Source organism: Simochromis diagramma, unplaced genomic scaffold (assembly GCF_900408965.1).
Source record: "Simochromis diagramma unplaced genomic scaffold, fSimDia1.1 OVJJ01000091.1, whole genome shotgun sequence".
Lineage (NCBI taxonomy): Eukaryota > Metazoa > Chordata > Actinopteri > Cichliformes > Cichlidae > Simochromis > Simochromis diagramma.
This window is the reverse complement of record NW_024386901.1, coordinates 3,489,595-3,633,773: the sequence shown is the minus strand read 5'-3', so window position 1 is coordinate 3,633,773 and position 144,179 is coordinate 3,489,595. Positions and strand designations below refer to the sequence as shown.

The window sequence follows — 144,179 nt, the reverse complement described above, 5'->3', positions numbered from 1 at the left end:
CAAGTGCATCAAAATGATCAGAAATAACAGAGTAAAAAAAAAACAACAACATTCTTCCAAATGGTGTTCACTAACATTTAACACAACAGCACCCTCTAGTGGAAGCGCTTGTCATTTCAAACTGTTCAAGAGGCGCTAGATTGTGGACAATGTTATACCAAAAATAAACAAACAAAACCAAAACAAACAACTTCAGATTTAAAGATCTTCCGTTTAAAAGCAAAGCAATAGTTTGTCAGCATTATTTTAAAATATATTCTCTCATACTCTTTTATATTCTCTGTTGAAATTGTTGCCTTTTTTGACAGACACCAGTGAAGTAAACTGAAGTAACTGAAGTAAAGTAGTCTGCAGACTCCCCCCCCCCCCCCCAGCACTTTAGAAACTACAATCTTTGTGTGTTTTCTAATAAACGACTGTGTTTGATTCTCTGAATTAAAAACTGGCTGCTGATTAAATGTTGTAACAAGAAATACAAACATTGGCTAATTTTTCCGTTAATGTAATATTGCAGATTTAAAAAGTTGCACTTATTTATAGTGAGAATAGAATTCATCATTAAAATGAAATTCAGAATAGAATAACAATCATAGCTAAAATTTCAAAGCATGTAAAAATATATGGTCTCGATGTAAAATGGTGTTATGGTATTTTTTTACAGATCCATTTCATAGAAGCTGTACATGAAATATCATTCCAAGTCCTCTGGTCTGCAGCTCTTATATGCACACAGTCTTCTTCACCATGCCGTGAGCCTCCATTATTGGGTTCATTTTTCGCCCAGTTCCTGATAGGACAATTAACAATAAAGGTGTTTAATGAGGATGAAAAATTAAATATGACACTCCTGACTCTACAGCTCTTTAGCTGTAGGAAAAATTGAGGTAAACAAATGCTTTTCTTAGGACATAGTTATGGAGGAAATAAGCCTACACAGAGTACAGCAAAGTCAAACACACTATTCCAGATAAAAATAATGCAGTGTATTAATGTGGTGGTTAGCACTGTTGCCTAGGTTTAAATCTATTGGCTACCAGAGTCCTCTCTGTGCGCAGTTTGCATTTTCTCTGCCTATGTGAGTTCTCTGTCACTTCCTCCCACAGTCCAAAGATGTGTGCTATCTTAATAGAGGAGAAAATGGATAGATGTCATGAAATATTTAAAACATTATAACTGAGTTCTTCTGTCAGCATGTGCCCAAAAGAAGTCAGTACAATCCATCTTTAAAGTTCTGCTCTTATTTTGGCTCATCCTACTGACATGTAGTCTAAGGAAATTGGAAAGAAAAGCGTCTGGACTTCTTTGAGTTGCTTGAAGACGTTTCACCTCTCATCCGAGAAGCTTCTTCAGTTCTAAGGTCAAATGGTGGAGAGTCCCAGATTTAAACCCAGTTGGAGTTTCCCCCCAAAGAGGGACAAAAGGACCTCCTGATGATCCTCTACCTAATCACATGAGCCAAGGTATGGAAATGGGTGTGGGTCACAATCAGCCAGGGTTTCGGGTGAACTCATAGTGAAACCAGGCCCCACCCTATCATGTGATTTCCTGAGGTCAGATGGCCCAGGATGTGAGTGGGCGTTGAGGCGTCTGGGAAGAATCTCAAAACTGGATTATAGACGGCAGAGAGTTGGTGTCGTAAACCACCGCCTCTGTTCAAAGATGGTCGCTCACAGTGGACATAGATGCTTCTTTCACTCCTCTTTCAAACCATCTGTCCTCTCTGTCCAAAATGTGAACATTGGCATCCTCAAAAGTGTGACCTTTGACCTTTAGAGGCAGATGGACTGCTGAGTCTTGTCCTGTGGAGGTGGCTCTTCTGTGTTGTGCCATGCACTTGTGAAGTGGCTGTTGGGTCTCTCCGATGTAGAGGTCTGGGCATTCCTTGCTACACTGCTGCACTGTACAGTATACACTACTGGTGTCACGGGTTGCTCTGAGGATCCACTCGCAGGACTCCGGAGTGTGTTGTAACAGAGACAGTTTATTCACAAAAATCTTCACCAAGTGTATTTACAGGCAGTGCGAGGACAGTGCTATATACAAGATGTGCGAGGACGGGTTCCAGGGCTCCAGGGAAAACAAGGGGATCACACACACGCTCACGCCAACCTCTCTCCGCTAGTGACCAGCCACCTCTTACACGCTCCACACGGGGAAACACGGGGACGGGTCCGGGGAATCTAGAACAGAGAGACAAATGTTACTTTCTGAGGCGGAAGTGTGGGAAACTAGCGGATACTGCAGCATTCTGCAGTGCCATGCAATACCCTCTGGTATGCACCTAGTTGGTCAGGGGTTCATCCTAAAGCAAGATAACGATCCAAAACATGAGTCCAAGCTATCCCAGAACTACCTCAATAAAAAATAACATGATGGTAAACTTAAAAACATGGAGTAGCCAGCACAGTCTGCAGACTTAAACCCCATAAAGCTGGTTGGGGATGAACTGGACAGAAGAGTGAAAGCAAAGCACCTACAAGTGCCTGTTTGATATAACGATGTGGATCGGATGGCAATATGAAAACGTCTATTGTTTCATATTATGCTATCGCTTGTTTTGTGGTGTTGCAAAATAAACTGTTAACGGCAATATTTTATCATTTTGATGGTTTCTTAAAGTTCTCTCTTTCACTTATATTTAAATTAACCACACTACGGACGGAGAACTGACTGTTTTTATGCGTTGTAGTTAGCAACAACATGGGTAAAACCGTCACGTGGCTGCTTGTTTGTTTTCCACATAAACCTTTCACAATAAAGCTGAAGATCCTATTGAGATTTTTCAAAATAAACGGAATCACATGAAATAGTATGCAGAGTGTTTACAGACGAGAAGCTAAAAAGAGCCGTCAGGTGCTAAAAAAATAAACCTTAGAACAGGCTCTTCCCAGCAGCACGTTGTGTAATAAATACAAAGAAAATTGCGGCCGTTTCAACTTATGCAACAGTCAGTCCAGCTGAAAACACTTCACCCAAGTCGGGTTGCCCGAGCTTCACAGAATTTACAGAAAATGTTACATTTTTGTGATTTATATCGTTGGATGATAAATGTCTTATATCGGGATATGAGATTTTGGTCATATCGTACAGCCCTACATGGGTGTGTTCAACTGTTGTATCTGCCAAATGAGGCTACTTCGATGAGTCTAGAGTTTAGAATACATTTTGATTCTGTGATTTCTTTTTTCACTCAATTGCTTATTTGTGCTATGCTTTCATTTAAGACTACAATGAGACATTAAATAGCATAATTTTTAATAAACAACTAGAAAAAATGTGAGTGTTCTAAAACGTTTGACTGGTAGTATATATATATATATATATATATATATATATATATATACATACATATACACACATACTGTACCTGTTCTTCAGAGTTCTTTATCACCACCAGATCTGCCCCTTTGCCTCTACAGTCCTGTCTAGCTTCACCCCAGTTACCAGATCTTACAGAGAGGAAATAACAACTACCACTGAATATGCTCCATCCTGTGGGACACGTTTTTTCTGGAAGAAACATCAAACAAGAAACATCAAACAGTAGTTTTAATAGTTATTAACAGTACCTATTACTTATTATGTTAATATAAATTAGTTTTATATTAACATATTGTGTCAGTTAGATCAACTAAACATCACATGTCCTGCTGGAGAATCAAGATAAAACAAATTGTGTCATAAAATAAAATTGTGAAAGCACTGGAACCAAATTGTTTGTGTGCTCATTTTGATGAAGGATGTGACAGATCTAAGTTACCAGTGTTACACACCACACTTTTCACATATTTTTCAGCCTCACATTTGAAAAAAAGCAGTCCTGCATATTTATTTAATATGTGGATTGAAGGACATATCCAGGTCAAAAATCACTCCAAGGTTCCCCACAGTGTTACTGGAGACAAAAGTAATGCCATCCAGAGTAAGCATTTGGTTAGCTATCGTATTTCTAATCTTTTTAGGGCCAAGGACAATAACCTCAGTTTTATCTCAATATAGACGGCGAAAAATTAGAGTTTATCCAGGTCTTTATGTCTTTAAGACATCCCTGCAGGTTAACTAATTGATGTGTGTTATCTGGCTTCATGGATAGATAAAGTCAGGTGTCATATGCATAGCCATGAAAATGCATGCTATGCTTTCTAATGATACTGCCTAAGGAAAGCTTGTATAATGTAAACAGAATTGGTCCTAGCACTGAACCCTGTGTATAAAGAGGACTCTCCATTTGCATCTCCTCCTGTGGCCAGTTTATTATCCCAGAAGGGTATCTGACAACCAGCAGGGCATAGGCTTGATTGCTTATATCTTGTTCTTCCTGTTCAGCTGACTCCTCAGGACAAGCCTTACTCTCTGCAGTTATTTGGTTGCGGTTTTCCAAGAGGCCTCTTCGTGTTTCCCATTTTCCTGTGGGATTCTCAGGTACTTGTAGCGGTCCACAATGTCTGCAACACTGACTTCTGGTAGTGCAATCCCCTCATTTCTAACTACCTTCCCTCTCTTTGTTACCTTCCGACTACACAGGCTTATGCAGAATAGCAGTGGAGTCACAGCATCTCTTTGGTAAATCTCGCACTTGATGATGACTTGTACAGTTTGCTTGAAGTTGGCCTGTAGTGTTGTTCTCCACATCTCCACTGAATTCCTGATGAAGGCTCTTAGGGTCCTGGTAGTTCTGGGCATTATAAGATCCATGTGTGAGGCATTGAGTTTATTGGCTTTCTTGCAGTTAATCCAAGAGGTGCAAAGGTTGGTCAGCCTGGTCTTGCCGTATTGAGTTACTGCTTTTTTTTCTAACAGTTAGCTAAGACTGTGAGTCTTTGCTTGGCACGCAGTTTTTAGTCAGGTATGGACACCTAGTTGTACTTCTTAGGAACCCCTCTCTTCATCACTCCTTTCAGCTGTTCTCATAGTGGGCTAACTTCTGTCTGTCTAACTCTCTGTGGTTTCAGTGATGGTTACAGTAGGCATTATGCATAATGCTAAATTCACATCTTCAAATAGACTTTTGTAGAGTACTTCACATACTACTGGTAATCAGCCACTGAGGCACTGAGGGTCCAGGTTTCCACCATAGCCCTGATCTTCTTGTAACACAAAAGGACCTGACGCACATAGCATTGCAAGTTTTCAAATGTTTATTTGCAGTGTTTTTCTTGTTCCTTTCGTCTGCATGGATTTCCAGCTTCAGATCGGCACACACCACACAGTTCTCTTGTCAGGTCCCGCCGACCTACTCAAGTAGGGAAGGCATGATTAGATGATGGAGACCATCATCATGACCTGCACTTATCTGACACCACGCCATAAACACATTGCTTCACCCCTCCCCTGCAGCTGGGCCACAAACCACACACACACTCTTCTCCTTCAGGTGCTCTCATATTCCACACCTTGAATGCACCAGTTGTTCTTGGGGCTTGGAGTGTCAGTCTCGGAGTGTGGGGATTATGATATCTCCATCCTGACCTGACATCCCGGTTCCCTCTCTCCATAGCGTTTGTGTGTTACCTTGTAAATCTCTAGTTGTGATAGCAGGTGCTTTTTCTAGTTGTTCAAATACTTAGCTAGTAGTTGTTTTGATTTTAAACTAGATGTCTTTTCTTTTTGTGTAGTACTCTTTCCAAAGTCAGTACGATTTTGATAAAAGTAGAAAACTATTTGATATTCGTCTTAAATTAATGTTGAAAAGAAAAAAAAAGTTTTGATTATCTGAGTGTCTTTGTTGTGAATCTGTGTTATGAACAATGCCTTAACTGTTCTGAGGTCTGCATTAACAGTGGCGAGGCAACGAGACTTTCCAGCATGACCCACAGTAAGGAAGAGGCAGTAACAGTTTGACTGAAAATGATAGGTTATTTTGGCATTTCATCCTTATTATTGAAATAGTATTTAAACTTCATTCATCAGAATTTCAACTTTATCCTCAAAATTTTAGATTTAAATATAAAAATTCAAAAATTCTATTCATTAAGGCACAAAGAGACAAGGACTTTTCACAATACCTGGAAAGATAATCCTTGCTTTTCATTATTAACTTTTACAAACACACACAAGTAATTTCAACAGGAAATACACATACTCACTCTGCTTTGACAAACTCTGAAGCCGTTCCAACTCATTTGCCTTTTCAGCAAGGTTGGCCTGCAGAAGGTCTCTCTCCTCAGTCATGGAGGAAAGCTTGTTTCCGGTACTGGACAGATTTGCCTTAAGAAGGTCTCTCTCCTCAGTCATGGAGGAAAGCTTGTTTCCGGTACTGGACAGATTTGCCTTAAGAAGGTCTCTCTCCTCAGTCATGGAAGAAAGTTTACTACTCACAGCTGAGACATCTGCAGCTGAATCATGAACTAAAATAATTGGAGATGCATGTTTTTGAGACACAGAAAAAAGCTTGTGCATTAATTTTTATAGTTTTTAGACCAAAACTAAAGTATTTCAAATTTGCCTGTAGGCAATGAAAAATGTTCTTAAACTGATATTTATGATAGTGTACTCTATGGGAGAGTATGAGTGTGTGTGTGTGTGTGTGTGTCACAGTTCATTCAACATGGTCTGAAACCATCCAAAATACAAAGTTTGAGACATTTTATTCTGTTCATATGTGGGCTCATGAGTGTTAGAATCAGACTCACAGTAAACACCAAGGGTGATGAGTCCAATTAGCAGGAAAAAACTCAGCAGGCCCAAACAGGGAATCACACCTGAGTGGAAACTCCTCTTATAGTTCCTTGGACCTGAAAAGAGAAACAAACACTAATGAAGTGGAAAATAGTTATGACTGATGATAAAAATATGTCTACTCTGTTTCTTACCTGTGCAGTTTTTTGCATTGTCAAATTTGTCATACTCAGCATTCATATAAATTTCCTCCATCATTTGTTAGAATGCCAGATATTCCTGAGATGGTCAGCTCTGCAGAACAGCCCAGTAATACTGTGAATGTGTCATTAGTTTCAATTTCTTCTCTTATTAACTTTAGGGGAACTAAACTTATCACAGTAATAGCTGGGCGATGTGAAAAGAAACAAAAGTATTTTTTTTTTCTGAGGAACTTTCAGTTCCCTAATACAAACCAAAAGTGATGGGAAACAAGCTAACACTGTGGGAATTAGAAGATTCTTCATGTGAATCGTTATACAAGTTGCACATTTTGCAAAACACAAGTGGAAACTTAGTCACATAGTTTTGATGACACCATTTTTTCTGCTGCAAACCGCACCAAGGTTTTTCTAGTGCACTAAAATTCAAGCACGAAGGGAGAATTGAGAAGAATACAGAAGTACAAATACTTGATTTTGCACAACAGAGCAGATGAATAAACACAGGGTAACACACATATAAAACAGTGGAGGAAGGTGCACACAATTAAAAAAAAAATCTGAAAGAGCAAGGTGACTTTGGAAATCAATTAGAGGAAGCGAGTGAAGACAGAGGCCAGATTTAAATGGTGGAAGCTGAAAACGTATGAATATTGCGAAGAATTCAGGGAGGAGCTGAGACAGGTTCTGGGTAATAATGAAGGGTTACCAAATGACTCAGGGACCAGTATAAATGGTGGTTGTGGTGTAGAGAGAGGAAACAAAACAAGAAAACCTGGTGATGGAATTAAAATGCCCTTTGAGGAATTTGCCCAGACAGACTTTTTCCAAAGGCAACTGGATGCTACCAGGAAGAGGTCAGAGGAAAGGATGGAGAAAAAGAGGAAAAGGCCAGAAACCCAACAAACAGGCCGCCTCTGCAGGTTCTGCCACATGGACCTGAAACAGGGCCCAAATAGCCCACATGTTCACACGGGCTTCCCTGGAGTGGCAGGGAAATATATCTACTGCCCTTCAAAAGTGCAATCTCTGCACAGGCACAAGGGCATGGCCAAGGAGATTACCTGGAAGGAGTTTCAGGAGTCTCCTTTCTACGAGGCAGAGAGACAAAGATGGGTGGAAGAAAAAAGGAAATAGGGGAGAAACTGTTGATATTGTACATAAGATAGTTTTGTTCTAGTTTTGTAGTGTTTATCTTGTTTATATAAATAAAAACTGATTGTAAATATAAAAATGTAAATAAATTGTGTTCTATAAAAATAGCAGCACAGCTCTCTTCTTTATAACCTCTTAGAGTTCACCTGTATGTTTACATATCTGTGTAAGCTTACCATCAGGTAATCAGTTTTAAAAAGCTGTGAGTGCTGCCCTGAAAGCTTCCATATTATTTCTAAATCACTTCATGTAATGATAACAAGCCATCCTTTCTCTAGTGAGGCCTCACAGCTTTTATCTTTAAAATCTTTCTGGTTGATTTATATCATTAGAAACATGACTGCTGTCTTTTATCTGTGTGACTGTACAGCCTGTTTCAGACATGACAACCAGACAGTGTATGAAGTTATCTTTAATACATGCAGCACAGCTGGAGATTGTCCAGACAGTTTCTCACTAATATTTTTGGTTTAGGTATAGTTCATTTCTGGCTTGAAGCTTATCTACAAAAGCAGTTCAATAAGGAGAGATCATGTGGAAAAACCGAACATGATTTATTGAGATACAGAAATAAATGTAACTGTTAGGCAGTTAGACTTCAATGACCCATCATAGCAGAAGAAAAATAGCAGGGACAGGATTTTACACAAGCCACACCCCAGAGTCAACATGCTGGTAGTGATGAATATGGAGGCTGGGACAGAGTGACCACGGTGAGGAGGAGAAAGGAGAGAGGGCGGGCTGTAGTGATGGGATTTCTGGCTCTTTTTAGAGAACCGGCTCTTTCGGCTCCCAACCGGCTTTTCAGGTTGTTTTGTTGCTTTAATTAATTTATTATTAACAATAATATAAAATTATGCACAAAAGGAATTACTAATGTAAAAAAAGTGGTTTTATTTATATATGTTTATATATAAATATATGCGATGGCCCCTACAGACAAAGCACGTACAAACTCCAAAACACATTTCTAGCCTTAACTGAACTTCCAAAACAGAGCTACCTAGATCACTTAAATGACACAATTGAAATCATATGTGTATTGTTTGTGTATTCATACACAAGCATTCATATATATTCAAATAATAAAAAAACCAAATGTTCATTTACCTGTTACTACCACACACCAAATCCGGTTGTTGGTACTTCCTGGCTTTTGTAGCCACTAGGTAACAAAAGCTCAACACTGCGCCCTAGTAGTGATGTGCGATACCACTGATTTCCTTACCGATCCGATACCAAGTAATATCCAGGGTGGTATCGACGATACTGTTCCGATACCGATACTCTGTACAAAAACTTGTTTTTTTTATTGTATCTCAAATTATAGCGTCATAATGATTACAGGACATCAGATTACTTGTTCTTATCACTTAATAATGCAGAGTTCATCATATAGAAATAAAAAACTGAAGTTGTGCTATTTGAACAGCTTGCCTGCCTGCATCACTAATGGACTCCGCGAGAGACATCTGTCTCGCCCTAGCAGCACCTGTCCCTCTCCTCCTCTTCAGTTCGCCTGAACATACGCTCGTCATGTTCTGTGATGTGATTTACTCTGAGGTGTTTGACAAGGTTAGTGATGTTGCCACAACCATACATGTCAACCCTGCTGATTTTTCCGGGAGAATCCCGAATTTCAGTGCCCCTCCCAGAAATCTCCCGGAGCCACCATTCTCCCGAATTTCTCCCAATTTTCCACCCGGACAACAAAATTGAAAAACCATATCGCAGAATTCATAGCGCGACCAGCCAATTCCAGTTTCCAACAATGGCGGCAGCGTCTTAGTTTTAATATTACTCTTATTTCTCTTTCTGGGTCGCAAAAAAACCTTTTAACATATTTTCAGGTGAGAATGTAGCTGTCATGACCCTGTGCCTTCTCGGCTGACTCTGTATGGCTACAAGTGTTTTTGTTGTGCTGCATCTCCCTCTCTCCCCTTCCGCGCACTGCGCTCTACCGGGGCGGAGTCATGACGGCTCCAGCCCCTGGCTCGGACACCTGCAAACAATCGTCTCACTCACTTCTTAAGGCAGCTGCTGAGAGTGCTTCCTCGCTGGATTATTGTGTAACACTCGTCAGTGTCAAAACCTATCTGAGCCCTTTTTCCGAGTTTCTGTCGTGCCACTACTTACCTGCCTTTCCTCTCTGTGCCAGATTTCTCGCCAGCCTGAGGACCGCCGTTCGGTGACCTAAAGACCGGAGCCCGAGCTACCTGAGCTTCAGTGGATTGTGTATATAGCCGTTCCCTTCCCGTGCCTGTGTTCCCCGGAGACCCTCTTCCTGTGCCCCCTCGCTTGTATATACCCGCACCTGGTGTCTACGTGTAAATAAAATTGTGAACCTTAGTGACGGTCTGCCTCCGAGTCCCTCCTGAGCCTGACAGTAGCTGTGTAAACTTCAAATATCTGAGCCGACCGACACATCGTTTTCAAACCCCCGCGGTCTTTCACTACTCGGGTTAAACATGATATATAAGTCATTTTGATAACTTAAAAATGTTATTGTTTGACTTTTTCAGTGGTTTATTTGTTCGTGAGTAAATCGGTTTGGCTGAGATTAAAGTTTAGATTAAATTAAATGTAACTTTATTAATCCCTCGGGAGGGTTCCTCCGGGGTTTTCACACAGCTGAATAAACATCAAACAGAAAATGATTAAACAGAAGAGTTTACGTCAGCGCCCGGTTATATTTTAGATAGCAAGGAGCAGACGGCAGTTTCACTCCACTGAGGGAGCTCGTGACGTACTACCCGTACTACTCTTTAGACCGCGAAGGCCGGGTCCTCAGGTGGAAGCAGCCTCTGAATTTGGACACCCCCGCTGTTTCTGAGCCGGCCAATAATAACGGTGACATTTAATGTATTTTACCCAATAAATAAACCCTGTAAAATGTATTTATCACCCCCCCCCCAACAGCCCTTTTGAATGTCTCCCTAATTCTGAGGTGTCAAGGTTGGCAAGTATGGCCACAACACCTCACTTTTTTGCCACATGTATCGCAAACCACGTCTCAGCTGTTTGTGGAGGTAAAATACGTTCACACATGACTCCAGTTACGCTCAGCCATTGTTGTGAGTGCGCACGCCAGGGGGCTGCAAGACATTTATACAGCCGTATTTCGCACATGACTATGAAAGGCGGAAGAGTAGTTCCTTTGAAAGTAGACAATCTGAATGTTATAGTTTCTTTCCACTGTGTTCCTGTTAATGATAAACTACAAATTTACCCTAAATTACTAAAATATCGATATTTTAATGTGAGAATCGATTCTAGAACATAAATGATTGGTATCGGAGGAATCGATATTTCAGGATCGATCCGCACATCACTACACCCTAGCATCCTGGAGCACTTCTGTTGTGTTTTGTACATGTTTTGGAGTTTGTACGTGCTTCGGAGTTTGTACGTGCTTTGGAGTTTGTACGTGCTTCGGAGTTTGTACGTGTTTTGGAGTTTGTACGTGCTTCAGAGTTCGTACGTGTTTTGGAGTTTGTATGTGCTTCAGAGTTCGTACGTGTTTTGGAGTTTGTACGTGCTTTGTCTCTAGAGACCATCGTAAATATACTTTTATTTATTCACTCCACATAAAATGTAATGAATAAATCATATTATACAAAAAACAACTATTCACATTTCAACTTTTAACTATTTAAATTTTCAGCTTTTTCCTTTTAAACAAATTTAAAGTGAAAGAACACAAAACAACACAATTAAATATAAATTAAAATATGAAAACAAAAAGAAGATGCACATTCTCTGTCATATGGGCCTGCATGAATAAACTTTCTGAATCCTTTATCATCCACAACTATTTTCAGTTGATCAGATGATTACTATCCGATTATTAAGTGATGACGTGACGAATCCTACTTCCGGGCCTAAAGTAGTCTGCATTTAATATGGCTTTTGTGTTGTTAACATGTTTAATGCGTTGTATTTTCTTCTATTTAATCTCAAAAAGCTCCTAAAACAGTCAGTGATCACCGTTGACCTCCCTCGGCTTTTATTACCGTTATTTAAGCTCAGTTTTTAAAACCTTAGGATGTAACTACAGCACAGCCCATGCAGCAGTATATGAATCACTAACCTCGTATTGTGGATGGATTATCTCAGTTGTTCTCCTGACTGAAGTTTGGTCCTTTTACAGCATCCTGCCATGCGATTACATTTGTTCCTGACCACCGAGAACCCTCACGTTAACTTTTATCGAGTGGAAAAAAGTTCGCTTGTTTATATTATGCTAACATAGCTGTGTCGCTAGCGGTCACGTAGCACATCATTATATACCAGCTAGCCAAACTTCAGTAACCCTACAAACGTCACTGCTGTTTAGTTTTCTGTCTTCATTTATGTTGGAAGTGATAACAGAGCTGTACGTTTTAATTTGTTTCCAAAACCCAGCAGTCAGGACATGCTATATTGTATTTAGATTGCAGCTAGCGAGCTAACTTCTAACTCCGTTAAATGTCATAAATTCTGTTTTCATGGATGCCTGGATGTTAAACTCAGTTGTTACACCTGGTAGAGCAGAACGCTGATCATTTTATTAAAGATGAAAGACTTAAGACAGTGTTTTAACTCTCAGTAATGCCACAGTGATCATTTGATATATGGACCTGCAGCAGAGTTTAGGGCCAGACACGGCTAGTGACGTCAGACTGAATGATCGGATACCTTTCTAATGTGAATGTTGTTGTCCCTGGCTCTCTTTCTCTCTCTCTCCCTCCCGCTCTGTTCCTGTGCTACTGCCAGTGTAACTACCGCCCCTCCCCCCTCTGCCCAGCGTAAAGCACAAGGCAAGTGTGTGAGAGAGGGTGAGAGAAATAAAAACCCAAGGCTCGCGATAAGGAGCCAGCTCGCGTCGTTCACGTCAAAGATCTGGCTCTAAGAGCCATTTCGTTCGTGACCGACACATCACTAGCGGGCTGCATGGCTGAGGATCTGAAATGCAGAATGGCAGAAGCAGAAGAGCAACAGATTTAAAGCATGCAGAGTGGAGGCTGGCATGCTCGGTGAAGGCAGACAAGAGCATGACTGGAATAAAGTAGTGATGTCAGTACTGAGTTTGTGCTGGAAAATGAATAGATATAAACTAGCAGCCAACAGGAAGCAGACAAATGACTTATTACAGATCTTCCTTATTGAAATTATGCATAAGCTTAATTTTCTATATCATCAGAATATATCTGTATTATAGTTTCAACTTTAATCTTTGTATTAAAAGTTGGATGTCTGCATAACTGAAGAGTATGTCCGGTCTGTATCTATCTGTATCTGTATGTATATATACAGTGTTAGAGCAATTGCTGCAGCCTACAGCCTTTAAACTAGTGATTAAAATGCTGACAGTAAACTCGTCAGTCCAGATGTTACCACATTACTCTATGGTACTTAGAGTTAAAACAACTGAGACAGGCTGATTAAAATAACAGCTGTCAGTTCTCTCATTCCTTATATCAAGACTGGAGATCACACTACTGATTTCAGTTCATTTAATATGTGAGTGCACAGATTCATTCTCAACTGGACATAAACGATGATCAAAGGTTGTATATATGATGAAGTCATCAAATCCCAGCCTCCAACACAGTGCGCTGAATCTTAGCTTTGAATGTCCAGTATATTCTAATCAGTGCAATGTAAGCATTCTCTGAACCTATAGTATCTACACCTGTGTGGCAAATGTGTGGTAAAGATACAGATAATGAAATTTAATTATTAATACAATGTACATCATGAGAAACGAAAGCTGAAATTGATTCAGTTTAGTACTTTTCTCTGTATGCTCTGTGATTATAAAGGCCTTAAATTCTGTGATATATACTGTAAATGATTTTCAGAGGTTTTAAAGTACTTAAATCACTGCTGATAGTCTGGTTGTTTATATTTTCACATGTTTTTGTGTCTATAGGGCTATTTGATGATGATTTGGACTCCTCTGGGAGATGAGTACACACCCACATCTGTGCCATACTGCAGCCATTGATGGTGTTACAGGTCTGAGTCAGCTTTGGGCCATCAGACGCACACACTGGAAAACCAGCACCTGGACTTCATGCAGGAGAGATGGCCTCAGTGATGTAGGTTCATAAGCGAGTTCAAACATTTCTGGCCTCTTATCACTTAGATTTTGAATGCATTTAAAGCAGGAACTGCACACCTAGCTGTCAAAAGTTTGGCAGCATGAGTACTGTAAAGTTTTGTAGGGTCCTTGTTAAAAATTCCACAAGCACCACACCACATTTGTCATATATAGTTCCATTTTGTACAGTACATTTTTGAAATTATATATATGTGTATATATATATATATATATATATATATATATATATATATATATATATATATATATATATTTATTAGGGGTGCAACGATACACAAAATTCACGGTTCGGTTCGATACTTTGGTGTCACAGTTCGATATTTTTTCGATACAAAAAAAATGTTCATGCCTTTTTAATTTGTCATTTATTAAAATTAAAAATATATATTTTAACTCAAAAGTACAGTTTTTAAATTTAACCCTAACCCTTGTGCGTGTTTTTTATTTTGATAGCGAATGCGCACCTGCGGACCACTTATGTGCAGCCCTGGTTATTTAGCTCGTCATATTGCAGCCACAGAAATTATTTTGTCCATGAAACCATAAAGCTGCACTTTCTTTTTGCCTTATAGTCTGATTTGTCATAACTTCTTCGTTTTGTGGTAAGCTTTTCTTTGGCTGTCACTTCTTCACCCTGACCTGTCTTATTTGGCTCAGCAGAACTAAAATATATATCTGTCTGTGAAGGTTCTCAGTCATCCAGGTCATCGTAGTCAAATATATATCCTGCTGCTTTTATACACGCACTCACATAAGCTCAGCGATTCTCTGCGCGATCAACCTCTCACATGTTTAAGCTTGCTGCGGGAGATTTCACTTGTCATGTTTGCATAGTAAGCTAACGATTAATAAGACGATGTCAGAGGAATTGGTGCACAAATTATCATCACTCACAGATCAGTGCTGTCGCTCTCTATACACAGTTTGCTCGATTGCAAAGTGAAAGCAAAAAAACAAGCGCAAATTCAAACGCGATTGCAATATGTCACATATTGACAGTGGCTCACCGATGCCAATGACATAATTACCCAGCTACATTTCTGAAAGAATGCAAAAGCATTGACATATATTTTTCCTTCCTACGGGCAGGGCAGCGATAGATTTTGGTAGCCCGACTGAAAAAAAATCGTTAGCCCCGGGACGTCGGGCTAGCGATATTGCGAGCCCTGTATCTGATTGAGGAATCACTCATCTTTGGAAAAGAGAGTTTATTACAGAGAAATGGCTCTTTCCAAAATAAAAGCTATACTATCCGCTTCTTCTGGGCTATATTCTCAGCAGCATAAGGAGAATCATGTGCTAACAGCTGTCTAAATGACTCGGCTAAAGTTAGTAGCATGCTTGCTTTTTTTTGTCTGCTTCCACTTGTCTTTGCACTAGGATGATGTCGGCGTAAATGTGCAGTCATATTCGTTGTGTTCCCACTAGTGCTTTCAGGTTAATCTCGTTGAAATGACCTTAACGCCACAACACGGCAAATCTCCGTTAACGAGCTACCGCCGATCGCTCCGTGCATGGGGCTAAACGGCAAACACGTTAACGAGCTAACTGCGCTAACACACTAGTTCACACCAATGTAATTGAGCATTGCATGGCACATCCAACATACTGTTTTACTTTAGTCCATGACTCGCTTACCTTCAGGGTCATACGTCACATGAAAACCAAAAATAATTCCAAACGCCAGATCTGAATGTTGCAAGTAGAGCTTAACTTCTGTCTGGCTAGCTTGCCCTGCGCTCTTCCTTCTGACTAGTGATGGGTCGTTCGCGAACGAAATGGCTCTTAGAGCCGACTCTTTGACGTGAACGACGAGAGCCGGCTCCTTATCGCGAGCCGTCACGTGGTTTTTTTTCTTCTTTCTCTCACCCTCTCTCTCTCTCGCACTTTTTCCGCTTCACTCTGCACGAGAGCCTTGTGCTTTATGCTGGGCAGAGGGGGGAGGGGCGGTAGTTACACTCAGTAGCACAGGAACAGAGCCAGAGGGAGAGAGAGAGAAAGAGAGCCAGGGACAACAACTACACATTAGAAAGGTATAGTAATCATCCACAACTATTTTCGGTTGCAGATGATAAAGGATTCAGAAAGTGCGGATTCATGCGGGCCCATATGACAGAGAATGTGCATGTTCTTTTTGTTTTCATATTATAATTTATATTTAATTGTGTTGTGTTTTGCAGTGTTTTGTGTTGTTTTCACTTTAAATTTGTAAAAGGAAAAAGCTGAAAATTTAAATAGTTTAAAGTTGAAATGTGAATAGTGATTTTTGGATAGATTTATTTTTACATTTTATGTGGCGTGAATAAATAAAAGTATATTTACAGTGGTCCCTAGAGACAAAGCACATACAAACTTCAAATCACGTACGAACTCTGAAGCATGTACAAACTCCAAAACATGTAAAAACTCCAAAACACGTACAAACTCAAAGCACGTAAAAACTCAGAAGCATATAAAAACTCAAAACACGTACAAAAGACAACAGAAGTGCTCCAGGATGCTGGCCGCAGTGTTGAGCTTTTGTTATCTTGTGGCTACACAAGCCAGCAAGTACAACGACCGGAGTTGGTGTGTGATAGTAACAGGCAGATGAATTTTTTTAATTATTGAATATATTTGAGTGCCTGTGTATAAATACACAAACAATACACACATGCCTTCAATTGTGTAATTTAAGTGATCTAGTAGCTCTGCTTTGGAAGTTCAGTTCATGCTAGAAATGTGTTTTGGAGTTTGTACGTGTTTTGTCTCTAGGGGCCACCGCATATGTTTATATAAACATTTATATAAACAAACTTTTTTACGTTAGTAATTCCTTTTGTGCATAATTTTATATGATGTGAATAATTAATTAATTAAGCAACAAAACAATCTGAAGAGCCGGTTCGGAGCCGAAAGAGCCGGCTCTTTTTAGTGAGCCGAGCCGAAAGAACCGGCTCTCTAAAAAGAGCCGGAAATCCCATCACTACTTCTGACTATGCTGTCTGTGTTGAGCGCTCAGTGGATCTGCGCTCGACAGTGCAGCCTAGGCGGAGTAGTCGAACACAGATTCACTGAGCGCTCAACACAGACAGCATCGTCAGAAGGAAAATTGATAAAATAAATTACAAATGTTGTATTGTTCGATACATATGCGTACCGAACCGAAAGCACTGTATCGAACGGTTCAATATCGATACGAATATCGTTGCACCCCTAATATATATGTATATATCCTAGTTATCCACTGTCAGTCATTTTTGAGTAAATGGATGTCACTGATAAATCAGTGGTGATTCACCTGCAAATGTTTTTAACAAACTTTGTTTTTTGTAGAATTAATCAGCAGCTGTGGAGAGATGGATTTGAATATCTTCTGGTTCCACTTTTTCTTACCTGGAAGCTGAGCATTGCTGATTTCTGACAAGGACACCAACCTCAGCGCTTATCATGGGTGTTACATCCTCCGTGCAGCCATTCCAGAGAGAACGAGAGAGCAACGACCGCTCATTAATATCAGCCAGAAATCTGTCCCTTTCTGGCAGCTGTGGAAACTTCCAATAAGAAAGTTTGTATTCTTAGAACTATGCTGGTCATGTGTGATGTGTCATATGAGGATATTACATTTTGCCTTAATTCTGCTCAATTAAGTGTTTTGATCGTTGATCAGTATGGCAGCTTTTTGTTGTGCTGCAAGTTAAAACCCATTGTCCTCATGAGCACAGCATCTAACAACTCTCCTTAAAAAAGTTGATTGACTTTAACTGGACACAATGGTTACCAGTGGGAGATACATTCATCACTCATCCGTGACACTGGAGAAGTCACCTGGATGAGTGATAAAACAATTTTCCATGGAAAATCCAGAGGAACTAAACTTTGTTGTTGTTTCTTTGGGCTCAATTTTGCCTGAGGCTGAAATTGATCTGATTTCTGACAAGGACACAAAATGTTTTCTTCTTTCTTTCTTTCACTTTCAGAAGAAAACATTTAGCCAATAATCAGATAAAAAGATTGTTGAACCAGGTGGTATTCTCTGGAGTTTAAGACTAAAACTGAACTCAGTGAATTGACATTAGACTGGAATTCATAAGATGAATAGAAATACTGCTGAAGCTGAATGATATATATATATATGTGCGTGTGTGTGTGTGATCTTTGTTTTCTCCAATTCACCAGGTCTGTATAGTTCAGTATGACTGTGGTACATGATACAAAAGAATAAATACAGAAGAATAAAAACTTTATGTGAATAACTTTACTCTTCTTAAAAATAACTCATAAAACAAGTAAAAGTACAAATGTGTACAAGTTAGAGACTTCCTCAGTAAGTTTACACTCTTTTGGAGTGATTTTAATTGTGTGTTAAAGACGAAAGAGATTAGAGGTAAAGTAGAGGATGCAGAGTCCATCACTGAGGCCGTCTCTCCTGCATGAAGTCCAGGTGCTGGTTTTCCAGTGTGTGCATCTGATGGCCCAAAGCTGACTCAGAGCTGTAACACCATCTTTCTCCAGTTTTACTTCTCATCGTGGTAACACAAGTGGTGTTCCTGTTTAAATTTAAAACATCTTTAAAAAGTAATCACATACTTTTTCGGTGATGTGATTTTTTTTTTCTACTTAGCGGGAATATATTGTCTGCTAAAGATTGTTGTGACTGTTAGTTAGGGTTAGGGTTTTTCTTTAAATAGCTTGGGGTCCCTCTAATCGGGAAGGACCCCCAGCTGTTGGGGGAGATCAAAAGATACTAGAAATGCACAGCATGGGTTATGGAACCAGTTTCCTGCAGTCATAACTGTATTTCAGTCAAAATGCTTTTCAAAAATGCATGTGGTTATTTTAATAAAATAAAATAAATGAGATTATTATATGAATAAAACAGTTAAAATAAGGCTGGCAGGACCATGTCCTTTTCTGCATCAGAAGGGAATTTAATTTATTCATTTAACTATTTATTTATTATTTATTTCTGTTATTCATTTAGCAGGGATAATGTCAAACACATTTATTGTATACAAAAAAACAAAACAAAAAAACCCACTGAAAATCAAACCAACCAGCTTCCAACCAGAATATAATAAACATTTAATTAATGCAGTAGAATTGCATGGAGGTGACACATTCACTATTGTGCTTAATAACTGCATACCTGAGAACCTTGCAGCCATGTTTTTAAACTATAATTAAAACTCTCCAAAAGTATTTGTGTAAAAAGTTCTAAATTTCCACTGACCGTGCTGAAACACAAATAATTAACTAAATTAATATTAAAAAAAAAACGTTGAATGAAATTTAACACAACAGCCCTCTGCAAATGAAGCTCTTGTTAAGCCTAACCATTGAACCAGCACTACAAGTTGATAAATGTTATTCATAAAAAAAGGATCTACAGACAATAAACCAACTTTAGCCATAGTGGATTTAGCTTAGATTTGATTGGATTTCTATAAGCTGGATACCTATCCTCAGTAGAATAACTCTAAAAATGTAAAAACAAAACAAAAACACAAAAAAACAAACAACAATGGTTGCTCAGTTTGCAAAATATGTACACATATCTTCGTGTTTCTTATGACATTTTTTCACAGACCCAATGCAGAGAAGCTCCACATGAACGATCATTCCACAAAGTGTTAGCAGGAGTTCTGATATGAGCACAGTCCTCTTCACCCCACCGTGTGTCTCCAGCACCATTATCAGGTTGATTACTTTCCCAATATCTGGAAGGTCCGTAAACAACACATTTAGTATTGCTGAGAAAAGAAATGAATTAGATTAGAAAAATGTATACAAGCACAAAAGCCCAGAAGAAAAACACCTTTTAGATCAGGGAAGTGCCAAAAGTAGTGTCTATTTTTGTTACTTGTTTAGTTTCTACTGGTGTTGAGTAAAATGTTTAGGTGATAATATGCCATACAAAAATGCCACAACTGAATCTTTAAAATTATTTTTATTATTATTATTCAGTGATATCTTAAGTCCGTTAATGAGGTCATTTCTACATGTGCAGAAAATATGCTGCATGAGTGAAGACTTACTTTAGAGTCAGAGGAGTTCCGTCTATCCATTTCCACTTTCCTTCTTCTTCTTTGTCATTTAAACCAATCCAGGTTGGGTTCTGAGTGAGTGTAATGAGGTAGTTCTATTCAACAATAAGAAATTCTATTTAAATGACAATATAGTTCAGTATGTGGTTGGGGTTTTTCAGTTTTATCTGAGCACATAGAAAATGATCAAAGATTTCACTTGATACAACTTAAGCTTTTAATATATCATTTACAATGGTGTTATTACAATTTATACATCATTGCTAGGCTGCATTTTTATTTGCTTTCCCCTCCCAAGGGCAGGATGTTGCCATCATGAAATGTTCACAAATTCTAACTCTGTTGCTCCACATTACATTAAACTTATTTTAGCAGGAAGTAATCTTCAAAGCAGCAGTTTTCTACGTAGTTATTTTGAAATCTAAATAATCACACAGATAGTAGTCCATATAATTGTTATAATCTGCTGATATATCCACATGGACATATCATGGGATTCCAGCAAACAAAGATTCTAAATATTTCAGATTACTCAGTGTACACCTATATGTTATGCGTGTGAGTTTTCTTGTTTGCCTTCAGCTTAGTTCTGTTGGTATTTTGACCTCATTAGTTGGTGTCCCTTGTGTCTTCTTATTACTTTTAATTCTTGTCTGGTGATTGTCTTGATGTTGTTCAGCTGTGTCTCATTCCCTTTTGATTTCAACTTCCTTAGTTTGCCCTGAAGAATATATGATCCTGTCTCGCTTTCTCCCCTGTGTGCTGTCTGTTTGTTTTGGTTTGGTTTTAAATTTGCTTCATATTTTACATTTTTGTATCTTGGACCTTTACATTCAGCGTAAAAAATTTATTTATTTATTTAATTTTAATTTGGGTCTACTTTCTGCATAGACTGACACACATTTATAAATATGAAAGAAAAAACACCCACATGCACACAGACATTTTACCTGTTCTTCAGGGCTCTCTATCACCACTAGATCTGCTCCTTTGTTTCTGCAGTCCTTTCTACCTTCATCCCAGGAACCAGACCTTTCAGAGAGGAGATAGCAGCTGCAGCTGAACATGCTCCATCTTGAAGGACACGTTTTCTCTGAAAGAAAGATTGAGCACAAAATACAGCACCAATTTACTCATACTAATAATGAAAGTAACCAAAATTTGTGTCACTCAACACACAACAACACAACAAAATGTTGGTCACCGGTATAAACTGCTTGTGCTACACTAGTTTTAGATACCTGGAACATCACTTCTCTGGTAGGGAAGGAGTCTGAGCATTTGCAGGAGGTTTACAAATACTTCCTGCAAATACACAGCACGGGTTATAATCAGTCTCTGGCAGAGACAGTCAGAACCTATAGCTTGAGGTTTTCCCAAGCTTTAAAGTAGACTTTGACCTTGAGGCTGGGGAATGGATCCTTGCTACTGGTGAAGCTTATGAACCAAGCAGCAGCTCAGAGTCCTCAACTGTCTTGGAGTCCCTTGATGGGGTGCTCGAAGGACCATTTTCAGAAACTCCTTTGCAGGCAGCACCAACCTGCGACAGGAATGTGGTCATTTTCTTTTGTTGCGACAACCCCCAAACCAAAAGGTTTGCACATGAGGCCTGGGAAATTGTCACCCAAAGACTTGGGTGTGTGAGGGCCTCATGGGAAAAAAAAATCTCTTTTTGGAAGTCTAAGAGAGAGGAAGCCATCTACCACTACCACGTGTGGGGGTGAGGGGAAGAGGAGAAGACAAAGAGACTCAATAACTAAATATTAACAGCACATCCAAAGACTTACTCTGTTTAGACATCATCTGAAGCCTTTCAAGTTCCTTGGTTTTCTCAGTGAGGTTTGCCTGGAGCAGGTCTCTCTCCTCAGTCACGAAGGAAAGGTTGTTACTGATGGCAGAGAACGCTGCTGCTGAATCACGTAAGGAGTTGCAGTCTGAAACAGATTGAGATGGATGCTTCTGAAACACAAAACATTGCTTCCTTCCATCATTCATTCATACTTACTGTGTCTGTAATTATGTAAATTAAAGTCAAAATATTTAAACTTTTTTAAAGTTGTTTCAGGATAGGCTGATAGAGTTTTGAGTCTCTTCAAATGAAGAACCAGACTCACAGTTGACACTAAGGATGATGAGTCCAATCAGCAGGAAAAAACTCAGCAGGCCCAGAGAAAGAATAATAACTAAATTGAAACCCCTCTTAGAGCTCCTTGGACCTGAAAAAAAGAAAAGATCAGTGAAGCTAATAAACTGTACAAAAGATTAAAGATCATCACAAATGATAAAATACATCTGTTTTGTTTTCTGCCACTTCTTTCTTACCTGTGTAATTTGTTGAATGTGTTGGGTAGGAAAGTTTGGCACAATCCACATTAGCGTAAATCTCCTCCATCGTTCCGAAGGCTGCAGACTGTTTCTGTCAGCTCTGCCGCACTGGTCATGTAAATTGTGAAAGTAATACTGGTTTCAATCACTTGTTTTTCATCATTAGAGGAAGTGAAATGTTTCAGATGTTATTAATATCGTTACAAAACCATTGAAACTAGCTGTGATCTCCAAAAGAAAAACAAAAGGAATTTAAACTTTCTTTCTGTTCATAGTTCTCTGAAAAACTTCCTTAATCAAAGAAATCACATAAAAGATCTGAACCTCAGTCAAAGACCTTTCACTTATCGAAAGTATCCATGCTAATAGAATTTGTCAGGATATTTTAGAAGTTACTGACTCAAAATGATTTATAGACATTCATTTTGTATACTGAAATTGTTCAACTGTTGTTTTTGCAACAGTAACTCTAACCTCTCTTTCTCTATAGATATAATGACAAGGCACGAACACATACACACAATAAAAAACAAAAAACAAAAAAAACGACACCTCAACATTAAAAGTGCTCCTAGGAAAAAGTCAGGACCACTAGATGGAGCCACTGGAACTTGTAATGCTGTAAACTGTGTGTCCATTGCAAAGAATAGGAAAGGTTTGTTTAATCAGCAGTGCCCTATGTCACCCTGTATCTTGCTTGTGTCACATTAGGTTTTTTGTGTTTTCTTGTTGTTTTAAATATCTCTGCTTAATTGTGTTTTTGTTGTCTGTTCAGATCAGATCAAGCTTTTTTGAACCCTGTTTTATTTGTATTTGTGTTTTTCTACTTTCTTTTGTGTGTGTGGTGTTTGTGAGGCTGTGTGTGTGCAGGCAGGTGTATTTCGTGGCCCTTGTGGACCCTTGACATGATTAGGTGTCCAGCAGGAGTCTTGGAGCAGGAGCACAGAGGAGCTGATGGAGTCCTGAGCCCAGAGCTGGTTTCTATTGTCCCCAGTAATTGGATTTGGTCTGGGAGGAGAGATGGCAACCAGTGAGAGGCTGTGATCATTAGGTGTGAATGAGACATGTGGTTTGAGGGCTGAACACACAACCCCACGCAAATATGCGTACACACAGACACACATTGGTATTGTATGTGTGTGATACACGTGCCCGCTAATCCAGATTAGTCAGAAATCGTCAGCCCTCATGTGTTTTAAGATCATTTTGTAAAAGATCTCCACAGCAGTGAAATATAAAAAACAAATAGCAGAACAGCATTTCTATATTACATTGCTGCCATCTTCCATCATAATATTACTGTCAGTACACAGAGAAGAGGGATGTTTCATGGTCACCAGGTAGGACAGGCCTCACTCTAGAAAATCAGTTTTTGTGGCAGCAAACTCAGATAAATCCCTCCTGTGCTGCAAAGAAGGTATTCACATAAAACATCCTGGTTAGTTTTCAGGCTTAGCTTCACCAGGACAACCAGTCGATATACAGAGATATACACTCACCTGTTGCTCACCCACTGTGACAGCTCTGTTTATGGGTGTCTTTGTCCTCTTATGGGGAAAATGTAATTAGTAAAATAAATTAGAATAAATGTATCTGAGAGGTTCCTCTGTAGTTAAACTCTGCTTCAGCCTAACAACTCTAAGCACTAGTATTATGCATAACTACATCTCTGACCAAACCGCCAGATACCCTGTTGCCATCCATCCATCCATCCATCCATCTTCATCCGCTTTATCCGGGGCCGGGTCGCGGGGGCAGCAGCCTAAGCAAAGAGGCCCAGACCTCCCTCTCCCCAGCCACCTCCTCCAGCTTATCTGGGGGAATACCAAGGCGTTCCCAGGCCAGCCGAGAGATATAATCTCTCCAGCGTGTCCTGGGTCTGCCCCGGGGCCTCCTCCCGGTGGGACATGCCTGGAACACCTCACCCAGGAGGCGCCCAGGGGGCATCCTTGTCAGATGCCCGAACCACCTCAGCTGGCTCCTTTCGATGTGGAGCAGCAGCTGCACTACTCTGAGCCCCTCCCAGATGGCCGAACTTCTCACCCTATCTCTAAGGGAGAGGCCAGCCACCCTTCGGAGGAAGCTCATTTCTGCCGCTTCTATCCGCGATCTCGTTCTTTCGGTCACTACCCACAGCTCGTGGCCATAGGTGAGGGTAGGGACGTAGATCGACCGGTAAATTGAGAGCTTCGCTTTTACACTCAGCTCCCTCTTCACCACGACGGACCGGTGCAGCGTCCGCATTACTGCAGCTGCAGCCCCAATCCGTCTGTCGATCTCCGGCTCCCTTCTCCCATCACTCGTGAACAAGACCCCGAGATACTTGAACTCCTCCACTTGGGGCAGGAACTCATCCCCGACCCGGAGTGGGCACTCCACCCTTTTCCGGCTGAGAACCATGGCCTCAGATTTGGAGGTGCTGATCCTCATTCCCGCTGCTTCACACTCGGCTGCGAACCGTTCCAGTGCGAGCTGGAGGCCCTCACCCGATGAAGCCAACAGAACCACATCATCTGCAAAAATCAGAGATGAGATTCTGAGGCCACCAAAGCGAAAGCCCTCCACCACTTGGCTGCGCCTAGAAATTCTGTCCATAAAAATTATGAACAGAACCGGAGACAAAGGGCAGCCCTGGCGGAGCCCATCACCCACCGGGAACGAGTCCGACTTATTGCCGGCAATGCGAACCAAGCTCTTGCAACGGTTGTATAGGGATCGAATGGCCCGTAGCAATGGGCCAGACACCCCATATTCCCGCAACACCTCCCACAGGACACCCCGAGGGACACGGTCGAATGCCTTCTCCAAGTCCACAAAACACATGTAGACTGGTTGGGCAAACTCCCATGCACCCTCAAGTATCCTGGAGAGGACAAAGAGCTGGTCCAGTGTTCCGCGACCAGGACGAAAACCGCATTGTTCCTCCTGTATCCGAGGTTCGACTAACGGACGAACTCTCCTTTCCAGCACCCTGGCATAGACTTTCCCAGGGAGGCTGAGGAGTGTGATCCCCCTGTAGTTGGAACACACCCTCCGGTCCCCCTTCTTAAAGATGGGGACCACCACCCCGGTCTGCCAGTCCACAGGTACTGCCCCTGATCTCCACGCAACATTGCAGAGGCGTGTCAACCAGGACAGCCCTACAACGTCCAGAGCCTTCAGGAACTCGGGGCGGACCTCATCAACACCAGGGGCTCTGCCACCAAGGAGTTGTTTAACTGCCTCAGTGACCTCGCCCCCGGAAATTGGCGGGTCATTCCCCTCATCCCCAGACTCTGCTTCCTCCTCGGAAGACGTGTCAGTGGGATTAAGGAGGTCCTCGAAGTATTCCTTCCACCGCCTGACAATTTTCTCAGTCGACGTCAGCAGCGCTCCGCCAGCACTATACACAGTGCAGGTAGAGCACCGCTTTCCCCTCCTGAGACGTCTGACGGTTTGCCAGAATCTCTTCGAGGCAGTCCGAAAGTCTTTTTCCATGGCCTCTCCGAACTCCTCCCACACCCGAGTTTTTGCTTCAGCCACTGCCCGAGCCGCATTCCGCTTGGCCTGTCGATACCTGTCGGCTGCCTCCGGAGTCCCACAGGCTAACCAAGCCCGATAGGACTCCTTCTTCAGCCTGGTGGCTCCCTTCACCTCTGGTGTCCACCATTTGGTTCAGGGATTACCACCACGGCAGGCACCAACCACCTTGCGGCCGCAGCTCAATGCAGCAGCTTCGGCAATGGAGACGCTGAACATGGTCCATTCGGACTCAATGTCCCCAGTCTCCCTCGGAATACTGTTGAAGCTCTGCCGGAGGTGTGCGTTGAAGATCTCGCGGACTGGGGCCTCTGCTAGACGTTCCCAGCACACCCTCACTACGCGTTTAGGTGCACCAGGTCTGTCCAGCGTCCTCCCCCGGCCACCTGATCCAACTCACCACCAGGTGGTGATCAGTTGACAGCTCAGCCCCTCTCTTTACCCGAGTGTCCAGAACATATGGTCGCAGGTCTGCTGATACGATTACAAAATCGATCATCGACCTATGGCCTAGAGCATCCTGGTGCCACGTGCACTTATGGACACTCTTATGTTCGAACAGGGTGTTCGTTATGGCCAAACTGTGATTAACACAGAAGTCCAATAACAAAGCACCGCTTGGGTTCAGATCAGGGAGGCCGTTCCTCCCAATCACGCCCCTCCAGGTCTCGCTGTCGTTACCCACGTGAGCATTGAAGTCTCCCAGCAGGACAACAGAGTCTCCAGGTGGAGCACCCTCCAGCACCCCCCCCCCCCCCCCCCCCCCCCCAGGGACTCTAAGAAGGCTGGGTACTCTGAACTGCCACTCGGCGCATAAGCGCAGATGACAGTCAGGACCCGTTCCCCGACCCTAAGGCGCAGGGAACAAACCCTCTCGTCCACCGGGAAAAACCCCAACATACCGGCAGCAAGCCGAGGGGATATTAGAATACCCACCCCAGCCCGCCGCCTCTCACCAGGGGCAACTCCAGACTGAGACAGAGTCCAGCCCCTCTCCAGGAGACTGGTTCCAGAGCCCAAGCCATGCGTAGAGGCGAGCCCGACTATATCTAGCCGGTACCTCTCAACCTCACGCTCCTTCCCCACCAGAGAGGTGACATTCCATGTCCCTATTGCCAGTCTTGTCAGCCGGGGGTCAGTCCGCCAGGGCCTCCGCTCCTGGCTGCCACCCGACACACAATGCACCTGACCCCTATGGCGCCTCCTGCGGGTGGTGGGCCTGCGGGAGGATGGGCCCATGTCTCCTCTTTGGGCTGTGCCCGGCCGGGCCCCATGGACTAAGGCCCGGCCACCAGACGCTCGCCCTCGGGCACCCTCCCCGGGCCTGGCTCCAGGGCGGGGCCCCGGTAACCCTATCCCGGGCAGGGTAAACTGTTCCCTCGGTGTCCTTTTCATAAGGGTCTTATGAATCGCTCTTTGTCTGGTCCCTCACCCAGGGCCAGTTTGCCATGGGAGACCCTACCAGGGGGCAAAAGCCCCCAGACAACATAGCCCCTGGGATCCCTGGGACACACAAACCCCTCCACCACGATAAGGTAGCGATTCAAGGAGAGGGATACCCTGTTGCATTATGGTTAATGTGGTCGTTTGGCTTTGACAAGTGAATGGTAAATAGACTGGTACTTCTATAGCACTTTTCTGCTCTAAACAGAGCACTTATTAACCCAATTACACACACTTTCACAAACATTCACACACACACACACACATGGATGCACATCAAGGACACCTGTTGTTCACTATCTTGCCCAAGGATACTTCAGCACACAGGCAGAGTAACCACTAACCTTCCAACAGATAACCCACTCTACCTCCTGAGCAACTAAGAAAACAAATTATTGTTACCTTAAAAAAGAAAAAAGTGTTGTTTTTTTTTTTAAAAAAAAAAAAACACTTGTAAGCTCCCCATTTGCTTAGTTTAATATAAAAATAATTATTTAGTTGGTTTCTGAAAAAATAGTGGTTGGCTCAAAATATAGGCAAGTAAAAATTAAACACAAGCAGACATTCTTCAGTTTGACAACAAGCATCAGTGTCAAAGTGTCCAGCTTGTCATGCAAAAATACACATTTAATGAAGAGCTGATTTTAAAATATTTTACAGGTGCGTTAATGAGGGAGATGTCTTTTTGTGTTCCCACAGTGAGATGGAGCAGATGATGCTGGCAGAGAGACAGAGTGGCTGCGTCCGAGGCGGGTGCCAAAACCCCCGCAGATTATTGTCAAAATAAAGAGACAGTAAGCATAACCCGTGTGTGTGAGGGTCCTGTGTCACAGCCATTTTTATTAGGATGCTGTTGAAGCTGTTTCCAGTGCAAAGACAGTGAGTGAGTTTTATTCGAAAACACAGGACACTTTGCACATTTGCTGCTTTGATGTCATTCTACTTTGCTACTTGAATTATTCTTGAGATCATGCGAATTTCAGGAATTCCTATATTCATATTCAGAATTCCTGAAATTCGCATGATAAAGTGGGGCCAGGTTTCACAATGAGCTCACCCGAAACTCTGGCTGATTGGGACCCACACCCAGTTTCTGTCACGGTTTGCGGGGCAAGCCGTGTGGGATTGTAGAAAAGGACCAAAAAGGCAGCAGCTCTGGTGCAGGTGAGTGTTTATTTACAGTGGTGGGTAAGTACAAACAGCGGTGGCGACAAAACATGAAACTGGAGACCTAAACTGGGTAAACTAAGAAGACAAACCAGAATGAGGATGCAGGGAGGTCCGGAGAAACACATATGGGAAGACGCAGGGAGACCAAGGGGAAACAACACAGACGAACCAGCAACTACCATAACAGAAGACATAACTTAAATACACTCAGAGAACACAGGGAGATTACACACAGGTGGGGAACACAGGTGACACTGATAAACATAACGAGACAGGGCAGGAGTGAACACAACGTGACGCATACTAACGAGAGACTGTCAAAGTAAAACAGGAAGTACACAGAGGTTCAGACAGGAGGAGAGAGAGCACGGGGAGAACACAGACATAACAGGCTGGGGGAAACATGGAATAAACACAAAGAGAGACGAGAGCTCATAAATACACAGAGGGGCACACAGGGGGTAAGAGTCACAAAGGGAAAACACTTAGGGAACACCACAACAGGACACCTCAGAAAACATGATCTAAATAAGGAGCGAAAATACAAGGAACCAAGAATACTGGGCCAACATGGCCCAGGACCATGACAGTTTCACACCTTGGCTCAGGCGATTAGAGGATCATCAGGGGGTCCTTTTGTCCCTCTGTGGGGGGAAACTCCCACTAGGTTTATATCTGGGACTCTCCACCATTTGACCTTAGAACTGAAGAAGCTTCTCGGATGAGAAGTGAAACGTCTTCAAGCAACTTAAAGAAGTCCAGACGCTTTTCTTTGCAAGCTCCTTTGACTACGATGACCTGGATGACTGAGAACCTTCACAGACATATTCTTGAGATTGATCTTCCTTTTTTTTCACCACTGAAACATACACTTGTTGCTCTTTCTTACAGACCAGCACATGTGCAGCATATTGCTCAACTCGCCTGAAGTCTTTCAGGTGATCTGACCAACAAACCTCTCACTAAAATGAGACCAGTGCAGTGTGCTGCTTATGGATTATTTGCATAGAAAATTTGTCCTATGTTTGTTGAGAGTGCACGTTCAGCTTACTCTCAACGAGGGAAAAACATTACCTCAAAACACATACGCACACAGTGTTTCCATGGGGACCAATCAGCCACTCTTCTTTTCAATAGCGCACGAGTGAGTCGAGGTAGACGTCTATTGTGTTGTGTGTGTTTGGGGGGTCAGGGTGGTGGTTCGAGAGGGGTTAGGGGGAGCAGTATTAAACAACACACTAGACAGATGAAAGCGCTGCACATCCTTAAATCTAATCATAATTTAGTCATCAGTACAAGATGGTATGCTCGAAAGAAAGAAAATAGGCAAGACTGACAGGACGGTGAGAGACAAGAGTCCATAAGTCAAGGGAAGGGAGACGGGAGATTGCTCTCAGATGGAAAATGATGGACAGAGACGGTCTTATTCCTAAAGATGATGCTTAATTGTTGCTTCAGTCCACATATTCAGCAACAAACACTTAGCCTAAAAGGATTTCTGATGCTCAGATACACTGCAGCAAACACAGATGACTGTGTGAATAACGATGCCTAATCATCCATTTAGGAAATGCAAAATTATTACTATTATCTTATTACTATAATTATATTACTATTATTGGTATTACAAATGGAATTACAGCTGCTCAGTTGAAATATAGCAAAAGCAGAAGTGTCATATTCACATCTGAATTATTAGTGTTGACATTTAAGGCAGAAAACGATCTGTCCATGAAGAGGCTTCTAAACCAGAATGTCAAAAACTTTAATTAAAACTTGAGATGAAGGTTTTTTGTTTGTTTGTTTGTTTTGTTTTTGCAATAATTTCTAGAATAGACCAGTCCTTATCCCCTTCCTCACAACTTACACAGGAAGCATTTTGGAGCAAAAATGAAGAGAAGCAGTCTGACTGGGGTTTTTTCTCAAATGGGAAATTTGAAAGCTTGCCTTATGTCCATAATAGTGTTTAACACAACTGTAGCTGTATTAAATATTAACATGCTATTTTCATTATTTTACATTTTGCACAAGCTCAGTAGAGTGTCTAAGATAAAGTACTTGCATTAGGAGGACTTTAGTAAACCTGCTGACCACTCAAAGAACTTTAGAGTGCAAGTCTCATTTCAGCAATAGTTGTTTATTCCATGCACATCAATCACTTTATCGACCTCACATCCACGGTCAGTATAGAATCACCATTTAACCCTGCATGTCTTTGGACTGTGTGAGGAAACCTGAGTACCCTGAGTAAACCTGCCCTCCCCCATCTAGAACCAAATAACTTCCTTTTATGAGTTTTTAATAGAAGTGTGTCTACTGACTATTTTGAAGGTGAAAAAAGATTTTAGAAAGATTGTGACTGTTTCTGCAAAATAATTATTTAAGTTCCAGAGTTACCTATAAACATTCATGATGAAATTCAAAACAATTTTGAACACTAGAACCTGTAGTTTATTTATCTGATGGGGCCATAATTTCAAGAATATGTTCCAGAAGCAAATCAGAAATTCTGCAAAAAGTTTTGGTGTAAACTTGTTGAGATGTTGATGTTACACAAGCAGAAACATGACTGATAAAAGTAAATATTTGGTTGATATAATCCTTTGATTACTGATGTAAATTTAAATAAATGTGTTATAGGTTTTAACTATTGGTGCTGCCCAAGTGTGACTGGGTTTTGCAATGTATTAGAAACAGCTTTCCATCTAACAGCTGAATATATGTTTGAAACATGCTTAAAAAACCCCAACACAATTTCTTTTTAGCATGTATGTTTTCCCCTTCCCTTCGGATGTTATCATCCAGTGGATGTTATTAGAGGTAATAAAGTCCATTGAGTGGACTGATAACATCTGAAGAGGGTGGTTCCTTCCACATTCTAAACAAACAGAAGTAGGAAAATGGCATAATAAAAACACGATATCAGTTTTTTATGCAGCTAAACTTATTATGCACCAGCATTAGGATACAGTGTATGTAATATTCATTGGTGATAAAAAAAAATTTCAACAGATATCAAAGTAACACTGTGAAGAAAGTAACCAATGAAAATGCAGAAACACACTCAGCTGAGTCAATTGCCCCAGAGCATGCTGGGTTCTTTCCTTATGACAACCAGTATTAAACCAGTCATACGGATACTAAACATGGTTTATTAACTCCACATATTTCATACTGTTCGCCTTTATTTCAAAATAAGACCCCAAACTTATTCAAGGTAATTTAATTTAGGTTAACAAACAAATCATCAACCAGCACTGAAAAGGCAAAATTAACAAATTTTTTACCTGCATAACCCAAAGGTCCCTGAATCCTTGTACAGTTATGATTCTGTCTGTCGCTCTATAAGCATTTACTTGAACCTCTTACCTATCTTTGTGTTTTACACACAATTAGTCAAAGTATTCATATAGCCAGAGTGTCAGTTATTCCCCCAAACAATATACATGAAACTACATGTCAGTGGTTTTGGAAAGGGACAATATTGATTCAATGTGTCTGTAATAAAGCATCTTGTGTTGGCCCCATACATCAATTCAGCCCCTGTGAAACATGGGTTGGAGGAGAATTACTGTGCTTCTCTCTGTTGGGCTGACACTTTGGGTGCTGGGTCAGCTTCAAGCACCCCATTAGCTGGAAACCATTCTCCACCTCTTCTTTGTCCTGTTCTCTTTGGTCCTCTCCCCATCTTGGTCAGATTTGTGTGTGTAGACGCATGTCATGAACTTTTCTTTGTAAGACTAAGTAAATGCACTACCTTCTGCTACTAAGTGTGGTATTGATCACACCTATTATGGATTTTTATCCCATTTCATGATAATGAAAATAATGGAAGTGCCCTGTGTGCAACAGAATTGGTTTAATGCAGAACACGTCACTGAAAGATGGAGAATGGCTGCTGGGGAAATCTCAAAAACCTACAAATAGCAACGAAATGAGGAAAAGAGTTTTTTTTTTTTTAAAGAAATGTTATGAAACTTTTATGTTAGAAAATGCAAACTAATTCTAGTGTTTTAATCTGGTCGTTAAGTGATGACGTGACGAATCCTACTTCTGGGCCTAAAGTAGTCTGCGTTTAATATGGCTTTTGTGTTGTTAACATGTTTAATGTTTTGTATTTTCTTCTATTTAATCTCAAAAAGCTCCTAAAACAGTCAGTGATCACTGTTGACCTCCCTCGGCTTTTATTACCGCTAATCATTTATTTAAGCTCAGTTTTTAAAACCTTAGGATGTAGCTACAGCACAGCCCATGCAGCAGTATATGAATGACTAACCTCGTATTGTGGATGGATTATCTCAGTTCTCCTGGCTGAAGTTTGGTCCTTTTACAGCATCCTGCCATGCGATTACATTTGTTCCTGACCACCGAGAACCCTCACGTTAACTTTTATCGAGTGGAAAAAAAGTTCGCTTGTTTATATTATGCTAACATGGCTGTGTCAACAAAGCTTCTTCAAGCTGCTGCCGTCAGGGAGGAGACTGCGGAGTCTCCAGGCCAGGACCAGCAGACTGAAGGACAGCTTCATCCATCAGGCTGTCAGGAAGCTTAACTCCCTCCCGATTCTGCCCCCTCTCCCCTCTTCTCCTCCATGGTCTCACTGAACTCTGTCACACACACACACACACACACACACACACACACACACACACACACACACACACTCTCTGACTCACTCACTGGCCTGCACCAGTTACCAGTCACTTTGTGGAGCATTGGACTGCCATTACATTATTAAGACTTTGTTGTTATACTATCTCTTACCGTACATTACTAAATCTCCATTTGCACTATTTGCCTATTTGCACTACTCTGCCTGGTTTACACTCAATGTCATTTACCCTTACCTGAATATTGTATATTGTATATTGCATAGCTTTCTTGTTAATTTGTATTGTATTTATTTATTAAAATTTTTACTTTTTAATTATTTTATTTGCATTTTTTAATCACTCTCTTATATTTAAATGTTCATTTGCTATTTCATCTAGGGTTTGAGAGTAACGAAATTTCTATTCTCTGTATGTCCTGTACATGTGGCAGAATTGACAAATAAAGTTGACTTTGACTTTGACTTGACTTTGACTGTGTCGCTAGCGGTCACGTAGCACATCATTATATACCAGCTAGCCAAACTTCAGTAACCCTACAAACGTCACTGCTGTTTAGTTTTCTGTCTTCATTTATGTTGGAAGTGATAACAGAGCTGTATGTTTTCATTTCTTTCCAAAACCCCGCAGTCAGGACATGCTATATTGTATTTAGATTGCAGCTAGCGAGCTAACTTCTAACTCCGTTAAATGTCATAAATTCCGTTTTCATGGATGCCTGGATGTTAAACTCAACTGTTACACCTGGTAGAGCAGAACGCTGATCATTTTATTAAAGATGAAAGACTTTAGACAGTTTTTCAACTCTCAGTAATGCCATAGTGACGTTTGATATATGGACCTGCAGCGGAGTAACTCCGCGGCTAGTGACGTCAGACTTAACGACCGGATGATGACGATGATCGTGATTATTATGGTTTTAATCTTCAGCATTGTCTTCTTCTTCTGGACGCTCCTTTTAGGGGTCACCATACAGGATCATCTGCCTCCGTCTGACCTTCTTCCAATCATCCTCCTCTGTCACACCAGCACTTTGCATGTCCTTCTTCACTACATCTTCTCTGAGGTCTTCCTCTTTTCCACCATCCCTCCTCTACACATGGCCAAACCATCTCAGCCTTTCCTCTCAAACTTTGTCTCCAAACTGCTTAATCAGAGCTGTCCCTCTGATGAACTCCTTTCTGATCTTGTGCATCTTGGTCACTCCCAATGAAAAGCTTAACATCTTCAGCTCTGTTACCTCCAGCTCCACTTCCTGTCTTCTTGTCAGTGCCACCATCATCATACATCACAGCAGGTCTCACTACCATCTTGTAAACCTTCAATTTGATGTTATCTTTCATATGCTATCTTTCACCCCTGCCACTCATCTCCACCTACTCCATCCTGCCTCCGTTCTCTTTTTTACCTCTCTTGTGGACTGTCCAAATTTTGGAAGGTTGACCTCAGATACTTAAACTCATCTGTGTTCACTGTCACTGCTCCTTGCAGTGTTACACCTGTGTCCCTCTCATTCAAACACGTTTTGTTTTGCTTCTACTGACTTTCATTCCTCTTCTCTCCAGAGCATACCTCCACCTCTCTGGGCTCTCTTCTTCTCCTTTCCTCTTCCTTTGCCCTCAGCCAACAGTAGCGTAGATTCCACTTGCAACCCATTAGCCAATGGCACTAACGTATGCCCACATTTTTTTTCCTGTTTATTATCTGCATGTTCTGTTTAGCAAAGATTGTATACCTTTTGCTTTTCCTGACACAACCCTACTCATTTATCCGGGCTTGGGACGAACAGGAGTACACTGCCTTGTGGCTTCTTCTTCTTTCTTTTTTTAGCACATCTTTGTAATATATTTCTGTGCTTTTTCTTCTTTCTTTGTTCTGTGGATGGTGTTATCTGGTTAAATAAATGTCAAAATAATGGGAAAAAGGAAAAATATGTCCGTGAAGGTTCTCATTCATCCAGGTCATCGTGGTCTAAGGAGCTTGGAAAGAAAAGTGTCTGGACTTCTTTAAGGTGCTTGAAGACTTTTCACCTCTCGTCCGACAAGTTTCTTCAGTTCTAAGGTCAAATGGTGGAGTGTCCCCCCAAGAGGGACATGGACCCCCTATTTGATGTTATCTTTCTACCCAATCACGCAAGCCAAGGTGTGAAAAATTAAATCTAAAGCATTTGGAAATATTGTTCATATTGCGCGGTTTGAAATTGCTGCTCAGAGCCTTTTGCAATTCATAGCACTTATCATTGTTGTTGTTGCTGAAGTTGTTTTTGGTGTATGTGTATATTTTTTCAGGGAAATGTTTTTAAAATATGTATTTGCTTTTTTATTCTACTTACTATGAAGAAGTTTCTGTTGATTGGTTTGTTTGTTTTTCAGGGGTTAAATAAATGTTGATCAAAAGAGACACTTATCTGGTTTTGCATATAACTTATAACTTAATAGTAAGAGGTTGGATTTAAATTTGTTGCTGATTTCACTATGTAAATTCTTCAAATTCTTTCAATATTTTTTTTTTCATATTATATTTTCACTAATGTTTACATTGTATATCTGTATGTGTGTATTTGTGGCGCATGCTGCGTACAATAGTCAAATATTACACGGAACCTTTATCCCGCTAACCCGAGTTGCACCCAGAGGAGTGTTTCGTTGACGGACTGTCAGATGACATAATGGTAAACACAGTAAGGTGAGTCAAGAATTATGTGATATAGCTTGTGCAGGGCACCAGTTCCTCCATCTGAAAACACCAGTAAAGCACTAGCGCCATGCGATGGTGCACATTTGAAAAAGTGAGCCGTTTTATCTCGTTTTTAAATGACATTGATCAAGGATGGAGAGAGGCTAGCGTTAGCTGGGAGCTAACTAGCCCCGGCTCACATCACTTTAGCTGGGGATGAGCACGGGCCTTTTTCAGTCAGCTTTAGGAGTGTTCCATCGACTTTCTGCATACATTTATTTCGAAAGAATTTAGACGATGAACTAGACGCGTTAGGGGAGCTGACATGGGCAGCAAATTCATGTAAGTGTCGGAATGTCTAACTGTGGCTTCACCTTTGTCAGTGTTTCCAGCTGAGTGATGCTGACTGTGTGTTTGTGAACTGAAGTGCACAGGGCTGAGGCTGATAGTTTTTTTTATCTGTACCTGCTATCCCAGTTAAATGTCAGCATAATTATTGTCGAAAGCTGCTTAAAACGAGGAGCTAATATCCTTATAGATGTGATGCATTCAAGCATCTATGAAATGCTTTGCGTTTTTTTAATTAAAAAGTTAAATATGCTGGTGTGTTCAAGTCCGTTGGTCTAACTTATGGATATGGGAGTTCTATATATATACTACATATATATTACATATATATGTAGTATATATGTATTACAATATATCTCAGCAATAAAGTTATTATTGCTAATATATATTGTAATATATCTATATCACTAAAGCACTTCTGGATGGATGCAAACTGCATTTCGTTGCCCTGTACCTGTACCTGTGCATGTGCAATGACAATAAAGTTGAATTCTATTCTATTCTATTCTAAAGCAGTCATTCACACAGTACTCATGTTTTTGTGTAATTGGATCCCTAGGTTGGTTCTACAGTTGTGAATGTTTAAATCTGCAGCCTCAATCGAAATAAAAGCTCAGTATAACATTAAAGATGTTGTGACAAAAGTGAGCCCAGTGGAACCTGATGTGCACCTCATCTCTGGCAGATATGAAAATGTAACCGCTTGCCACTTTAAAAAAGTACGATTTTCATTTTTGTTTCTGTGCAAACGGCTTTGCACACTCATGGCTGTTTCTCCGTCAGGTTCATGATGTTTTCATCTGGAAACGATCCAGCTGTCTTAAAGGAGGTGCCACAGAGAGTGCTTTTTCCACACTCTGCAGTGTAACATATCCCAAACCGCCTCAGCTGGGTTGAGGTCAGGTGATTGTTGATGTGAGGCCATGTACTGCAGCACTCCATCAGTTTGCATCTCGGTGAGACAACTCTTACAGAGCCTGGAGGTGTGTTTTTAGATTTTTATCCTCCCGTAAAGCAGATGGTGTTCCCCCAACTGAACTCGAACCTGAAGGGATGTTGGATCACTGAAGAATTATGTTACTCTGCTAGTTAGAATTCATCATACATCTCCAACAGTGTCACTACCAAAGTCCGTCCACCATTAAAGAAAGGTTGGTTTTTACTTTTTGCTTTCTTGGCATTGTACTGAGCTGATTGTAGGGCTATGTCAGCATGTGTGAGTCAACAGGAGTTCAGTGGGAAGCTCGATGAGTAATCAACCTTGATGACGATGCAGTATTAGCTCACAGCTATATCTGCAAGCAGATGATGTCATGGTAAATATGTTCATAAGAGATGATACATAGATGATCCAATTAAATGGATTACAAGGTGGTCAGTGCTCGCTAGATGTACACAGCAGTGAATTCTTGGTGCAATCCAACTTCGATCATTAAATTCTATCTATCCATTTTTTGTTGTTGTTGTTTTTTTATAGCTTTTTTTCTTTCAAAAACACAACCTAAACAGATTGTCATAGCATTTGCTATGGGTAGTTCTTTATTTACTGTGCTTGGGTTTGCTTGAATCAACTGGGTGTTGTGTTTGTGGCGTTTCAAACGTTGCAGAGAGCCCTCTGATGGACAAAATAGGCAAAGCCAACACTTGTAGGATGGAGGAAGGATGTTTCTCCCATTTCTTTTTAAATTGTTACTTATTTGCAGTTATAAATGCCAACACTGATAAATCAGCAAATAGCTAATATTGCCCCACCAATAAATCAGTGAGACTCATATTTCGAGCGTCTCTGATTAGATTTTTGACCACCTTTTTCTTCCAGTGAAATTGTTCACTGAAAGTTGGTTAACTGTGTTCACTTTGCCACCCATAGTCTTAAAATTATGATGATTTCAAATGTGTTGGAGAATTGGTTTAGAGCGACTACACGTTTTATTACAAATATGAATGTTTGATCCCAGTGTGTTTATCACTGCATCGCAAGGGATATTAATATACGGTGATTTTGACATTACCTCACCTAAAGGCAAAATGTCATCAACTTATTAATGTAGTTTTTTAAAGCATTTTCTCTTTCTTGTGAAAAAACTTTTAAGTCAGATTAGATAGTTAATAATAATTTTTAAAAGTAATCAAGAAAATCCAGGGCTCAGTCATTTCTGTGTAATGTAGTGTTTACCAGCAGCAAATGTTCTAGGACTTTGTGATAGTCAACTGTATAGTCTCGCTTACATGTGCTACATATAATAAATCTTACGTAAAAATGCAAAGCTAAGAAAATCCCTGACATTTTCCCTCCCATGATAATGTTCTGGGTTTTTTTTTATTTTCAACAAATTATCACCGGCAAATTGCTCCATGAAAATGAGTTTCAATGATGCAATGGCCATTAAATAATTCATAAGTGGACAAAAGTAAAAGAGGCTGAGCTGTGGAGGAGGGGAAAATCAATGAGAGTGAGAGAGCACAAACGAGAAAGAAAGAAGTGTGTATATATGGAGAGAGAGGGAGCGAGAGACAGAGGAGTGGAGACAATCAGAAGAGACAGGCAGTCAAGCAGATGGATGGGAACCCCACCCAGGCCTGTTTCCTCTCTGTCCGCTCAGTCCAGAGATAATCTGCTGAGGAGGAAGTCAAGTATTCTTCCAGTACGAGGAATGATGATTGTTTCTGTTTGCTGAGACGGAATCTGAAGTTGGTTTTTTTTTTTGGTCTAAGTGTGATGAAGATCCTGTAGGTGGGTAGGTGGTTTGATGTTTAAACTTTAACTAGATGCTTTATTACCCTCTTTCATAATTTTAGTCTTGACAGAGACTCTATTTAAATTTCACAAAAGCACCTGGAATGAGCAGCAAGTTTTCTTACTGTCAGCTGTCTTTCCAGTCTTTGTGCTTATTTTGCATACTTCCTCTTTTACAAGTTCCTCTTTCTTTCTTCCCTTCTGTTACAGTCAAGCCACAAACACCATCCAGCTGATGCCCCAGCCGTCACCCGATTGGCCGGAAGAGTGTAAATCAGCTGATGTATGATTTTGACTCTAGTCCCTCAGCAATTGAGACAAAGGAGAAGGACTTTGCTGCTTTTTGCTCCCAAATGTGAGTGTATCTGGCTGCGTAAGGTAGTTTGCCACCCAGATTGGATTGGAAAGTCCCAGCTCCTGCCAGTCTTGGCATGAAACTGCAGTAGCTCCCCGGAGAATATACTGACTCACCTAGCAGAGCTAGTGGAGCATCATTAAAAAATAGAAGACTGTAGCCTGGATGAGGGTACTGTCTTCATGCAGAGGGCAGATCGCAGCTTAAGGCAGCAGTTTTTGAAGTTTGTGAACTGCTTGGGATTTGTTTTGTTACTAGCTTGTCAGCATACCTAAAACACCTGCGTTTGTCCAACTGACAGCTGATTTTTGTTTATTGGCCATGCAGATTCTGCTAACAGGGATTTTAAACCCTTTTTGGATAGCTGTCTAGTTGTAAGATTTCCAGCTCAGGGAAAGCCTGTCCTGGTACAGCCATGGAGGGTCTTGAGCAGCTGGACATGGTGGGTGATATCAGCCCAGCTTTGGAGGCCACAGAGGATTTCATCCATTGTATGGATAGGATACAAGGCCAAGGTACAAGCCAGGCTCAAACAGGGAACCTTCAGTCTGCCAGACAGTCGAAGCAGCTGCAGGAGGTATCTAATGCAGCGCTGGGCAAGCTGAGCTCCAGTGGCGTGTGGAACCTGCTAGCTGGAGAGCAGCCGGAGGTGGGGCCTCTAGGCCTAGCTTGGGCCGATAACGTCAGTGTTTTGGGGCTAGGAGTGGGTTTGAGGCACGGCAAGAGAAGCCGAGCGCGTTCCACCAATGACTTGGCTGCCCATACCAACGAGTGTACCAACAACACCACCAACTCCTCATCTAACTCTGCGTTTAAGAAGGGACACAGCCGGTCCAGGTCAGATGTCCACTACCGTCCGTCTGCCTGCACCGACAATGGTCTGCCCACAGTGGACTGCAACACCCTGAAGAACATGATCCTCAACCACCAGCAGGAGGGTGAGTTCATGTTCACACTGTGGATAATATAATATATATGCTAATGTGAACAGCTTAGTCCAGCTCCATGGCAGAGCTGAAAAGGTGAGTCACTGCTCATAAGTTAATATACAGTTAATTGACAGAATGGATTTTGAACAGCAATTTAAAAAAATATTTGCTACATATTACATAAAATAATAATAATGGATTGGATTTTATATAGCGCTTTACAATGCCACTATTTATTCACTCTCACATTCACACACTGGTGGAGGCAGCTAAAGTTGTAGCCACAGCTGCCCTGGGGCAGACTGACAGAAGCGAGGCTGCCATAACGCACCATCGGCCCCTCTGGCTGGGTGGTAGGGTAAAGTGTCTTGCCCAAGGACACAACGACCAGGACAGAGAGCCCGGGGAAAGAATCCAGGAAAAGGTCACCAACATGTAGCCACACATCTGAAAGCATATTGATTTGCTCTCCTGATATTTAGATTGTAGTATTGATATTTTAACCTTTGCCTTATGTAAAAATATGTAGCAAATATTTTTGTTAATATTTGCAAAAATATTTGCAAAGTTTACTTGTTAATATTATAACAAGTCAACTTTTTAAATGTGTCTTTCATGTGCAAATTAAGTTTATTTATAATCTGGTACATGTTGATATGCATGATCTGATATCATGATTGTTCAGGGGTTGGTGCTTTCTTTAACTATGTGGTGGATTAGTGGAAAAGTTACAGGTGAACCCAAATTTTAAACTGTAGTTCTACAGTTCAGTGTGACGTACTTGTACATGAAAAGTGTTGGAGCCAACAGGTATATGCTTTCCTATTAAATCACCAGTAGTTTTTACATCACCAACCAATGTAAGATTTATGCCACAGCTGACCTAAAATAACTAAAATATAATATAAAATATGATTAGTGTTATCCATCCATGAATTTTTAAACGTACTGTTTAAAAAAAAAAAATTAGAAAAAAGTAGTAAAATACATTTTTATTTTTGGATTAAGATGCCAAATTACAGTTATTTACTAGCATTCCTAAACAGAAATTCCACTGTGATGGTTCAATAATTTTTAGTTTTAAACAACTTTTTTGACAGATTTCTAAATACATGTTTTCTTGTTTTTATGAAACCTAATAAATTTGATACGCAAAGTTATTTATTTAGCTTCATGTGTTACCAAGGTCACAGATTTTCAAAAGCATTTTTCCTACGGTGGATATAACTTAACCATGTCTTTAGAATCAAGAATACGTTTTGACACAGACTTGAGACCGTATTCATCAAGAGTAAACATGGACACAAGTTGGAAGAGCATTAGGAGTTGTGCAGAATAACAAGGACATTCTTTCTGGAAAGACTATAGTTCAGATTTCTAAATGTACATTTTACTGATTTTCAGCGGCATAAATAAATAGATCCGCCTTTACTGTGTTGAGGAGATCATCTGAAAAGTCATACCATCACTTACATCGAGAAATTAACTTCATGCTATTGAGTCAAGCTGACGTAAGTGAGGAGATGTGTAGCTGTAAGTGAAAACGTTACAAACACTCTTGCCTAATACAGTGTTGACCCTTTGCATGCCTCGCCCTGCTGAGGAGTAGCTTCTAAACCACCTCGTGTCAGAGAGGTTAGCAGAAATGATAAAGTTGTGAGTTGAAACTGTCGCAGGTACCTGAAAACCCAGCTTTCGTTATTTATCTGTGCCTGTGCCACTCGCCATGAAACTCGAGCTGTCAGATTCTCTGACCCAGACGTCTGCCCATAATTGTTACGAGGTAATCAATATTATTCACTTCAGTCAGTGGTTACACCGTTTTTCTCATCTGTATATGTTTTCTAATTTGAGTTAACTGACCCTTTAATCAGATTGAATTTGCCTAATTGGGCGTTTGTGGCATGGAGAGTTGCTTTGACTCATTGAAGATGATGTCATGGCCTCTGGTGACCAACTCATTGAACCTGCCAGAAATATGCACACCTCCTCCTCCTCTGCTCCTATCGACCGTCCATTCACTGAAAAGCTTTCTCAGCCTTTGAGAGGCTTTGGGAGGACAGAAGTCCTGCACTATTTGTGCTGCGGATCGGGGCGTGTGCTGTACTTAGGCTGAAGCATCCTCAGAGAAAGCAATAATGACAGAAGATGATGATAACTTGAAATGACACAGCTGTGCTATGACAGTCCTTACTCAGGCAGAGAGCCCAACACACACACACACACACACACACACACACACACACACACACACACACACACACACACACACACACACACACACACACAGCATTTGTTTGTGTGTTTTGGCTATCTAAAGGACTAAGGAGATCCTAAGGGATCCTGAGGGATAATAGCCTGTAATCCTGTCAGCAAATGGACTCAAATGAGGCAAGAGAAGAGGCAACCCAATTACCCAGCCCCTGATACTGGCAGGATTATTTAGTATTAGCATATGTGTGAAAAGACATCAGGCTATTTAGTTTGGCTCGATGTGTATTGAAAAGAGAGGAGGAGGAAAAGGACGGTAATAAGCACAAGGCACAGTGATTTAGCTCGCCTTGCTATGTGTCTTCATTCACATTAAAAAAGAAAAGTAGCCTGTTGGCTTTTCCATTAGTGACAGCTGGGGATGTTTAGGTGCTAAATGGATATGATTATCGCCTTTTTATGTACACAATATACATGCATATGTAACCACATAGGCTTTGCTTCTATTTAAGTTCTATTGTGTTTAACTAGAAAAGCTGCATTGATTTAAAAAAACAAACAAAAAAAACCAAACAAACATTGGCAATAGGTGTATTTTTTATGCTGTATGCTTTTTAAAATAATAAACACATTCCTACTAAGTCACCAATATTTAACAGGAAATGCAGCAGTAATAGTAAAAAAAACAACCACGCAAAAGAGCTTTAGAAATGGGTAAGACCTTGAGTTACCCCGGCCTGTACACCTAACATGTCAGGGGTACTTAAGGTTGCTTACGGTGCAGCATGCCTAGGCCGCTGGGAGTGTTTCTTCTTCACTCACCTCTTTTCACTAACTCTGTGTTAATACGTTGCTCTGCATTTAATCATTAGTTATTATTCATCCCTGGCTCTCTTGCACAGCATGTCTTTGTCCTGACTTTCGCCCCTCTTCCTATTAAAAGGGAGTTTTTCTTTCCCACTGTTGCCAATTGCTTGCTCATATGGGGTCATCTAATTGTTGGGGTTTTCTCTCTAACAGCGTCTTAAACTTAGAATATAAGATACATATGTGAGGTGACTGTTGTTGTCATTTGGTGCTAAATAAATAAAACTGAACTTTCCCTGTTTATGGCAGCTTACTATGAGTGCACTTCTATATACACACACAAACAGTGGAGCTGACAGGACACAAGCACTGAAACAACAGAGACTGTATTGTCTTAGGAGCCCCTTTTGGTTGTGTTAGTTTCTTTGGAAACGGGTCAAAGACTGTTGAAAAAATGCAAAGAGAATCTATCGGTGTAAAATGCATGAAATACCGTCAAGATGCTGAATATTTGCTATCGGATTCCTCCATGCTATGTTGACTCTCCCCCCTAGCAGCCTGTGCAGTGCTTCTGACGTGTGGCATTGTAAAAACAGATCAACATAGAACTGAGTAAATAGACTGGCTGATTGTTGCTGATACCTGATCCAGCTTTTAGAGTCAACCCTGGACTGTTGTCCGTTATCTGTTATTATGGATTGGTGCATCTCTAGTGGTAACTCATTGGCACAAACAAATGATTCACACTCAAATGTCTGCACAAAGTCATGGCAGGACTTGTGACATGCTAGGTTTACCCTGCAGAGTTTGCAGCAGACCTCATTTTTGTTTGTTTTTTTAATTCTTTCTACTTTAAGGACTATTAGAGTACTGAGAAATTATGACAATCCCTACAGATTACAAGATTGGCCATTTGAGCCACAGCCTTTGGATTCCTACTTGTGTTTACTTTTAGTTGGGCCTTCTGCTGACTGTGTACATTCATGCTTTCTGTGTTTCAGTTCCTGTTATAAATGTCAATTAGTTTTGACACACGAGTGAAATTCTGCCCTTTCTCAATCTAGGGAGTTTGAACTTGAACGTCCAAGAAAAGCGTTAAATCCAGGTTAAAGGAAGAGGCTAACGATAGCTGAAGTGCTCTCCAGGCTAGTACTGGCTCAATGAGGATAAGCTCTATGATCTAGAAAATAGGTCAAGGGTATACCTTTGTACATTTGTAGGATAGGTCTTCACTTATAGCCGGAAACTTGGAAACAGCACGTAGTTTTAAGCAGGAGTTTGTACCTCGATGAACATAAAGGCAGTAGTGTTACTTAACAACAGAGTGAAATGTTAATTATGGTTGAAGGCTTGAATGTGTACGCTAGACTATTATTGTGTGTGATGTCAAAACCCACCAGGTAGAGATGAAGGCTAATTGAACAGAGCAGCTTTCCTCACCACAATGCCTAATTCTCATCTCGAGCCTCCCAAGCGTGAAGACTGCCAATCAGCCAGACCTGATTTCATTTGCATATTCATTTGTTCCCTTAGTAAAAAAGGTTTGTTAACATGCAAAGTCAGAGACCTAGAGTGACACTGTCAGCTGCTGTTTTGATAAGATTGATGAGGCACTGGACTTGCCACCCTTAAGTTAACAGGGGCTCTAAGAGAATTAGCTTTTTTCAACCAAAATGCAGTATGCACCAATTAGACTGCTTGTGGCGGGGGTTAGCAATTAAATCAATTTGTCAGATTGATTTAGAAAACTTGTCTTTCACACTTTACCGAGTTAAAGTGTGTCAGGTCAAAAAGCACGAGTACATCAATGTTTAAATTGAGTTTTCAGCATGTTCCACTTGGAAAATAGTCAGTTTTAACGTGTGTAAGTAACCATTGTTGCAGGAGTGTAATTAATTTTGATGTGAAGCAGGTCCCGACCACATCTTAATGGATAAGGACAAGAAGTACTTTCTATGCAAATGTAACCAAGGTAAATGGACTGGTTTTCATATAGCACTTTTGTATTCCACTTGAGCACTCAAAATACTTTATACAACATGACTTATTCACACAAGCACTTTTTCTACATTTATCCTGCAATGAACGCATTGGGAGCAACTCGGAGTTCAGTATCTTGCCCAATCACACTTTGACATGCAGACTGGAGCACCCAGGGATTAAACCACGAACCTTCTAATTAGTGGATAACCTGCTTCAGTTCCTGAGGCACAGCCAGTATGGATTTTGTAATAATATATCAAATAATCACAGGTGCAGTATAAAATCATTGTTTTTTCAGTCCTCAATCTTTTCTGCCTCATTGAAAGTTCACCTCTTTGTCACCAGTTTCGGTATAGCAAGTGGTTCTTTCTGTTCCTCTTTTAGTGGAGGACAAGTGGGTGTAGGTTTAAAAAAACTAAATATATATGCTTTTTTTTCACCTTGATGTTGGCTTCTTTTAATGATGTGAAAGGATTGGAGTTTGTTTTTATAGTGTAGATGCCAGTTTGCAGCACTTTGCTTAAAGTCTAGTTTAGTTTTAACACTGGGTTATAAACAGTTAGAGAAATGAAATTGGATATAAGGGCAAAGTCTGGACAAGAACATTATTGTCACTACAGCGCTCCATATATCTGCTGTAAGTCCCTACAATTGTGGTCAAGTGCATTTTCCAAGCAGATGTTGTGGTCACTGAAATCTGCCTTAATCTGAACCCTCCTTAATCAATGAGAAAGTTAACGATAATCACAGGGCAAGACTGAAAGAGAAAAAAGAGAAAAGGAAAACGAGTGTGAAACCAACTTTCTGAGGAACAGACAGTGGATTATCTGAGAGAAAATGTGGGCTCCAGCCTTCAGATTAGGAAACTGGGGCAGACTGCCCACTGGCCTCTTTAACAATACTGTTTCTTCCTGCCTTCGTTACAAGAAACGTTTCCAGAGGAGCACCCGTGGATAGCTATCTCTGACCAAAATACAAAAGCTCAGGTCTGAGCAGTCAGGCTATGATAAGCGACCTCCTTCAGGAAACTGACCGGCCCTGATTATATGTCCGGTGGTCAATTAGACTTGTAACAAATGTGGCAGGAAAAAGCTGCATAAGCAAGTCAAGGTAGGAGGTAGGTCATTGGCTTGGAATTAGGCTTGGAGTTTTCTTGTCTCTTTAAGTGCTTTGAAGACTCCCGGGTCTTTTATCAGTATGAGTTCACACTATAGATGCTGTCCATAAAAGGAAAACACCACAAAGAATTGTCTTGATGCATTCTCAATCATCCAGGAAAGTAAATCTCCAAAAAGTTGATTCTGTTCATCTGGACGTAGCGTTTCACCATCCCCACTGACACAGCGGCCAGGGAGGCAGAAGAACGGCACATCAAGAAGGCCCTGAGTAAATGTGGTTATCCCAGCTGGACTTTTGTCAAAGTTGGAAAGACACCTAAAGAAAGCTCCAGCCAATCCAGGAGAGAAGGACAACCGCTGCCCAAGCGAAAACCTGTAGTGATCCCATATGTGTCAGGAGTATCGGAGCAGCTGAGACGCATTTTTTCTAAACACCGGGTCTCTGTGGCTTTTAAACCCCAAAACACGCTGCGCCAAAAACTGGTCCACCCCAAGGATCGGGTCCCCTGACACAAACAGAGTAATGTTGTGTACGCTGTTAAGTGGCAGGAGGATTGCCAGGATTTATACATTGGGGAAACCAAACAACCTCTGGCAAAGCGGATGGCACAACACAGAAGAGCTACCTCGTCAGGCCAGGGCCCTATTTCAGGAAGCCGGTTTAGAAAACTCAGAGTGAAAAACGATGCTCAGGGTTGAGTAACCCCAAACTGTCCAACTCGGAATATTCGGTTTCAGAAAGGCTGATAACAATTAGTTCAATCAACGCGGAGTTGCTTTAACTCCAAGTTAAGCGCGCGCATGAGGATACATAAAGCCCTGATTAGTGGAGCACAGATTAAGCGAGTCACCATGGAGACGGAGGGAAAGAAGGCGCGGTCAATGTATTTTACACCGCTGCCGATAACATGCAAATTTTGCGGAAAAAAAGTAACACAGCCTCAGCTGCAAAAGAAAGGGAGCATGCATGGCAAAACATAGCCGACAGAGTCAATGCGTGAGTATTAATTTAAACGTTGATCTAGGGATTTCCACCCATGTAACACGTTATTTTATTATATTTTATTTTATTTTTTATTTCATACATTTTATTTTGTGATGTGATGTGAGCGCAGGTGCAACCCAACAGGCCCCAAACGTTCCTGGCAGCAAGTAAAAATGAAATATAAAAATATAGTCCAAACAGGTAAGGTGTAATTGTATTATGAGCCATAGTGCTTGGTCTGTTTGTCCTATGTAAATCAATTGCAGTTAGAGGCTACATTAATTTCCCCTCTGTAAGCACTTATTGAAATTATCTGAGCACATTACAAGTACATATTTGCTTACTCTGTATGCTCAAATGTGACCCGTTATGGCCACTAGAAAAAAAGCGGAGGCCCGAAAAACAGGTGGGGGTCCTCCACCACCACCACTCACAGAGCCTGGCCACTTGGCTTCCACATTTGTGATAATGTTGGCAGCATCACATATGATCTTCACAGTGCAGAGAACACAAATTAGCATCCATTACTATAATGAAATGATTTGTTAGTTTGAAATGCTACAGGGAACTATGTACCTGTACATTAATGCTGTGGAAAGACTTCCTGTTCACATAGTCTCCTTCATTTACTGAAGGAGCAATGATTGGAATGTGAGTGCCATCTATACAGCCAATCACGCCTGGGAACCCTGAAAATAAATGTAAAATTTAAGTAGTAGTTCAAGTATCACCACATCATGAATTAAGTTTTGTTCATCCTGATACCTGCAATTTTGTGGAATCCCTCTTTGATAAATCTTGTGGGTCTATGACCGGGGAACACCACAAACGAGTACAGGAGACGTTTCAGTGCAACTGTAACATTCCTGACTGCCCGACAGACGGTAGCCTTGGAAACGTGCTCAGCGTCACCAATATTATACAGAAAGCTCCCGTTTGCAAAAAACGAAGTGCAATACAAATAATATGTACAGAACTGAGAGAATGTCCGCGATGTGTCACATGAGTAATATTAGGCCTGAGGATGTTATTCAAATGAATTATAGATTGTGCTGAAAAACGGTAACATTCACACAGGAAATCATCAGGAAATGATAAAATGTCCAAACGCGCTCTAATCACTCTCTCCCGGCGGAGAGCTCTGCGGAGAATTTGGGCTTCAACATCTACTGGCTCTTCAAGGAAGGGACACGCCATGTCTGACACTTCCTACAGTCAGGTTTCCGACACAGAGGCGGAGAAAGTCAGGGTTAGTTGAAGTAAACCTGCTAGGGGGCAGGTTAGCTTCACGGAGTGTGTCGTCATAGTAACTCACTGAGGATTAATCTAAACTCGCTTTGTGAAACCGAAAACCCAGAGTTTTCGTTAACTCAGGGTATACTTACTCAGAGTTTGCACTAAACCGGCTTCCTGAAATAGGGCCCAGGACTCTGCAGTCTATTTACACCTACAGGCCAGTGGACACTCTTTCAATGATGAGGATGTACACATCCTGGACAGGGAGGAACGCTGGTTTGAGCGCGGAGTCAAGGAGGCCATTTACGTGAAAAGGAAAAGACCATCTCTGAGTCGAGGAGGGGGCCTAAGGGTACATCTGTCACCATCTTACAATGCTGTGATTGCAGCCATTCCCCAACTCTCTGTGAATGGTACTCATGACCATTGATCAGTGGTCTTTGATCAGGGGGTTTTGGTCAGTGGTTGTTGATCAATGGTCATGAGAATTTGCATAATTAAGATTAAGGAACTGACCTCCCAGTCCATTGTTCCTTTAGTGGGCTGGTTTCAGTCATTGCAAATGTACTGTTTATAAGATTGAAACCTGCAGTCAGCTGAGACTGAAGAAGTCACTTGGATGAGTGATGAAATGTTTCTCCCACAAAACGCTACATCCAGATGAACAGAATCAACTTTTTGGAGAACCACAAAGAATCCACTTTCAGTATCTCTCCCAACCTTTAGTCTTTAAAGTGTGCATGTAGCTGACTTCATAGCAGTTACAGTGGACTCAATTGCCTCCTCTGGCGTCGATCCATATGTTCCCGCCACTCACTTTCTCAACAGCACGCCTCAACACATTATTTCTGTGATCACCTTGTCATGCTGTGTTAGAGATAGCATTGTTGAGCTCTGTTTTATTAATTAGTCCTAAACATGATCAAATGTCAGTGGTAAAAGATTATCAAATGGTATTGAAACACACATTACAGAATTTTTTTTGCAAAACTTTATTGTAGTTTAAGTAGCTTATTGCATGAGATGTTTCCCATGTAAATAATTTTCACTTGACTGGTTTTAACCAGTGTCGAATTGGGTAGTTAAAAAGTAACTAAGGAACATAAAGTGAACATAAAAGAAAATATTAGAAACTAAATTACTAATCTTGAAGTAGGGCATGAAAAATGTTAAGTTTTTATGTGCATGAAAGGCTAAACTTGAACCATGCAAACAATACTGCTGCCAACACCCACAAAAGGAACTCTTGACAGCCAGATGTTAAGTATAGAGGTTGATGTTTACTTCTTAAAGTCACATGCCTCAGATGGTGAGGGGATTGTTAAAAACATACATTTTTGATCCCCATTTAAAACTTGGATGGTTATGGTTGTAAATTGCCAACGGAAAGGCCCTTGTTAAAACAACTGCTTGTTCTGAACATATATATTATTCATTTGTTTCATTTCTACCTTTTTCCCCTGCTCTTCTTCTGTGCCTGTCCAGCTGATAAAAGCAGCAGTAGCAGTGTGGTGAAGCAGTGTGAGATGGAGCAGCGTGAGGGGCCGCGAGGCCGCTGGACACCCTGCCATGTTGAGCTGACGCCTTGCGAGCTCCGCCTGTACGCTCTGGACAGCAGTGCCAACCGCCAGCTGGGCACTGCCTACTCACTGTCACACTGCCAGAGCGTCATCTCTCCAGCACCCTGCAGCCAGCCCGGCCAGATCACCCAGCCCGCAGACCAACGCACGATCCAGGCTGTCTTCTTCAACAGCACACGTCTTCAGCTGAGGACGGCCAGCCAATGGGAAGCCATGGAGTGGAGACGGCTGATTTGGGAGAAGGTGCAGGCAGCCAGACCCATGAGGCAGGAGAATCGTCAGCATAAAAGCGGACTAGAAAATCATCATGTCGTGAAGTTTCCTGCACCCATGTCACCTTCGTCTTCGCCTTCTGGGCTCGACACCAGGCCTGATGGCGAAAGCGACACCCCGACTTCAGCAGAGGCTTCGCTCTGTCTTCCACCTAATTCTGTTGTCCTGAGCAGACCCACCACCCTGCCTTTGTTCACGCAGTCGTGCCAGGACGTTCTCAGAGTCGGTCTACTGTACCAGCTGACGGATCAGAACAACTGGCGGGCTTTCACTTTTGTCCTCACCAGATCTGTTCTCCAGGCCTTCCCTACAGAAGGCCGTGGGTCTGTGTCCCAACCTGTTCTCCAGTACTCGCTGGCGTCCTGCATTGCTATTCATCATGATCATGAGTTAGAGAATGGAGAGCCATGGACGGGGAAAGGGGAATTTTTTCAGGCTGTTTTCCCAACTGAGGTACTCAAACTTCGTGCTGATGGTCACCTCAAGGCCCAGGAGTGGGTGGAGACCTTGCGGGAGGCAGTTAGAACACAGAGGCCTGCACAAGAAGGGACAGAACCAGGAGTAGGACCTCCTGGTCTCCAAGGGGTGCTATTGAGATCAAATCCATCCAGGGACAGGAGGCAAAGGGACGCACAGAGAGCAAAGCGACAGTCGGTCACCACCAGTTTCCTCAGTATTCTCACCTGTCTGGCTGTGGAGAAGGGGCTCACTGCTCAGAGCTTCAGGTGTGCAGGTGAGTGGTTTTTACAAACACAGACAAGTTGAAGAAAATTACCATCCTAAAGGCTGAGTTTTCTGTGTCTTAAAAGTGGCTCTTTATTTTACCTGGTTAAATCACTGTGGCATCTTAGGCTAAACACATAACCTGATCTGGAGCAGGTTATGTGCAGAGTTTTGGTGTTAAGTCATCTGCAAGTGCCACATTTTGACCATTTTTGTATTTACGGCATGTGTTTTAAGTATAAATTATTTTCTGGGGAACATATGAGCTAGCTCTTAAGCTGGATCATTAAATTTTTATTTCCTGTATTGTAATTAGAGGTGAAATCACCAAATTAATATACACTTTACTGTGATGATGCAAAGCACAGGAAAGTGTATATTAATTTGGTGATTAATATACACTGTTAGTTAATCACAACTGTTAGTTGTGATTTTGTGATTTTCTTTATTTTTCATTTCTTGTTTAATTAGGCTTTTTGCACATTTTCCTCTTCAGTCCCAACAACAATCTCTACAATTACAAGTAACTTTGCCTAATTGGCTCCCAAGACATTATTGTAGGTATACAGAAATATCTTCCCTTCACCCTTTCACCCCCATTGGCCTGCTTTCAGCCTTGTTCTTATTCACGGTCTGCTTGTTTAGTCTTCTCATCAACAAAGTGTGACTGATTATTGCAGTTCTCAGGAAACTCGACTGGACCCGGCTTTAATGTAAACAGAAGAGGCAAGAAAGGTACACGGTCAGCTGGGGCTCTTGAAGTTGAAAATGCATATGATGCCCACTGACCCAATATATGCTCATTAGAGAATAAAATGATATAATACAGGGACGTAAATAATTTTAAATGGCGCACTTATTACTGAATAAAATATGAACAGTGGGTCAGGTAGAAAAGGGCTTGTTACGTTATTTGCAGGACATTCATATGAAAAAGATCCATTAGGATGGCTCGAAAAACTTTTTGGTCTTGTTTTTGATTGTTTTGTATAAATAGTTTAACACTGTTGCAGATGTATGTTAGCACTGTCTTCTAGGTATCTGTATGGATGCCTATAAATGCACCTTATTATGCCAGCTGGTATTAGCTGATGGCTTCAAAACTACAAAATGCGATTTTTTTTTTTTTATTTATTTATTTTTTTTAAGTGGCTTAAAACTCCATGTTCATCATGTAGGCTGTGAGCTGCAGATGTCCGGCTCGGATTAACTGTAGCTATCTGCTGTGACCTTCATATAGCTACATGTTCATCATTCATTCTTATTTTTTCCCAAGCTGGTGTTCATAGTAATTTATTTTCTTTAGCTGCACTGTAGATGATGTCTTCTGTGATGATTCTAACTCTTCTGTCAGGATCACCGGATGTTTTTCAGTATTTAGCAGGAATGATTTTTCATTTCCAGGTCTATCGCAGCCTTCTTCTCCTTTATTGTTATTTTTTTTTTATCACTCTTCATACCAATTCATATAAATTGCATTTACTCACCCTAGGTGTAAAACATGGGCTCTTGCTCTCTCTCTTTCTTTCTGTCTCTTAGCAGGGCTTTGAATAATCACCGCTCACCTCCCTTTTTATTTGTAACAACTGGCTTATTAATGCAGAGCTGTTTGAAAAGCCAGCTGAAACAGGAACAAGGACAGAGGCCGTCTGGGGGCAACTGATGATAATTGGTAGGCTTAAAGCACCGGAGGAGAGGAAAAATGGATGAATGAATGAATGAATGAGAGGGAATAAAAGCAGCCTGGGGATGCTACAGTGGTCAGCCCTGATTGTAGTTGTTTGTTTGAAGGGTTTTTGGGTAGGACGGGACAGCTGGATACGTCCATTTTTCTATACAGAGCACACCTCTGCTCTCTCGATCCATTCACTTCCCTCCTGTCCTCCCTTTCTTTACTTTTCCGCTCACCAGTTCTTTCACACTCGTAGCCTTTCCCTCTTTTTGTCTCCCTTTTCTCCTGCTGTCACCGCCTCATTTATTTGACTGTATCCCTTCTTGGTCTCCTACAGTGTTAGAAGCCCTGAAGTCTTTTACAACCATTGAATTCAAGGCCTTGTTATAGAGGTCTTATGTCTTCTCACAGGTTTTTAGCTTTCATTTTCAAGATTTTCTTTTGTGGAAATTGGTCTTAAAATTTCCCTCTCGCACCATTAAAGTGGGAATCCTGATTTCTATGGATGTAAATGTTTTCAGTCTTCACTTATTTTTCTTCGTCTTCTTCTTCTTCTTCATCTTCTTCGTCTTCTTCCCTATACAGTCAATTATCGAAGTAGGTTTTGGGATGTTATACAGGTTTCAGTTTGACATTTTCTCTGTTAATACCATACCACCTTTATTTATAAGGCACTTTAAAATAAACCAGGGTTCACGCTAGAGCAGGGCAATATGACCAAAAGTATTTATCACGATATACATTTGAAAATTTGCGATAACGATATAACTGACGATATAATTGACACGAGACAAAATACTTTACAACTCCACAACTTTATTAGTGCAAAAAAAAAAAATCAATGTATTTTCACTTAAACAAGCAGCTGTTTTTTGCATTAAAGTTATATAAAATGTAACAGTGCAAATGCAAATTCCTTGCTGACAGTTTAACTAAAAGACATTTCCAGTGGAAATTGGCCGACATATCCTCAGCATAACCATGTAGAATATCCACAAAACTTAAAAAGAGGTTATACACACACAATACGGTAATATTATGTTGAAGCACAGTACGTATCACTCCGCGAGGCTCCGCCTACGATAGCTGTAATGCTCCGACAATCCATCAAGCGGTGCGGCTTCGTAGCTTAGCAAAGTCGTACTGAAACATTTGACAGATTTTCGAGCGCCGTGTACATAAAATCGTTTCGAGGTCAGTAAACACAACCAGAGTTCATACATAAGGCACACAGGATTATAAGGGGCTCTGTCGACTTTCAGAAAAATCAAAGGATTGATTTTAAGTGTGCCGTATTTTCCAAACAACACGGTAATAACGACGGCCCGCTAGCATGCTCTACCAAAAATGTGCTTTGTTGTGTATCTGACGGACGAAAGCTAAACCAGTTCCACACCACTGAAGTTGCAGCAAACCAGTTCTGGTTCATCCGTTTCATTCAACGATCCACTTTCGCCCTTCTTATTCTCCGTCGCCGCCATACTTTTTCCGCCAAGTGCGTATGAAAACAAAGGCACTGCGCATGCGCGTTTTACCCATATTCTATCGCAATATTTCATTTTCTTATCGTTGCCCAACATTATACCGGTATTACCGTGAACGGTATGATATGGCCCAGCCCTAGTTCACACAGTGCTGTACATATACAAATACCATAAACAGAAAATAAAATCAAACATGTTAAAAATAGAGAATTAGGAAAAAGTAGAGTCATTAAGAGATTTCAAAACAAATAAAATAACTTCAAAATTATCCTAAAATGTACAGGTGGAGTGAAATAAAATGGGGATAATGTACTCAGACTTTTTTGTGCCAGTTAAAAGACACTCTGCAGCATTTTGCACAACCTGCTGATGCCTAATGGACACATCACTAACACCCCAATAAAGTGCGTTACAGTAATCCAGCCTAGATGTAACAAAGGCATGGATTACCGTGTCAAAAAGCAGCCTTGATAAAATAGGTTTTATTTTGGCTAACTGCCTCAAATGAAAAAGGCTACATCTTACAACAGCCCTGACCTGGCTTTCAAGTTTAAGATCCGCATCAATTTTAACTCCCAGATTAGTAATGTTCTGTTGAACGTACTGCGCCAAAGAACCAGGATCCATAGTAGTGTCTCAGAAGTGTCACCGAAAATCCTCACTTCTGTTTTTTGCTCATCAAAGCCACCAGACCTTTATTTCACCAAGACATCTGAACAGGGAGTCTGCTGTTAAACCATTTATCTTTTTAAGAGGAAAATAAATCTGGGACTCATTGGCATAACAATGGAAAGAAATCCCATGTTTCCTGAAGATAGATCCAAGGGGGGCCTAAAACTGAACCCTGTGGACGCCACATTGAAGAGAAGCAGCAGAGGATAGAAAGTTACAAATCAACAAACGTTGGCGTGAGCTGGATAGATTTCCAACACTCTCCATCACCATCAAACTCCAAATAGTGGTATAGCTTTGAGAAGAAAGCTGCTCACTGCTCCAGCATACATCCAGCGAAGTTGTTCCCCTGGCACATGATCAGACGTCACCAAAGATCTTATACTCTGGGCCTCTTTTGTTTACATTTTAAGTTTGACTTGTTTTATTAGATATGACGCTGTCAAGGGAAAACAAGGAAAGCGATAAGACAATAACAAGGAACACAGTTCATCAGCTGGTGGTTTCAAGTGTGGGTCCTCATTATCAAGCTTCTTCCTGGCAGCGTCACTCTTTAACTCAAAACAGTATTTGTCCATTCATTCGTCCATCCATCTTCTGTCAAACATCCTGTTAGCAAGTTCTTCCTTTTCACTGTGGCTAAGCACTTGCTCATAGTATCTTCAGATGATACTTGTATATATGGATCAAAAGCAGACAACAATTGGATGCATGCATTTGCACTTTAGGTGCAAATAGAAAATTTATTTATTAATGAATCCAGCCATCCGCTGTGCAAATGTGCATCAAACCTCCATCTTTTCAAAAGACATTGACCTTTACATTTTTAGCTGAAAGTAGGTTTGGAGAATCGTTTAGCGTGCGACTACAAGACGGTAATAAGTACCTCATGCTCGGTATGCTACCTCAGCTTTCACTGTTTTCCCTTTGAACTTGTTTCAAGTCTTCTCTTTGCATATGCAGGCTGCTTCCTTACAAACATATCGAGTGAATCGTTGTTTAAAATGTAAAATATATTCAGCTAATTACATATGGGAACTGCTGCATTTTAGATTCCTTTTGAAGGAAATGGTTAGTGTTCGTTTGAAGGCTGTGACTCTCCATCACCCCATAACCCCTCGCCGCACACGCATGAGTGTGCAGACGCACACACACATTGTGCAGAGTGTGCTCTCAGGTTAGATGACCCCTGTTTTTGCGCTGGAGCACATTCTCAGGCCCCCACAGACCATGTGAATCTGTGGGACAGGGGGGCTTTGGGTGAAGTGGGAATCAGTAGATATGAGAGAAGTGAGGAAGTAGGAGGTGGGTTCACATCAAAAGACAAACAGTTTCTCTCTCTTGCGCTCTCTCTCTCACTCATACACGCACACACACACGCCATCTTACTCATAGTACTCTCCATTTGTCCACATTTTCATTGGAGTGTTTGGTTGGTGTGAATGGGACACATCAAAGCTCAGGCTTCTCTCGTCTTTTGAGTTTTAATTCACACATGTACATAACACACACACACACACACACACACACACTCACACACACACACACACACACACACACACACACACACACACGCACGGGTGTCCTGTCAGAGGTGTGGTTGTTTGAACCACTGGCGGGCAGATGAAAGCATGAGCCCCCTTTTTTCCCTGATGTCATCGCTCTCTCTCTCGCTCTCTCTGTATCTCTGTGTCTCTTCCTCTCTCTCTCTCTCTCTCTCTCACTGCTAGCAGGTCAAAGTGACCCTCTCTCACTACAGAGAGCCGCAGTACAATCGGTAGACCTTTGAGCTATGTTTGAATTCCCATTCATCTTTCCCTCTGTCTCTCATTCTCTGCATCCCAAAAAGACGCATAAAAGATCAGAGACGCGAATAAAACGAGGTTGTTGCTCTGCTGATAATGAAGGAAGTAGTTAGCAGCTGAAACTATTAATAGTTACTCTGGACATTTTTTTAAAAGTAGCCTTTGAGAGGATTACAGTATTTCTGCTATTGTGGAAAAGAAATAGGCTAAACAGCTGAGAAATGTAACGTCTAGCATAATATGCTTAATAATATTAGTAGTAGTAGCAGCAATGTTTTTCTCAGTCACTATTTTCCCTTTGCTAGCTTACCTGACAAGATGCTAGTGTAAGCTAACATCATATTACTTTGGGATGCATTTATTTCTTTTCTCAGTGTCAGGAACCACGAACATCTGTAATACAGTCATGTGAAGTTTTCATAGATTCTGTGCAGTCCTGTGAAAAACTATGTTCTTTCTGAAGAACCACGCTTAGCAGCAATAACTTTAAGTAATAGTTTTTTGTATGATCTTATCAGTCTCTCACATTATTGTGGAGGGACTTTTGAATTGCTTTTAGATTTGGTAATGCGCATGGGATCATTGGCCTCTTTGATGACCCAGTTTGGGCCAGGCTGTAGCTGTCAGGCAGATTACCTCACATCTGTCCAATGAGGTTTTTGTGATGCTATGCTTTGTTTGGTTTTTACCAAATATTGTGCTGTGCATTATGGTCAAACTTTGGTCTCATCTTTCCAAAGGGCATTGTTCCAGAAGTGGTTTGTTCAGATGTAACTTTGCAAGCCTAAGCGGTGCTGCCATGCTCTTCTTTTTTAGAGAGAAGAGGCTTCCTCCTGGCAACTCTTCCAAACAAGCCATACTTGTTTGGTCTTTTGGTCTTATTATGCTGTCATGAACTTTAACATACTAACTGAGGCCTGTAGAGTCTAAGATGTATCTGTTGGGTTTTCTTTCCAGTTTCTCTGAGCATTGCACGGTCTGAACATGGGGTGAATTTGCTTCTACTCCTGGGAAAATTGTGGGTTAACACACACTTGTATGCCTGAATGCCAAATCAGCAAACTAATAAAACCTCTGCTTTTATTAGAGGTGTGCATAATTTCTACTTCCATAGGAATTAAGTTGGTAAGTAAATGTAAATCATCAGCAACAGCCTTTTTCACATGATTTCACTTTCTTTTTCACATGATTATGATTTTTTCTTGTACCTTCAAATAATAAAATATAGAATATTTGCCAATGTCATTTTTTTTGTTTATTTTTAATAGACCTATAAGATAAATTCAGTATAAATGGGTGGTTGTGATGTTAAATGCATCTGAAACAATGGTATTTGTTGAACTTATAAAAGTTAGTGGATGCAACTCTGTTTCTGTGAGTATAGGATGTGCGGGGTGGGTCGGAGGGGGCCACTAATTGGCTACACCCCTGCTATGAGCCCAGACTGTTGTCTCGCAATTTCCTATTTTGTTCAACAGCACCTATAAATGGATTAAATTTGTAATAATACAAGAGACGAAAGATGCAAATCCCCATGCTAGAGAGGCTAATTAAAACCTCAAATCAATATGAATTTTATTTTTTACTAAGTAATCAGTTATTCCACCAGAGATTTTGTTTTTTAATACTTCAGTTAAAATAAGCATAATTAGTGTCTTTTCATCTGCCACCTGCTAGCTACACCACCTGGTTCTCAAACTGTGAGCCGGACCCGGCTGGTGGGCATAGAGCCACTGCCAGAGGAAAAATATAGAGTGAAACTAAGCTGGATGAACGCTATTAATGTAGAGAAAGTAAACAAACAAGTTTGCAGATGGAGTCATGCGGACCTTTATTTCACTAAATGCTTTTTTCCATTAAGGATGGATAAAATGGTTTGGGTGTGGTGGGGTTGAACTTTTTCTTGTGTCCTGCAGGCAACAAAAGTTGCAGGTTTTTAACACATACACTCGCTGCAGGTATTTTAACAAATTTCTATTTCTAAGTGAAATAGAAACACACTTACCTACACTGGTTGGATGGTTGTAAAGTCTTTCAAACTCTTATCGCTCTGGTCTACATGAAACTCTTCCACATAACCATCCTAGGTGGACAGTTTGTTTGGGATCACCCTTCTTTCTTCTTCATAATAACCAAAAAGTACAAATGTACTTTGTAGTTTGGGTGGAAATTAGCTGAGATTTTGCAGCTTTGTAATGTACAAACACTTCAAACACACACAAACAGTAGCTATAAAAAGAAGCTGCAGTTGTGCCGCTGGGTGGTATTCGTTCAGCCTGGATTTAGATGCTTCACAGTGATGAAAATATGCATCCTTGTTAAAGATATTGACCACAATCATGCTCCAATCTGCCCACTGAAACTGCTGACAAAAGTGCCTCATGAGAGAATGAGTTGACTGTCAAGGATGAAATAGTGCTGCTATTTCCTATGTATTGAAATTGTAATTTATATAATTACTTTTATAAAGTCCTTACATATTTATGTATAGTCACTAGTGTGTTATTACAGTTTATTTACATGATATATACTTCTAAACCCACAGTGTCTATACTTTACATTCACTAAGTGTCCACTTTGTATTGGCTTGGATAAGAATTGCAGGTATATCTATATATAAATACTTGCTTAGACTTGATTTACTTTTTATGACAGTAAATATTCTTAAAAACACAACTTCCTAAAAGTCCAACCTTAGTTTGAGTGAGTAATGTGACGTAAAGCATACATATTTCTCATTGCTACCAGAACACAGAAGTGCCACCTGTCCTTACTTTGATCTCTCTGCTCTTTGGTAAGAATTCCTGCAGTGTGTATGTTTTGCAGTTGTCTTGCTGCAGTTTCGAGGTTTGGAAGAGGCACAGATCAGCATCAGATTTATACGGATGGTGTTATTTGATATTTGTCATCTTTTGTAGTCCACATTGCCTTTGCTGTTGACTTTGCTTTTTGTTTTATTGAGCAAAGGACACTACAGAGTGCCCCCGCTGCTGTAGAGGTCCTTTCGCCACCGTGTGACCAGTCAGCGTGGGTGTGTTCTCTTCTTTTACTCATGATATAGAATTTGAGGTTAGGTTAAAGGTTGTTATTCGGTTTGCAAATGTTTTCAGGCTACATACATATCTGTCTTTGTTCCTCTGGTCCCAACAGCAGCACACCAAATTTGAGACCACAGTTGGCCAGAAAGCTGATCTGGTGGTCAGCCGTTTCCTCGAAGTGACATAGTGTTTCTCTGATTGTTAACCATCCCCTCAGCCTGCTGGCTGCCAACCAGCGGATTGTGGTTTTTTGGAAAGAGCATTGACCAAAACAGCAGCATGAGCTCATTGCTGTAATAAGCCTAACTAGAAGTGAGTTACACATATGTATTCAATTGTTGGCCCTTCAGTAAGATAAGACTTTATTGTTGTCTTTTGTCGAGGATTGTATCCTTGCACAGTGGTTTTGATTAAAGAAAAACAAATGCACATTGTTTAAACTTTATAAATTCTTAAAAATGGATGCTGATTTAGAATTAGAGATATGAATTAGAGACACAGCGGACAGGAAGTAAGACTGGCAAATCATGTCTGACGGTGCTTTGACTCACGTTGAGGTCATACATGTGACAGATGGAAAATCACTTTGTAAGGTTTACTCACATTTTTAATTAAAGGCAAAAGGATTGACATCCAGGGACTGCACTGGCCACTCGCTTATAGGCTCACTTATAGGAAGATTTTTTCCGTAGTTCAGATCTTTGTGAGCTTTGGTACATCGTCCCACAGGATACAGCGTTGTACAGAGTTGTTCACGATTCTCTTTTATCCGTTACTAGTCTCTTTGATTCACAGTGACAAAGTTTAGCATTTCATCACATTCACCAAGAAAGCATAAAAAAATTAAGAATTTGAAAATGTTAGAACTTTCCACCTACCGTCAGGCCACATTATTCTTCTTATCTGTCATATATACACTTACATATTACATATGGCAAGAATTTTTAAATATTGAGGTCGGCATATGTGTAATTAATCCCACTGAGCAATAACCCAGGTCTCAGACTTGCTCTAAACACCGGGTTTCAGACGGTTTTGTTTTTTTATGTTTGGCTCTGTGTGATGTCAGAGAGAGTGGATATCCTCTTCTCTGACTTGCTCTTTAAATAATAGCCAATCAGAAGAAAGCTGGCTTAAAGGTAGGAAGAAGAAAACTTAAGCAATAAATGAACTGAATAGTAAAATATATTTTTTAAAAAAGATTATTTTGATCTCAGAATCAAAGCTTCTAGTGGAGTACTAGCTGGGCCTGGTTTTCCATTCTTTTTGTGAGTGAAGCTCCCAAATTAATATGTTTATTATTTTGGTTAGATAAAGAAGGAGCTCAGCTCTGAATGCTGATTGGACCATTGTCTGCCTTTTTTCAGATTATTGTCTGTGATAGTTGTCTTTATTGTCTGCCATCATCTGCGCTTGTTTGATCTTACTCTTCTCTTTCATGCAGTCCCTTCTTTCCTCTCATCTCTCAATAGCTTTTTTACTTATTATGTCTTTGTTTTCCTGTTTTCCTCTCATTCAGCCTGCGCTTCTTGTGTTAAAGCAGAGCTGACAAACACGCTGACACATGTCCCTCTTCCACTGTTTTTCCTTTTCTTTTTTCTGTAGCTTCCTAAGCCTGTGTTTTCCTAGATAACAATCTTCAGGATCTTTTCTTCTGTGCCTCTCCTCATTTGCTGTTTTCCTCCATGTTCTGTGTCCGCTAAGATGGTGCGATAAGAGACACCTGTTGAACTGCTTCAGCGCTCAACTGTTTGGGTGCGCGTGATCAGAGAGCAGGGCCGGGTGTTTGGGTGAAGAATGAACTTTAAAGAGCCTGGAAGACAAAGCAGAGTGTGGAAGCTATCAGGCTGAATAGAGCAGAGAATCTGTTGGTCTTTTAGGTCTGCAGAGCTCTTTGTAAATGGAGTCTGCTGTGTTGTGGCTACTGGGAGAACCAAGATTCTGTTATCTAGGGATTACCTCAAATCAGTGAGGTGAAGATTTTGGATAGAAGATGCACTAAATGGGAACTATCAGGATCATCTTTCTGAAGAATGCATGTGTGGTTTCAGGAGTTTCTGTGTTGCAGTGGAGATCAGCACAGGCTCCCTCAGCCAAAAACAAGAGGGATATTGTTGCTGTAGTGCATACTACATTAGGCTCTGTGGATACGCTTAAAGATATTTCACTACAACGTAAATATAGTTTAAACTACCAAATGTATTAAACGTTTCAAGATGAAATTCTTCTATTAAAAGCAGTAAAAGGCACAGGAACCAAACTAGTGTGTATGAAGTTTTTACAAAGCTGAGCAAACATACAGAGAAGAAGTTTTCATCATCATTCCACACACATTTGTGAACACCATCAGTGGCTTTATACTTGTTTTGAAAAGTCACTGGAAAGCATGATAAAAAGCACCCATTATACCCACTGTGGCATAAATATGGAGGCAGTCTCTCTGGAAGCTGCTCGCAGTGTTTATTCAAAATGTGACAAACGGTTGTGTAATGAGTGAAAGAGTGAAAGTCTGGCTCAAGAGCTTGTTTATTTGCGTACCTCCAAACACAGGCACTGCATGAACTTTGCATGAACAACTATTTCAGTTTTGCTAGCCCCACCCTACAATGTCTGTCCACACACACAGCTACACACACACCCACTTTGTTATGCTCTAGTCACACTAAAGAAAACGGTGGTTGTGGACCACAGCACGACCCAAGTTATAATGACGGTGTGCAATCAGCTTCTGATCTGGATGCCTTTTGAACGATTGGTTTGAAGCCGAGGGCCAGGTCTGCGATCACTCGCAGGCAGCTGTTGTCTTCAGAGTGGCTTTAGTTTGTCAAGATAACACAACCTCAAAACATCACAACATCAAAATGTCAGAATAAAAAACATAAAAAAGGAACGACAAGTTCATGCACTGTGTCTAAGGTCCACTTCACTGTGACATCATATTATTTATTATTTTGCAAGCAAAACATTTGACCATTATGTAACCATAATTCAGGGATGGATAAGAGATTGTGACCATATTTCACATTTGGTTAAACCGAGTGACACTGATCTTTGGTCCTCACCCATTAATTGCTTTCAAGGTATTCACTACATATACTATGAGTGAACAGGCATGGATATAAGCCTGCCTGGTTGTCAGAGGTATAAAACCTGCAAGGTGATAATTTAAGTTTGATTATCTGTGTTTCCTGATCCAATGGATTACCTTATCGGGGTCAGAGCATCTTGTCAAATAGAGGCTATCTTGTTTATTATCTACAGGTTTACTTGGCTAGATTAGCATGGCATTTAGTGTGGGGCAATAAACCGATACATATTAACACCAACCAATTTGCATTACAGCCTTTGTGCTCTCTCTCAGGGCTCGTCTTTGTCTGTTTCAGTGCACTTTTAACACCAAGTGTGTGCAATACTAATTAGCCCGTGATAACAAATACAGCTACAGATATGGATCTCTTTAGTGAAGCTGCAATTTGATGATATGTGAGTCAGAGACAATAAAAAAACACTTTTGGATTAAAATGTTTTGGGACTGAAAAGCAAATTGTGTGACTTTGAGTTGTCCTGATAGCATTCAGACACACTAAAGTACCAAATTTGAAGGCACACATATACTCATCAATGACTTCCTCCTCAGGTTGTCAGCGTCCCATTGGTCTGTCCAGAGGAAAGGCGAAGGTTTGTTACTATAGTGGCTGGTACTACTGCCAAAGCTGCCATCAGGACAACTCTTTCCTCATCCCAGCACGCCTGCTGCACAACTGGGACACCAGCAAGCACAAGGTATGAAAGCATACACACAGAAATATGAAAGAAAAAACAAATTTTTAATGCAGAATCATTAGAGGAGGGTCTTTGGGGCTTAAAAAGCCTTGTCATGTTTTAGCTTATAGTATACTGTAAGACTACTGTTAAAGATCTGCAGGTTTCCAGTAAGTACTGGAGAAAAATTGATCCTATCACATCTGTACGCTAAATATTAAGCTACTGCCAGAAAGCATGGTCTTACATTTGTGTTCAATATGGGATTATTTTTCAACTAGCCAACCATACTTCTTTTGCTGACTCCAGCCCCCCACATTATTAGCAATTAATAGAAAAAGCAGAAAATGGCTACTGTAGCTCTGGGCGGGGGGTAAATAAAAATTAGCCACCCAGGTTTTATCTTGTTCTATCTTGTCAAGCATTAAAGTCTGAGCTCAGGATTATCCCTCATATGTCAGTGGTCTTTGATGCAGTCATTTTAATATAAACTTTTCCAGGTGTCCAAACAGGCCAAGGAGTTCCTGGAGTTTGTGTATGAAGAGCCACTGCTGGACATCCAGCAGCTTAACCCCTGTCTGTACGAACACTGTGAGCCTCTGAGCACAGTCCTGCGTCTCCGTCAGCAGCTCCAGTCACTGCGGGCCTACCTGTTCAGCTGCCGAGCAACCGTTGCTGAGGACCTCAGGCGAAGGTATGAACACTGTGGGACTGAGATGCATTTCTGTAGCCCAGCAGTTATTTACTTTATGTGAACAGTAATGAGGAGGTACGCAAATATTTTACAAATTGAAATGTCTCGTGCTGATTGACCTGAAGAATTTTGCAAGAAAATTAAATTCATGTAATGTCTCTTAAATGCAAGTACAAGCCGATACCCCGACCCAGCCTTAACTCTTCACCCCTTGAAAGCCGACTAAGAGAAAGCCTTGAAGCCTTTTTCTGAACTGAGTGGTTTCTGTCATTTTTAAGGCCAGCTTATAGAAAAAAATGACTGGCTGTGAATCAGAAGTTAGTGAGGGTGGTCTCTCCCCGGAAAAGCCTGGAAACTACTCTAATGTAATATATACTGAGTTGTCAAAACTCATCATTATGAGAACTGGGGAGGTGGTCAAATGTCATGTTTATGGAGGAAAGAGCTAAGTTGTTTGAACTAACCGAGAAGCTTATCAAGTTATATGGCTAAATGTAAAGGAAGGAGGAAAACATGAGACAAAACACGAAAAAAAAGCTACAACTGACAGATTTTTTTAGGTACAAAGATGTTGTTGGTACAAAGCAGAGCAATAAATTTTGCTAAACTGATCCTTTAAGGAAGCTCTGCTCAGATGAATATGCAGAGATTATTTAAAAATAAATGTTCCACATCAGAAACCTTAATAATGCTTTATGACTGACTGTTATTTTCTCCTTGCGTGACGTGCACGTGCTCATATGTGTGTGTCTGAGTCCATATGTATATATTATCATAACTTTTATCTGCATGCATTCCTTTGTGTGTGTATAGACTGTTTATACATTAAAGACATGTGTCTGTGTGTGTATATGTCGATGTGTGTGATGGTCAGGGGGGACGACTGTTTATGTGAGTGGGATCACACACTGAAAGCCTTGTCTGTGCAGTGATGGATGCTCCTTGCCCCGGTCTGGTTCACTAACAGAGCATTCCTAATGGAGAAGCAGCACATAGATTTGTCATATTTTAATGTTGGCAACAAATAAGATGAAAGTCTATAAAAATATTTACATGTGGAGATGAAATGCATGATTCATCAGTTGGTTAGTGGGCAGAAAAACACTGAAATATGCATTCGGATCATTGATTAAGTGAGCTATAAATAGTTTTGCATTTAAAATCAAGAGGAAATTGTAATATGACTTATATTTTAATAGGGCAATTTAAATAGTGATCAACCCAAGTCTGCGTTTTCTTATAGTTTCCTAGCTGATTATTTACAGCAGAAACTAGATTTGATGGATGCTACAGTCACCATAATGCAATGTAAGCCCAACATTCATATAAATCTGTTTCTAACATTTTAAAATAGGAAATCGGGATCACAAACTCAACTTCCAAAAAAAAAAAAAAAAAGCATTTCAGTCATGCCGTAGTAGTCAAGCCGAGCAGCATCGTGGCGCTCTGTGTTTACTTCTGTCCCATTAGCTTGTGCCCCGTCACTTCCAAACACTGCAGGATTGATGAGGGCCATGGCGCTAAAACCTTTCCGTAGTCATTAGTTTATTTCAGGGGATCTGAAGAGATATGCCTGTTGCATGCAGCTAGACGGCTATGGAAACACAATCACACAAGGAACCACACGGGGCCCTCAAAGCTGTGTTTGTGGCCCTGTGCAGTGGTTCTCGGACACTATGAGAGGTTTGCACAGGAATCTTTGGCCCATGTCTGTGAAGGTTCTCAGTCATCCAGGTCATTGTAGTCAAAGGAACTTGCAAAGAAAAGCCATCTATGTCCACTGTGAGCGACCATCTTTGAACAGAGGCGGTGGTTTACGACACCAACTGTCTGCCATCTATAATCCAGTTTTGAGATCCCTCCCCAGACGCCTTAACGCCCACTCACATCCTGGGCCATCTGACCTCAGGAATTCGCATGATAAGGTGGGGCCAGGTTTCACAAAGAGCTCACCCGAAACTCTGGCTGATTGGGACCCACACCCAGTTTCACACCTTGGCTCAGGCGATTAGAGGATCATCAGGGGGTCCTTTTGTCCCTCTGTGGGGGGAAACTCCCACTAGGTTTAAATCTGGGACTCCCCACCATTTGACCTTAGAACTGAAGAAGCTTCTCGGATGAGAGATGAAACGTCTTCAAGCAACTCAAAGAAGTCCAGAATCTTTGGCCCACTTAATTTCCTCTTTATAGCGTTGCCTTGAGTATATTGAGTTGCCGGTTCATTTGTTTATGCACAATCCTCTTAAGAGCCCAACACAGCATTTAAGTCAGGTAAAGATCTAACTAAGGACTTTGACTGGACCACTGGGACTCTTCAATTTGTATTTTTTTTATTTTTTTTATTTCTGAGATTCTGTTGAAGATTTGCGTCTGTGCTTTGGATTATTGTCTTGTTGTAGGACCCAGTTTGGCCAAGCTTTAACTGTCAGACAGATGGCCTCACATTTGACTCTAGACCAGCGGTCCCCAACCTTTTTTGTGCCACGGACCGGTTTATACCCGACAATAATTTTACGGACCGGCCTTTAAGGTGTCGCGGATAAATACAACAAAATACAACTAGTACCGGTACCGAAAAAAGAAGATTTATTAATAACACACGTGAAAAGACCCAGGAAAACCAAGTTAACGATAAAAACGATAACAAAATAACGCTGAAAACCGATAAAAACCCTGAAAACCATACATTTCACACCTGAGCCTCAACTACTTACCAAACGACTCACGGACCGGTACCGGTCCGAGGCCCGGGGGTTGGGGACCGCTGCTCTAGACTACGTTGGTATACAGAGGTATTCATGGTGGACTCCATGACTGCAAGGTGCCCAGGTCCTGTGGCTTCAAAACAAGCCCAAATCATCACCCCTTCACCACAGTACTTGACAGTTGGTATGAGTTGTTTGTGCTCATATGCTGTGTTTGATTTTCACTAAATGTGGTGCTGTGCATTATGAGCACATTATTCTCCACTTTGCTTTCATCTCTTCAGATGTAAGTTTGCGATCCAAAGCAAAGCTTTCCGAGAGCAGCTCTCTTCTGGCAACCCTTCCAAACAGTCTTTTTTTTAAATTGTTGGTCATGTCTGCCCCTCCCTTCTTGCTCTGCCAGAAGTTTCTTCCTATTAAAAGGGGTTTTTTTTCCTTACCACTGTCACCATGTACTTGCTCATGGGGGGAATCTGATTGTTGGGTTTTGCTGTATTGTTATAGGGTCTGTGGTTTACTAACATAAAGTGACTTCAGACTGCTGTTATGATTTGGCACAGTATATTAATAAAACTGAATAGAATTAATTTTATTAATTCTGAGATGTAGCTTGCTTTTGTATTTTCTCTGAGCATTGCCTGATCTTACCCTGGGGTGAATTTGTTAGGACGTCCACTCCTGAGAAGATTGTGGGATTGAACACACTTGAATGCTCCAGACCGGCAAACTGCCAAAACTACTTTTATAGAGATCATCACACTTTCTGATGATCAGTTAATGAAATGCATTTGATTAGCACCACTTGGCTGCTACGTATTCTTTTGATAATAATACATTTTATTTATAGGCGCCTTTCAGACCCTCAAGGTCACCTTACAGTAACACGTAAACAATACCATAAAAAACATAAGAAAACTGTATATATAGCAAACATGGTAGATAAAATTTAGACATAAACAGTCATAAAAGTATAAAGTATGCAAGCAGTAAGGGTGTGCTTACTTTTTCCACAGGACTGCATGTGGACAGGACAGTGTGTTCTTTTTCCAATGTCTGTACACGATTAGGAAAACTAATGGTATTGTTTGCTCTTAAAATATGTTAATCATTGAAATAAACTCAAAATGGCAGAACACGTATAGATTTGATGTTCCAGTCACTATTTCATGATTCCTTGTGCTGCCACTTACCAGTGAAGAGTGATGTAAAGTTAAATAAGTTGTGGTGAAGAAGAAGAAACTCACAGGGGTAAAATGCAGACCACAGGTGAAAGCTTATGCTTATCTTTGGTTACACAGATAATTTTCCTTCATTGTATCAAGTAACATAGAATCTCTGTATCCTAATGCCTGGCATTATCGTATCAACATATCGATAGTACGCTTGTCTGAGAAGTGCTTTAATTCCCGTCTGTACATACAACATTGTGATGTCCTTCCTGACTTCAGTGGGGATGTCATGGAGTTACGTGCAGGTTGCTGTTCTTGCGTTAGTAACTCAGGAGGCTGTGTGATGGACAAAAATGTAAAGCTTCACGTAAGTTGTATCAGCACTTCCCTGACACTTTGTCAACATAAAAAGGCATCCAGAGGTTTAAAAGATAAGCTTGTTTTTGCCTCGAGATGCTGCTTTGTTTGCTCCATGTTGTAATTTGTTGGTTTGTCCACTACTTACACATAGGAACATACTCGTTTGCACAACTTCTTCCTACATCTGTACACAGACCTACTCGGGTCAGACCCACCTTCAGTACACAATAATAATCACTGAGGGATAACAGAATTTAATAAAAGGTGTGTCAGTCGGAGTGGAAATAGCCCAGAGGATATCGAAATAAAATATAGAATTAGATCCTATCAGGTCTTGCACAAATACTGTCAGTTGTTGGCATGTGTGTACATATGTGTACATGAATTTGTGTGTGCTCTTGCTAATCTAAAACATATTAGTTCTCAAGTCTTTTTATCAAGATCGGCACACACTTTGAGGGTGTGTTCATCCGCACATGGACGACACAATCAGAGTGTGTGTGTGTGTGTGTGTGTGTGTGTGTGTGTGTGTGTGTGAGAGAGAGAGAGTGAGAGAGAGAGAGAGTTTCTATGAATGCTGATGTGGTAACCATTGGTAATGTTCCAAACAGAGCAGTTTATCAGTGGTACCTATCACCATGAGGCGTCTACTTCACCCATGCACTCAACCTTATGTTTTAATGACACTCAGCACAGCTTTAGACATGATTTAAGGTGGTGCCATCCTTCTTAGAGGTCTGAGAGGAGGCCTCATAGCACACTCGTGTGTTTTTCTGATTCGTGAGGACATTTGTTGGCATAATCCCTCTGTAGCCCCTCACAGTAACCTTGAACATTGCAGCTAAATGTCTTATGTTCTCACTAAACACAACCTAATTCTAATCTTAAAGATTTCACATTTCCTCATCCAGCAACTTTAAACTAAAACAAACCAAAATAAATTGTTGGACCAAACACACACACACACACACACCTCACCACACCTCTGCCGTCTGTTTCGTCAAACACTACTGAAGGAAATGAGAAAGCTTTTGCCTCTAGATTAATATTATTACTTTGTTTAGCAATCACTGGACTGAATGGCTGGTGGTTAAACATTAAATGTGCTCATAATGGGCCCACAGATCTTGATCATTCTGTTCTTATTTATACACTTAGATGACTGAGTGTATTGCAGTAAAACTCCCTCACATGGTTTTATTAGAAGCCAGTTTAAGATTTAACTTGAATTCAGTTTGTGTGCAGTAATGCTAGTAATTGTTGCCATGACATAAACAATAGTTGGTTAATGTCATGGCAGTGGCTTTTTTATGATGCTGCAGGATTCTAAGTGTCTCCAGTGCAAAGCATACTGTGTGTTTTATTCATGCATCTTATAATTCATCAAAATGCTACATGACTAATATTAAATACTTTGAAGGGTCAGCAGTATAATCGCCGGTACCCCGTCTCAGTTTTGTATATTGTAGCATGTAAGTATCATAAATCTCTCATGCACGGTGTAAACAACATCAGGCTCTACCTTGCTGTGGGATGATCTTTGTGAGATTCATCACAAAGAAAACATTTTTTAAATCCAGATTTTCTCTTTTTTTCGTGGTCAAAAGAGAAGAGTTGGAGTATCAGCATCACTGACTGTTTAAACCTGATAAACTGTTTGTATAGAAAGTGACGGACAAATAGTTTTTTGTTGTTGTTCTTTCAACAGGATTTTCCCCCGGGAATACCTCCTACAGCACATCCACCTGTACTCCCTGGCTGACCTGCAGCAGGTACATGCACACATCCAGAGCTACATGCACACAGAATAGGATGCATAAACTGTGACTCTGTGTGACAGCATTGCTCTTCGACTTGGATCAGTCCTGTTTCTGTGTCAAGTATCTCTAATAATAATCAAAAAAAGCTACCACTTATGTGCCATCTGTGGAAATGCACGCAGCTCTCCTGCTCGCCGATAGATTCTGCTGCTGCAGGTATATGATAAACTCAGAATGTGTTCTTGAAGCTGGAAGCTACAAAATCATTTCAGCACCCATTAATATTTTGTTAAAACTCTGGATTGTGTTCAATAGTGGTATATTTGACTAAACCACAATGTTTGTAATAAACTTAAAATTGAGTAGAAGAAAGCATACAGTCCATCAACAGGCCACCTAAAATGTCAGCGCTGAACTGAGCTGCTTGCCACGTTTTTAAATTATGTATTTTTGTGTTTGAATACAAATTGAAGGTTTAATGTAGAATAAGGCATAAAGCATAGATTATAGGCTCGAATAAACTTAAATAAGCAAGTAAAGCAGCATTTGGTTTGTCAGTGTCTGTTAGAGAAACAGATTATGATGCTAAAAATTACATTTTCAGTCTGTGTCAATCGTAATATGGTGACCAGTGTTTGAAAAAACTCTTTTTTTTTTTTTTGTATGCTTCATTCATTGTTTCATTAGTCATTGGACGGTATGTTCCTTTATTATCAAGAGCACACAAACATTTGCAAATTTTAACGTCATAGCAGATAGAAGCTGTGAAAATGAGCTCATTTAGCGATCAAGTCTGCACATGTTCACCGCTCATACGACTCGGCTCAGAGATGGGTTTCATTCATTAACAAAGTCATACACTGAATTCCCAACGCAGGAGCTATTTACTAGAGCAGCAAACATGTATTAATCCACTACTAAAAATAGACCTCAGCAAGAGTCGATGAACTGCAGCTGAGAGCAGCAAACAGGGACGTGACTAACACATTGGTTTTTTCCTCTTTTCGTCCGATTTGCCAAAAGGTTGTGTTGCGTTTAAGTAAACACAACCTTTCCTTTGTTTCTTTGGCGAGTGTCCGTGTCATAACAGTGATAAGAAAGGGTGATATCCTCCAGCAGCCTCATTTGGAGACTTTAAGTATCCAGATTGAGAAAACAATGGTCTGGCATCTTATCCTCATGACTCTGCGTTATTACTCTGCAGTAACAAAGAGACTTTGGCATTTTAGTGAATCACCAGAGTTTCTCATTAAATTGCAAACGCTTATATCTGTGAATGAGTTTAAAAGTCGTCATGTCTTTTTGAAATTATCAATGAGGAGATTTTAAAGAGATTTGCATAGATTCTTTTTTTTTTCTTTATTGCTGCCTTTTTTAGCACAGAGTTGCCGGACTGAGTTGGGGGGGGGGGGGGGTCAGAGGAAAGCGACCACAAATGACTGAAAAGTTCTTTTGTTTGTCATTATGTTCATTATGTTGTACCCTGCCCCATTTTTTTTCTTTCATCCTGCTCTTACTCAGAGCTTGGCCACAGACTCTCACGGTGAAAGAGATTGGAGCCCCCCCTCCGCCTCCATCTCCACCACCTCCTCCTCCACTCCCACACTCTGTGTCTCTCTGCTTCACTAATTGGTCACATTCAGAATCAACAGGCAGAAAAACAAAGCGTGACATCCTTCCATTCTTCTAAACATCGCCTTGGCCTCACACACGCTCAGCACACATGTGTTGAGTGTGTGTGTGTGTCTGTGTGTCTTTTTCCTGCTTAAACTCTGATTTTCTGTCATAAACTCTAAACTGGGGATTTTGAATTAATTTCAACAATGTGTGTCTTTGGGAGAGAGTGCACTGCTCCCGCTCCCCCTCTCTCACCCTTCCTCCCACAGATTCTTGAGCACTCTGCCTCTTAATTGGTTTTCCATATTAACAAGCTTGTTTCTTTTGATTCGCCTCCTGAATAAAATGACACTCTTAATCAACGTGGCTTTTTTTGTTCCACCCCAGAGGTCAGTGAAGGCTCAACTCCCCTGGCTAAAGCCCGGGACACACCAGTCTTTTTTTTTTTTTTTTCTTTTTCTTTTTTTTTTTTTTTTTTAAACCTCCCAACAAATAGCCTCCACCCATATCCCCTATTAGAGACCCATTGGTTTTGTAGAAGCCATATGTGTTTGTCTAAGGATGCTCTGCACCATCCCTCTGCTTGCTTTAAGGATGGTTTCTAGGAAAGAAAAATGCTTGTGTGCACGCAGACAGCAGGCTTCCCACAGTGACACCCTGGCATTCCCTGTATGCCAGGCATGCCTCTCCACTCACACTTGTCCAGGCACACAGAGGCCTCTTGAGGAAGTGCTATATGTTCTCCGGAAGATTTCTCCTCATGCCTTTAATTGTAAGGGGAGCTTTAACCTCAAATATTCAAGCAATCCACATAATAAGAGCTATTTTTGTTAAGAGATTGCACAATGCTAATACTGGTCGCTATACAGTTTCTTAGACTATATGTGATGATTTATGATGTCTGTGGAGGTTTTTGAGTGGCAATGCCATGGGGCAGGTTGATAAAATGTATGTAATTAAAACACAGCTGCTATCTAGCTGTTCCTTGTGAGATTAAAATGTCAATCAAAGCCTATTTCATAGAGACCTGCAGTTGTATTAATCCCTTGTCATGGTAAATCTGGCTTTTGTTGTCCCAAACACTCCTAATAAAAAAGGTTAGCGGTAATTTAGAAACTGTGATCCATTACAATTTCTACAAATGTAGATTTTTAAAGGCTCCTGTTTCAGCGCATCTGGTTAAAGTTGATTTTTATTTTGAAATTCTTTTTTAAGTATCCGTTAAATTTAATGGATCTGTGTCAAAATATTAAGTGTTATGTCTTTATATTGTTGTCTATACCAGAGGTAGGCAACTCCAGGCCTCAAGGGCCACTGTCCTGCAGGTTTTAGATGTTTCCTTGATCCAACACAGCTGATTTAAAAGGCTAAATGACCTCTTCGACATGTCTCTAAGATCTCCAGAGGCCTGGTAATGAACTAATCATTTGATTCAGGTGTGTTGACCCAGGATGATATTTAAAACCTGCTGGACACCTTGAGGCCTGGAGTTGCCTACCCCTGATCTATATTCTTGTCTCTGTTGCGATTTCCCTTTAACAATCATCACTTATGGTGTGCATACGTTTGAAGATGCAGTATGTAAAACTGTTGGTTTTTAAGCCATGATTGATTGCCATGATGTTTGTTACTTCATTAGACGTCTGTGTGTTGTGTAGCAGAAATATAACCTGTAGCTAATGCTGGCCTGCACATCAACATTGGGGAAGTCTTTGTATTTATTTTTTTCGTATAGTCCATGGTTACTGTCAGTCATGTCAAGTAAGGGGGTGTCTGTCTCGGTGCGAGTGGCACTCTAGAGCCACACTAGAGTAAAATTAGGACAGCAACCTCCTTGCAACTAGAATTGGTAGCTGCCACATGATCACAACTATCAATGCAATCACGGGGGGGACAGACCGACAGCAAGTAGCTGAGGGTGCTGCCTGCTCAACCAACTGGTTGCCCAGATTGCAAGGCAGTTCACAGTTAGGAGGCAACCTGTCACAAACAATAATGGTCTAGCTTGGCTGACTGCAGTCACGCTTAGTTTTAGATTTGTGAGTAATTGTCATCTAGCTTATAAACGCAGACAGATTGAGTGCAACATGTTGGCAATCTGTGTGAGTCTGCACTCATGAGGTCTCTTTGGAGCAATGAGGTCCAATCTCACTTGGTTGTCCACTGTTTGTATTGTGGTCATATTCCTATTTAAAAGCAAAGTTGTGAAGCACCTGTGCCATTTTGCAGTTAAATGGCTGTCCTGCACCAACTACCTGACTATTGCTGGAGGAATTTCTGAATTTCTGTTTCAGTTCTATGAATTTGTAGCTGGATTCTTAATCTTAGTAATTCATATGAATCACAAACAGATTGAGTGTACTCGGCAACTTGAGACATTCAGTCACAAACTGGTTGCAGACTCATTCCGTCTTATTGTCGCCTTGATGCACCAAAGTTGCTTTTAAGACAGCACATGATTGTGAGGGATCACAGATCTTGTTTTTGTCTTCGAAGCTGTCAAAGGCAGCAAGATCAGTCTAGTGCCTCTCATGACGTCAAGGGCTCGAGGCTTTGTCCCCGCAGCAAGCCAAGGTGTGTTTCCTACGAGCAAATCAAGTAGCTTGGTTAATTTTTAATCCTTTAAGAGGCTAAATCATCTTTTTTCTACTATCGCTGTGTGCCTTAGTAGAAAATAAATAGAATGATGTCACTAAAGAGTAAAGTATTCTATTGTGCCATTAAGGTTGGATTTTTAAACTAAAAAGAAATAAAAGCATCAGAGAAACACGTTTCTTACATCTGCTCAACCAGAAGATTACTTGGAAGTCTGGGGATTTTAGGGGAATCTACTGAGAAGACAGACTCTACCATCCATACACTGACATCCAACATACGTCAGGTTTTCTGTGTGTGTGACACAGAGAGAGGAGAGAGGGTGTTATCCAAACAGATCTCACCCTGGTCTTTCCAGCCATGTAATCCCAGCTGGCTTTCTAGTGTCTCAATGGAGCTGCGGTAGTCTGTGTGTGTGTGTGTGTGTGTGTATGTGTGCGTGTGTGTGTGTGTGTGAGTGAGAGAGGAGGGCAGGCGAACGGCTGTTTAACAGCAGTTTTAGGGGATTAGGAGGTTTTGGAGCACAAAGACTCTGCATGGAGCAGAGAAAGAGGTTCAACTGGAGGGGGAGGAGTTTAAGAGGAGGGATGGAGGGAGAGGAGGTGAAAAGTGTGTGTGTTTTCTGGGAGGGTTTTTTGGAGGGAATGAGGGTTAAATAGGTGAATACTTCTACAGCATTGCTCTGTATGCTGAAATGAATTCTGATAGTGCTTCATGTTTTTTTTGTTAACTATAATCATAAGGACCTTTGCACAGTCACTGGTGTAGACGTTCATGGTGACTGGCTTGCTGGGGGATGGACTAGCAGCTTGTGAGCTGCCATTCAGTCTCATTGTTCTAGTTGGCAGTTCAAGCTATTAATGTCACTTACCTTAAGTATGAATTATGCTCAAATTCCAATTTTTAGACAGCACTTTTAACTGAATGGTTCCAGGTTTATTTATTGAAACTAAACTCAGGAACTAGTTTCTTTTGTAAGGAGGTGAAAAGGGAAACTAGAGAATTTTGATTTGAAGATAACTGAATGTACTGTACTTTATGTTCTTTTTAATAGTCCCAATAATTTCCCAGTTTGTTTTGCTCTGCAGTATATTTTTTGTATATTGAGACAGAAGTTGGTCGGTCCCTAAGCGACCATTAAAGACAGCTCTACTGGTTCACCCACACACTCTGGACGGTCGTCAATATTTGGCTTCATTGTTGTTCTGCCCAAGTTGGAAGTTCTAGTCTAAATGATTACCCCACAGTGACCTTGCTGGTCTCAGGGCTTTCGGTATAACTAATAGAAGTGTCGCTGTATATTTCTGGGAAGGCTTTGACAGCAGGGACCTAAATGTGATTAAAGTCACTGAGAAACCAGTTTGCTGTAATTCATTTGAAACAGTAATCGTTTTAAATGAAGAAACTATGGGCAAGAAATAGAAATGGATTTCCTTGTTTTCTTTACGTTGCCTTTATATTCTTCTTCTTGCATATTTATTTCTCACTCTACATCCATCCATCTTTCTGTGACTTCCTCTTTTCCCATCATCCCCCAAGAGAACCAGCCAGCCACCAGAGCTGTGCTGCCAGTCGTTTGATTCTGCCCAGTGCAATTATAGTGGGCCTTAATTACTGAGCTTGTCAGCCTCCATCAGGAGAGCCATTTGTCATGTGGACTGGGCTGGACCGGACTGAGCAGGCCTACTTAGGTTTGGTGTGGGGGGAGAGGGACACACAAATCTGTGTGCCACTCTTGGTACCTGTCCGCTCGTCTGTCCGTCTGGAAACATTTTTATTTTTTGACTGTTGTTGCGTTCTCCCTAACATTAACTTAGGCTGCATTTTGGTTCCACCGTTTTGGTACTCTTAACATTTTTTAAAAATCATGTCGATATCGTCATAATGTAAAGTGTATTTAAATTAGTTATTAATTTTCCTAATGTTTACGTTTTTTTTTTTTTTTTTTACTTGGATGTAATATTCTTTGACTCCTCTCGTGCTGCTTAGCTTAAATTCTTTCATTCCCTTTTCCACATCTAAAGTTCTCCCCGTTGAGTCTACTGGTCACAAGAAATTATATCACCAGTCTCGTACTTGTTTTTCTAAGATGGCTTCAAAAAGCCGAGCACCTGCATATAACCCACATTTTGTTCTCTTTCCCATGGACTGTATTTAAACGATGGACAAAGCCACAGTGAACTCACCCACAGGTTTTGTAAGCTACAATTTTCAAGCCTCACAATTAGCATTTCTGTGTTTTTTAAAACCAGATGTGAACATATTTGGATGGTAGAGCTGGGTGGTTATCAGCTGGTGGAAACAAAATGGAGACTTCTTGCACTACTTCAGCTACTTCTGGTGTGGCAGAGATGAACAAGGGTCTAAATAGGCTGAAGCTCCACAAATAATAGTGTATTATTTGATCAACATGATTTTTGGTGGGTTTTTTGTTTTGTCTTGTTTTTTTTAAGTACCATGTTGATCAAGTAAAACTGTTTTTCATACCAGAAGTGTTGCTGGAGCTTCAAACCCTTTAGAGCTTTGTAATCAAATATTGTTCTTTAATACAGTCAAACATTCAACAAGAGAAAAACAGCATACATAAAGATGTTTATTTCTGCTCTAAAGTTTTGAAGTTTTCTTCAACTGGTCATAACTTGAAGTGGCCAGTAAAGTTTTTGGTGGCATTTTTCAGGCCTGGAGGTTACCTCTCGACCTTTTTTTAAGATGGTAAAATTACTAGAATGAATCCTGTTGTTAGTTAAATATTGGTCCAAGGCATCAGGCTCGATTTCATCCAAAGACTAATCATTTTGTATTTTCTTTATGTTTGTAAAGGTACCCTATAGGTTTTTAAATCCATTCAACTTAATGAAAGTGTAGCAGTCTTTGCTTTGGTCCTGTGACTCAGTGCAGATGGAATCACTGTACCTCAGTGTGCTGGGTTTCCTCTGTGTAAGTGTGGTTTCTTCCTCCCCTCTACGTCTCTCATCCTCTCGTCCTCATCGTCTAACAAACAGCATGAAGGAGGTTATAATTGGCAGGTCCAGAGCTCTGCCAGGTGGAACCACTTGTATCTGAATACAGGCTCTCGCCCTCTCTCAAGATCTCTCTTGTATATTGAATCTGCTACTCTTTCTCTTACTTTCTACTCTGTTTTTTTCGATTAAATTTCTCCCTCTGTCTTACATATCCTGGGTTATTAAGCTTATAGCACTGTCTGCACTGTTAACAAGGTACAGCAAAGCTTGAAGCCATGTTGAGTTGTTATATCTGTTAAGAGTCTGTACACCCTTTCTGTGCAGTCTCTCATCGTCTATTCATGACTCCACAACTCGAGCCCCCCACTGCTAAACCCCCCATCCCTCAGTTCTTTAAGGAACTTGCCAAGCGTTGCCATCAAAAGTTGTTCACCTCATACACTGTTTGCCTTACTTCCTTTAGTTTCCTGTCTTGTTTTTCTGCCTTTTCAGCAAGCATTCAACTTTGTTTTGGTCCTTTTTGAATGTGGCGTCGCATTAGTTTCCTCATTTGTCATTTCCCTCCATTCCCCCATATTACTTTCAGACATGTCTTTGCCCCAGATCAACTGCACTTTCTAAAACTCAGCTGAATTTGCTAAACAATCTTGGGGGAAGCCAACACATCCTTGCCTCAAGATGATCTTGAAACATTTGAAGGGACCATTTTAAGAAAGTACTGCTAGGTAGAGGTTTTCCTTGGAGACGGCAAGTTAGGTCTCATAACCAAATGTTGCAATACAAAAACCTGCCTATGTTTACATACGCACATGGCGGCAACGCAGAATGAGAAGAGCGAAAGCGGATCGTTGAATGAAACAGATGAACCAGAATTGGTTTGTAAAAATGCTGCAGCTTCAGTGGTGTGGAACTGGTTTAGCTTTCGTCTGTCAGATACACAACAAAGCACATTTTTAGTAGAGCATGCAATTTGCAATTTATGTAATTACTATGCACTTAATGCATACATATTATTACAATTTGGACTATAATGGTTGTATTGATGTATAGGAACTTGAAATGCTCCCAAAAATGGCACTACAGCATGTAAAAATATAATATAAGCTGTGGCGGGCTTGGTTCTATAGTAGGTCTTAAAGGGTTAATAACTAAAGAGTTCACTAGTATAAAACTGGGGTATTTTACTGAAATCTGTGATTATTCATCTGTACGCATGATATTATGATGGGGGCCTGAGCCCCCTAAAGGTTAGATCATAGAAATGCCCCTGCCTTTCAGCAACCAAATCTGCATGAGCTACAGTGCTAGCTCCTGGCACATTAGCAGAGAAGTACAGCTGTTTGTCATCTGCATAGCAAGGATATGAAATGTCTTTGTCAGTCAGACATGTAAAGATACATATATTGGCAACCTTCAAACATTCCAGTAAGGAGGATGATGCTTCTCTGTTGGTAGACTGACTTAATAAAACTGCTATAATAATAATAATAATAATAATAATAATAATAATAATAATAATAAAAGCCTTCAATGTCATGTTTTATTTGATTACATTGTCCCTCTGTTTGTCCCTCTGTTCAGCACTTTGGCTGACACTTGATGTCTCTTAAATGTGCTATACAAATAAAGCTGACTTGACTTGATTGTCAAAATATTATAGTTTAAGCTGCTTATTATAAAATTGCTTTCTGAATTAGTTATATTAAGTTAAATGTTATCAAACACACTCATTAGGAATTTTGTTTAAACATTAAATGTATATGTTGAGCTATGATGCATGCTTTAGTACTTTTGATTTAGTTTTTACCTCGGTGTGTGTGACTAATACTTTATTGGCCACCCTAAAGATTTTCAACTTGTAAGAAAAAACTTAAAAAGGAAAAGATAAAAACAGACAAAGGAGGAGTTAGTGGGCTTAAAAAAGATAATGAAAGAAATCAGAAGAAGAAACATAGCAACTGTCACACTTATTGTTACATTTCATGTATTTCTTATGTCTCCTGCTGCTCATCTTTTTTATCCCTCACACCCGTCCATGCTTTCTTATCATTCTCTAGGTGATTGATGGAAAACTGGCTCCTTTCCTGTCCAAGGTGATCAAGTTTGCCAGCTCACATGTTTTCAGCTGCAGCTTGTGTCGAGAGAAAGGCTTCATCTGTGAACTCTGCCAAAACGGGCAGGTCATCTATCCCTTCCAGGAGAACGCCACCCGGAGGTACACATCCTTCGATAACCTTTCTACAAGTTAAACATGACTGGTTTTACATTTGGAAGATCAGCGCACATAACTGATAGTTTCCAGATAAATGTATTTAAAGTTGACTCAGTGGAGTCAGGAGACTTTATTGACTCAGTAATTGTTTTGAATCCAGAAATTGATTAAAAACAGTTTGCATGGGAGAAAGCGGGGTGAGCTGACACTTTGCTATCTGGAAATGAGGTGCTAACGTGTACGTGAGTTTTTGAGCACCAAGACTGAGTCTGCTGTTTGTTACTAACACTGGTTGGCATGAGAGCTGTGTGTGTGTGTGTGTGTGTGTGTGTGTGTGTGTGTATGTGTGTGTGTGTGTGTGTGTGTCTTGGGTGCAGGGATTGTCACGACAGTGTCCAGAACCTCGTCCCCATCACTGAAATTCAGAGTGACAGATATCACAGAGATAAGAGCTGATCAGGACCAATAGCTGAAAGACTGTGAGCTCTGGACGTACACACACCCTACTTGTTGAGCTGTGTTTTATGACTTGAGAAGTGTTAACTGATAACAGTCATATCTGCTGTCCTTACTGGAACAGAGCTGTAAAGATTTACTGAGCTGTTGACTTAGTTACACATACTCAGAAGATGCAGGAAATGAGCAATAACTGGGCGTTAATTGCCTATCCTACTTCATGGACAGTTCCAATCTATTGCTATCAGATTACAATGTAGTCTTTGTGGTTTTAACAGTGAATCATATTATGGAATATTGCAATATACATTTCACTTAACAGTTTGGAAACTACATTTTATCAGTTTATAGTTATCGATTTATTTGGAGCTTAAAGTCATTGGGAAATCATCTAAAATGCCAAAGGAAACAGGAAAGAGCTTGTTGGCCTGGACACTTTGGTTAACCAGACACTCGTATTTCTTCACTCACCAGATCAGTGTAATCAGCAGGTAACTTAAGACCCATTATCAAATCTATATGCGCTTCTCAGTATCACTTATTAATCACTAGTAGCAAAAGTGTTAGACTTCTTTGGAAGTTTGGTTGTTTCCTTTCTAACCAAAATTTAGGTGGGAGCCCTAATGCCACTTTCACTGGTATAACAAACACTTGCGGCTGATTTGCTTAATTTTAAAAAGATTATTTTTAATTACAAAAATTCTGTTATAGTTTTGGACACTTAGTAAACTTGGTTAAAGTTTCAAATTCAGACTACCTTAAACACTCAATTTAAAAAAAATTTCAACTCCTAGCTCTGCATGATGTCATTGAGCACAAAAGCCACACCCACCTGCAGTTCAAACCTTCTGTTTTCAAGGGTTAGCAAATCAGAAGAAAGCTTTTTTCAAGGTAGAAGGAGCAGCTCAGGTGTCTTATTTAAGAAAGGGAATGAAATTGGATTGCACCAGTAATCTGAGTACAATAAATATATTTAGAAGTCAGATTCATGCAATGCTTTAGTAGATAGAAATGATACATTCTCAAATATGTTTACTTAGCCTTACCCTGAACTGCCAAAGCATAAGGTCATGCCACATGTATGCACCATTAAGACCTAATCTCATAATCTCACCACACAGTCACCATCCACTCCTTCCTCACATAATTCGCCACTCAGTCCTGCAGGGCCAAATGACGCCTCATGCATGGCAGTTGGTATGGAGTCTGAATCTGACTCTCTGATAGTGTCCTTGTACAGCTGGTGAAACTTGACCGATGTGTGTCTTTGTGTTTGTAGGTGTGACAGCTGCGGCGCCGTTTTCCACGCCGAGTGTCGACAGAAAGCACAGCCGTGTCCTCGCTGCGTTCGCCGGGAACTCCACCACAAGAGGCCATCGTCCTTCTGGTCACCTGATGACGACAGCCCAGGCTGTTTCCACGTGCCCTACCAAGACACCTGAGACAAATACCCGCAGGAGCCATAACAAACAGGGCACCACCGCCCAGCCATCACCCTGGACAACAAGGGCCTGTTTCTCTGATTTGTGTGTGTCTGCAGGATGGACCTTGTGGGAGCAGTGACCAGGGAGTGGACTTGGAGCACTTTGTTGCAGCGTCAGGTTTGTGTTTTTGTGTGTGGACTTGCCAACGCACACGCCTGAGCCGAGCACCCTTTGGTTTTCTGTAAAGAGCAGGAAGAAAACCAACTGAAGAACTGCTGAGTCAGGCTCTACAGATCAAACTACTTGCATTTTGTAGTCCAGCACAAACAGATTATCCTTATCCCATCTCCTCCTCACTCCTCATTCCTACCTTTTACATTTTTCCAACTGCAGGAGTTAGACCTGCATAATCAAAGCTGATCAACTGGAGGAATTCAAGCTTAAAAACAATGTTGTGGATTGTAGCCACCTGCTCTCAAAGTCCAGCTTAAGTTTAACAATAAAATGAGTAGTCAGTAGGCAGAAAACTAGTATACAATCTCGGCAATGGATGTGTAAAAAACAAACCATTAAATTTGCTGCTCTCTTTTGGGTGAAATAAGCAAATTTTGAAATCCCCCTCCTCCGAGACCATGCAATGTTTTTGTCTTTGTTTACAGACTAAAATAGAGAATAACTGAAAACGGATCTGTGTGTAATGGAAATGTGTCAACTCATGTTAAAGTGATAGAGCTCTCAAAACTTCAAGCCCTTTTTTCACCATTTTTCCTTTCAGAGAGAAAGAGACATGTATTCATGTCAGTGATATTTATGTCAGCAGTCAAATATTAAAGGGTAAGGTATCAGTTTATTAATTTTATAATGGTAGTCAAAAGTGAAACACATTTTATAAGCTGTATTTTTTTTCCATGTTCTTATTGACCACTGATAAGAAAAAAACAACATTTTAACAGAAGCTATTTGGTCTAAAACTCCACAGTCCTCAGTCTGCAATCAAGACTGAACCTGAGATCACTTTCAGAACATGCTAGAGTGAATGAAGTATACAAACGGTGTCCTTTGTAATAGGATTTAAAAAGTGTGTTTTAATGACGAGTGCAGGACAGGAAGGCATGATTCAAATAAGCTGTTTTTACATGAAAATAGTGCCAGGAGGAAAACTTCTCAAAACAGTCCTGCAGCACAATCAGCTGCTTTACCCACATAAGAGCAGATTTCCTATAATATTACTAAAATCACATCTTCTCTGAAGGCACAGGTGCGCTGACGCAGAGTAGCTCATAAAAATCATAAGACCAGATTTCACAATAGTGCCACAAATTGTTGTCGAGATGCTCAAAGTCCCTGAACAGAGTTACTGTAAGTGACAGATTATTTTTTCAGCGGGACTCAAATGTTCTCAGCTTGTCTCGTAATGACAGTATTAATTTACTAAATCAGCTAATATTTGTATTATTTATAATATTTTTACTGTAGTGTGTGATAACTCTGCTGGGTTTATCCACGTGCTCCAAATGCTGTCAAAGTGGATTCTGCTGCAGGGCTGTTTTAATGAGCAGTGTTTTAGTTTTTTTTTTTTTTTAAACTGTGGCAACGTGTCTGCAGTGACATTTACAGTCTGACTAAATCCAAACTGACCACAGCTGCTGCTGTTCTGAAGAAACAAAAAAAATAATGTGTATGAAAGTATAAAAATCCTTCCCCTCTCTTCTACTTATAAGTTATTTAACGTGTGGATTTTCACTCACTCACTTGATCGCTGTTTCTTTAGTGCAGACTCTGTCAGTGTGTTTGGGCACATTTTCTTCCCTCCATCACTCTGACTGTAAAATAACAAAAGGGGCAATAATATAAACTGTAACTTAATTGTTTATTGTTGCCTTTTTCCCCTCCTGTGTCATTCTACTTCCTGTTGTGCTTTATTCATGCAGAATCTATCAAGCATGATAGCAGCTTTAGCGTTTTAGTATCTCTATGCAACCTAGATGGCCTTTATAATCCACAGCTCTGATGTGTAAAGGTCTGGGAACATGTTCTTTACAGTGCTGAACGAGCTGTGTTTACATCAAGTTTTAAGAATATAATAATGAAAGGAAATTAATCAAATTAATTTTCTGTCTTCTTTGCTGGTTTAAGAGTAAATAATTAAATCCTGCTATTTTTTTCTGGTTTGGTGTAGAGTGAAATGTTGGATACAGTGAGCTTTTATTTTTTCTACATAAAATATGAAACTGCTCCAATCAGTAAAAGATAGTAAAGTCTGCCTGTAGTGATCGATGAAAGCTGCACTCTTTGTTTTTAGGCACTGCTATAAAATCAGATTTCAAATATATTGCAAACCAGAAAATATTGGATTTCTCAACATCTTAAGACTCAAGGACTGCAGCTTTAAAGTTCAATATGCCAAAATGTGTAATATGTTTTGTTTTTTGTCTTTTGTTTTTCTTCCTAACAAGCTGAAATCTCAGTGCAGACTTTTTCCCATCTGTCCTTTCTTAACCTCCTCTTCATCAGCTTGTTTGAGCCATAAAATTACATCAATGTTGAAATGTGACAAACTTCAGCTCTGGTTTGATTCAGGAATATGTGTTTTTGTGAGATCAGTGACAGTTCTACGTGTTTGTGAAGCACTCAGGATGCTGCGCGTTGAAACTAAATAGGTGTTTGAGCTGAAATTAAATCATTTTTATTTATTTTACTTATTTATTTTTGTTTGTTTTAATGGTCATAACTGAAGTCATGTCGGGTGATATTAAAAACAGTGTTTAAGTTGTCGATTGATCGTGCCTGCTGCATAAAAAACGTTTGTTTTTGTTTTGTTTAATGACGTTTTTTATTATTATTATTACACTTTTTGAATGTGAACTCATGCTGTTTTTGTACTTTGGAGCCCAGCAGAGGTCAAAGATCATTTAACTGTTTATCACACAGATCAGAGTTTTGCAGGGGGAATAAATCACGTGTAATCAAGTCCAAATCCAGCCCACCACACAAAGTTAGCTCATCTGTTTCCAGTTGCATAACGAGCATAATCAAACCTCATCCTGGCCCCAACAAACAGCTTCAACTCAGAGGATCAAAATATGTCGATTTAGGGATTATATTCCTGTTACAGATTGCCAGATTGTAGAGTTTGTTTGTTTGTTTGTTTTCAGACTATGGCTATTTTTACAAGTCTACACATCACCCACAAAATCTGATTTCATGCCACTAAAACATTTCACACTGCAAAAGGCAAAAGATTGAAAGCCTTTTTTTCTTTTAAATTCCATAAACCATCAACTGAATAAGCACACAAAGCACCAGTGATGCATAAATTATAGAAGTGAAAGGCCTTACAGGTTTTCTGTGTGTGGAAACAGGCAGCTTAGACAAAGTTATACACACAAAGTACAGACTCGATATTATGATTTTTGCACAATATACAAAAAAAATGTGGGGCGTTATCCCCAAAATATTAATTTCACAAGCAAAAGTGCAACAGTAGAAAAAGGACTCAAAGAAGAAAATGACTGAAGAAATGAGGCTACATCTAACTAACCAGTATTTGTGTGTCTGTGTCAGCCACAATTTCATACAAGTATAATCGACTGAGCTGTGTGTGGGTAAAGTGGGTTGAAAAATTAGAACCTGTGTGAAGCAAGAGACATGCATTTACTTTTGGCAGACTTACTAAGTGAATTGGCTACAATTGTTTCAAAGACAATAAATATATTAGTAAAAGTTGAATTCAAACAATTACCTGTAAAAACTGGATACTAATTACTGTAGTACTTTATATTACCGTTGGTAACAATGTAGTAATAGTGGGGCAGTAAGAAACAAAAGCTAATAATGGCACAATTACAAGTTATTACCACTTAATTACAAAGTAATTATCTTGTATCAACGCTGATATTTATGTTACCGGTACTGTAATGCTATCATTAGCCTATATCTGTGAATCTGAGTGAAATATGGGTGGAATATGCATTTGTGTAGTTACTTGTTTAGACCTAATTATCAAACATTTCTATACTATGCACGCTATGAACTAAGATTGCGAACATAGTAAACATTATGCATGCTAAACATCAGTTATTGTCATCTTAAATAGCTCAGAGCACAAGTATAGCCTCGGGGTGATGCATGCTTCTCTATTTGTACAAGTGAAGTCATCTGAATAAATATATAAAACACAGCAAGAAGGGTGTAAACATCCTGAAGACATAAGCCAACATGCAAATTGACGCAAATGCAGACGAGGTCTTAAAAGACATGTTTGCATAAACAGTAACATTAGAAGAAGTCATGCCTGTCCTCATCTGCCCCAAACAAAATGATAAAAGTGACATTAATATCAATTAAGACCCAGATGTTTTTCTGTTTGTTGTTTCTGACATAACGCAGAATTAATTCTAGTATTGTAATATGATAATAGTATTCTAAAATATAAAACATCAACCAACATACCTTACCTTACCTTACCTTAGACTTACCTTATTATGAGGTTACTACCAGTTTCTGCAAGTCAGTGTATAAAAATTTGAATACAGATATTCCTGTTTTGTTGCTAGCAGGTTATTTTTTTTATCAACATATTACTATGATTAGCTTTTGGTTTTGCTCCATAGGCATATGGCCTGTTATTACCCATCTGCATAAATGTCAGTGTAATATTACTCAGCTCTTTATAGTTGTTGATACAAGATAATTATGTGTTATAATTATAATATAATTAATAAATTATAATTTTTTTATCTCCTCATTTCCAACTTGTTACCTCACTTTTACAATATTCTTACTGATCTATAATAGAAAGTACAACCATAACTATTTTTTAAAAGGTAAAAGGGACATTTAGTTCTGTTGCTCCAGTCTAATGATGCATTTTTAAAGAGCAGAAACCTAATGTATGGAAAGAAAACCCATATAGGACAAATACCTGCTGGGCCCAACAATTTGCCACTATGTAGCTAAAGTTACTTGATTGTGTACTTTGAGAAATGTATTAAATTACTTGCTAATTTTATGCTGTTGTTTCACTGCAACCTGGAAGTGCAGGTTTATGTTTATTTGATTTTTAAATAATACTGCAATATTGCAACATCTGCAAATCTCTTATGTCTTTTGTTCCAGCTGCTTTTTTATTTCTTTACATGACTGCAATGTTATCCTAGTAACCTCCAGCTCAAGCCTAAGTTGAAATTTTAAGGAAGTTTTGTTTTGTTTTGTTTTTTTGGTACTTGACTTGAAATGTTGCTTATGTTTCAGGCACATGGTGATCATTGCAGTATGGTCTTAGAGAATAATATATTGTACAGTATTTAAGCACAGTAGCTGGACTGAAAATCTTTTGCACTTTTAAGTTTTTTTTATTGTCCTTGTTTATCCTTGTTTTCACATCCAAATTCTGATGCAAATACAGGGAGTTGAACTTTTTTTTTCTGTCTTATTTAATCAGCCCTTCCTGCTGTTGGATTTTGTTCAGATTTGTCTGCTAGCCACTGATGCCAATAAAGACAAACTTCTCAACAGTGAAAGTGTTTTGAGTGCATGTTGAGAAATTGTTTGGGTTTCACTGCATTAAGGATTGCTAATATTTTGTGTACAGTACAGTGTAAAAATGTAAGAATGTACTAAGAATGTACTAAGATGCATCCAAGAATAAGAGGTGTATTTTCTAATTGTAAACCTGGATAATTATGAGTCTGAGCTGAGGGTGGAAGAAGTACTCTAAGCTTAAATTGAACTTATTGGTATTACCATGTAGTAGAAATACTCTTGCTACAGATGTGTAGTTTAATTTTGCATTAAAATATAGTCATGATACAAAAAGTAAAAATTGTGGGGAACTTTGGGGTTCTTCAGAGAACTAGAGTTACAGAGAGTGATTCAAAAAAGAGGAAATAATCAGTGATCAGCAGTTCTCTGGGTGAAAAATGCCTTGTGGATACCTGAGGTCAGAGGGGTAACAGCCCTGCTGCTGATAGGAAGACAAAAATAACTCCGGAAATCAGAACACTGGAAAAAACTGTTGTCTGACAAGTCTTGATTTCTGTTGAAGCATCCAGACGGTAGAGTCAGAATCTAGCATAAACAGCATGATCGCGTGGATCAATCCTGATTTGTATCAACAGTTCAGACTGATGCTGCTGACACTGTTGGTGTAGGGGATATTTTCTTGAGCCACTTTGGCCACCTCATTATCAACTGAGAACAATTTAAATGTCACAGCCTGCATGATGTTGCTCATGTCCATCTCTTTATGACCACATTGTACCCTCATATGATAACATGCCACATCAGAAAGCTCAGATCATATAAACTGGATTCTTGAACACGACAATGAGTTCACTGCACTCAAATGGCCTCCACACTCTCCAGATTTCAATCCAATAAGAGAACCTTCTGGAACAGGTGATTTGCATCATGAATGTGCAGCTGACAAATCTGCAGCAGCTGTGTGATGCTGTCATGTCAACATATCTGCCCTGTCAGATGCATGCGTACTGCAACTGATTCAAGTGAAAGATATGTGTATATGCAGCATTAGACTTGATTTTTTACTTGGTAATTTATTAATCAGTCATCTCATTGCAAGAAGGCAAAGTTTTGATTTACTGACATCAATCAGATTTTTTTTTCTTTAGAAAGGAGAAAGACAAGTCTGAGAAGATGTTAATATTGGAAACTGACAAAAAGTGGAACTTGAAACAATTCGAGGGCAAACACTTTTTGTTAAAACAAGGAGAGGTATCCTACTAGTCATCTGAATAAATATACAGTGTGCAAACATGCTGAACACATTTGCTAATATGTAAATTACGTGAAATGCAAATATGCCTTAAGTATTTATGCAGCAAGATTGAAATCATGTGTTCATAAGTCATGCCTGTCATCACCTGCCTCCAGTAGACATTAATATGGCTTTAATATCAATGTGTGGCTTCAAGGGTCATACTTGAAGATAACTGCTAACAGTATTTTTTGCAAAGATATGGTTGTTCTCAGAATGTGTTAAGATACATCCATGGATAATGAAGCTGTGCATTAGTATATCTTCAGTGAAAATGAACTTTGGAGTAAATACATGACATGACTATGTCACAGTTTGAGAATGACAGTGACTTCACTGTGGTCGAACAGGAGATTTACATCATAGATCTGCAGCAACTGTGTGATATCATCATGTCAACATGGACAGAAATTCTCAGAGGAACCTTCCCAGCATTTTCTTGAATTTATGCAACAAAGAATTAAGACTGCTTTGAAAGTAAAACTGGTCCTACCCAGTACTAGTAGGGTCTAACTGATGAAGTGACCTGTGAATGTCTATAGCATAACTTCTATATCATAACCATCTCACGACCCTTCAAATTAACCTTGTGACTATCCTATGTCTTTTGCACCAACATAGTCCTTGACTACGTTCTGTCTTCTCAGAAATATCCCACAACAAAATGTTACACAGGAGATGTTAGGATAACTTCTACCGAATGAAAATCATGAAATAATTGCACATTTTTCCCAGTGAAATTGCAAATTTCATGCAGTAGACCCTGTCGACGAGTGATTCCAAATTTGGGCCAGGAATTTTTTCTGGTGCCATGATACTGAAAGCTTTTGCGAACCTGCAATAATCTGTTTTTGTGTGGGGTGTGTGTGGGGGGGGAACATGATGGGATAGAGATTGGAAACCAGTACTTTGTGGAAAAGAGATCTTGTGGGGCAGAACATTTAAACTGGAAATTCAATTCAATTCAATTCAATTTTATTTATATAGCGCCAAATCACAACAAAAGTTGCCTCAAGGCGCTTCATAGATACAGAGAAAAACCCAACAATCATATGACCCCCTATGAGCAAGCACTTTGGCGACAGTGGGAAGCAAAAACTCCCTTTTAACAGGAAGAAACCTCCGGCAGAACCAGGCTCAGGGAGGGGCAGGGCCATCTGCTGCGACCGGTTGGGGTGAGAGAAGGAAGACAGGATAAAGACATGCTGTGGAAGAGAGACAGAGGTTAATAACAGATATGATTCAGTGCAGAGAGGTCTATTAATACATAGTGAGTGAGAAAGGTGACTGGAAAGGAAAAACTCAATGCATCATGGGAATCCCCGGCAGCCTACGTCTATTGCAGCATAACTAAGGAAGGATTCACTGAGCTGACTTATTGTACTCCATATAAGGTAGAAAACAATGCAACCTAAAACTGGGATTATTTAATTTGTTGAACTTTAACTTAAACCAGATGTTAGATGCCTGTATTCTTACACTGCGCACTGCATTGGCAGTTGAGTTTAGTACCACATTTGAGTATTTCGTCCAAAGTCTCAGGAGATAAAACTCCTTTTACAGAGCAATAGTTTAATGAGAGCACAAGATTCACAGATTGTGACACGTGGATCATCTCCATGTGCCGAAAAGCGCCGTGTGACGTGAACAATTTCCAAATGAATTCACAGTTTGCTGAGGTGAAAAACGATAACGTGTCAGTTTGCAGCTGATGATCAGATTATGAGCTCAGCCTCAAGCTGAGCTGAGAGAAAACAAGATCCATGTGAATAAAGGTGCATGTAAACCTGCTAGAGTGAACATGGATATTGTGTGAGAGAGCTGGGAGCTCAGAGGCGGACTCATTTGCCTCTGATGTATGTCGAGCAGTGGGCAAATTGAAGCTGAGTGTCGACCGTGCTTAATTGTCATCGCCAATTAGTGCATTGTAGGACGCCCACAATGGATCAACTGTAGCGAGTAGAACGAAGTCCTTTGTGCTTCTCCAGTGGCCTGCGAGCCAGTCAAGACTCATTTAGTGGACTGAACAACGACGGAGCAGAAATGCCAACAAAAATGAAAACAAAAGACAGTTTAAGGAGGAAAAGAGGACGAGGAAAGAAAAAGAGAGGAGGAGGAGGGGGAATGTGGACAACGGTCACAGAGGAGGAAGGACCGGGCCTCTGCTCTCCCAACATGAGTGGAGAGTGCATGGCTTTGACACGCACACATACACAGTACCCCCCCTCAACATTTATCGAGCCGCTACACAAAAGCTGGCAGGGCCCCAGTGTTCCCAGTGACCTGGTTGTTCAGACGCTCGTTTGGCCACATCGACGCTTTCAGCAGGCCTCTGATTGTCAGTGTGCTTTTACCAAGGTTAAAGGGTAGATCCACTGTTTTCTACTTAAATCCTTAATGAGATGTTTTTTTGTTGTTGTTTTTTTTATTGAACGCAATTAAGCACAAAACAACCTTCTAAACAGAGATTCACAGAAGCCTTCAACAAACCAGTGACAAGCCAGGCAGAAGAGGTTTCATGAGCTGCCAAACTGTTGGGGAATTGGTTTTGAAAGACAATTCCAGCTGATTGCAACTTATTCTATAAGGTCTGTTATGTGGATTATTCGCTAGCTTTGCAATTTCCAACTAATTCTAAAGATTTGGGGAAACAACGAGTTGGATAAAATAGCTTAAAAATTGTGTATATGAGGTATGAAGTGCAAGCTCCTTGCAGATTTTACAGAACAATAGACTGTCTTTCTTTAAAGATAATAAACCAAATATAAACCAAATTAACGGTCGACATATTAAAGATTATGTCAAAAATGCATCTGCGTCTTGTATAACAGAGACATAACAGCAGTTTTCTTGTTGGCTCGCCATGAATCTGGTGATTGTGTTATTTTGTTCTTGTTGCTGTTCATACAAAAACATTGGACTGATTGTTGGTTATATTCATGGACAGGCAGACAGACAATTAATCATTAAATGCACAATGGCTACAGTCCTTGGCAAGTGACATTTGTAGACAAGAATTAGCAAAAAAAACAAAACAGATTAGCTATCATAGGTTTTTAGCTTAAAGGCCTTTACACGCCAACTGTGTTGCAAAAAAATGTCACGAAATTCCATATTTTTCTGATGGAAACTTGTCATATATCTATATCTACACACATATATATATACACATATATATATATATAGATCAAAAGCATTGCATTTATGCAACAAAAAACGATAGTTTTCAGAAAAATCACATTAAGAAAAAAAGTTGACATCAAGCGATGATCAGCTGATCCAGTTGTTGCTAAACAAAAGAAGACGAAGAAAGTGAGAACATGTGTAAAGGCTTTAACACCTTTTATACTTCCTTGAACACACCTCGCATCCACTAACCCACCCACTGTCATTACACATTTCCTGGGACCTGAGGCTCGGTCCCTGCACCAAGTATAGATCATACAGTTGGGAAAATCATCATTTGATCCCCTGCTGAAGTTTGTACACTTAGAAAGAAATGAACCCCCTGTTTTTATGCTTGTTTCGTTTTAATGGAGAACATCAACCAAACATCCATAAAGAACGCATTACATAAAAAATATAAATTGATTTACATGTTTGCTTGATTCCCAAGCAAAACATGACTTAGTAGTTGATGGTGCCATTAATGAGAGTGTTACCGGTGGTGTTCTTGGTGACTGTGGTACCACCACCTTTCTCATGATCATCCTCACCCCATGGGCCAAGATCTTGCATTGATGGTCATTTTACATTTCTTCCATTTCCGATAATCCCACTGACAGTTGTCACTTTCTCATCAAGCTTCTTGCTGATGGTCTCGTAGCTCATGCCAGCCTTGTACAGGTCTACGATCTTGTCCCCGACATCCTTTGACAGCTCTCTGATCTTGCCAATGGTGGTGGAGAGATTCTTCAGTGGAAGAAGTTGGCTCTGTGGACAGGTGTGTTTTATGCACAAAAGAATTTTGATCTGGAGTATGTGCAATTGATCAACTGACTGACTGATTGTAATCTGTGTGCCACATGTGCACATAGCCAATCAAATACTTATTATTAGAGGATTGTTAGAGAATTTCTTTATAAGGGAGCAAACTTTAAGCAGATGATCACTTTAGCTGTTCATCATACAGATATGTTTTTGGAAAACACTGGTTACTTTGAAAACTGTGGTTAAGGAATACAAAGCCAAGCTAAGCAACATATGAAGTACTGCTTTGGATCCATGGCATCGAACAGCAACCTTAGAGATCCTCATTGCAGTCACTTAAATAGACATTAATTTTGTCTTGTGGACAGAAATTCTTCAGCAGGCTGTGGGAAGCACACCTCAATCACAGATAAATCCTCCTTAAAACTGTCTTAAGGCAAGACACTGTAATATATTATTCATTATGTCACTGAGAGTCCTCGCGGGTGAAACAAGTACAGATGTGTGTGTGTTGTGGTTACCTGAACATCTAGTGATGCAGGTCACGTCTCCGTGTGTTCTCCCTTAAATCTTAGGCAAACACAACTGGCACAAGTAATCACATGCATATGTTTGTGTGTCTGTGTGTGTGCTTTGGTATACATGACAGATTGATGCCTTCCCAGCTTTACATATGAACTCCTCATTGTTTGCTTTAATCTATCAGTGTGAGCCGAGGAGGGGTAAATCAGAAAGACTCGTCTCAGCTGATATGCTGAACACACACACACACACACACACACACACACACAAACACACCTTTGGAAACCTTTGTCCCCCAGCCAGAGCTGTGACCTTTGTACAGTGTGGCTACAGAGAGAGAGCAGCGTTAGGAGATCTGCTATCGAGCACAACTGATTTTTTTTACCACTTCATTTAGATATCAGTGTGTTCATTGCGAGCATTTCTCAGACCTTAGCTGGCAACCTACACTCCCTTACACACCCACGTGCATGCTGCTCTGATAACCTGTCCATAACTCCAGGTTTCAAAAAAACTGTCCAGTACTCCACGATGAAGTCGGATCCCAGTTTAGAATTACTATCTTGCTTAAACAGGCGCACAGAGTTTTCCCCTTTTAAAGTAGAACTTACATTGTTGCTATCAGCTTCAGTAAAACTGCTCTGCTTTGTTTTAACTTTCAAATATGAGGAACTGATTTTACTTTGCGGCAGAATGAACAAAAATTCTTTCAATAGGTTCACTAAAAAATATTATTATTTTTTATGTTACTATTGTGACCTTGAGGCGATGATGTGGATACACTGCATCATGTGTGAAACTGATGGCAATTTAAAAAAGGATATTTAATTTAATAAAGCAAATATAGATTAAATTGTTATTTATATTAAAAGACTGAAAAAGATCCAAACATACTGTAACAACTCTGTAACAATATAACAGCTTAAAAAAAAAAAAAACTTTAATAGTGTTTATTTTTTCTTCCTTCCAAACAGTGTCCTTTATACTTGCACCTTTTACATCATTCTTCATGTGTCTGCTCTGATCAGTGCATCGTGGATGCAAGGTTCATGCAAATCTCCGTCAACATGATTTCTGAGATCTAATCAAAGCCCAGTGCTGCCATGTGAGGAGACCTGAACATCAGTCGGCGTTGGAGTTTAAACAGGTCAGTGATTCAATTTGGTCTATTTGACAAGAAAAGGCTTCTAATTTCATTAACTCCAAATAAAGCAGACTTTGTTTAACTCACACGGCAGAGGACACCTCCACTCTCCTAACCTTCTTTAGCTTTGTATGGAGGCAATTAAAGCATCCATCCCTAGATACACCTTGAAAACTGTCTCATATACTGATTTTTGTTCTTTGATTAATGGAAAGAAATGAAGAAATACTGAAACACACTGCTACACTAAACACTGTTGCCGGGTATTGTAAGCTGTGCAGACTGAAAAGTCCTTTTAGGGTAAATTTCACCTTGGTATGGCGCCAGGGAGGAAGGTAAATATGGGTCCATTGTAACATGGTAAAATAAATGAATAATAATAATGATCAGTAAATTCTTGTTGTTCTTGTTTCGGTGCATCATTTACAGTTAATGGCATGTTCAGCATAAGTAGACCAAGCAAGGAGTGAACAACAGGCCGTAAACAAAAGACCTGTTATTACACCTGAACAACAAAAAATAATTATATGTAACAAAGGACAAGACAAAAAATGAAAATAAAAAAATGACATGCTCAACTCCAAAACAATAACAGTTAAATGTGTAAACAGTTTAATGGATGCTAAACCATCAAAAAGCCAAACTATTAATGAGAATTTCAGCACATATCACTTATTGACTATAACCTGGTGTCTGTTTTGTTTTTCTTATTGCCATATGATATTAAATATATTATATGTGTAACTGTGAGTTCTGATAAATGGAAACAGAATGACTAAACAGAGGTGACTGACAGCAACAATAAATATAAAGTTTACTTATATTTATTAAAAAGATATCAAGAATTACAGTTTTGTCAGGAAAAAACAAGCAATGAATGACAACAAAGTCAACAAAACGGAGGAGCATTCAATAATAATAATAATAATAATAATAATAATAATAATAATAATAAAGCATGAACCTCGTGGATTATAATGCACGTGTCTGCTTCACTGAAAATGAATGGAGAAGTCCGTTTAGTGCGTGTGTGTGTGTGGTCCTGTGGTGGAGGTGTGAGTGGGTGGAGAGACCTTATCCATCATCTGATACCTTCAAGCTCTCCCGGTAAACTCCAGCCCCTAATGCAGGAAGTCATAAATATGACTCACTGATGCGTTCACGTGCTGCTCGATACTGGGGACAATCCCAAACATGCGCTCTAACCGCACGGGCGCTTTGTTGAGCTGCGCTACAAAAGGAAACACAAATAAAGGAGTTCACATTTTACTAATAAATAAATACGTAAATAAAGTCAACGTGTGCGTTTTCTTTATATAAAGAAAGTTTTCATTTGTAAAAGAAAAACTGAGTGCTTTTAGGGTTTTACTAGAGACCAAACAAAGCACTGAAATACAGGTTTTTGCCTCATTATAAAAACCTGGCCAAGAAGAACGTTTTTTAACTGCATAATAATAGACAGGCGACAAAAAACCCTTAAAAATAGTCCATTCAATATCGAGAATCAGTGTGTAGCAGCTACTTCACAAAAATTGTAACATTGTAACCTAATCTTATTTTTCTTCTTTCATTTTGTATTTGTTTTTATTAAATTGAGTACTTTATACACATAAAAATGTATAAAAATTGAAAACACATTTCTGTAATAAAAATCGGACACCGTACTGACTTTGCTTGGCAGAAATACCCGATTTTGTTTCATTTCAAGTAAGAAGAAACTCGAAAGGTGTGTTCACGGAGGAATTGTGACATTTCCGACAGCCTTGAATGCAGCAGACCCTCGGCGCGGTGAGGAGGTGCTGCAGTTTCAAACGGACTTTATTCCGTCCTCGGGCTCAGTGCGCGAGGCTGACACGCGCTGCTGCACTAATAAGTTTTTACCCTGAAGAACATTTGCGGATTATTCTCGTGTTTTATTTCGTTTTCCCTCCTAGAGAAGTGCAACAGGTGCGGCAGAGGGGACACTTTTAAAAGTTTGAAAATAATGCTGCTGACGGAATAAACCAGCCCGAGAGGACACGACAAGTGGATTTTACGCACCGAGCTTCGTGCGCTGGAGACAGCCACACGTTTGTCGTACACCGGAGAACCGCTCTTTGCTCTGTGTTTGTTCACGTTGTCACGGACATTTTCTACTTCATGATGCCACTTTTTCTGGCGTCTGTGAATTATCGGAAGGAAACGGTGTAAAAACAAAAACAAAAAAACAACAACGACAACAACAACAAAATGTTAGAGGGTCGTTAAATTTAGTGGAACGTGACAGCCGGAGATGAACTTTCTCCGTAATGATTGCAGGAGCTCTGGTGAATGATTGACAGCTGCTCGCAGGATCAACTGGATTTACCGTCAGACTTCAGCTTATGCTTCAACCATTAAGAGGCTGTTTATGTCCTGATTTATCCACCAGAAGAAGAAAGTTCTCAGTCAGGTTTCTGAGATGACCATGCAGTAAAAGGACTCTTGTATTAGATTTCTTCGTTAAATGACTCCAAATGAATCGTTGTGAATTTTAATATTTATTTATGGCATCTACAGTGAGACACATGCCGTGGCCCCTCATAATGCTGCTGCTGCTGCTGCTCCTCCACTCCCCTGGCTTCACATCAGGTGCTTCTAAGGATCTGGTGTGTGAGCCCATAACTGTGCCCATGTGTCGGGGCATTGGTTACAACCTGACCCACATGCCCAATCAGTTTAACCACGACACCCAGGAAGAGGTGGGCCTGGAGGTCCACCAGTTCTGGCCCCTGGTCCGGATCCGCTGCTCCCCGGACTTACTCTTCTTCCTGTGCAGCATGTACACACCAATCTGCCTGCCAGACTACCGCAAGCCGCTCCCACCCTGCCGCTCGGTGTGTGAACGAGCCAAACGGGGCTGCTCGCCTCTCATGAGTCAGTATGGCTTTGAGTGGCCCGAGAGGATGAGCTGTGAGCAGCTGCCACAGTTAGGGGACGAGACCCTGTGCATGGACCAGAACAGCAGCGAGACCACCACCCTGGCTCCCCCATTCCCCAAGCCCACCCCTAAGGGCAGGACTAGACCGCCGAGCCCCCCGCAGTGCGACAGGGAGTGCCGCTGCAGAGAGCCGCTGATCCCCATCATGAGGGAGTCTCACAGCCTGTATGGCCGGGTCCAGACTGGCCCACAGCTCAACTGCGCCCAGCCCTGCCACCTGCCTTTCTTCTCGCCAGATGAGCACGCCTTTACTAGCTTCTGGGTGGGACTGTGGTCGGTGCTGTGCTTCATCTCCACCTTGACAACCGTTGCCACCTTTCTCATTGACATGGAACGCTTCAAGTACCCAGAGAGGCCCATCATCTTCCTGGCTGCCTGCTACCTCTTTGTCTCCTTGGGTTACATCATCCGGCTGGTGGCAGGTCACGAGCGAGTGGCGTGTGGCGCCAGCGGCGACCACCTGCACATCCTCTACGACACCAACGGCCCCGCTCTCTGCACCCTCGTCTTCTTGCTGGTGTACTTCTTCGGCATGGCCAGCTCCATCTGGTGGGTGGTGCTGTCCTTCACCTGGTTTCTGGCCGCAGGGATGAAGTGGGGCAGCGAGGCCATCGCGGGATACTCACAGTATTTCCACCTCGCCGCTTGGCTCATCCCCAGCGTCAAGACCATCGTGGTGCTGGCTCTCAGCTCTGTGGACGGGGACCCTGTGGCTGGAATCTGCTATGTGGGGAACCAGAGTCTGGAGAATCTGAGGGGATTTGTGCTCGCACCTCTTGTGGTTTACCTCTTCACCGGATCGCTTTTCTTACTCGCCGGCTTCGTTTCTCTGTTCCGCATCAGGAGCATCATCAAGCAAGGTGGCACCAAGACGGACAAACTGGAGCGGCTGATGATTCGCATCGGGCTCTTTACGGTGCTGTACACTGTCCCCGCCACTATTGTGGTGGCCTGCCTGGTGTATGAGCAGCACTACCGGCCCGGCTGGGAGCGAGCTTTGGCCTGCCTCTGCCCATCCGAACGCCAGCGCTTGGGACTAGGCCCGGACTACGCCGTCTTCATGCTCAAATATTTCATGTGCTTAGTGGTGGGCATCACCTCAGGAGTCTGGATTTGGTCGGGAAAAACTTTAGAGTCCTGGAGGAGGTTTGTGGCTCGATGCTGTCCCTGTTGGCCACAGAAAGCCACCGCTCCACCCTCCATGTACAGTGAGGCCAGTACTGCTTTAACTGGACATACTGGAACTGGGCTGACATCAGGGATCTACCATAAAGCTGTTCCGCCTCATATATGAGCTTTTAAGAGGACTCGTGTACAGCCACATCTCCCAGTATCCAAACACAGACTGGGATTGTGGACATATATCAGAACTGTGAGCTAGAACTGCTTTCCTTGGACGTAGAGCTCAAACCTTTGACTGAACTTGACTGTCACTGAGGAACTAACCTTTGAGTTAAATGGATCCATAATGGAGTCCCACATGCTTCTCCTCATCCTGAGCACTGACAGAGAGAGAGAAAAAAACACATATTTATTTATGTATATATTGTACAAATATTTGGTGTTTAAAAAAAAAGATAACATGCCATATATTTAGTTTCTAACCAGCTGATGCCACTGCCACAATCGTAAGTGTAAGACGCCAGAAAAACAAATCAGATTTGAGCTGTATAAACTCGTGTATAAATGTGCTGTAGTATGTCAGTGTCTGAGTGAATTGTTTTGTATGGTTACAAACTGAAGGTGGGAAAAGGTCCTTATTATGTTGCTTTTTCCCAAAACCAGAGATGAAATTCTTTGAAAGTCTTTTTCTCATTTTAACTGTCTCGTTAAATCACTAAAGTTTCTGTGGGGGGGAATCTAGTTTTGTTCATGTATTGTGAACTAATGCACAATTTTTATGTTAAAGATACAGGATGAAACTTCAGCCCCATCTGCTGGTTCAAAGGGGACCTGCTCACCCCCCACCTCACCCCCAACAGATGAACATTAGACCACAGACCCATCTGAATTTTGTTCTTAGCTGTTGAAAAACATTAATAGCATAAATGACCAATTAATGATTATTCTGTGGTGCCCTGACCTCAGCTCAGTGACCTCTAGAGGTCCTTGGACCTCACTTTGAGAACCACAAAGTGATTTTTATAGCAGTATTTTGCCAGAACAAACAGATGTTAGGGTTAGACTCTGTACAGTAAAGGTCACCTTAGACTCTGGAAAACTGAACTAGCCATGTTTAACAAATAACCAAGACATAGTTTAATCCATAGTTTAAATCTATAGAAGTAAAAAGTAACAATTTAAATTTTCCCAGGTTGTTATTTATCTTGTTCTGTTTGGGATTTGGACTGCTGGATGAAGAAAACAAGCACTTTGAAAAATCTTCTTTTTGAACAATGTCACAATTTAAAAGCTCTTTTGCTTAATAGTTAATTAACTGAGGAACTGAGAATGTACCTGTATTTTGAGTTTTTCTCATGTAAGTAAGAACCAAACCCTCCTATGTTGCATGGATCTGTGGTCTAATGTAAGTTATCTGTTTGACAACTTGATAAAAACTGACTTTCAGAAGTCACACTCACTGCATGGTGTACAGTTTACCCAGAAAAGTGTGCGTGTGTGGAGGGTGGGGATGGGAGAGAGAGACAGAGAGTGCTAAAGACAACAAAATGAATGACGGTGGACGAGTACAACATGAAATCCGTCTCAGTGCAGAGTGCTACAGCGCTAATGCAGAACTGACTGGACCTGTGACGTTCTGTAATATTTCCATTCATTGTTGATGGTCATTTGTGTTGTTTAGATTACCGTGTGTCCCACATGCTAGATAGCTCTAATTTATTAGTCTGATGTGTGTGAAGGAAATGATTGTATGAGTGATGATGAATGCCAAAAAAAAGAAATGCTCCTAAAACTGATGTGTAGATTAAAGAGTACATGTTGGGGTTTTTTCAGTTTTTACATTGACAGACCTCCTCAAAGGACGTTGATAAAATACTGTAGATTTTGATTCATGTTGTGGAATTAAAAGTGTTGGATCTTGAACGTTGTGCACTGCTTTTTGACTGTGTATGAAGCCCTAAAACATTAACTGACTGCTGAAGAGTGCGCACGAGAGCGCAAAGTTCAACTAGGAAGAAATTAGTTGTTCAGTAACCTGATTTGGAAGTTCTTGCATTCACTAATAATGGCAGTATAGTGGATGTGTAACCATTTGCTGCCCTGTTTATGACAAATTTGTGGAAATACACAACTATTCTACGAAGTCTCACCTACTTCTTGCAAGAGGGTTTCCTTGAATAGATTGCTGATCTCTTGGAATGTGTTGTCACATTGTAGCACCACCCTACATCGTTAAACGTCACAACAAGACACCTATTCATTCTTCATTCATTCCTTCAGCCAGACATATATGTAAATATCAGATGCATGCGAGTAATTGTTACTGATAGCAAGCTGAAAATGCAGCACTTGACCTGAGGGACATTAGAATTTAACAGAAAAATAATGAAGTCCAATGTGTTGGAAGTAAACCATGTGTGGTTTGATGTGGCTTAGATACAGTGTTACAACAGTATTCAACGTATAATCAGGTACTTTTTGGGGGGTGAAAATAACTTTAGAGACAATACAGTTGACGGGAATGTCTGTCTTTAAATAATCCAGGAAGCTATCAGCTGATTAAAAGCAAGATACTGTACTATTGCTATTGTATAAATAAATCTACTATTGTATGAATTCTATCTGTTCACTTTCAATATGCACACAGTCCTCTTACACACACTAAACTGTAGGTGGTCTTGACCATGTCTACATGCCTAAATGCTTTCAAAGCAACAGTAACTTCCATAACTGCTCATTACAGCCAAGGTGTGCAGAAGAGCAGCTTTCAACCTTGTAGGAGATGGGCTACAGTGGCAGAAGACCACACCAGGTATCACTGCTGTCAGCTAAGAACAGGAAACTGAGGTTATGATTTATATGGATTACCAAAATTGGACAATTGCAAAATTAGGATAGTAGGGTCCGAACATAAACATGAAAGCATGGATCAGTCCTGCCTTGTATAAGAGGTTCAGGCTGGTGGTGGTGTAATAGTGTGAGAAATTTATTTTCTTGGCACACTTTGGGTCCTTTACTGTCAACTGAGCATTGTTTAAATGCTGCAGCCTATCTGAGTATTGCTGATGAGCAAATCCATCTTATCCCACACCACATCACAAAAATCAAATCTCAGAACTGGTAATCAAATGGCCTCCACAGTCACTGGATGTCAGTCCAACAGAGCACCTTTGGGATGCGGTGGTACAGGAGATTCACATCATGGATGTTCAGCTGACAGATCTACAGCAACCCTGTGATGCTGTCATGTCAACATGGACCAAAATTTCTGAAGAATGTTTCCAGCACCTTGTTGAATCTTTGCTATGTGGAATTCAGACAGTTCTAAAGACAAAAGGGTCAAACCTGGTAGTAGTACTTTAGTGTCAAGTGAGTGTATATTGTTATGCCACTGAAAGCAACAAAGGATAGATTCAAAAGATGCATTTAACAAACTTTTGCCTATACTTGCAGTACAGTTAACAGAAATTTGCAGAAAACAAGTGCTTTCATATGATCTTTAGACATTTATGCAATCAGAATGATTTATCTAACTCAACTAAGAAAAACTTGTTTCAATTTCACCACTGACAAAAAGAGCCTCATATATATGTTTAAAATTTGAACTGCTTCCTTTAAAAAAAAAAAAAACAAAAAAAAAAAAACAGTAGATAAACTGCTTAAACTGGTTTACAATTCAACCATGTAGCCACACCTGTTTCTCAGTGTACTCCTAGTGCGAAGTATCAGCTCTACTTTGGACTGCTTGCGTTCTGTGTAACGGTTAAAATCAAATCAAAATGTATTTATATAGCACATATTAAAAACAACAAAGTTGACCATAGTGCTTCACAGTCAGTAAAAGCATGAAACAATTAAAAGAAAACAATAAGAAAACAGGGCAGGAAACCATAGGTGACAGCAGAACAAGCCAGATAACAGCCAACTAGTTAGAATCAAAAACCAAAGTACAAAGATATGTTTTAAGACATGATTTAAAAGACTGGATAGAATCAGCAGTACGAATATGAACAGGGAGGTTATTCCAGAGTCTGGGTTCTACCGTTGCAAAGGCTCGGTCACACCTAGGTTGTGCTAGGAGCATCTGATTGGAAGATCTTAGTGCTCTATTGGGATTGTACAAATGGAGGAGTTCAGAAAGATAGCTGGGCGCCAAATTATTTATAATTTTAAAAGTGAACAAAAGAATTTTAAAATCTATATATTTAACAGGGAGCCAATGTAAGTTGGCTAAAATTGGAGTGATGTGTTCATAGGTTCTAGTACCTGTTAAGAGACGTGCAGCTGCATGTCTGTAAAAACCAAGGAATTACAATATGAGCGATTCTCTGATTCCCTCACAACTGTGGGCTGTTTTTGATTTAGATATCATAATGCCAGCTAAGGTTAATGAATGCCACATGTTGTGTTTTTCTAATATTCGGCTATAACACAGTGTTTAAACTGAACTCTGGGAAGTCAGGCTCAATATTCTCAACAATGTTTAGAACTTGCTGATCGTAAAGACACAATATAAAAGACAATAAACCACATTTGTTACATGATTAGTGTTTATTTAAAATACTCCATCTGCAAATGTTTTTTTTTTTCTCTCAATTAAAAACAAGACAAACTTCACAGCTAGAAGCCTACATAGTAAGCAAAAGAGAAGGGGAGCATCCATCAGTTTATTTTCCCCCTCAGTATCTGTGTAGTGTGTTCCAAACCTTAGCCTGGATGGGTCCTTGGACAAGAACAACACTGGTGATCTGATGGGGGGGCGGGGGGTGGGGCGGTGGGAATGAGGATCTAAGGAACTTAATACTGAGGCTGACCTGCATATACCCAACCTCCATATGGAGCCATTAATTTTCAAATACTGATCCAGAGTCAGTAAACAGCCTTGTTTGATCACCCGTGGTATACACACAACTTAACACCAAATTGCAAATGGCACTCCTGATTTTCCTGTCACAAAACAGCTGACTGAGAAGACGTCAGCCAGCTCCCACACAGTGATAACAGCTCAGTGTCTTGTAATATGAGACATGGTGGATGTTCAATCCTGATGGACAGAAAAATGTACTCGAAACATATCGACAGTAAACATGTCTGAGTTACAGTCGCCACAGTAACTCCTGGTATTAAATGTAATTTACAACAAAGATCATTTTGCATTTTTTTTGTGGCTAAAGGAAAAAAAAAAAAAAAAGATACATTTGGTGAAAGTTTATATTTATATACTGTTAAGGAATCCCAGGAAATGACCAACCAACATTAACTTCACTATGCTATAGCACTCAAGCATGATTTCAATCTTCATTAACAAAAAAAAACAAAAAACAAAACAATTCGCCACATCTGAACAATTAACATTTGCTGGTTTTGGTCTTTCGTGGAATACGGTGACAGTAACAACAAATATAACTCACTCTTCATCCTTTAAGGCTGCATGAAGTAATTCAAACACTTTTGTAGAAAAGAAAAAAATAGAAACTAAAGTGTATTTCAGACAGATGATGAACTCAATCATTCATGTTCAATGTGTTCTCTCAGAAGTGATAGACATAACAAATAAATAAAGGACTTGTAAAAACAACAGTCAAATGATAATGCTTCAGATAAGGTAAACACCTTTAATTTAACAATCACGCACATCTACAGCTGTAATGTAAATTACCGTGTGGACAGGTCATACAGTGGCGTTTTGTCCTTGCCTGATAACTCTGTGGGTAATGCTTTCTGGGGCTGGCTGTGGGTTAGCTGAACTTTGGAGGTCAGAGGGCAGCAGTCTATGAGAGCACAGCATTGGAGCGTCGTATACCTATCAGGTTGTCTGCGCTGAGAGATCGCCTCATTGCGGCTCGACTGAGGTCCTTGTACTTGTCTTCACATAGTCTTGAAATGGCCTGGAGGGGCATTATCAAAGCACAATTACTCAAAAGTCACACACAGATGGACTAGATCATTTTGATTTAACCAGGTGGTTTGAATTAAAGGTATCTAATGATTAGTAAATGATAAAACAGCCTTTGTTGCACTTTAAAAATCCAGGTCATGAGCAAAAAAGCTACATAAGAAATTTCTCAGACTGTTTTCAGAGGGTGGTTCTTCCTACTGTACTAATCACTAACACTTTTATTAGTTCAATTAAATCCTGCTTGTAAATCGTGCCATAGAAACAGTTGCCAAAATAAACAGCCTTTAACTTGAGAATACAGAGTATCCACCAGCAACTCCTAATCTGAGGCAGCGTTAGATGAGTATTACAGACGGATGTTCTGTAGTCTCTGGAAGGAAGCTTACCTCTAGTTTCTGGGCACGCTGGTTGTTGAGGGGTTCCAGTGGGAAACTGAGGTTGTTGTCATCGGCCAGCTGTCGCAGGTCAAAGTAGTACTTGGCGTAGACGCTGGCCGGCACATTGATGTTAAATTGCAGAAGTTCCAGGAAGTGGCGCTCCATCTCATTCCTAGAGATCAGGAAGACACCTTAGGGTTATTCCCAACAGTCAAAACCTGGGACGTAATTTGGACTGTAAGGTATGAGTGTGTGTAAAAAATAGAGCCCATTTTTTCCCTAGGAAAGAACAGCCTAGTCAACCAGTCTCAAAGTTAAAAAAATAATTGCATTTTATATAATTTGTGACACAGTAGGAGACATTTGAAAAGATTTATCAGAATCACACTTGTTTTTGCAACCTGCTTTTTGAAACTTCAAGCGGCTGGTTATGGATAGAGGTGGGCGTACCGATTCAAATATTAATAGTACTGTTGCTATTGCTGGTGGTTTTGGTATTGAATAGATACATACTGAACTTAAGCGACACAAAGTATCAACTGAATCGAGTTTTTTTTTTTTTTTTTTTTTTAAATTGTAATATAATAAAGAAAAACAAAATCACAACTTATTAACCATGACAAATGTCTATTTTTTGTGTGGACTATCATGTTTATGTTATTTGTAGACTATAGCACATCTAAACGGCAGAAGCTGACAGAGGTGCTTTAAAGACAGACACATTTAAAATTCATGAAAAACTTCAGTGTGTTGTTTTGATTTTTTTTAATTATTGTGAAAACTGAAAATCTGTTATTTAGTGATCATTACAATTATGTTGAGAATTCACAAAAATGATGATGATTCATCCCAGAACTCATGACACGGTCTCTTCATTACATAAGCTGCCTTTATTGTATTATTGCAGTACGGTGGCACGGTGGTTAGCACTGTTGCCGCACAGCAAGAAGGTCCTGAGTTCAATTCCACCATCATGCCGGGGTCTTTCTGTGTGGAGTTTGCATGTTCTCCCCGGGTACTCCGGCTTCCTCCCACCATCCAAAGACATGCAGCTTATGGGGATGGGTTAATTGATTAATCCAAATTGCCCATAGGTGTGAGTGCGAATGGTTGTCTGTGTCTCTGTGTGTTAGCCCTGCGGCAGACTGGCAGCCTGTCCAGGGTGTACCCTGACTCTCGCCCTATGACAGCTGGGATAGGCTCCAGCGACCCTGAAAAGGAGAAGTGGATGGATGGATGGTACTGGCCCTGTATTTAGATGGTATCGGATCAATATTAAAATTTGCAGTATCACACAGCACTAGTTGTTGCGACAGCCTTGATTAGTAGCAGGTGGATGAGTAATATTTTGAAGTAAATAGTCAACTACAGTTGTGCATTAAGGGAATATTAATATTTAGCTTAGACAATTTCTCCTGCAAGCACAACATCTGAAAGTTCCTAGTATACAATATCTTTTTAGTGAAAAGCCACTGTAAACTAATCCCCCAAAACAACCACTGCAAAAGTTCCTTTTTGTACTTGTTAACAGAAAAGGGGACCAGGGTCCAACTGACAGGTAAGAAACAACTTCTCAACAAGACATTTTGATGAGTTCTGCTCGTTTAGCAAGCAGCAGTGAAGACGACATGATTTGAAGAAACAAAAGCAGACAGGACAAACCTCTCTCTACACAAACTTTTATATTCAGTCACTTTCAGCTTTAAAACTCATCTCTCAGAAGATGGAATCTGATATATCTTTATAAAGGTCTCACACTCACACGTGGGTAATCAGGCATCCAGGCACTTAGCTGGAGTATCACAGCTCATCCTTTTCAAGACTACAACCTCCATCATCCTTCCTCATCATCACAGTCACGAGTAAAATCTAAGGGAGGTGGTCGCCAAGGAGACAGCATCCAGGATGCTTTGTTGGTCAGCAAAGGTGGTGAGAGCGAGTGTGTGAGTGTGTGTGTGATGTCTGGTCTCCCGGGGCAACTAATGGAGCGGGCGAGAGCCAGGACCATTATGTAGAAGCAGTGAGAGCACTTGAGACCCTCCTCTCCATTTCTCTCCGTCTCTGTTTCTCTCTCTCCCTCTACTCCTCTTCCCATCCCTCCATCCAGACCGGGCCGGGATCACAAAGACACTTCAGAGGAAGCAATGAAAACAGGGCACAGACAGGGTAGGTCAGACGTACGAGAGGGATGGGGGCTCGCAGAGAGAGCGCACACGCATCTTTCCAAATCACAAAAAAACAAGGAGGCACTTTCGACTTCTTTCACAAACACACGCATATGAGCGCGCACACACACGAAAAGCAATTGTAGGAAATAAAGCCTGGGTCTTCCAAGTGCAGCCTCTCGACTCTTATAGCCTGACAAACAGCACAGATTGCTGTGGCTTCTCCATCCCCGTATTTCATCTGTCTGCTTTAAGTGCATCCTTGTTGATGTATTCCTTTTATTTATTTATTTATTGGTGATGATGGTAGTGGGGCGGATTGAGCATTATTAACAAACAATTTTCCTAGCCGGACAGCAAAAAACAAATAAATAAATAATTAAATCAACACATTTCTTCATTTTCTCATTGCATGTGCGTTTCCTGGAGCTTTCACCACCTGAACATGCCAACAACCCACATTTTGGCACCCCAGAGTTCACCAAGAACAAACCCAAACAAGTACCCAATAAAGATTTTGGGTACTTGTATGTTCTCTCAACCTCTCAAACAGACCCGAGGATATTTGGAACAATGTTGATTCAGTGACAGCGGCATCTCTTTCCAAACCCAAAGGGGGAAATCAGCTTTGTACACAGGCTGAGTGCCACGGCCTTAGGAGGTGCTAAATGGGGACGGTGCTCTTCTTCCTAGCTGGATTTATCAAACACTTTCTTTCAAATTTAAGTGAAATGTCACAATTATGTTTCAGAAGCGATGTTCTGAAATTGTGCATCATATTCAAGCTTCTACCCACATCTTCTCTGGCTTTTCATTCCACTTACAAGTGCTTGAAACAGCTATTACCACATTTCATTTCTAGCATGTCTGCTAGCAAACTAGTTTTGACTGAAGTTTTGACTCTGATCGTGGTGCTTCACACGGGCCTACAAGATACCAGTACAGCAGAATGAAAAGACTGTTTGGTTCCACAGTCGGTATGCTGTTTGATCAGTCAGTACCAGCAAAACAAGGATTTCCTTGATAAATTCACTCCTTCATTTGAATTGTTATTATTCTAAACCCTTGAGTAAGATTTGCCTTGATATGTGTACTTAAAGCACTAAATCTGCTTTACATTCTTGGTAATATTTGACATTACTATTTTAACATGTATTTTCTGAACAAGTTGATTGATCTTCTCTACAGAAATTAGAGTTCACCAAGGATGTGACTATATTAACAGGAAACAGGTTACTAAATCCAGTGGTTCTTCTACAGTCACCATGTTCTCATTTTTCAGATCACTTGTACAACTTACATGTCCTCCACAGTGATGTCTTTTAGGATCTGGCAGTAGTCGACATTCCACACAGCTTGGTCATCCCAGACTTTAGAAGCCAGTAAGATGGCTCCCAGGACAATGCGCTTCCAGTTGGCGGGGCAGATATCAAGCTCAGCGTAGGTCAGCAGGCGCTCCAGGTACACCTTGAGGACGAAGAATGTTAAAAGCTTCAGAGGTTTTAATAATTCCTTTGCTAGTTCACTACAATTAGTCAGGAACAATAGTCTGGTTATGTGTATCTGTACTGAGCAAAATCCCTATATGCACCTTCCAGACTACTTTTACAGTATGTAACCACACTGTATTTCTGTTCTAATAACAATGATTATGAGACAAGCCAACAGCCACAACAGCACCACTGCAAAACTACAAAGATGTGTTGTTTTTTTTGCCATTTTGAAAACAGAATACTAAGTTTTCATTTTTGCAACAGCTGAAAATAATAAATAAGCAAAACACTACTTTCCAAAATACCCAGCCTGTAGGATGATATAAACTGAAAGTAAATATAGGGATTGAGCTAGAAAAATTCGAGAATCCTACTCTGACAGCTCTGACTTAAAAGTGAGTGTCTTTTGTCTTCATACTGACGATCAACTGTCATTTCTGCTATTTGGGAAAACAGCATAAATGCAAGCGTTCACTGCCATCTGGTGGCCATTTAATACAACATCAAAGTACTCAACAACAAAAACCTCCACAGCTGTGTTCATGTCACTCAGGTTATCTTCAGTACAGACAAACACGATGCTGAGCACAACTTGAATTAATATCCACTTGGTGATCTTTGTGTGTTTGATTAAATTCTGATACTGTAGAAGTACACCATGGCATGAGCTCCATCCAAAAAAAACAAAACAAAAAACAAACCCAGACAGAAATCAAAAACAATATAAAAAAAAGGAAAAAGGATTAAAACAATATAAACACACTGGGTGAAATCAAGTATGCAGTGTGCAATGCAATTACTGTTGTAAATGTGATAAATAAATCAAGACGCCACTTACAAGAGTGACAATGGCACATTCTGCAGTCAGCTGTGCAGCACTGAACAGTGTCCTGACGAAGCGGTAGATCAGTTTGTGTTCTGGGTCTACATATGCGTAGTCATCAGGCACTGGCTCTCTCTGCATGAGGTGAAAAATACACACTTGTCTGACAGAAGCAACAAAGGTCTAACAACAATCAGGCCACATTTGTTTGTTTGGGGTTATTTTTTTGTAGCTCAGTAATTCATCTGAAAGTCTGGAGCCAAAAGCTGTGTGGAAACGCACCACAAAAGGCTGGATGTGTCAGGCATGATGCAATGATTACATTCTTAAGTATAGAAAATTGATTGGTGAAAAAAAAGCTGTACCATTTAGCTGCTGAAATCCATTATTAATGGAAACTGTAGAATAAGTTTAACAGTGAAATTTCTGTATTTTCCACTACGATAACGTCAGCTCTGCCAAAAGCACGCTGTAAGGCAGTGAAAAGAAACCACTTCTGCATCTTTATCGCAAATCTACAACTGAATGGAAGTCATTAATGCAGACCGCAAGAGAGGATGTTTTTCTTCCTCATTATGGGTTCTTTTTAAAACAGTGATTCACATCCCTTTTGTGATGCATCACAACTCTTAATAACTTGTGAAGTTTCTAGAAAAACGTGGCCCAGAGAAGACCAGTGGGCAGAGTGCCTACACATGTAAATGTGATGGGTCTTCATACTGACTCACATCAACATGAACGATGTGAGTCTACCACCATTATTGAGCTGGAGAGCTGGTTAATTTCATTAACATGCTCACCGACAAGGGGTGCAACTTCTCATCAAAGATGTCCAGTGACCTGTCCGAGTCCCTACAGCACAAGCAATACATCAGTCAATATACTTCACAGGCACGCTAGTTTTAATAAAATAATCTGCCAAAAGTTACACGATAGTAATCAAATCCAACATTTACACATACCTGTTTTTGATGTGGTAGTATATTGCTAAAGTGACACTGAAAGAGAAAGAAAAAACCCCCGATTAGTTTAATAGCTACAACCTCAGTGTGACACCAGCATCGTGTGTGCATGTGTATTAGAGCTTATAGTGTGACAAAATATCTGACACATTCAGCGAGAAGGCTTCATTTAATCACACTCAGATAATCCTGATATAATGATCCACATTCACTGGACTAATGTCACTACAGATTATTGTCCTAAAGGAGGGGAAACAACATGAGCTTTAGTCACGCATCTGTTTTCTAACACTCCAGGATTACTATGCTCTGATGTAACAGGACTTTTTTTTGAGGGAGGGACCTTTGGACAACACAGCCCTGTGTGTTTGTGTTTCTGAGAGACATTCTCACCATTTGATTGTGCTTTTGAGGTTTGGCTGGCTGACGGTGCTGTCGTCTATGAAGATGGTTGAACAGGAGCTGTATTTCTTTGAGAGTGGATTAGGGGACACCTTCACACATTTAAAAAAACAAAAACAAAAAAATACAACAAACAATTAACTGGTGCTCAGGGGACAGACGGTCACGCATGCGTCCTACATTTCCAATTTTTTGAAAGCTCTGTGTTATAATTGTTTTGTTTTAACAATATTTGTGGATCATCTTTGTTTAAATGTTTTCCTCGCTGAAAGTGATTCATTCACTGGCAATAAACGCAAATGAAGCCCTCTACAATATGAAATGTACAAGCTAATAGCCCATAAATTAAGTTCATAAGTTCCATTTAATTAGTTATATTAAAGTCACCATTAGGATATTAAAAACCAAGCTTAGTGTGATTGATTTTTTTTTTTAAATATTAAAAGCACAAATTTAATGTAAATTTTCAAAACACTTACATGGCTGACATGGTTTATGTGGTTGCTTTTCCTCTTGTCTCGTACTGCAAAAGAATTAAAATGTTCAACAAAGACTAAAAGCAGCATCAATCACAGAAGACTAATTGTAATACCACAGCACTTAACAGCCTTTTCACACTCAAGAATCATGTAAAATAAATTATAGTTAGATGAGTTTATTTACATTTGTTTAGATATTTTTCTGTAAATATAATACCATATATACTTATTCAACTATGTCTTGGACACATAACTCATAATGCATAGGTTAGCAAACCATTAAAAGTGATTTATTTTGTATTTTCCTTGTAAAATTCTAAAAATCTTCTGAGACCCTTTCAAGTAATCGCCAACTTGGTTTTTTAAATGATACATCTTAGTCTTAAACTCTACAGTAAGAAAGTGATGAATTTTTAAAAGACACTTATGTATCTGCAGAGCAGCAGCTATAACAATAGGACCTATAACTAAGGTCTCAGCCAGGATAGAGTGTTGTAATTTCACCCAGCAGTTACTGGTGCTGTTCTCTGAGGGTGTAGCCGAACATCTCACAACTAGGGGAGCTGGCAGGTTAAAGACCACTGAATTTCAAACATTTGCTCAAGTGAAAAGATGTGTGCATGTTTTCTGTTAACTGGGATTTAGATGAAGACAGTTTGTGTGAATCACTGCTGTGTGAGTGTCATGTTATGATTGCTCACCGTCTGTCTGGGACTTGCTAAGGAAGATGGTGCTTGCTCGGGCGTGGTCCGATGGATTAGACTCCAAGGCCAGCTCTGATACAACAAAAGCAAGAAAAGCATTTAAATGTTCATTATTAGTGGCTGGTGTGGAGCATTTAGCTCCAGTTTCTGCATTAATAAAGAAAGAAAAGAAAAACCATAAAGTTGTGAGCTAACAAAACCATCAAACACTTATAAGATCACACAGTGTATTTATGTAAATCATCATCATCATCATAAATAGTGGAGAATAATGTAATAAAGACAGTCTTTTAATCTTTTAAAGACAAACAAGACATGAAGCTCAGAACAGATTAGAGAGACTGGGAACCTGTTTGTGCTTATGTGTTGGAGGCTTTAAACCTCCAACACATCTGACTTAGAAGAACTAAATGTAATCGTGTTGCCTGACAGGTGGATTGTGTGCAAAATTTCAATTAAAGCATTACAATTACAATGACCTTTACTCCTTAAATCCAATTTGCCCGAGTACTATTAGCAAATGCAACGGCATTACTGTCCAATTACTTTTTCAATTTATTGTGCAAATACAGAGACTATCAAGGACACAAGCACTATGTTAAAACTTTTCACTACATTTAAAACAAAACCTCTGGTTTTCAAAACAACTTAGACATTAAACAGAGCACAAGTGTCATTAGTTTGATTTGCTGGCACTGGTTCATAGACGTCCACAACTTAGAAATCCGTTTTCTCCAAATTCATGCAGACGGCACATTACATAAAATACAAGGGATTAGGTGATAGAAGCATTTGTTAAGGGAGTACCATAAGGAATGCACGACAGATTGCTGGCCTGATTCCCCCCTCCCACTTTCACCCTGCCAACAGCTGGTCTCACAAACTGCACTCACAACTGTCCATAACCTCATAAATGGAATAAACTGTGCAAGCTGGGGAATCAATAAAGAGTGGCGACACAAGGACTGAGCTTGGGTCTACATCACACAGAAATATCTGAGATACTTTCCTGATCGGGGTCTGTACCACAGCATGAAATTACAGTGTGGGCATCAAAACTAAGAGGGTTACAACACTTAATATGTACTTTTTATTCTGTAACATTGTGTTCAACCACTACCTGCTTAAAGACACATTAAGATGAAGTTATTTCCTAAGGAATATGTAAATTTCATGCGTGAACATAAAAATGTCATGCAAAAAAAGAAAATACTAAACACAGTTGCCATTTGGGTTTGTTTTTTGTGTGTGTGTGTCTCAGTTTCTTTATTTTTACCTTTTCAAGTTTCCCCACACAGTAAATTGCAGAAATTGATTCTAAGTAACCAAGATATCAAAAAGCTTGTTTTCACATTTGATGTCTAACTTTTGTATGTAATGCCAATATGATCAATATAATGCAGTGGATAAATGGTGCCAAGAATGTCCTAATTAAAAAGGCCAGTTTTGCCACTGGCATGGTAATAAATACAAAGAAGGTGTAACTAGGCAATAACCAAAGTGGGTGTGGTGTGTGCATGTTGTGAAACACTATTATTACTTAGTTCTTGGATGATCTTTCGCTTTCGATTCATCCCGTGGCTCAATATTAACAGAAGTGTGTGCATACATGATGTAGCCTGTATACAGTCATCAAAGTTTGCGTGTGTGCTTGGGAGTCACACAAAGATCATTCTGCACTGTGCCAGTGGGTGGATTAGGATGAGCCTCCCTGTAAACAAACACATATGGGTGTAGTGTTTCACAGGCCCAGATACTGAAAAGTAAAACGGGAGTTAAAGCTATAAAGGAATCGTTAAGTACTGGATGTCTGGCAGGCTCTTACCATCAGGGACCTCTCTGTCGCTTATGTGCTGCAGGTAGGGCACAGTGTCGTCGCTCACTTCGGTGCTGGTTTGGAACTCCTCCAGCCGCTCTGCCGGCAGTCTCGATGGCAGTTTGGGGCTCGACTCCGGAGACACGCAGCATGACACCGTATTCCCCATTCCAAACTGAGCGGAAGCTTCACACGATAGCAGCCAAATCCAAGTAGTGCAAATATATGTAGCTAGCTGAGGTTAGCCTCCCTCGGCCTCATAAACATTACCAGGCTGCACTCAGTACAAGCACATTATCTTTGCGTCCTAAAACGCCGCTCTCCACCAATTCCCAGGAACTGCATTCCTGTCCATTTGTGGCTAAGTAGAGCAGCAGCCGGAGACCAAACAGCCAAAAGCTTTGCCTTTTAGTGGAAAGCCAGACTGGGCGTATGTAACAGTCGATATATTCTCGTCCTAACAAAAGCCGCTCTTAGTTTAAAGCAGCTGGTCCATTCATTCATTCAACATGCCAGAGTTTCGGTGCTAAGTAGCCAACTAGCATTATAGCATGTTAGCTAACTAGTTAGCTCGGTTCGTTAACTTTTCTCTGCTCCTCATCAATTCAACTTTGTGGTACCAAGTAAATAAAACAGTCTCTTCAAAATGACCGTGTTACGTCTTCAAAATGTCACATTCCAACAGACATATTTTACGAGACTTTCCGAGCAATCCCAGAGATGCCCTCTTGCAACTGAGCCCAGTGTGTCGACAAATCCAGTTCGAGGCTTTTGCGGCCTTCTTTGGAAAACAAAGAAAAAAAGATAAAATTCTAAAAGACTAGCCAAGAAATTATCAATGGAGCTGCACTGACAAAGTCTTCTTCCGGTCCATCGTTAGACAACCAACTCTATTCACAATTCCGGACACCCCCATTTGAGTCTCCTCCCTGTCAGATTTGTGCCGTAGGTAGACGCCACTGCCACCATCTGTTGCCGGAGCTCCCAAACGGACAAGCCTTGGCACTGAACGTGGTAAGCCCGCCCACCTCGGAATTCCATGCAGTACTATTGGCTAATAAATCAATGGGCGAGCATTTAAACCCTGCTAATTGGTTGTGAAGGCTGTCTATCAAAGAAGATTTAAACTCATGAAATGTAATTACAACGCTCCTATTTTTGTATCGTCACTGATCCACACCCTTTTTTGACAGTGAAAACCGAAGCCCATCCTCTATTGCACTACCTGTCAGTCAGTGCATCTTTTGTTATTCAAACAACGCAATAAATTTGGATAGGCAAGCAGGGGACTGTAAGTCAGGTGGTATATTTTTTTTAACACGCTACATTTGTTAAATCTTAATTCATTAAACAAATAAGAATGGCTGTTTAATTAAATGTGAAGCCGAAGAGTGAGAGGAAGATTTACTACTACTACTACTACTGTGCACAGCGACCTTGAGTGTTTTGAAAGGCGCTTTCAAATAAAATGTATTATTATTATTATTGTTGTTGTTATTATTATTATTTAGGGATAAAAAAAACACAAAGCCCTGACAAATATTTAAAGATGAATCCGTGAGCTGATGATAGATTTCCTTACAGGCCACTGAAAACCAGTGTCAGACAGTTTTTATTAAAATGTGGCAGCTCAGACAGAACTTAAATTCACATTCTCTGGTTTCAGAAACAGGATTCCTGACTCCTCTTCCTTCTCACTCCTGGCTGTATGTGATGAAGCAGGGAAACCACAGATTGTATTAAAATTTTGCTCAATGATTAAATAAGAAAATGACATAAATCATACACTAGTGTCAATCTGCCAGCAGTATGTGTGTGTATGTTGAATATTTTAATGTGTAAACATGAAATTCTAAGTACAAACAAAGAAAGCCATGTCAGTCATCCACCCCTATTTTTGCAAGTTCATGCTGGAGACTAAAAAACATACTTCAGCAGACTTCAACTACTTTTTAAGTAAATACCCAATATACTTGAATTTACTTATAAATGGTAAATGGACTGGTACCTATATAGCATCTTTCTCCTCAGTTTTAAGTGCTCAAAACCCTTTCATTCTCATTCACCCAATTACACACAGTTATACAGTATTTATTTTCCCAAATCTATACTTAAGCACTTATATCTAACATTCACACACATACTCACACTCCTTAAAGATATGTCACAGGCAACTCAGGGTGGACACATGGACAGGAAGAGCCAGTACGGTGACCCAGAGAGGTCAAACACACTACACACTGTCTTCCTCCCCTCACCCCAACCTGAACCCGGCAGATGACTGCCCCTCCCTGAGCCTGGTTCTGCTAGAGGTTTCTTCCTGTTAAAAGGGTGTCTTTACCTTACAAAATAAAGCGCCTTGAGGCGATTATATAAATAAAATCATAATGAACATCAAGAAAGCACATGCAAATAGAAAATACTGCAAAAGCACATGAAAAACAATGGAAGTGTTTCGCAGTGACAAAAACGTGATGGAACAGCTTCAGAAGTGACAGATACCAAAACATGCAAAGGACTGAGACATGCTGAAAAGAAGTGTGGGATCATTGGTGTTGTGAGGGAGAAAAATATGCAGGCAATGTGCGTTCTGATCACATGATTATAGATAATTAGCTACTATTAGTTGTTTACTGCAGCTGTTTCATCAAATGATTTTCTCCCCTAACCACTTCCATTGTTTAAGTTACAGTGTGTTTGATACGGTAAGCCAGGAGATCAAGCCACTGACATCCCAAAGACAACCTGCTCCACCACCTGAGCCACAGTTACCCCAAACCCATCAGCTTAAATTTATAGCAAACAACCTTCTTTTTTTTTTTTTTTTTTGCTTAGTGTTTAAACTGGCTTACACATACCTAGTGTTCATGGTCACGTATTATGGGTTTAAATGCATGTTAGAATAGATTTGAGACTTCTACCCACCCCACCCCTACATTTTCTGTTGCTTTGAATACTTGATCCCAGGCATTTCAACTCATTCGCCTTTACTGCTTTTGCTTCTTACATTGCCATTTTCATCTCTTATTCACACAAGTATTCCGGCTTGTTTCTACTGACGTTTGTTCCTCTTCTCTCCAGTGCATACCTCCACCTTCATCTCTCCAGGCTCTCTTTGAACTGCTCCTCACCCTCACTATAGATCACAGTATCGTCTGCAAACATCATATTCCTCCCTGACCTCATCTGTCAACCCGTCCAACACCACTGCAAACAAGGCTCAGAGCTGATCACTGATGTAACACCACTGCCACACTGAAACGCTCACACCTCACCCCTTTCTCGATGTCCTCGTACATGTTGAAACTTGGATAATCATGATTATTAAACTGACATGCTACCATTTTATTAGAAATAGAACACTAAACACAATGCAGTCAAGCAGATTGAAAATACACACAATACAATTAATACAATTAACAATAGGATATATAATCTTCAGTATCAGTTTATTGTGACATAGCAAGTGTTTACAAAAGAGTGACATAATGCCAGAGTAACAGCACTTTGAAATAATGGGCTGGTATAGTTTTATAATTTGACAATGTTTAATTAAACAAACAGTATTGAATTCTTCATCTGGCAACCCCGTCTATACAAGGTACCGTATGATACATGGCATTTTCAATTGATAACTTGCAAAAGTGGCAATATACAAACTCATCACATTAAAAGTTAGAAAAAATGTCATTATTACTGTTCTAGAAATCCTGTTTATATATACACACTTTTACACACATGGATATCGTTCTGTTACATGCACAAACGAGGCCCGTTGTTACAAATTATTCTGGCACACAAACAAAAATCAAAACAATTATCGTTTAAAAGATATTGTGTAATCACATCACAAAGTTGAGCTCACCATATCAAATCAACAGAAAAGAAAGTTATTACTAGATTTTTTTTTTTAATATAAGCACCACTGAAAGTTTGAATTACAAAGGGGTTGACTTTCTTGCATTTCCTCTCTGTCGCATCATAATGGCACTGGTATCTAAAAGTTGTCACTGCTACCAATCCCTGAACACACTGTTAGAGCCCTGGCACTGACCATGCATTTATTACTAAATACAGATTTTTAGCCCATTTATGGTTTTCTCGATCATCAGACTTTATCATCATCATCCCCTGGAGTGCAGTACAAGAACATTATTTATGACTTTACGAATTCTACAGATTGCTTTAAATCAAAGTCCACACTCTGTTGTGCAAATGTGTAGATGAAGAGCGGGAAGCATTTGAAAGCTCTGAACAAAGCTTTCAAATGCTTCCCAAATGCTAATAAGTGGACCAAACGACTTGTTGATGAGTATAAAGATCACAACCGTGAGCTGAAGGACATTTTTTAAATTTCCCTTTCTAGCTTTTGAAGTTTTCATGTCAGCATCTTTCCCACTAAAAATGCCTCAAACTTTTCATTAGAGAGGATTGCAGTAATGCTCTGGTTGAAATGAATGAAAGATTGAATTGACATAAGAAAAAATAAAAACTGTGCTTTAATTTCTTAACTTAGACAGAAAACCTTTACCTGCTGCAGGTTCTGCTCATTTGGAATGATTTTCATAACAAATTTATGTCACAACAATATAACATTTGTTTGAACAGAAACAGTTGATATACATATCGTATCACTGCTAAAACTCCCCACTATGTTCTGTTAAAACAAATATAGCTTTCCTATGAAATACATTTTATTTTGAAAGTCACCTAAACAATGGGAAAGGTATTCTCAAATTCCATGAGCATAGACAAAAGATATGTTTAGGAAACCTAATAAAGTTTTCCAATGACAAAATTGTGAAGCTGATATATCTTGTGGACCCCAAATGCTTTCAACAGACTTGTTTTTGTCTACAAACACTACTGATCCTAAAGAACACTCCAAAATATAACATCTCCATTGAAGGCCTTTTCTCATACACTAGCTGCCATGACGGTGGTAGGCCCGGTGGATAACATGAATACACACATACATTTCTTTCAATTATACAGTGATATATGTTACAAATATGCAAAGTTGATTTTCATACAAGCCATAAGAACATTTTTTTCCATATCAAACAAACAGAAATACATGAGTTCTACACATGCTGTAGAGTCTATGTACAGTAATATAAAAAAATAAACACACAAATACATACACATATCTGTTCAAAAACCACACACAGTCCCACAAAGTGATCTCCTCTCAATGGAGTGTACATCTTCACGGGTTATTAGAGTTAAACTCATGTTACTGTAGCCTTTATCTTCTGTAGATTTCACCAAGGATCCAATCTGCTACATATCCAGAAATGACCCGCAATCTTATGGTGTCACAATTCAGATTTTACCATCATTTAACAGACACTGCAAAATGGAAATAAGATTAAAGAACAAAACAAAACAAAAGTTTTGTCGCTTGTGTTACTTGGGTTTGCTTCCTTCTTCTTTTAATCCTCTAAAATTTTGTTGTGAGAGCATTTTACGCACCAAATTAAGAGCGTGCATTGGCAAATGCAACACTTTAATAATTTAAACCATGAATATACCTAATGTCTAAAATTGAAATTTTTCCTTAAGCTAATGAGTAAACTGTTCCCAGAATTACTAGGAATCTTTACTAAAACTATAAAAACTTAGTCTAGATTGTAACAAAAATAATCTGCCTTTACAACAGTGCTAATGATCTTTCGGGAGTAGCGACAATCGTCATGAGAAAAAAAAAGCAGTGGATAGAAAATTGTAATATTACCATTTCAATATGTAACACATACGACTGCGGCAATCAACTTTCTGCTTGCACCTACGTAGCTCCACTTTCTTCCTTTTTGGCAGTTGGTAGCATCATTACAAATATTTAGAAGACAAAAAAGGATTGTTTGTGCCTAATTAGCTGTAGAGTCCCCTTTACAACGTGGTTCACATAAACGAGTGGATCAAGTAGAAATTCATGTTTCATTCAAAGCCTTTAACTGCAACTGACTGGGTTTGCCTGGTACAGCAACATATTGGCTATTTTCCAGAAAGTGTAAAAAAAAAAAAAGTACAGCTGGAAAAATATCAATTGACAAGATAATTTTATATGTATATAAATAAAATAAAAAACAAATCAACCAATGCCCCCCCCCCCTCTTTTTAAAACAAGCTTTGTGTTCTTGTCAAAGTTTTGGCCAGTAAACATTTTCAAAGCTGACTACCTTCAATGTGATATTGCGCCACTGCAACAAAACCTTTTTTGGCAAGTTTCCACTGAATCACATATTAGGACACAGTGAAAATAGTTCTTGCCTTACAGTTTGATATTAAACCAAAACCACTGGGCAAATTAAACAGCAAGCGACAGCTACAACAGTGACACTCCAAGGCCAACTTAAAGATGGCATTATTGCTTACATAGTAAATGCAGGACTCTACGGGAGTCCAGTGAGGCCAGAAAATAAACGGTTTTTCAACAACTGAACCTTGATTCAAGTAAAAAAACAAAAAAAACAAACTTGAACTTGGAAGAGAGATAGTAAAAGTTAGTACCTCAGTAAACCATTATGAATGATTTGCATCTTCAAGTTGGTCTGGAAGTTGAACCATTTACTCAAAGAAAAAACAAACAGAAAACAAAACAAGCAGATATCAGGATTTCTTCTTATTGTCCTGTGAAGCAACATTAGACTAAATGATCTGGGCATCAGCCAAAACTATGACAATAAAACTCAGGCTCGTACACAAAGCAGCATGTTAACCACTGTCATATGCTTGTCATTGCGATCTGTATTGTAATTGCCTATGAAGTATCAGTTAGCACTTTTGCAGTTTTTCTCATCAGACCTTGATAACAGTACACAACTTTTGTTTTTTAAATTTATTGTAATAACAGTCTTCTGGATTGAGCCATTTTGTGGGGGTGGGGATAAAGACCAGGCAAGGGCAAACTGGAAGGCCAGGTGGACAGAAACAGTCAAAGCATTTGAAAGGTATTGAAATGCTACTTGGCCCAGTGTGGTGTTCAGGAGTGCAACTACTCTGATTTATGGCAGTAAAGGTCTTTAAGGGCTTTCAGTTCTTCAATTAGTGTCTTGTTTTGGTTCTCCAGAACGGCCACTCGGTTCTCCAGACATTTAACATATTCCTTCTTCTTCCTGCGACATTCACGGGCCGCCTCTCTGTAGAAGGATAAGACACAATTTGGGTTTTTGTTTCCTTCTGAATGTTGGATTTGGTGGGTACTCACTGGCCTCCTTTCTAATACCTGCAATGTGAACACTTCTCAAATGTACCAAACTCTGGGCTGAAACATACTCACTACTATGAATCACTATTAACTTGATATGAATACCCTGCGATTCCTGGTGCTTGCAGCCGTAGAAATGTATTTGAAGAAACTGCAAAGACATTACAAAACAAACAAACACAAAAACACACAGTCCTCCTTTTTTATACCTGTTCTTCATGAGGCGGACCTCGCGTTTTCTGGTGACCTCCTCAGTGGCACCCTGGGTCGGAAGAGCAGGGGACGAGGCCATGACTACCCCGGGAGCAATGGTGCTGGCAGGGGCTGCTCGGATCTGATAGGCCTGAACGTCACCTGAGGCAGCTAACAGGAAAATTTGACAGAAAGCAGATGTTTAATTTGGCCTCTTAATGAACCTAGTTCATTGTCTAAGTATCTTGTTTACTAACGATGAACATCCAAATGTTTTTGTCTTTGCTGCCAAAGACAAAAGAATACTTTGAAGAATGGCTGTGCTCATGGATAATAGACTGCCACTCTTACCTTGGACCACCACCTGGTTGCTGGGAACCAGTATCTGCTGGCCGTCACTGGTCTGTGCATACTGCAGTATGGTGGCACCAGGCTGGGCTGCTGCTGCATTGGTCATAGTCAGAGTCTGAAGGCCCTGTACTCCATCTGTACCATTATTGGCCAACTGAATGGCTCCACCCTGTGTGATCGCAACTATTTGAGGGACAAATGAAAGGGGAGAAAAATAAAAGGACAGAAAACACATTATAAATTTGTTTCATTCTTATCGTTCTTCGCTCCCCAGTCTTCCCATAAAGAAAACATTGTGATGAATGTGCTGCGAAGTTGTTATTGTTTCTTTTAGAGTCTTGCGCTTAATCAAACATGAAGCATCAAACTGTATTTCTGTGATGAACTTGCACAAACTGTTAAACATTTCTTGGACTGCCCCACAAACAAAACAATTAGCTAAACAGGTCAGAGTTATTGTCTGAATATGTGGAATATTAACTGCCCTTTACTTTCTTAACCCAGTTTAAGTCATTTAAAAATGCTTTAAACTGCACTGAAAACATAACATATTTTAATACTAGTGTGATCTCCCTCAATATGTTTACATTTATATTAAGTAATCAAGGTTTTTGTATTACTGGGGAGATAATTTAAGACTTCACATGAAGTAGTGAGGTTGATGGTTAAATTGCTTTATTTATTATAAATATTTTATATTTTAATTCCTAATTATATTCTTTTAATTACTAAAATAACTTAACATAATTTAATTACTGAACCAAATGTCACTTACTGTATTGGCCGCTGCTGGTCTGGTAGATGGGTGTTGGGACAGTAACAGTGGTGATTGCAGGTGTGGCGGCAGCAGCAGATGAGTCTTCTTCGGCCTTTTCTTCCTCGATACGAGGGACAGCAGGTGCATCAGACGAAAGGTCGTTCAGAATTTTCCTGTTAGGACACGCAGAAGTGGATTTACTGTCAATCCTAGTTATCCATATAAAATAATGTATCAGCCTTAGCATGAGCGTTAAGTCAGGGCAAGCGAGACAGCCAGTGCCCTGTGAAATCTAAAAATAGACATCAGCTACCAAAGTGAAAGCAAACGCTCTCTTTAAACATCAAACAGTGTTCTGTTCCATAAAGCATCTTTCACTGCTTATTTGTATCCTTCCTGTAAATATTAATGCAGTAATATTACATTATTACAGTTGCTCCCATGAAAACAGAATTTGGTATACTACTACTACTTGTTGCATTACATTTGGATTTAACTTATTTGTCTCATAATAAACATTTAACAATATAAATCTGAGGCCACACACCAACACAAATCCTAATGTGGACACACATATGACCTTTTATTTAGAATTTAGGTATAAAAACAAAGCAATCAGCACAAAGCAAAGGTGAAAATCAGCACAAAGAGACTTTAAGGCATCACAGTGAGTCTACTTTAGAAACAAATAGAAAATGAGGCTGCAGCCTGACTGCTCATCACTGCCTTTGTTAGCTCTTCAAGTTCAGGATCTGGCTGCTGGACTGGGGTCTGCATTCATTCAGTTTTAACATCATTTTGGGTTCTAGGCTAGGTTAACGTTAGCACACTGACTCTGTAGATGCTTGCAAGGAGCTTGGTTTAGCACCGTAATGCAGTTGTTTCTGTCCGGGATGCAGTTTGCACTTTGCACTCGTTTTTGGGGGAATACAAATAAAAGAAATGCCCATATCCATGCTGTAGGCACACCAATATCCCCCCCTCCACACACACAAACTAAAATTAGCAGATTGTATTGCAACCAATATGCACAATTGATAAGCAAGCAAGAAGAAATGTAACTTTTGGGAACTACTTCTCGATTCCTGAAATTTACAGAGCCAAATGAAAATGGTTTAGTGGCCATCTGACAGTTTCCCCCCAAAGCTTTAGACTCATCTGTGGCATAACACCACTGTCTTGAATGTCTTAATTACCTGTATGAGGGGCGCCGTGACAGAATCTCTCTGCGCTTCTGAGAGTCGGTCACACTGTCTACAGACTCCTGCGAATCCTCACTTTCTGCTATGGTGGAGATCTGGAGCATCAATCAAAAGAACAAGACATTAATCAACACTTCATGGCTAATGATCTTGTGCTAAGGCTGAATAAAAAGACAGTACTGCTCAAGCTTCACCTGTACGGCTTGGACCTGTGGGGACTGGATTACAGATGGCTGCGCAGCCTGGATCACACCGTGGACCTGAACCGTCTGTCCGTTGGGCAGCTGTACCAGTGTTACTGTGGGACCTGTTGCTGAAGCATGTCCTGCTGCCATGGACACCTAAATTCAGAGGTGATATGACTGAGCTATCACATGCATTTTAACACACTTCAAGATGGGCACTGAACGCACTGAAAGTTGGGGAAATTGTGTCAACATCATCTTCATCACGTGATTGATACCTGCGCCAAAGTAGCAATCTGTGCCGGGGTGATCTGCTGGTTCTCCGTCTCAGTCACAGCAGTCTCTGCCCCCTGCTGAACCTCTGCTGCTGACTCCATCTTCATTGGCTAACCTGATGTTGTAACCTGAGTACAGATTTGAATGAACGTGTTAAAACGAAGCTTTTGGGGAGCTGCAGCAAACGACTTGCCAGGTGTCAGAAGCTGACTGAAGCTTAGAAGCGTAGAATATGTTTGAATTTAAACTTCCACTTAAATAAAAACACCAAACTAGATGACTCAGAATGAGTCACCAAGGAGTCAATAACAGTAAACATAACAACAGTTGTCAACCACTGGCCATCTGAGTAAAGAGGTTTAACATACTATCATTCTCTTAAAAAAATATGGCTTTTATGATGCTGATCATCAATAATAAAATCTCCTGGAGCTTCTTCTATACCTGTGCAATGTTCTGGTATTTAAAGCCCGCACTGCTTTACAATAAGCTGAAGGCATTTGTCGTCTTCATGTCTGAATGTAAACCCTGGTCACTTTTCTGTAAAGGCAGAACTGCAATTACTTACTAGGTCAGACCTTAAAATAATTCTGCATGAATTTAAACACAGCATACCTCTGAGAGAATGGCGTCACAAAGCTACTACTCTTCTGCTTCTCTACGAGTTTGTCAGCTCAGCAAAAGACGACTGCTTTGGGTGACAGCAGCAATAACAGAAAAGGCCAACAGGGTTTTCAGCTCTCATGCTTTCAGTGTAGCGTCTGCTTTCAGTCGGTTTCACGGTCTCACATTTCCCGAGCTAATCTAAAAAAAAAAAAAAAGACTTTTCTCCCTAAAATTTAAGCACAATACATTTGAAGTGGTTCCCCTGCAGGTTTCTGTCATTCAACTTATTCACATTACTACAAATGTAAATATTGTAAAATATAACTTTACAGTAAAATGTTAAAAAGGTTTTTGAGTTAGTTCAGCTGTTTATAACATACGTTGAGCATCAGAATAATTCTGTTTCTAAAGTGAGACAACTGTGCGCATTTATAAAGGAGACAAACCCAGAGCAGTAACTTCACTATTCATATATGAGAAATTCAGCCCCAAACAAAGACAGGATTGATCAGGATCTAACAGCAAAAAAATCCGACCGTGTCCTCACGTCCAGGAAGGTGAGTTTGGAGCTGAGCAGTTAGTTGAAGATGAATCAAAACTGACATTCAGAACCTCTGATCAGGGTTTTTATTATTTTAATTCCATTAATACTTTTATGTACTATCCCCTTTCAAACATACTACTGTGTTGTCACGTAACTTTGCCCACTCAGTCGGCTGAGTGTTTGACTGGAGGAAAAGTCAAACACTCAGCCGACTGCACAACTCAATCAGTTTGTGCCAAATAACAATGCTGTGTCTGTTATTTGCTCACATTTTTGGCTTTAGTAAAAACAACATCAGAATAAAACTGAAAACTGCAGGAAAAATAGTTTCAGTGACTAAAAGTAACACCGCATATCTGCTACAACACTTGGCACATATAACAAAAATGACCTGGATGCATTGGGAAATAACTGAATATTCATTCCCCTGGAAAGGTTGTTTTTACCATGTCATTACTCTGAAAACACCCACAGACAACACTGCTTCACAAGGCCTTACTCTCCCGACGCAGGCACGACACTTTATCTCTGCTCTGTTCAGAGTGAGCAGAGGTTTCAGTGTGACAGAGAGCAGAGCACCCTGTCAGATGAAAACTTGTGATCACTTCACTTACTGTTATTATGTAAATGCAGCTGAAATCACAGCACAGCCAGGATTGTTGACATACGTCAAACGGTAAAGTATTCACAATAGCCTTACGAATCTCAATGAATAAAACTGTGAGGAGCAATAAGATAAAAGAGGCTGAAAATCATCTCTACACTCCTGTATTCTCTTTTATTCCACGGTTATCTCATCTGCTCTTCTGTTTGGGAACAGTTTTTCGGTTTCAGTTTTAATGCATCCACAGACTGACATGCCCTATCCAATTATGACACGCGTATCAGCATGTCGCTTCACACCGTATTTTGCCTCTGTGTGAAATTGAAAAATAACTAGCAAAGAAAGACAAAAACTCTTTTCAAGGACATATTGCCGCTTGATTTTCTTCATGGTAGCTTCCATCATATTCAACAAAATCTGCAAAGAGTGTGACTTTTTGCTGACGTGTGACTTTCCCTGATGAGTATGACATCAGACAGGCCAACGTCCTCCTTCCAACTGTAATTTAAAAAAGCCATTCCTTCATATACACAGAGTAAAAATCAGCCTTTAGAAAATGTGGGACACTGTCTCAAGACGTGGGTCGAGGGATAAGGAATAAAAACAGAGAAACATCTGGTCACCCTAGTGACATATTCTGTGACAGGGGCTTAAAAAAATAACCAAATCACAGGTTAGGTTGTTCTTAGAGATTATCAACAATTTCATTTTGTTTGTGTAATTCAGACCACATTATCAGAGCTTGATCAACATCTTAATTTTGCTGCTGAAGCCATTTTCAGGGAGTTAACAATATTAACCAATTGCATGGGGAAGACAAAAAATGCAGTTAAACGTAAACAAGTCTAACTGCACATTTTATATATCAAATATAAGTGAAAGCAGTGCACTTTCAACAGTTTTTCTACAAGACAGAATTACTGCTGTAGTAACTGAAAGAAGTGCACAACTTTTTGGGCTTAAATTATTTCTGTAAAATTACAGAAAAAGTTCTGGGGGCTCACAAACAAGACTGTCCTGTAATAAAATAAAAAAAAGAAGGAATTTCCTGTTTTTTCACATTACTGTTATTTAAATGAATAATTATTAAGTACTAAGACAGTTATTTCAGCTGTTTATAACATATGTGAAGCATCAGAATAATTCTGTTTCTAAAGTGAGACAACTGTGCGCATGTATAAAGGAGTCACGCCAAGAGCAGTAACTTCACTGTTCATATATGAGAAATTCAACCCCAAATAAAGAGGATTGATCAGGATCTAACAGCAAAAAAATCCGACCTTGTCCTCACGTCCAGGAAGGTGAGTTTGGAGCTGAGCAGTTAGTTGAAGATGAATCAAAACTGACATTCAGAACCTCTAATCAGGGTTTTTATTATTTTAATTCCATTAATACTTTTACATTTAAAATGAAATCATTGCTTTTCTTCACATTTTCCAAAGCTGTTAAGGGGGCCGGGTTGGAATTTTTGCCGTGCTAATTCGAGCACCTGGGCCTTATGTTTGACATCCCTGCACTAGACACTATATTGTGCATCTGAATTGTGTTTTCACCATTGTCTGCATGGGCAGGTTTTGATAAAGTTACAAATGTTTATGAAAGAAAAAAATGTCCCAAACAATGGGATAGAAATTATTTTGTGAAGATGCAATCTACTCATTAACACATACAAAGGTGATCCAGGGTAATTCCAAGGGGACACATGGGCGTGTCTCACGTCATCTTCAATAACAAACACACACAAAATGCTTTTATTTTGGAAAGGAAAATTATTGAACTTCTTTTTTCTTTAATAAAATAAAAATGGTTAATGATCATGAAGGGCATCTTGGGCTTCCCTAACAAATCCTGATCAATTATCAGGAGGTCACACTTCAAACTCAACTTAGCTGCTCCTAACCAAAAGCCCCCACATTAACTATGAAGAAAGGAGCTTTGGAGAGGTGATCCCCGCCTGACTTCAGGCGATGCAGCGAGTGTTGATCTGGGACGTGTTGTTCTTTGAGCTCCGTGATCTCACACAGTGCGTAGCTTCTCTCCGCTGCATGATTGGCTTTACACATTTCTCCCTCTGCTTTTCAAAAATCACTCGGATGCTCCGTGTGTGACAGCAGCGCCACATGGCCGGGTAACGCCCCCTCAACGCACACCGATCACATCCCAGGAGATGTGCCGCAATTTTTTAAAAAAAGTAATGAGACCGCAGACACACTATGTGCGTTAAATCCACAGGCCCGTGGGTTATGTTTTTAACGGGCGACCAAACGCTGAGGCCTACGATGTCACATTTCTGTGTGCACATCGACGCAAACTCGGAGCAAAATCACTAACGACGAAAGAGCGTCGATACAAATGGGTATGCAATCATACATGTAAATGTACATATATACATATAAAAGAATAACAATCAAGTCTTTCAAGTGACGGAGAAAAACGCAAATATCGTAGCTAGTGTTTTCAGTGCGCCTTTAACGGGAGGAAAACAGCGCAAATCTTTGCGCAGAAAGCTCAGTCAGCTACAGCATCATTTACATGTGAGCGTATTAACAAAGCTAAAGTCCGACCGCCGTTTGTTGTGTCTTAACACTCTGCCCATCCTGGTTCACTAGCAAAGCCACACATCTGCTCCGTTTCTCCCAAACAGCCGCAGACTCCCCTCCCTCCATCCTGCTACAAACACACCGCGGCGCCATGATCTCTTTGTTTGCTTCGGGCCGAACCCGACCAGACCGACACTTTCTACGGCAGTGTCCCGTCCCTGTGAGCCCCGGACACCGCTTCGTCCTTACCGATACAGTCTCCCTTCGTCACTCCCAGGCCTCCGGAGCTCCACTTTTATTCTGGCCGACACGTAAGAGCCCGCGTCAGGCTACACCTCCGCCGCGTCACCGGGAACAACAACACGGAGATTGGAGAAGGACGAGAAAGCAGATGGCGACGCTGACCGGAAATAAACGAAGTGCAGACGGAAAATGCCGGAAAATGCCGAGAATGAACGGATAGCAACGACACCCTCGTGCCCCATGAAACGTCTGGCAAAATAACTAAAAAAAACAATACGCGGTTTATTTGCAATTCAGTAATTACACAACAAAAGCAATAAAAATCTGTCAGCTAAAGCTGGTGGTCATAAAAGCGTGTTGTAAACGTGAGGGTCGCTGCGTTCATCTAAAGCCGTATTAGACATATGACAAACAGAAATTCTGTAAAATATTAGTGACAGACAAGCTACTTTCTATTTTTTTTCCATGTTTTTTTTTAAAATATATATATTTTCAACGGTATTAATACAAACACAGTCCAGTTAACTAATTAATTTGGAAGCCCCGTGGTTTTATCTGAAACTTATACATCATTGGGCGCTCCTCAGCCTTGATTGCCTCTCCCAGTGGCCCCCAGTTAGTTGTATTGATTTGTTAGTTTAGTGGAGCTGCGGGGTTTTTAAAAAAATATTTATTAATTTTTATCAAGTACTGCGATTATAGATCACAACTTGTATTATTAGAAATGTATTATAACAAGGTTAAATATCTCACTTCACAGGGGATTTTTTTTAAAGGATTTTAACTTGTTTTTCTTTTTGTTGCAGCTCCCGTCATATTTTTGATTTACTCATATAAACTAATGAAACCTCTGCTCGACTGTAACAGGTCTGTGCTTTTACTACCACATGGTAATATAATTATGTGTTACTGAATATTTCCTGGGGCACAATAAGTCTTGTTTCTTCAAGTTATCTAGTTACTGCCTCCAGTTACAACTTTGTAACATCTCATTGTGATAGTCTGTTTGTCTTAAAGAGCCTGTCTGATGTACTGAACTACGCCTGTACACTCGTTCATTCGTTGGGGATCTACAAATTAGGAAAAACATTTAAAATGAAAATATGCAGTTTTAACTTAAGCCCTTAAAATTCTATCTATATATCTATCTTCCATTTTCTTCTACTTTTAGCATGAGGATTACACTTAGATCCATTAGTTGTTCTGGTGTTTCTTGCAGTAAGTTTCAGGCAGGTCCCAGAGGGAAACTCTTCATGAATAGATTTATTCAAAAGATGAATGCTGCTTCTTGCACACAGCTGGAATTAAAGTCAGCGTCAGTACAATTCTTGCAAAAACTTTACAGCAGAAACAGTATTTTATCCTTACTGACACCAAAGCACAGTCTGACTCACAGTGATGGTGAAGATGCCCTGCATTTTATCACCTTTCACTTTCTTTGTAACCACACTACAAGAGATACAGTGTACATCATTTTCACATTAATCAGAAATAAGTACATTGTAATGGTTTACTGAGAGCCTCTGATGAAATGAAGAAAAAGTTAAAGCTTTTAGCACACATAATGATTTTCAAATTATGACAACCCAACTTTTTGCTGTGAAAAAGACCAACTTGCTGTAGCCATTCAGAATCTTGCCACAAGAGGGGAGCATAAGACCAGCTGAGCATGTGCACGAATAGATTTTGCAGACATTCAATCTGCTAGAAAACGTAAGCCATCTCAAGTGAGAAGTTTTCAAGAGATCAGCCAAAGGCAAACAAGAGAGAGAGAGAGAGAGAGAGAGAACTTTGCAAACTTAATGTGAAGTACTTGCAGATTTTCTCTCAGGCGTTTATATGCTAATGAGGAGACTGAACTCCAGCCTGGGACTCAAGAGGACACAGATCCAGTTTTACTACCTAATCACTGGGTTAGAATTTTACATACATACATACATACATAATTAAATCCTGCTAAAAATATTCTGTATCACACATCCAAGAATGAGCAAAAATATGTCAGCTAGATTTTTAAATCTTGCAACAAAAAACATTCTATATGTAGAAATGAACAAATATGGCTATATCAGACATTACATAATCAGATGTAACAGATTACTGTGATGGTCAATGTAGAAGAAATAAAGTGGATATGATCAGTGTCCAAGCTGTCATCATTAAAAGGCTCATGACAGTCAGAAATAATCACATTTTAAACGTACTTTGTGCATATTGTCAAATTCTTTGGTGATGTTGCGACATGGAAAATACTCTCATAAAGAGAGGTGTAGATTTGTGAACTGACACCAGGTGGCAGTGTGATGAACAGATGTACTGAGTTTTAATTATTATTTAATAATCCATCCATCTTCTTCTGTTTATTCAATTCAGAAGCTTATCCCAGCTGTCAGGTACACTTAGACAGGTCGCCAGTCTATCGCAGGGCCAACACAATCTGTCACGCTCACATTTAGAATCACCAATTAACCTAATATGGATGTCTTTGGCCAGGGTGTCCAGACCTGTGGAGAACTTGCACACTGCACACAGAAGGATCTGAATTTGAACGCAGGATCTTCTTGACAGCGCTGTACCACCCTCAACCTTCCCCCATTTAACCATTGCTAGATTTTAGTTATCGATATATATATATATATATATAGTGTCTAATTTGAATCTGTACAGATGCATTCAGTGAGTTGTTGTCGTCGATTTTTGTTGAGACCTCATTTTGGGAGAAAACAGGGTGGAACCTAGAACTTTGTTTTACCAGCAATGTTCTAGGTTCAAACCTCCTCGTCAGCCTTTGTTATGGACTTTGCATTTTCTACCAGTGGCTGCTCCATTTTCTTCCCAGCACAGGAGACTGTTAGGGAAATGAATGAATTCAAGTTGGCTCGTGGTGTGGATGTGAGCAGCTGCCTCCCTGTATTAGCCTTGCAATGAACTGGTGATTTGTTCAAGGTGTAACCCCCCACTTTCCTAATAATAGCAGTGATAAGCTCCAGCTCTCTTCCCACCCCGATGTGGATATGAGGCTCAGAAATCTGATGGATGGATGTTTAGAGTAGACGATGAATGGTGCAAAGATTCAGAGGAAGTGAGGGATTAAAAATGCCACACAAATTATGACAATGCCAATCTTTGAGAAAAATGCAAAGAAAGAAGAAGTGGTAGAAGAAAAAGAATAATTGACACACTTCACTGCTCAAACCCTCTCCAACCACACCAGTATAGATGGATATGAATAATAAGCTCTGTTCTCATGAGCTTTGTTCTCATGCACAGCTCTGCTGGGCAATGCCTGGAGAACTTCAGGGCTGCTGTGCATTTGTGAAAATGGTTATGCAGTCCAAGGTTCTTTCTTTTTACCTTCATTCTTTTTCCTCTTCCCCGGAACCAAAAATTGGTATTTCGACCTTACCACATGGTGGCGCTGTAAAGCTGCGAAAATTCTGAGACCATGTGCTCCTCGGTCTCTGGCTCGTCCTACCCAGGACTGGAGAGACGAGAGCTGCTGGTGTGTCGCCGCGCAGATATGCAGAGTTTATCAAGGCAATTCTTTTTATAATCCTCCTGATGCTCGTTGCCGGTGTTTTATCTGTTTAATAGCATTTTACTGCTACACGCCGTAAAAAACACCCTTTTTATTGTGGCACCAAACACATTGTTTGGGGATTTGACCCTGCCTGGGTAATGAACAGCAGTGAATTTGCAGCCAGTTATATATATTAAAATAAAGAGGTGGAAAAAAGAACAAGAGGTGAGGAGGTGCTGAGGTGGGGGTGGGGGTTAACCCAAAGAGGAGAGGAGGAATATTTTACAGCCTGTTCTCCATGTCTCATTAGAGGTTTCAGCTCTGCTGATTTTTAACCGTTTTTGCTGGATCGTCGTGGCAAAAAAAATCAACACTGACTTTGTCAAATAGACCTTGTCAAACAGAAAAAAATTAGGTACAAAACAGCCTTTTAATTAAAAGATAAATGTTGTTTTCGAGACTTGAAACATATATTTGTAAAATCCTGGCATTGAATGTTGGGATACTGCAGCTCTACAAAGGAGGAAAACCTGGAATCTAACAGGGATCAGATTTAAATGAGTGGAAACGCACAAGCAGTCCAACACCCTCCATCACCATCACGGCTTCTAATACAGAACTGCGTTTTGAAACATGCATCTAGAGTTGCGTGTAGGTGATGTTATTATCCTAGATATTTAACATGCAGAGAATGTCTCCTAAGTAGCACTGAAGCAGTGTCTTACTCATATCTACATGTAGCCGTTATCCACTGGTTTCCATTTACCACTCGTTGACCACACCTATAGGGCTTTTCTGTGTGATATCTTGTCCCTATTGGTGCTCATTTCTTTACCTTCCTCGAGATTTCACTCTTGACTTCACACTTCTTCCTCCTTTACTCCAGAAGGTCAAGAGTCACCACTACAAGACTAAACATTTTCTTACATAACCAATGCTGAGAAAACGTAGTCCCACAATTAAAGGTTTGCATTTGTGTAGGAAAAACAGTTTCACTAAAATCTCTCTAGTCAGTAGCCAGAAGCTAAGAGGTGGCTCAGCAGAATTACCCCTCACCAATGAAGATGACTCAGAGATGCAAAGCCAAGCCAAACACAGCAGAAAACATATCAAACAGATGAAACAAGATTGTAGTAAAATGAGGACTGACAATGTGCACAGCAGAACACACACACACAAAATTACAAACTCTATTTATGTTTCACTAACAGCTGTCAAGCTGCAAATACATCACAACAATGCTTTCAGGTAGCAGCAGGGAGCTAATACAAGAGCAATCATGTGAGCCTTCCATTACCGATCTAATACTGGTAAAACGTCCATGTCTGACATTTTCCTTCAGCACTCTGTGTTTTTAAGCAGGCACATTTAATCCTGTTTCATGTGAATTCAAACCCCATCTGGTTCACAGCAGCTGGAGTTTCAGCGACACTTCGTGCCTTCACTTTCACCTATCGGGCAAGATCTTTTCTTTTCTTTGCATTCTTGGTTCGGAGGCATTTTATTTTTGGCCACGGCGTTTTAGATCCCTGCGAGTCAAAATGTAATGATCATGAGGAGCAGGTGATGTATTAATACGGAGAAGTCATATGTTTGTTTCTTCTTTTTTGTCTAAGTAGAGAGGAATAGATATTTTAAAGAAGGAGAATGGAGCGAGACATAAAACTGATTTTACATGCAACCACAGAGGGAGAGAGACAGACAGAGAAAGAATCAATAGAGGCATTTGGTCTATTATCATAAACACACAGTGTGCGTGTGCATTTGTGTCTCTGCGAGTGTGTGTGTGTGTATGGGAAGAATGTTTTTATCTCCAGATGGTTGACTGAGATTTGGCTGGTTGGTACACAGAGTCAGAGAGAAAAAAGCGGGCAGAAGGCGTCTTTTCTACTTGAGCTCGACTAAATGCATTTGTGTGTGTGTGTGTGTGTGTATTTTGCTGTGTACCGTGTCTGCCAACCGCCTGTCTGTGTGTGTGTGTATATGCGTCTGTTTTGTGTGTACATGAGTGTGTATGCATGCGTGTGGTTGACCTTGAAGAAGGAGGATCAGTTGGAGGAGAGAGGGATGAGGAGCCCCCCACCCCCCCATCCCCCGCCGCGCCTCCCCCCTGGGTAAAGAACGACTGGCTTCTCATCCTCCTCCTGTCCTCTCTTTTTCTTCTTCTTTCTTCTCGGAGTCGTTTCTTTTACACCTCCTTCACTTTCTCCTCCTTTTTTGCTTTCTCTTCTTTCTCCTTCTCGTTTTTCCTCTCTTACATTTACCTCCCCCCTTTTTTTCCTTTTTACCCACTCACCTTGTTTTTTATGTTCTCCCTTTTTCATTTCCACACCATGTGTCCTCGTGTCTCCTCTTGTCTTTTATGCTGTCTCCTTCCCTATCCTTATTTCCTCTCCTCCCCTCGTTTAACCTTAGTTCCTTCTCTCTCTCCTTGTCTCTTCTACCACACTTTTTCTTCTTTTCTTTTACCCTCAATCGTCTCTTCTTCTTCTCTTTTATGTACACTCATCCCTTTGTCACCCTTCTTTGCTCATCCTCCCCTCTTCTGTCCTCTTTGAATTTCCTCTTCCCTCCTTTCCCCCCCTCTCTTTTCATCTTCTTTCCTGTCCACTTTAATCTTCTCTCTGTTTCATTTCTAGGTCTCTCCTGTTCTCTCCTTGTCTCTTTACATCCTTGTTTCCTTTCCTTTTTTCCTTTAAATCTTCTCTCCTATCCTCTCACTTTATGTCATGTGCCTTCACATCGAATAACCGTGCAGTTCTCCAATGCTCCCTTTCAGCGGCCAAGGTGCTCTGCATGAAAGACATGAAGAAGAAGAAAGACGTGTCTAAAATGAAGGAGAGCAGGGGATCGAATGCCAATCTAAAACCTATTTCAAATGCTTTGGAGACAGCAGGATGCCCAGAGGGTAATTAAAAAAAAAAGCTTGTCACAAGAAATGGTCAAAGAGTCACGATGTGTCTGCGACATGTTTCATATTCACAAAAGTCTCCACACATTTACCATGTACTGTTGTCGGTACTTTCTCTCACTTGATTTAGTTTTGTGCCATATGTTGATCGCTCACAGCTGCTTTTCTGCTTATTCACCAGTGGCGGAGATCTTAACTCGCATTCTTATCTTTCTTAAAAATTATACAACATATGATATGATACGAGTTTGAAAATCTTCTCTTGAAAATCTTCTTCTAGCCTTTTGCCTGCTACCATGTACTATGCTGTCAGCTAACTTTAGCGGGTTTGGCTAGCAAAGTGCATCTGTAATTACCTGCACGGCGGGACATTGTACTTACAAGACTGATGGGACAGGATTTTTAAAAAAAAACCAAACGGCACTAACAGCACAACGTTTAAGAGGTGTATATCCCTGTAATGCAGGCCTAGCAGACATACACTGACTACAACCACATGTGGCGGCATTCGGTTGTCAGTCAAAGCGGCCAAGCCCTCAATAATGCAAACTGTAAGCCTTATTTAAATGAGCGACTTATGTAAAACCCCTGATGCAGTTCTCAGAAAGAGTTAAATTAGCTAAACATGGTGACGTCTGCTGCTTGTGAATGTCTCAACAATGGGATACTTACAGAAGTGCAGTTTATGCCATGTGATCCTCTACAACACATGTCATTATATTAATGCTGCTATCCTGTATATATTGTACATACTATTGTTTGAGTACTTACGATTGTTTTGTTTTTTGTACTTTTTATATTTTACATTTATATTTATTATTGAAACTTGCACCAAGGGAGTGGCACTCCAATTTCGTTGTACTCTGTACAATGACAATAAAGGCTATTCTATTCTATTCTATTCTATTCTATTCTATTCTATACGGATATCTATTCTTTCTACACTGATATGAATCTGTTTGTATTGCCTTGTTAGACCTTGGAGCAAAAAGTGGGAATTTGTCTAACAGGTACATTTAGAAAACTCATATTCACGGGGATAACGACATCTGTATTTTCAGGGCTTTGAACTGCTGATTGAATTGAGGGGGTGGGGGCAAAAACAGAGAAACAGCAGCACAGATGGTGCACACACACATCAGTCTGCATTCATTTCATGTTCAGTGTAGAGCTATCTTATTTAAATTTCAGGTATACAGAGTTTATATCAACAACAAGCTCTCCTTATTAAAAATGTAACTGTATAAAAGCACAAAAGGCCGTGTCTTGTACTCTGGTTTTGTGACCTTGCTCTACTGCATGCCTTGTTGGTTTATATAAAAAAAACCCCCAATAACCCAAACATGCTGTTGATTGAAAATAGAGTAAAGCAGGGACTCATGCTGGACAGATAATTAGAAAGCAAATGGCCTGAGAAGTAATATGGAAGCAATTTTGCTGTTGGCAGCGTGATTAAGGTGCCTTTTTAAAATTCATCAGTCTCATACTCCCTCGGTGACAAAAAATGATATTTTTTTAAATCGACTGTCGCCAAATGAGGACGCCACTGTGGAAAACTCAGCACGCAGAGGCTGTGCAGACATGGCGCCATAAACACACTGAGATACTTAGGATAATACTAAATGCGGAGCATTCAGATGACAATGTGAATACATCAGCTACGTGTTAGATTTTAATGGCTACAACTTTCATTTTTTGAAGTGACAGAAGTGAAAGCTAGTGTTGCAGAGTCTTTTTCCGGTAGACACAAATATGACAAGTGCTGTCTGTATCTGTGATATTCCCCAGTGGTGTCGTGCCTTATAATGAACATTATTAAAAATGGTGGAAAAATATACATATGGGGAAATTTAAAGAGTGATTCCTGGAAAACTGCATCAAACACAGATCAAGACAGTGACAAAAGCACTACTCAGCAATACCTCACACGCCACATGTAATCAAAAAGCATGACAGACCCGACGTGTTTTCAAAACGCTGTCACCTTGAGAGGTGAAATGTGGGACTGTGCCTCCTCCATGTCTAGCACACCTCTCTCTGCTCTTTGAACTGAATCACAGGTTCAGACAGTGGCAGACTGTCAGAGGTTTTACTGTTTGTGCTCCTCTGTCTGTGCGACGCACAAACAGGCTTATGTAGACTCGGTCCAACATCCCTGAATCACAGCCTGACATTCGCTCGTTTGAAATGCTCTGTGGTGAGTTTGTGTCGAGGGGAAACCTGTGTGGGACGAGCATCGGTGTAACAAACTCCTCTTTCACATGTTCAAAACGTTCAAATGGGATTTTTTTGTAGTCTACTGTGTGACCTTTTGAAGGCGTGGAGGAGAAGGAGAGAAAAGTAGCACAAAGAGACCTTAGTCAATGGAGGGCATCCATGCATTCAATTTCCACTTTGTCTCCTGTCAAATTTGCTGTTAATGTTTACTAACCGGACTGCTGTTCCCTTCTGCGTGGAAGCTTTTGTGCCCCTTTCACAGTATAAGTGTCTCATCATTTATTATATAAAAGCTTATTTAAGTCCAGTGATGTGTAAAAAAATAAGAAAAATCCATGGGAGAGAACAGAATGAATGAAAAGCATTCCCCATTGTCACCCTCAGTTACTGTTGCCATAACTTTCTCGCATTGTAGTACAGCATGTAAGCTTTCTACAGCAATCACAGGATTCAACATACATCCACAGTAACTCAGGAGGCTTCAAAAAGCAGCTTATTGTTCCTCTTCAGCATTGGGTTTGTTGAAATGACATCTGAGCTTTTCTAACTATCCATTTAATGGAACTTGATAACATCTTAGCTTACATAAATTATTCAGTACATAGGAATGTAAAAGAAAAGGGGGAAAATGCACACATTGGTTTTGTATTACAGGACATCCAGTTATTTCTGTGATAACAGTGTGACAAGACCACTCCGAATTCAAGTCAATTTTATTTATATAACGCCAACAACAACAGTAACCTCGAGGTGCTTTACGCTGTAAGAGCCCTCAATAATAAATAGAACATCCCAACAATCAAATGACTGACCTCTGAGCAAGCACTTGGTGACAGTGGGAAGGAAAAACTCCCTTTTAACAGGACGAAACCACTGGCAGTACCAGGCTCAGGGAGGGGCGGTCTTATTGTCAGGAACAGCTTATAGTAAATAAAAATAAAATAAAATAAAATAAAATAAATAAATTAAAAATAAATAAAAATAAATAAATAAATAAATAAATAATAAATAAAAATTTTGTTGGCTGCCACTGCTAACTCTCAGCCTCCTAGTAGACACATCTATGGTATTGATTTCAAAATCCTACATTGTCTTATTCTCGAGTTATTGCATTTACAAACTTGCATATCCGCAAGGCCTGAATGTGGTCAGGTGACATCAGTACCCCAGCAGCCTTTTACGGCTGGGGTGGGGAATAACTTTTGAGGCTGTAGTCTTAGGCTACGTCCACACTAGCCCGTTTTCAGTCATTTTCACAGAGTTGCACGTCCACATTGAAACGGCTGAAAACGCTTACGTTCCAGTCCTGCGCATGCGTGAAACGCAAGAAGATTCGGCCTGCCTCATTTCTGTTTGCTGCTTATTTACCTTCCGGCTTTTTGAAACGTTGCGGCAAAATGTCGAGGAAAAGCACCGAGTTTTTTAAATGGACTAACAATGAGGTGGAGTTGTTGCTGCGAGTAACACAAAAGTACAAAGTTGCAAAAGCGGGTGAGAATTAAAGAATTTAATCTTTAATAGGGCTGTCAAATTTCAGAGCAAACAAAACAACTGCTGTGTAATGCCCTCCACTATCTTAGCTTAATTGGTCACATGACTGCATCATATGACTAACATGTGTCATCATTTTAGAAATTCTCAGTTTTCGCGGTCCACACTGCGATGCGAAAGCACCGTTTTCAAATGTATGCGTTTTCGAGAGCGTTTTCAAAATGCTGCGTTTCCATGAGCGAAAAACGCTGTCTCAGTGTGGACGGGAGGCCAAAACGGAGAGAAAACAATGCAATTTCAAACAAAAACGCATTAGTGTGGACGTAGACTTAAACTGCTTGGAAGAGAAAAAGGGAAAAATACATGAAAAATGTCAGGCTAGAACTCCTGTTAATAAGATTTAGTTAAAAACTACAATTAAAAAACAGAAAAAAAACCCATGAAAAAACAAATTGCCAAAATGAAAGTGCCCAATTTTGTCAGCAAACCTAAAACAAATTCAAAGATGGTTGTAATCTGAACGTTGTTCCTAAAACAGAGAGTTTCAGTTAGTGAGCACCAAAACAACAAATGACAAACAAGCTACAGAGCCTTACAGCAGCTCTATTCAATATGATCAAACCAACAAAGGAAGTCATGTGACATCATAACAGAACGGCAACATCCCTATAGAAAGGAGCTCGGCGTCATTTATGGTCATTCATCCTTTTAAACAATAACCATGACTATTCCCTAACTTCAGTACAATGTTTATTAATTAATTAACCCAACATAAACTGACCATAATCATAGTTTTATCATATCATAAAACAGATATGACTTAGTGAGTTTAAAAGGTGCTGACAAATAATATCTTGCTCATAAATCAGGAAGGATGTTTAAGTGTTGCTTAGAGCCCATTGGCTGATGATCAAATGATCAAATTTCTTGGATTGATGTGACATTAATGTGGGGGATTTTAATGTAACCCGTAACCCAGTGATGATGCAGTTAGCTAATGAAAAGCTCTTTGCAATGGACATAATGAGCCTTATATTAGAGCAGAGAAGCACAAAGCTTATACTACACTCTTGTTATTTGGAGGGTTAATTAGGAAAAAGCTATATAAGAAAGACCCAGACCTCCAAACTCTTTGCACACTAAAGATTTCTATATAAGCCACACGTGCACCGCTTTAGGATATGAAGTCCACAACTTGGGTAAGTCTACTGTGCCTGTTAGAGTTTCTGACCTATAAGCAGACAGTACTGGGTTGGGGGGAGGGTTTAAGTTAAGTCTGCACGTCAAGTTTCTTTTTTAACATCCTGTTTTCTTCAGTGGTAATTCACAGGTTATTTTTGTTAGCTACTCAGTGAAACAAGCTAGTTAGGCTTGCTCCAAACCTCTCTATGTTCATAAAGATCGCTTCAATCCACTAACAAGTCTAATATTATTTACCGTAAGGAAAAAGCAGACATACTTAATTTACCAAACAAAAATGTATAAAATTAATTTACAGCAGTTTTTCACATCTTACCTCCCCGACGACGCACTGACAAGTAAACTTATTACTGCTTTGCATCCACAGAGAAGGAGCGGACATCTAATTTTTTTTTTCCTTTCGGTGCATCCCACTTTGTACATTTAATGCCTGGCAGAGGAGCTCCTCATTTCCCCTGAGCTAAGAGTGAGTGCACACGGAGGAGGAAGGGGGAGACGTGGAACATAGGGCTATTTTTATGAGCAACATAATAAAGATATGGAGATTAAGCATCTACATGCTACCTGAGGACCTTCTCTCTGCTCGCAGTCTGGCCCAACAACCTCTTCTTTTGTTTCTGCTCTCTGGCTCCCGTGGAAGATGGAGAGAACAGGCTGAGATGAATGAGAGTAATAACCCTACTGTCAGGAGAGAGAGCGAGAGCAGTGGGGAGGGCCACGATGGTGTAAACACCAGAGCGAAAGCTTGCAGGTTTATGGATCTATTTTTACTATGGCACAGGGGAAGAGGAGGAGGAGAAAAAAGGGGATGAGGGGAGGGAAGAGGAAGTGGTATGAAAATGGGAGTTCTGCATTATTCATTGCCCCAACGGAGGAGTGTGGATGGTGGCTAGTGATGGTGGTTGTTTCACAGTCTTCACGTGCATGTTTATACTTATGCACGTATGAGTACACTGATTCAATAATTATAATACCCATCTATTTTCATTTCTTTGTTATATATTAAAGAGCCACTAACCGTACAGTAAGAATAAGCCAAGCCTTCTGCAAGCCACGACGAACCTACAGACCACACAAAACTTTTTTTTGTCCTGTGTAGTTGATCTGTTATAGCCAAGGATATAATCTCAACACAGCATAGTTAGCTGCAGAAGAAATCAGAGCTGGAGTCTAATAAAACAGAGCTAAAAGGATGGGATTAATAAATATAGATTCATCACGTGCACACACACACACACACACACACACACACACACACACACACACTACTTAACCAAGTTCTTGGTTATTGCAGTCAGTTAATGTTAACTGTTGGAATAAACATCTGAAAGCAGTCTGTGGAAAGTCCTGCTGTCCACCCCATACTGTAGCTTTACAGATAATTACTGTGTTCAGTGCACAGAAAGTCATGGTTCAAAAAAAGAAAAGTTTATCAACCATTGGCTTGTTATCGTCTCCAAAACACTTTCTTTCCTTTAGTTCTCCTACAAATCATCTGAAACAGTCAGTTTCCACACACACACATATATTTAAAGCCAAAAAGTTTGTCCTGTTGTGTAGTTTCACTTGTCCACTTTGTGACACAGTTGTGTCCTTCTTCTTTTGCACAAAAGTAGGAAATATTAATGGAGAGTGAATAGTACAAGTAATAAACAAGTATCAAATAATTAAAATAAAAGTAATATAAAAGTAATCAAATAATAATCATATCAATATATTATAAAATATATTAAACAAATAGCATGTTTGCTTCGTTAACTAAAATACTAAGGTAACATTAAAAAAAGGTTGCACTGACTGACTCGCTCTTGTATCTCGTAGTAATAAGTAGCATGATAATAAAGTATAAATAAAGTAAACAGTAAACAGTAAAGTAACACACTGGCCTTAGTTCAGCTTTTGTGGACATCGTTGGCAGGAATTATAAATGTTTTGTTTCTTAACATGCTTTAGTCTTTTTTGGATATTTCTGAAAGGTTTTTAAGTTAAAAAAAGAAGGATAATAATAATAATAATAATAATAATAATAATAATAATAATAGAAAATAAAAATGTAATTTATGATAAGTACCTTTAAAAAAAATAATAAAAAAATAATTTCTCAGTATTGTCCACCTTCATTTATTCCTTACGTGATTATTACAATATATAAAAGAAATAGCACAAAGCCTTCACATCTAGACTGTTTCTTGCTGTTTTTATGTTTTGAATATTGCGATAAATAAATAAATTGTGCCCAGTGTGATAAAAACTCAGTCCCGTGTAGTAAGTTTGGCATAACCATAAAAGGAAAAGCAGGACATTTGTTGAAAATCTGGAGTAATCACTGATTTCACTCCAGTCTTTAGTATTAGTCATCCAGTGGGCTGCGTTGGACCCTTCGGTGGGCTGTGTTCGGGCCCTGGTTTGACACCACTGAGTTCAAAGCCGTTTTAGTGTCTCACAACACATGTTCACCTGAGACTTTGAGAAGAGTGAAAGCTAAACTTTCAGACCTCATTATCTTTATCACACAGACATTAGCTGTTTCCTGACAGTTTTCTCAATCTTTAATGAGCAGCTGATGCCATTAATAAAAATCACTAAAATCACAAAACCTGTCACAAAATCAATATTCTAGTTGCAAAAAAATGTAGAGTTTTTTTTAAACGTTTAATCGATACTTCAAAATACCGAACACACTTTTCTTTACTACACCTGCTATTAGTTGTGTGGCACAAGTTTTATTAGCTCTTAAATTTGGTAATAGTATTATATAGCAGCAATAACAATAAAACTATGAAATATAGCTGTTAACCACATATTTCAGTGTAATATAGATTTTAATATAGTATAAAAGATTTGAGTGTAGCCACCAAAAAACCTTGTAACGGATGTGTGTGTGCATGCGTTCATGTGTGCTGCTCCTATCTCTTCCCTCCACAGTACATCAGTGGGAGCTGTCAGATCAGCATCAGGCCTTGCCAGTCAGATTAAGGATGTTACTGCAGCAGCACCCTGTCCGTCTGCAGATAGATTACACTCTCTCTCTCTGTTTATCTCCACCCTGTCTCTTCCTCAGTCTCCGCCTCTCTGTCTTCCATGTCTCTGCAGGACGCTGCTGCTCCGTCAGCGCGGGTCCCAGGGTCGAATGGAGGGGAGCTGAGGTGAGTGGCGGAGGTGAAGGGACAGGTGGCCCAGCATAGCGTCCCCACAGCTGCAAATGAATCTACGTTAATGAAAAGTTCTATTATGATCTAAAATAAATTCATAACTCCGCTGCAGCTGCAGCTCGAGTGGAAGAATAGCAGAAATAGCTGGGGAGGAACTTGACAACAGGCAAACTTTCAGAAGCGTATTTTATTTGTTAATCATCAACCGTAAAAAAAAAAGAGAGAGAAAAAAGCATTTAGTTAAGATTAATTACCATCTGCCAGATGCACTAGTGACTCTATCAGTAATGCACAATCATTTAAAACCCACATGAGTTTCTAAATGTGCAAGATCTGCGGGGTGGAATAATGAGGAATTGTTTCCTGTTACTGATTTTACAGATGTGACACTGCAGATATTTACAAACACAGAAACTTGTTGTAAATTCTACTGTGAGCTTAAATGTACTGTGTAGTAAACGTAGTAAAATGTACTCGAGCTTAGAGGTACTGTATATGATAGATTTCAGTTATTACTGAAATTATTAGTTATTACTTTCAGCTGTCACATACACTCTGGCTTCGGCAAAGGATATCACAGTGAGTGTAAGTTTATTAACAACGTAACTCTCTATGTGGGCTGGTGAGTGGGAGGTCACATCTGGAGTACAATGATGTAAACACTGAAAATGTGAAAACTGCATGGTGATAGTCGCTGATGGCATTTGCAGTTCACACTGAAAAATCAAGGAAAAACTTATAGTGAATATCAATATGTTTAAATTCATGTATTATTCTAGGAAACTGTTTATGTTAATATTTATTGGTGTTGGTATTATGACTTGGACAAACAGAGTGATTCCCAAAGAGCTATTAGCTGAAAACTTGGGATATCTTAGCACAGTGTGCAGTGTGTCCTTAGAAAAAATTAAGGAAACTGGACAAACAGAGGGCAAAAGAAGTGGTGGGCTAGAAACTATCTACAGCAGACCAACAGTAGTTGAAGGTCAAGTCAAATCCAGCAAAGACCTGACACACAACCTGAGAGATGCATCTACTGTTCACTGAAGCCTCATCAGAAATGGTCTTAATGGAAGGGAATGCTGGAAAGGAGACTGAGAGAACTGAAACCCTGAAAAATAGGTCCAATGATGTGATGATTCCAAATGTAAAATCTTTGCTTAAAATTTTTGTTTGCTAGTACGTACAGAGAAGGTCAGAGAAGAGGTACAACAGGTATCTAAAGCAGCTGGTTTAGAACTGCATTTAAGCCAGTGGTGTTCAGGATCTTGTCAAGACCGTTTGAGTTCTGAAGGCAGAAAACTAGCTCAGATTTTGATCTGCAAGGCAATACCATCTTCAAAAAGTTCTTCAAGAAGCCTGGAGAGCTATTCTGGAAGACTACTTAAATAAGTTAGTTGGCTAAGACAGTTCAGGTTGTGTTGAAGAATAAAGATGATGATACACAATACTGAATTTCAGACTCGTTAGAATCATACAAACTGCACATGCTTCAATAAATTGCTGCAGCTATTTTCTAATTTCCTATCAAATATAAAGAAATCAGAGGCTGGCTCAAGACTTTTGTGCATTGCTGAACCGCTTGAGCAAAGAGACCCAAAACCCAAATTCCACAACTAACTGAAAACAGTTACTGCTTTCTCTTCTTTGATAAGTTTACATGTCAGTTTTATTCTGTCTTCTCACATTATAGTGGGATACTACCAACAGTTTCCAAATTGTTACCAAAGAAAGTCATTCACATGCTTAGCCATGGATGAAGAGTGAAAAAAGGGAAGAAAGGCAACAAAATCACCATACTTGTGAATCCAAAGCTCACTGATTAACAATGCAGCTCTTCAGTTGTTATATAAAAGCATTTTGTAAAAAAAATCAGCCTCAT

The 144,179-nt window shown here is 40.2% G+C and overlaps 6 protein-coding genes across 17 annotated transcripts in view; 2 read left to right on the top strand and 4 right to left on the bottom strand.

Moving 5' to 3' along the window:
• Positions 1-22,908, bottom strand: part of LOC120735452 (CD209 antigen-like protein C) — a 23,615-nt gene extending 707 nt beyond the window's left edge. The window contains exons 1-6 of one of the 5 annotated variants that reach the window (XM_040034852.1): positions 22,428-22,908; positions 22,220-22,321; positions 21,893-22,039; positions 21,056-21,198; positions 20,097-20,200; positions 1-787 (exon numbers count right to left, since the gene is read on the bottom strand). The exon at positions 1-787 is cut by the window's left edge and continues 707 nt beyond it. In XM_040034852.1, coding sequence (XP_039890786.1) covers positions 643-787; positions 20,097-20,200; positions 21,056-21,198; positions 21,893-22,039; positions 22,220-22,321; positions 22,428-22,497 — 711 coding nt within the window. In that variant the 5' untranslated portion in view covers positions 22,498-22,908 and the 3' untranslated portion in view covers positions 1-642. Of the gene's footprint in view, positions 788-17,367; positions 19,812-20,096; positions 20,201-21,055; positions 21,199-21,892; positions 22,040-22,219; positions 22,322-22,427 lie in introns of those variants that run through there. The other 4 variants (XM_040034850.1, XM_040034853.1, XM_040034849.1 and 1 more) reach the window with 4 other exon arrangements.
• On the bottom strand, positions 1,966-7,966 carry LOC120735454 (C-type lectin domain family 12 member B-like). The gene is made up of 5 exons (XM_040034854.1): positions 6,813-7,966; positions 6,633-6,734; positions 6,087-6,347; positions 3,368-3,510; positions 1,966-2,180 (listed from the first exon to the last, which is right to left on the bottom strand). Exons 1-5 carry the CDS (start codon positions 6,874-6,876, stop codon positions 2,100-2,102), a joined length of 651 nt encoding a protein of 216 aa, XP_039890788.1. The 5' UTR covers positions 6,877-7,966; the 3' UTR covers positions 1,966-2,099.
• Positions 22,909-35,762: 12,854 nt separating the features above from the next.
• plekhm3 (pleckstrin homology domain containing, family M, member 3) lies at positions 35,763-87,043 on the top strand. Of its 8 annotated transcripts, none has more exons than XM_040034832.1 (9): positions 35,763-35,857; positions 36,980-37,152; positions 39,144-40,226; positions 50,043-51,143; positions 63,442-63,587; positions 64,067-64,260; positions 70,203-70,266; positions 79,487-79,644; positions 81,377-87,043. In XM_040034832.1, the coding sequence occupies exons 3-9, from the start codon at positions 39,704-39,706 to the stop codon at positions 81,537-81,539; spliced, it is 2,349 nt and encodes a 782-aa protein (XP_039890766.1). In that variant the 5' UTR covers positions 35,763-35,857; positions 36,980-37,152; positions 39,144-39,703; the 3' UTR covers positions 81,540-87,043. The 8 variants fall into 8 exon arrangements, with proteins under 8 accessions (XP_039890766.1, XP_039890768.1, XP_039890772.1 ...); XM_040034838.1 differs by lacking the exon at positions 35,763-35,857 and adding an exon at positions 35,864-36,190; XM_040034835.1 differs by lacking the exon at positions 35,763-35,857 and adding an exon at positions 36,658-36,891.
• Positions 87,044-95,686: 8,643 nt separating this feature from the next.
• fzd5 (frizzled class receptor 5) lies at positions 95,687-98,370 on the top strand. The gene has a single exon (XM_040034828.1). It carries the CDS (start codon positions 96,421-96,423, stop codon positions 98,146-98,148), a length of 1,728 nt encoding a protein of 575 aa, XP_039890762.1. The 5' UTR covers positions 95,687-96,420; the 3' UTR covers positions 98,149-98,370.
• A 4,138-nt stretch (positions 98,371-102,508) lies between these two features.
• Positions 102,509-114,126, bottom strand: ccnyl1 (cyclin Y-like 1). The gene is made up of 10 exons (XM_040034831.1): positions 113,106-114,126; positions 111,278-111,352; positions 110,577-110,620; positions 110,089-110,189; positions 109,696-109,731; positions 109,534-109,585; positions 108,749-108,868; positions 107,718-107,884; positions 104,262-104,424; positions 102,509-103,864 (listed from the first exon to the last, which is right to left on the bottom strand). The coding sequence occupies exons 1-10, from the start codon at positions 113,263-113,265 to the stop codon at positions 103,748-103,750; spliced, it is 1,035 nt and encodes a 344-aa protein (XP_039890765.1). The 5' UTR covers positions 113,266-114,126; the 3' UTR covers positions 102,509-103,747.
• A 2,402-nt stretch (positions 114,127-116,528) lies between these two features.
• creb1b (cAMP responsive element binding protein 1b) lies at positions 116,529-127,963 on the bottom strand. The gene is made up of 8 exons (XM_040034827.1): positions 127,813-127,963; positions 123,272-123,397; positions 123,003-123,149; positions 122,803-122,903; positions 121,625-121,779; positions 120,850-121,032; positions 120,516-120,669; positions 116,529-120,238 (listed from the first exon to the last, which is right to left on the bottom strand). The coding sequence occupies exons 2-8, from the start codon at positions 123,374-123,376 to the stop codon at positions 120,094-120,096; spliced, it is 990 nt and encodes a 329-aa protein (XP_039890761.1). The 5' UTR covers positions 123,377-123,397; positions 127,813-127,963; the 3' UTR covers positions 116,529-120,093.
• Positions 127,964-144,179: the final 16,216 nt, after the last annotated feature.

Coding starts and splice junctions, on each gene's coding strand:
- LOC120735454 (XM_040034854.1), bottom strand. CDS start 6,876: ATGATGGAGGAAATTTATATGAATGCTGAGTATGACAAATTTGACAAT. Junction 3,511..6,086: donor TCAGAGTTTGTCAAAGCAGA/GTGAGTATGTGT, acceptor TGTTTCTTCCAG/AAAAAACGTGTCCCACAGGA. Junction 2,181..3,367: donor TAAAGAACTCTGAAGAACAG/GTACAGTATGTG, acceptor TCTCTGTTCTAG/ATTCCCCGGACCCGTCCCCG.
- plekhm3 (XM_040034832.1), top strand. CDS start 39,704: ATGGAGGGTCTTGAGCAGCTGGACATGGTGGGTGATATCAGCCCAGCT. Junction 63,588..64,066: donor GGGACACCAGCAAGCACAAG/GTATGAAAGCAT, acceptor AAACTTTTCCAG/GTGTCCAAACAGGCCAAGGA. Junction 64,261..70,202: donor GCTGAGGACCTCAGGCGAAG/GTATGAACACTG, acceptor TTCTTTCAACAG/GATTTTCCCCCGGGAATACC.
- fzd5 (XM_040034828.1), top strand. CDS start 96,421: ATGGCATCTACAGTGAGACACATGCCGTGGCCCCTCATAATGCTGCTG.
- ccnyl1 (XM_040034831.1), bottom strand. CDS start 113,265: ATGGGGAATACGGTGTCATGCTGCGTGTCTCCGGAGTCGAGCCCCAAA. Junction 110,190..110,576: donor ACATAAACCATGTCAGCCAT/GTAAGTGTTTTG, acceptor AAATGTGTGAAG/GTGTCCCCTAATCCACTCTC. Junction 108,869..109,533: donor AGAAGTTGCACCCCTTGTCG/GTGAGCATGTTA, acceptor CACCTCATGCAG/AGAGAGCCAGTGCCTGATGA.
- creb1b (XM_040034827.1), bottom strand. CDS start 123,376: ATGAAGATGGAGTCAGCAGCAGAGGTTCAGCAGGGGGCAGAGACTGCT. Junction 121,780..122,802: donor TCACGGCGCCCCTCATACAG/GTAATTAAGACA, acceptor GTGTCCTAACAG/GAAAATTCTGAACGACCTTT. Junction 120,670..120,849: donor CAACCAGGTGGTGGTCCAAG/GTAAGAGTGGCA, acceptor TTTTCCTGTTAG/CTGCCTCAGGTGACGTTCAG.